This window comes from Pinus tabuliformis, chromosome 5_1 (genome assembly GCF_031772625.1).
Source record: "Pinus tabuliformis cultivar Carrire ecotype Pingquan chromosome 5_1, CPIR1, whole genome shotgun sequence".
Taxonomy (NCBI): domain Eukaryota; kingdom Viridiplantae; phylum Streptophyta; class Pinopsida; order Pinales; family Pinaceae; genus Pinus; species Pinus tabuliformis.
In genome coordinates this window covers 716,999,527-717,143,705 of record NC_142305.1, presented here as the reverse complement: position 1 = coordinate 717,143,705, position 144,179 = coordinate 716,999,527, and the positions used below count along the sequence as shown (strand labels likewise).

At 38.6% G+C, this 144,179-nt stretch overlaps 1 pseudogene; it reads right to left on the bottom strand.

Moving 5' to 3' along the window:
- Positions 1–51,327: 51,327 nt before the first annotated feature.
- On the bottom strand, positions 51,328–133,281 carry LOC149166916 (uncharacterized; annotated as a pseudogene).
- Positions 133,282–144,179: the final 10,898 nt, after the last annotated feature.

Sequence of the window (144,179 nt, the reverse complement as noted above, 5' to 3'; positions counted from 1 at the left end):
TTGGATGAGATTATCAATGTGCAGCGGTCTCCTCTAAACAAGACAGGTTTGGGCTATAATGGAGAAACCTCTCAAGCATCCACCTCAAAAAGTTATCTTGATGCAGCAAGAAGAAATGAGCAGAAGAACAATGAAGATAATCAGGTAAAGCAGGGACGAATTACAAACAGAAACTATCAGGGACAATCCTTCTTAAGGGTGAACAAAAGCTACAACCAACCACAGGTAAAATCTTCTCAGTTTGGCACAAGAATAGATGAAAATAGAAATTACAATCAGTTGGCTGGTAGATTCAATAACCGCAGAAGCTTCTTCAATGGACAATGCTTTTCTTGCCATAACTTTGGTCACAAAGCAGCTCAATGTGTTGCATATAAAACAATCATGACTAGGGAAGCTCAAAAACAAAGAAGTATGACAGGGATTACAAAGAGGACCTATAACAACTTTTCGGTTCTTGAAAATGAAGTTGAATGTTCTATTTGCAATAATTTTGGTCATAAAGAGTCTGAATGCAGGAGCAGGTTTCAGGAGAAAAAGGAACAAGCCACGAGCACCAAAAAATGGAGAATAAAAGAACCTCAGACAGAAAGATGTGGGATAGCGTTTTATGCAGAAGGACAGGAAAATCTATGGTACATTGACAGTGGATGTTCGAAACATATGACAGGTGATAAAGAAAAACTTGAATCTTATTCTACTTTAGAAAAGGGAAAGAAAGTTTCTTTTGGAAATGATACTCCTGCAACTATAAAAGGAAAAGGTATTGCTCCTTTGAAAGAAAAGGTCAAGGCTGGAAATGTTTTGTATGTTGATGGATTGAAGCATAATCTTCTAAGTGTCAGCCAGATGTGTGATCAAAAAACCGAGGTTATTTTCAGATCGAATGGATGTCTTGTTCGTGATCTTGATACAGGTAAAACAGTTCTCAAAGGCAAAAGAACTCCAAATAATCTGTACATATTTGAAGAAGGACAACAACAATGCTATCTTAGCAAGGATGAAGAGCACTGGTTATGGCATCGAAGGTTGGGACATCTAAGCTTCTCACAAATAAGGAAAGCATGCAAATATCAGGCAGTTCGCGATCTTCCAGATATCAAAATTCCAGACAACACCATATGCAAATCTTGTCAGTTTGGAAAGCAAACCAGAACTAACTTTCCAGAGAAGGAAGGATCAGCTAGCTTGCCTCTTGAGCTAGTCCATACAGATGTATGTGGTCCATTTAGGAAAAGGACACCTCGAGGAGAAGAATATCTGATATTATTCATTGATGATTTCTCAAGGTTTGTTTGGTTAGGGCTTATGAAGCACAAAGATGAAGCATTCGAAAAATTCAAATCCTTCAAAGCATTGGCTGAAAATGAATCAGGACACAAAATTAAGTGCCTCAGATCTGACAGAGGTGGGGAGTTCACATCAAATGAATTTTTCGATTTCTGCGATGAACATGGGATAAGAAGAGAATTCTCTACAGCTAGAACTCCTCAGCAAAATGGGGTTGTGGAAAGAATGAACAGAACTATCCAACAAATGGCTCGTGCTATGCTCGATGAATCAGGTACTCCTGCAACCTTCTGGGGTGAAGCTGCACATGCTGCTGTTATCATTCTTAACAAAACAAATGTCCGAGTAAACAGCACTCAAACACCTCATGAGCTTTGGAGTGGTAAAACTCCTTCCGTGAAGCATTTCAAAATCTTTGGGAGCAAATGTTATATTAAGAATACTGATGAGCAACTTGGCAAACTTGAACCTAGAGCAGATGAGGGCATTCTTCTTGGTTATTCTCCACATAGCAAAGCATACAAGTGCTACAATAAAAGACTTGGCAGAATTGTTGACAGTATTGATATAGTGGTTGATGAGAAGGGATATATTCCTAGGCAAGTTCATCATGAAGACATTGAAGAAGATGAAGGTTACTCTCAAAGGCGAAATGATGAAGAAGAAGAACCTCAAGAAGAAGAAGAATCTCAAGAAGAACCAGAGGAGCAGACAAGAATAGAAGAGAAGACTCCATCCAGATATGTCCAAAAGAATCATCCAGAAACTCAGATTGTGGGGCAGAAAGAAGCAGGAGTACAAACAAGAAGGACACTTGCAGAAGCTTCAAGCTACTTGGCTCTACTCTCCTCCATTGAACCACAAAATGTGAAAGAAGCATGCAAAGATGAATGTTGGGTCAAAGCAATGGATGAAGAACTTGAGCAAATCGAAAGGAACAACACTTGGGAATTAGTTCCTAGACCAAAAGATAAGAATGTAATAGGAACAAAATGGGTCTTCAAGAATAAGTTAAATGAAAATGGAGAAGTAATTAGAAACAAGGCCAGACTTGTTTGTAAAGGGTATGCACAGCAAGAAGGAATAGATTTTGAAGAGACCTTTGCTCCTGTGGCAAGACTAGAGGCCATCCGAATGTTCCTTGCTCTCTCAAGCTTTCAAAACTTCAAGGTATTTCAAATGGACGTGAAATCAGCCTTCCTGAATGGAGACTTAGAAGAAGAAGTATATATTGAGCAGCCAGATGGGTTCATTCTTGGAAATGATCCAAACCTTGTATGCAGATTGAAAAAGGCACTCTATGGGCTCAAACAAGCTCCAAGGGCTTGGTACTATCGGTTGGACAAATATCTTCACCAACAAGGCTTTTCAAAAGGATCAGCAGATAGCAATCTCTATATAAAAGTTGAAAATAACAAATTGCTAATTCTTGTTGTTTATGTAGATGATATTATTTTTGGCAGCAATGAAGAGACCATGAGTCAAAACTTTGCCTTGGTTATGCAGAAAGAATTCGAAATGTCACTTCTTGGAGAATTGACATATTTTCTTGGATTGCAAATCCAACAAAATGAAGGAGGTATCTTCTTGTCTCAAACCAAATACCTCAAGCAGATCTTGAAGAAGTATGGCATGGAAGAGTCAAAGCCAGTATGTACACCCATGGTTACAGGATGCAGCCTCAGTGCAAATGATGAATCAGCAGCAGTCCACCAACCCACTTATAGATCCATGATTGGGAGTTTGCTTTATTTGACAGGTACTCGACCAGATATTACACATGCAGTAGGAATGGTTGGAAGATTTCAAGCCAACCCAAAGGAAACTCATCTTCAGGCAGTCAAAAGAATCTTCAAATATCTTCAAGGGACCCAAAACTATGGCTTATGGTATCCTAGAAATACTGATCTCACTCTTCATGCTTACACAGATGCAGATTGGGCTGGAAGTGTGGATGATAGGAAAAGCACAAGTGGAGGTGCTTTCTTCATGGGTTCCAGATTAGTATCTTGGTTCAGCAAGAAACAAAGTTCGATTGCCTTATCTACAGCTGAAGCAGAATATGTGGCTGCAGCATCTTGTTGCACACAACTTCTTTGGATGATGCAGACCTTGCAGGACTTTCAAATCACTTGCACTCCACCTGTCTCTATCTTATGTGATAATACAAGTGCAATCAGCATTTCAAAGAATCCTGTCATGCACTCAAAGACCAAGCACATACCAATCAAGTACCATTTTCTTCGGGAACAAGTGCTTGAGCAGAAGGTCAAGTTGGAGTATGTTCCTTCTAAGAGCAAGTTGCTGATATTCTCACAAAACCACTGCCCAGGGAAACTTTTGAATATCTCAGACAAAAGCTGGGAGTAGTTGATGCTTCATCCTGTTGTTGAAGTTTGTTTGTTCTACAGAAAAGTTGGTATACGCAGGTTACGGAAGGGATATGAGCGTATACACGCGGATTCATGCTGGGTAAGTCGCGTGTATGCTGGACGCTTGTTGCAGAAAGAATATCCGCGTACATACGTTGTTTTGTACAGGATAAAACGCGTATATGAAGTTCTGAACAGCAAGGGAAAACTCTGAAGTTCTGAACAGCAATAGGAATGTCAGAATTCTTCAGGCACAGTTTCAGGGAGTGCAACAGGCACAGGTTCAGGGGGAGCAGCTCAAAAGTCTCATAAAGCATTGTTGGCATTCAGATGTTTTGGTTGTTGGTTTCAGGAGAAGGAGCTCAGAAAGAAATTCTGGTTGCTGATCTAACAAGATGTTTATCAGATGCTGCTGGTGTCTTTCCTAAGTCTTGGTCTAGATCTGTTGTCTCTATGTCATGTATCTCTCTTGTCATATCTCTTTTATGGTGTCAAGGTCATGTAACGGCCTTTGTTGGTTTCCCCACTATGCCTGGGATGAATGCTGTAATATAATTGGTTGTTTCTGTTATGTCCCCTCTTGGTAGGGAGTATGGATGTATGTATTGAGTCTTTTGGTGATAGGAAGGTCCCTTATGGTGTATAAGTCTTGGTTCTTGTTGAAGAACATCTTTTGCAGATCTGGCCTTCGGTCAGGGGGAGCACAAGTCAGCACAGCCAAACAGAGATATCAGCATGTCCTCAGGGGGAGCACAGCCCTTTGCCCTTGATGTCAAAGGGGGAGAGTGACTTGGTGTGATGGTTGCCATCAAGTCCAAAGGGGGAGATTGTTGGCATTATGATTCAAGTGTTGTCCTTGATGGCAACTCACTCAGAGGATGGTACAGGTGCTCAGAGGTTGGTACAGGTGATGGCAACTTAATCAGAAGACAGATCTCAGTACAGCATACCAAGGAAGCTCATACATGCCGTTTCGTTAAGCCCAAGTCGCGTGTACACGCAAGTTCGATTCATAAAAAGCGCGTGTATGTGGAAAGGTTCCTTTGGTCCATGGTGGTTAGTCCTTGGAAGTTGTGCCTATGATTTCGGACCATTGTGTCTCGACGGGCGTGTCGATCCCTAGTTTTGAAGTTGATGGTATTGTGTTACTATGGTTTTGGCTCTTGGTATTGAGTTAGGCCTAAGACTATATAAGGAGAAGAAGATCATTAGGCAAGATTATCTTTCGACAAGGCTTGAATATCTAAGAGAGAAAGAGATCTGATATGCAGGTTCTGGGTTGCTTGATCTAAGCCAAGGAGAGATCACATCGGTTGATGGAAGACTAGATCTAAGGATAGATCGGGATCTAATGGTTTGAATGCACTATCATGATATGGTTGATTATGCGTATTTCTAGATCTGCATATTGTCGCAATGTTACGTTTTGGATCTAACTAATGTCTGGTACAGCTGCAAATTGAGAAAGTTTATTTTTAGATCTGTACGCAGGTTGGCTTCGGTAAAAGAGCGTGTATACGCGGGTTTTGCTCATTGAAGTAGCGTATATCTTTTGAAGCTTGATTTTGGGTTTACAGTGGGGTCTGACTGTTATTGCAGAGTTCTGTAGTCTGCTCTGTGTTCTGGTAACTGGTGATTGACAGGGTTCAGTGGTTCAGTGATTCAAAGTTTGGTTGTTTTATGCTTCAATGATCTGTTGTGGAAATTGAATGATTTGTGGTCTTCAGATTGTAATGTTGTGCTTCAGGAATATCCAAGTCTGAAAATGTATGAAAAGTGATATCTGAAAGAAGGAAGATTGTAGGTCAGCACCTACGTACTAGTATCTTGGCTAGTACAAGAGCAAAGGGGGCTGGAGCTCCCTTCCAAGGAAGTTTGGAGAACGAGAGAAGGTTGAAGCCTTCTGCAGGTTGTAGCCTGCGTACTGGTATAAGGCTGCACCAGTACAAAAGATTGTAAACTGAAGTTTCATATTAAAGAAAGATAGAGACAACTTGCAGCAGGTGGTTTTCACCCACATTGGGTTTCCACCTTATATCTTGGTGTTCATGTGTGTGGCTTTTTATCTGTTCTGTTTTACTGCACATGTTTACTGTTAATGTGATGAATAATGTCCTGATGCACTTAATTGAAGAAAAAGCTAACTAAATTGTGAGTTTTCTTCCTATACGCTGTTTTACTTCGTCACAGTAGCGTGTACACGCTGGTTCACTTAACTGAAGTAGCGTATATGTTTCTGAGCATTTAAAAAGTTTGATTAATCAGATAATACTGATTCACCCCCCCCTCTCAGTATTATTTCCAACACCTTTAGCATGGAAACATTAGTGAAAAAGCCTTGTAATTACACAAATAATGTACAAGGCTTTGTTAGAAAAGTTAAGGAACTATTATTAGGCCACAAACTATTCCAAATCATCGAAAAAATCATGAAATGATGAGGAAACATTACCTTGTGTTTATCACTGTAAGTAAACACTATTTCAATTTAGATGTTTTTCTTAAAATATATTTTGAAAATGTTTTGGGTAGGTTCATCTCTTGAGGAAACTACAAAAGAGTGATCAATAATTTTATTCTAGCTCAAGGAAAAATTTGTGATATGTAGGTGTGTGTGTCTATTGACGGAATATTATTTAAAAGGAAGATTTGGCCTATATATTCAAAGATAAATATCACAAAAGTTTTGATAAAAACAAGTTTTTCTTCTCTATTTCTTCTTGAAATTTCTACTATTAGTACTCCTTCGTAGATTTAATCCTTTGAACCCATATGCCTAGCATTTCCTTGATAGTCTAGGGAATTTATCCTTTATTCTCCATCACTTTATACCTTTTTGTAAATCATGCAAACCATTTTTCTATCATTCCACTCTCTCAGGAAATCTTATAGTTATGATGTTTGGATACATTCCATTTTAATCCTACCCCCTCTTTACTCTAAGAAACCAAGCAATTGTGTATTCCACCTAAAGCTTAGTTCATTAGACCATTTGATTGATGTAGTGTGAAGTAGAAAATTTGGAGATATTCCAAGTTGGTGTGGTTGGGCCATTATATTTGTAGGATTTATGGGGAGAACCCCACTTGAGTTAGAGGAGTTGTCTAGAAATGAGAATAGCGTTCATGAGGTGCTAGTAACCCATTGTAAGGTGCAGTGGGTATTGCACTTGAGATTTTGGGATTTATCTATAGAAGTGTGATAATTTTCTATAACATGGCTATAAGTGGAAATTTTTAGAAGGAATTTTCAAACCATCATGTTAATCAAAGGTAGCTAGGGATACAAACACAAAATTTTTATGTCTTAGAAAATGATGGGTCTCCTCTCATTTAATATAAGTCAAATCCATTAACACTTGATGTTGTTATTTCCATATCTAAGGAACATCATCTTAGTTCATAAATATCAGGTTCTAGTAATGGATTACAAGAACATATTATAATTCAAATCCCTTGTTATCATATAAAAAGTTATCACCTTGCCAAATTATTAGGTGAATAAAAATATGCCATGTTAGTATGGGATTTACACATTAAAACTCACTTTCACATAAGGACGTAGTCTACAAAACCAATTTTCCTAAGTTATTTCTATTAATTTATCCATGTATATGAGAATAACCGATAATTCGTTAATTTTATGTTATTCTCGTAATTTTACCCATTTAGGTGATGACAATATAATTATTTTCACTCATTTCATTTATTCCCATAATTATATTTAGGTGATGACAATATAATTATTTTCACTCATTTCATTTATTAATTATTTCTAAATGTTCTAAAAATTCCCATGAAATAATTTATTAAATAATTATTTATAAATTGTTTTCAACCAATTTACCATTACTTAGAAATATTTTATTAATTATTTCTAACAATTTTACCCAGTCAAATGGAAGTAATATAATAATAATTTATTCATTGGTCATTTTAATTAAGACTCAATAGATAATTATTTTTGAGTTAGTTACTCAAATAAAGGTCATTAACCATTATTTTTTATCATTTCCTCTCACAAAAAATAATAAAATACCAAATTAGTTTCATCTTGATTTGGTCCAACAAATATTTTCTAATATTTGACATTATCAATTTAGCTAGCATTTTATTATAAATTGGAGACGTTTCCCTCCTCTTCAGCATGAACATGATCATTATCAAACTTATGATATTATGAGAATTGAGCTCTCTCCACTAGTGAGTTCATGCCTTTACTTTTTATATTTTTTATGTTTGTCTCATCTAACCATTTTGGAGAGAGGAACCATTGTCTTACATCTATAAGATTCATGAAGAACCCTCCCAAGGAGGAGGCCCACAAAACTTTGTTACATGGTCTTTTCATAGGTGTCAACAAGTTAATATAAAAATCTATCCTTGGGTAGATTGGTAATTATTCATATAATGTGTGTTACAATTCTATTTCCTTTATATTAATATATGTATAGTTTCATATGAAAATGTATCCATATTTAGGGTTTGTAATCTATTACTCTAAGAATTTAATTGTTGGTCTATTTACAACCCATAGTTTAGCTCTTTTTGTTAACCATTGCTATAGAATGACACCAAAAAACTAGTGAATCTTAGGCCGTGATTGGTAATGATCTTTTACACCTTTATTCAATTTATTGTTTCCACTTTTTATCATTTTCCTTCCATTTTCGTACTTTTCTCCTTTACTTATGTTTCACATGCCATAGATCTCAAAGAAATAGTAGATGGAATATTTAGAGCAGATATTAAAAAGTTGAAGCCTCAAAAACCCAACACATTTTTTGGACCATTTTTTACACTCCCAATGCACTAAAGGTTAGAAAATTGCATTAGCAAACTTTTCTAAAAATTAAAATTTTTCTTGTTTTGTTTGGATGTTTGTTTATTGTAGGATTTAGGGTTTCTTATTCATAGTAATATAATTGTAAGCCTAGATATTTTAATCTCTAAATATTAGGAAGAATATATAGACTCCTATATGGATTCTAATACTTCTTCTTTAAGCCATTTTTTGGGAGCTTCTTAGGGATTATACTATTGTAGGCTAGTAGAAACCTTGTCAATATATTTTTTAGATCTATTATCCTTCTTCTTCCTTATAGTTTATGAGCTAAGAACATGTCCCTTTGATTAGTATTTTTATCCTCTTTATTTTCTCTTTATAATTCCCCTTAATGATAGTTCGTTTAGAGCTCCTTTAATAGCCCAAAACAATTGTTTTCTTATGGTTGCCTCTGTAGAAAGTTGTTTGTATATTAATAACTTATATCTCATCATTATTATTGGTCATTTACATAACCATTTTAGTATCCTTTTCCTCCTATTTTTCATCTTTTTGTATTAGTAACATGAAACCATCATAGGATATATAACTTCTTAAATAATGGTGAATGCTTATTAGTTCTCATTTACAACACTACAAATAATTTGTTTTAGTAGTTTATGTTGGCTTAGTGGGTCTTGACCCAAGTTCAGTGTTAGTTTCCCAAACAAATCCCTACACTACTAGCCCTTTCGTCATCAATCTGTAGACCGTAGACTGAAGTCTCACCTGAAGCATTATGGGAGGATGCTGGAACCAAGTTTCTGCAACCAGAGATTAGTGTGATGTTGATTTGTGCCCTAGATCTACCTTCACATAGATCGATAAGTCCTTATTGATTATCGATGTAACTTCCTTTATTCAGCCTCTAGACCTTCGCAAAGGTCTACAACTGGCTTTCGTGGACCCTAAACATGTGAATTAGCTACTTACGCGCATCATAGATTACTCTTAACCCAGTAAATTCTCTAATCTACTTAAGTGTTCGATATTTTTAACATACAATGATATAATATTCATGTAAGCACTTAAAATCAATTGCATTTAAATAACAATATAGATCCAGTAAAGTCATGGATCAATACATCATTATTTCACAAAACCATTATTTATCACAGTATAAAGCGCATTTATTTGTAACAGAAGTAAAGAGATAAAACATAGGAACTTCGAGAATACTCTTCTTTTATTTATATTCAGTTCAGCTTATATACTCAAGACTTCCTTGCACACTCAGTTGCAAGGGTCCAGACACTCAGCTACGGACTCTACTCTAGGCCTCTCTGCACTTAGTTGCAGATCCTTACTTCTACCTTCTTCCTTAACTTAGACTCATTCTATCGTACCCATAGACAACTTCATTACCTTTTGTTATCTTATGCCTTAGACTCTTAAGACACACCTTTTTATACAATCCCATGGTCCACGGACCATGCATAGATCTTCAAAAAGTTGACTTAACTTACATAAAAGAGGGTGAAAACCCTTTTAAACTCTTTACTTAACTAAGTGCTCCACGACCACAATTCGCGGAGAATTTCCATGTTTTTACATAAAACTTAGGCTTTTGCCCCAAAATTGACCTAGGGGACCCCATCCCAACAGGCCCTGAACACAAAGATCGTGACTCACCCTCAAGTCACTTGGCTGGCACGAATATCCCCCAGATCCACTTGTGCAACTACTACTTCATTTGTGCACTATGTGGCTTCCTGCTTGACTTGTTCTACAAGTTGCTCTGTCGTTGGTCCTGTGCTATCCTGCTTAATCTTCTGATGTGTACTCTGAAAGTTTGCCAACTTTTCTTGTATGTTCACCAAGACTATGTGGGCTTCATCCAACCAAGGCCCAAACCTAGCCTTAAGGTCTACCTCTTTCTTTTGCGCTGCTTCCACCTGTGTAAGGAGTTGCTTAGCTTCATGTAGCTTGTGAGGCACTGTGCTATAGCAAAGGTGTGCGTCATTGCCCTCACTTCATTGTATTACTGCTGGAGCTCACGGACTTCTATATTTAATACCTGCACGGTGGGATCTTCCTGCAGGGTCATCAATACTTCCATAGCCTACTCAAATAACATGGTGCAGTCCACAACTGTGACATCCACCATAGTGACTCCATCCTTATCAGTGGCTTCACATTGTTCCCTAACCTATGGCGGAGTTGAAGGCTGTGACTTCAGCTCTATTTTAGTGATTTTCATTTTCATCTTGAACTGAACTCTTCTCACCTCTGCCTTGGCATCATGCACACCTGCAGTAAGTTTCCTAATCTTGGCCTCCAATGGTGCTTCCTAAGGTATGTGCAATGACAACACTGTCCTTCATGCTTTTGCCACCGCGACCGCTAACTGAGCGCTCTTTGCCTGGATGGTTTCTTTTGATTTCAAGGCCTCTATCTTCTCAATGAACATCTACTCATTGTTCACTTGATATTTTCTTATGATGTTGAGGGTGCGTTTCTCCCATGCTCTTAACTCTGCTGTCACACCTGTCTCCAGCATGTGAAGATACTCATTGGAGAGTGCGGTGAGGTTGAGGCCAATGTTCTTTAGAGAACTCACAATGGGTTTGTCATTGTCTGCCTCCGCACTCAATGATCCTTTCGGTAGCACAACTGCCTGGAGATCCAGTGATCTAACAATTTTTGCTGCCTGACTAGTCCTGGGTGCCAAGGTCATTGGTGTAGTGCTTACCTACTCGACGCAAACCTAGATCCTTCTATTCTAGATCTATAGCTCGTAAAGATCCTTTTGGATAGTACTTAGTGCCTGTTGTTGCTACTATTCGAACTGCTGCAATAGTTCCACTGTGGTATCGCGCACCTTATCTCTGATCTTGTCGAGATCGCGTTCTGTTAGTATGATCGGATCCAAATATGGCTTTTTCATTTTCAACTTCTTCTATGGCCCCTCCTTCTACTAATCCCTATACCTTTTTATTGGAATGGATTGCTCTATTCCTCCTAACCGCCATTGCCCTGCTCTGACTACTCCTCTTCCTCTATTTGGGGTGAAGGGACCTTACCGCTCCGCTTAGAGTTATGCTCTTCATGTTTGACCTGCTACTTTGCAACATGCTCTTTTTCCAACCATGCGTTCTCCTCGGCATCCTTCATGCGCTTTGCGGCCAACCATTGGATCACTTGTTTTTTTTCCTCCTTCTTTTTCATCTCTATGAAAATCCCCGTGCCTTTTCTACTGCCTACGGCCATATTAGTTGGAGAATGCCAATTTACCGGCCATCGCTTGATAATCTCTTGAATAACATCATCTATAGTAGGGTAAGGTAGGTCAAACCATTTCTGTTGCAGATCCTTCTACGCCCTGATATATATGCAATGGAATTTTGCCTTAATATCCGCGTACTTTGATAGCTGCTCAAACACCATTGGGGACAATCGTGGCTTCTGGTTGATGGCCATGCAAATACTTACCTCCATGAACACCCAAAAAACTTTGGTCTTCGTGACCCGAATGACATCCTTTGTAGCGCAAAGGGAGGCATCCTCCGGTAATCCTTTCTCCAGGGGAGGAAACTGACTATCCTCCGACAGGTCCCAAGCCACTAGCATGATGTAGAGAAACAACCATGTGTAGTGGAATGTTTTTCTCTCATCCTGCGCCTCGTGAAAATTCACAAGGAACTCGCTACAGAGGTAGCACAACCAATTGAACTATATTCCCTCCATGCACTGTGCAGCTAACGAAATGACTCACGTCAAAATTTTGTCCACGTGACATTTTCTCATGACCTTTCCAGCTAAGATCTATGTAGAAATTTTCACTACGGGGTCAGTGATAGATGCGATGGAGTACCCGCACATCCTTTTAACCGACTTGAACTTTTCCTTCATCTTCTCTGCTAGGTCGCGCTCACTCGTCTTTCTGCCAAACACCTTGGATGGATTCAAGCCTGAGTGTGGTAATAGCGTGATCTGATGGATTAGCATATCTTTAATTGGGATTGGCGTGCTCAGGCTCAAACATTCGTCATGCACCAGGGTTAGCAACTGCTTGATACAATTGAGGTTGATGTTGGAGTGGTGGTAGTGAGGTATCCACAGTAGGTTCAGCAACCTTAACTGATTCACTCTGCAGATCCACTCCACTGGCTCCAACGTGGTGACACTGGATTCTTTGTAATATACCATCTTCATATAATTCTCCATCACAAGGTGGGGGAAGCTCTCATGGTCTACCAAATTGCAGTCTTCTAGCTTTAAATGGGGAATCTGCACCAAGCACGGACATTCAAAGGTGATGCCTTCTGGTAGCAGAAATGTATTTAGGAGAAATTTCCCTATATCTGAGTCCTTAGTGACCTTCACGTTTCCCTTTCGTAGAGTGATGTAATCTGATAGTTTTCATATGGGCTCCACGCTCTCAGCCTCTATATCCTTCGCACCCTCTTCGGCTTCCAAATCCACAACTTTCCCCTTATCCTTCATCGTCTTTTTATCTTTCTTCTAAGCCTGGGTAGCAACGTGCTTCCTTGTTGACTCGTACACTGGCATTGGCCTCTTCTTCTTGTATTTCTTGGGCTTCGGGGCCTGTCTCACTAGTGTAGGCTTCGGCCGAGGTAACCTTGGCACCATAGGCACAACTGCTAGAGCCTCCATGCTCACAAACTATAGAGCAGATCCCTCAGAGGCAACAGTTCCTCCAGTGCTTGTAGTTTCGCTTGGTCTAGACATCATGCTGAGAATAAACCATTGGGTATCCTCAGGTAGTTTATGAAATATAGATTTAGCAACCAAATTTGTGAAAACCTAAGGATTCATAAACAATGGATAACACAACACAAAAATTTTAAGGATGCAAAGTGTTCTTTGTTGGATGGCCATGCATAATTTATAGGCAAATTTGAATTCAAATTGAAATGTTCCCCCCAAAATATGTCCATAAATGATGATTTGGTGGTAGATCTCCAAATATTTCAGCCTTAAATGCCTTAAATGCCACTACCCCTCACTCCTCTTAACCATCTCCTCACTATTAAATCATGAATAGTGACTTTAATGGTCATTTTATAGTTGTAATGCGTGGTACCTCCCTCTATAGCATAGCTCCCTTTGCGCCTCTTCTGGTACTGTGACATCTCCCTTTTACGTGTAGCCCCCCTGTCATGTAGCTCCACCAACTAGGCAGTGTAGTTTATAGTCCCGCACTTCCTCACAGCTGCTTGGAGCACTAAGACTATCCTGTCATCATGCAGTCATTCGGTTGGATCCTCGGTGTATGGCTTCAACTGTCTGCCATTTACTTTTCTCGGAAATGTTTCTCCATTCAACTTTGACAGTTGAACTGCACCAACATCTGTAATTTCTTTGACGACATATGGCCCTGGCTAGTGCATCTGAAACTTTCCTGGAAACTTTATGAAATTGATATCATATAATAAAACCAAGTGATTTACCTTGAAGGTGTACAATTTGATGTGTTGATCATGCCAAGATTTTTCATGTTCCTTTTGAACTTGCTGATGGAATCTAGCCAAAAACCTATCTTCTTCGAGCTCCATTATTTGTGTAAGTCGTTCTTCTAAGGCTCCGTAGTCTGCCATTCCTATGAAGGCTGTTATGCATAGACTCGGTATGATATATTCCATTGAAATTACAGCCTCAACACCATAAACCAATCAGAAATGTGTCTGATCCATTAGCTTTTTGTAAGTAGTTTTGTATGCCCATAACAATGCTGGTATGCACACTTCGCAATCATTCCACTACGCATTGAAAATCTTCGTCAGTGCATTCTTGAATAACTTATTGAAAGCCTCAACTATTCCATTGGCCTGAGGGTGATATGGTGTACTTTTCTGATGGTAAACTTGGAACTCTTCTGTTAGTGCGTTGATCGTCTCACTGAGAAAATGTGTACCCTGATCACTCATCAATACCTTTGGGCAACCAAACATAGTCAACACATATTCAAAAAAAAAAATTGTTGTTTTTTCCCCTATACAGTCTTTCACAGGTTGTGGCTCCGCCCATACGGTCAAATATTTTGTTGCGATGATGATGTAGCACACACCTGTTTTCTTACCTCGGGGCTGAATCGGTCCTACAAATTCAATTTCCTTTTTCTCAAATGGTTGTAATGACACCTGCACATTCAGTGGTAGCTCATCCCTCCACGATGGCATGCCTGTCCTTTGACATGTATCGCATGCCCTACAAGAAGCTTTGGAGTCTTTTTGCAGTGTCGACCACCACAACCCAACACGGAAAACTTTCTATGTTGTTGCTTTCCCTGCATAATGTCCTCTCATAGCTCGTCCATGAGCTTTAGAAAGTATACCATTTCATTCAAAATCAGGCACATATCGTTGAAGTATCTCATGTGATCCCATCTTATACAAATGGCCTGTAATTACAGAGAAATCTGTCACGCGCACTACCAACTCTTTCTTCTACTGACAGGTGTACCCTTTTGGAGTCGTCCCTATAGTCAAGAAATGGAAAATATATATGAAGTGGTTATTTGCTACTCACACTATAAAGAGCTACACATCGAGCATCCCTTCCTCCAAATTAGTAGGCTCTTGCCCTGTCTCAATGTGCCACAGATGGTCAAGTCCTGCATTAAACCTTCCTAGTTTCATAATTACCTCAAAATCATATTCTTGGAATAACAACAGTCATTTGCATATTTCACCCCCCAACACAAGCTTATTGACTAGGTACTTCAATGCAGAATGGTCTGTGTACATCTTGAAATGACTGCCCAACAGGTAATGTTTGAACTTTTGGAGCGTGTATACCACAGCCAACCCTTCGCGCTCTATCGTTGAATAATTATTTTTAGCCTTTTACAGATTCCTGGTTGCAAACATTATAGGATGATCCATCTACCCTTTGCCAGTCTATGTCAACACTACACCTAGTGCAATACATGACACATCAAAATGCACATGGAATTCCTTCTTCCAATCCAGGAATACTAGGATCGGCGTGGTGACCATTTTTTCCTTCAATACATCTAGACTGCACTGACATTCTTCATCCCAACCGAACGTAACATCTGTTACACTAAAATTTGTCACCATGACTATTTGCAGTTAGTATGGCTCCATCAACTATCATACTATCCTCCTTGGAAAGCCTCATACCTTTTCTCTCCATGTCAAACTTCAAGAAAGAGAGAAAGTCATTAAAAATCTATATATCTCTGGGTACGCAGTTTCTCTTAGCCTTACCTGCGTGTACGCACTCCAAATTCCCAATACCTGTGTACTTGTACACTCTGTATGTAAATCAATGGGTGCGTACTCCTGTAAAGGTCAAAAGGCGCAAGTTTCACTCCAAAAAAGTTACTTGTGGTCATTTCTAGAGCATTCTAGAAGCTTGTTTGACGTGTATGAAGCGCCTCCAGATGGTTCATGTATCCCTACCAAAGAGGAACTTATCCCATCAAGAGGGGAGCTATCCCATCCAAAGAGGGGCTTATCCCATTGATGGTGGACCTGAATAACTTCCTCTAGAGCACTATAAATACAGGCATTGGGCCAAAGGGAAAAAAGGGGTTGAAAGTTGAACATTCCTAAGGGTAGATGCTGCTGGAATTAGGACTCCCTTGTAAAGCTTGAGAGGAGAGATTCCCATCCTTTCCTAGCCTTATTTGAGAGTGGGTGAGCTGATCAAAGTAAAGGAAAACTCTTGCTGGACCCTAGGAGGGACTTGCACAACACCAAGGCTCAGGTTGTAATGGTTCCTTTTGTTTCCACTTAATGCAAATGAACTCATTTTTCTCAACAGTTTGTTATTCATGATTTGTTTCATATACTCCTTGGTCTGTATGATGGATATGTATTGTTTTATGAGTTTATCAGGTGCTATTTAATCTTTTGGCTTGTTAGTGAATGCAGGTTTCGAAAAGAAGGAGGAGCTCATCCGGATCGGTGAGGCTGGACTACTACAAAGCGTTGGACTAGAGGTATGTTAAAATCACCTGATTACTTGTATTTTCAATGCATGTTTAGAGAAAGGTAGTGTTTATTTGTCTTGTTTGTCACTAGAAAGATTTTGCTTCTAGGGAGGTCGGTTGTGTCCGCACTATCGACTCTTTCCGCATGACAAAATGGCGACTCCACTGGGGAACTCCATTGATGTGAATGATTTTTCCTTTGTATGAAACTTTGATTTGAGAAAAGTAGTTTGTTTTCTGGTTCTTGGCTGCTTGACTGTGCATTTGGGTGGGATAGCTTAGGGTTAAATTAGATTTTAGTTTTTCTTGCTTTTGCTAGAAGTACGCAGCCTCTGCGTTGAGCACAGTGCGTACCTGTACGCACTGCAGCTTTGTACACAGAGCGTACTTGCACCTGTGAAAACAAGCTGCCTGCGTACCCCTGTCAAAAGCCTAGAAAATTTCTTTTTCATCCTTTTTCTCCTATTAGATTTTGTTTATAGCTTGTTTTTGCTGCCCAGATCCACTGGTTACCTGTCAGAAGCTTTCATCTTGTTTAATTTCATTGGCATTCCTACTATAAGCTTTCATCAATTGGGTGTTTTGAGTCTCTTTTTTGAGAAATTCTTGATTTGTTTTCCTTTGGTCATTACTTGGAGGTTTCGCGCAGTCCTTTCACAATTTTGCATCTTTTTGCTTTTTATGAGTGTTAATTGCTTTTGAGTGTTTTTTATGTTTTGACCTTTGGAACTCTCACCCAATTTTCTCGACTTGCACTTGATTGGTTCTTAGATTACATTAGAATCATCTTGTGTTTGAGAATTCTCTTGCATAGATCACAGTTGCATAATTAGAATTCTCATTTTCAGAATATGAATGGAAAATGTGCATAGATTACATTTGCATACTTTTCAAGTGAATTGTTCTTATATTACAATTGCACAGTTTACATTCTGAAAAATCAATCGTAGATTTAGATCAGGTTTCTTTGATTTGAATTTACACAAAAAATAAAAATAAAAAATGGTTTGGAATTGATTTGCATTAGTTTTTCTTGATGAAATTAGTGCATTAGAAAATTTGTTATATTTTCTCTTAGTGATCAATTTTTGCATTGTTGGAAGTGAATGGAAACTCTCTCCTTACTTTAGTTAGGATTCATCGAATTGAAAAGATTACATTATCATATTCGATTGCATTCAGTTGAGTCGGGTCATAACACCATTGGTTTCATATCCATTTACCCCTTTGAGTAATAACAGCCTTAATAACACAGCGCTTAATTAAAATTCATCTAGTAATTTTTACATTTCTAGGGCTCTGATACACCAACATAGCTTAGGCTAGTGTCTTGGAGTAGGAGAGTAATTAACTCTCCAAGACAACAAAACCAAACAAGTAGCTCATCTTGTGGTAGGATAAATCCAACTGTTACATTTATGCTCTGGGAAAGCTCCTCTTAAAGGAGAAGCACGAGACCGTGTCCGAACCAGTGAGGGGATCAATCCTCCTTCATTGGGAAAGACGCCAGATACACACGTACTACAAACGGTAAACCTCGGATTATTGTCGAGGAGCCTGGGGTCACTTGTCGGTAAACCTTGGATTATTGTCAAGGAGCCGGCAAGGGGATTGAGCTTGTTACTCTGCCCTTGTGTGCTATCGGGTCGTAGACTGTTCCCCCAGGTGTATTTGTTGCTGTTGGTGACCTTAGTGACCATTATCTTTAGGGTTCTACCCAAGGTGACGGTGGAGGGAAGATCCCACTGTACCTGGAGCAGATGTCGGCTAGACTCACTTGGATTTTCTGGGGGGTTCACTTCACTCGAGACGGTTAAAGTGGAGGAACTTGGTCCAGTCTATTCATTAAGCAGGTTGCCGGGGTAACTGTTCCACCTGCCACTTCTGTACTGAATTCGACGATGTTGGGTTTCATCACCAACTAGTGTTTTCGGTCCGGAAGGCTACTGTTTGTGTGTGGTTTGACTCCTAGATTTGATAGTGCGTGTTAATTTGTTTGTTTTTACTTTTAGAGACCATAGGTGTGAATTGTGAATTTTAATTGTTAGGTGTGAATTGTGAGTTGTTAATTTTAGTTTCAAATTGTTAACAAAATTCACTGAAGTTGAATATAATGGCAAATGTTCCGGAATTTACCAACCTAGGAACCCCTCCTAACGAGAATCCTAGTACTTTTCCTTACTTTGGAAATGTTGGTCCTCCTTATATGGCTACTTTGTCATTACCTGGATTTACAATAGGATTACTGATATGGTTATTTTCAACTTCGTTGGCCCAAAGTACTCCAATTGTTCCATCTCAACCGGATGCTTCACCTCAACAGAGTTTACCATCTCAACATCACCAACCTTCTGTTGACCCTTTACCTTCTTCGCCTAATTTTTCTTCCTCCATTTCTTCCTCTTCGCCTGGTAAAAGCCTTGATGCTAGTAACCAGGAGGCTAAGAAGAAGAAGAAAGGGAAGAAGAAGAAGAAGAAGAAGAAGAGGCAAGATAAGAAAGAAGTCAACCAACCAACCACGACTGTAAGTGTTAGTTGTGTTGAGGAGAACTTCGACATGCATCGTAAACCCAAATACCCTTGCAGGCTTTGTAAGGGTGACCACTTCCTTATCAATTGTCCTGGTATTCCAAAGGTCCTGGAAGTATGGTTAGAAAAATCTCATCAACTTTCCATTGATCCATCAACCAGTGATAGTCAGGTTCCTGGGAAAAAGGGTAAAGTTAGGTTTCCTTGTAAGTTATGCAAAGGGAGTCATCAAACTGAAATTTGCCCTCACATGGATGAAGCCTCAACATTGTTGGAAAACCTTACCGTTCCACAGCAAGAATTTCCAACTGGTTACCGTAAACTTTCTCCCAACCTACCGTCAACTGACGGAGTGATTGATCTAATTTCAAGTACAGTCGATCACACTCTTCCATTGGAGAGTGAAACTCATGTCACTCAGGTTGATGATCCATTAGTTGATCAAGTGGTCGATTCAATTTCACATTCGGTCGATCCCACTTTCCCTTTAGAGAGTGAACTTCATACCGCTGAGGTTCTTTTTGTTACATCAGATTCTTCTACGCCGGGGGGCATTTCACCTATTTCTACAGAACCCCCTCCAAGTACTGAGGTCTTTTCCTTTGATTGGAATAGACTGACAGAACCTCGTCTTCCTTCCTCCATCCATTTCCAAATCATTGTCAAGGTTGGTGGTAGGGACATACATCATACTCAGGTAGATGAAGGTGCTTCTGTTAGTATTTTATCCTCAACTGTTTGGAAAGCTTTGGGTTCCCCTCAGCTTGCGCCTATTACGCAGAATCTGAAAGCTTTTAACAGAACCATTAGTGAACCTTTAGGGATCCTTCCTAAGTTTTCTATTACCTTGGAAGGTAAAACTGTCTGTATTGATCTTATGGTAGTTTGAGGTCCCTTGGATTTCAATTTACTCCTTGGGCGAGACTATGCTTATGCAATGAAAGCTGTCGTATCGACACTCTTTCGCGTGATGTCTTTCCCTCACAATGGCAGTATTGTGACTGTAGACCAGCTTTCGTTCCCTAGTCTTGTCTCAACTACCAATAATATGACACCCCTAAATGTTCCTGATTCTAAAGTGGTATCTACCCTGCCACGGGTTAATTATGTGGCAACTGGTCCCATGTTTTCAGTTACCAATGTAAGTGAGCCTCTCACTGTTTGCTCATCTTCCTTTGATTTAGATCCGGTAATTGACATGGAAAACACTATGGGATTACTTGAACACGATGTTCTTATCCCTTTTGAGTCCCTTGACATGTGTTCCTTCCAGAGAAGTATTCTTCCTTCTGATGAAGACCTCTTGGAAGCCATGATCAAGGTGTGTCCATTGACATGTCTTTCTTCCAGTTGGAAGCCATGATCAATGTTGTGAGGATAGTTTTTTCCTGTGTCAACCTCGTTAAAAAATGAAACCGGCTGTGAGGAAAGTTCCTTTTACTGTGTAAACCTCGTTAAAAAATGAATCAGTGTGTGTGAGGAAAGTTCCTTTTACTGTGTCAACTTCGTTAAAAAATGAAACAGGCTAGCATGAGGATAGTTCTTTTACTGAGTCGACCTCATTAAAAAATGAATCAGGTAGATTTTAGGATATGTAGGTAGATTGTAGAAAGTAGGATTTTGAGGATAGTTCCTGTTACTGAGTCAACCTCATTAAAAAATGAATCAGGTTTGAGGATAGTTCTTTTCTTGTGTCAACCTCCTTAAAAATGAAACAACTCCCTTTTGAAGTTAAATTTTGAAAGTAAACCTTCATTCCATCCATCTGGTTGAATGCAATGAAGCCTGGGGGGCATGTACCTCGCTTTGCATCATTATACTGGGGGCATGCGAACTTCTGGAGCATAGTTCCTTGTCTTGTGTCAAGCTCGTTAAAAAATGAAACAAGGAGTCTTGAGCATAGTTCCTTGTCTTGTGTCAAGCTCTTTAAAAAATGAAACAAAGGTAGGTTAATTAGGTAGATTGTAGAGAGTAGTCATGAGCATAGTTCCTTGTCTTGTGTCAAGCTCATTAAAAAATGAATCAAGGGTTTTAGAGCATAGTTCCTTGTCTTGTGTCAAGCTCGTTAAAAAATGAATCAAGGTTTTTAGAGTAGAGGTTTTGTTAGGTAGATTGTAGAGAGTAGTTATGAGCATAGTTCCTTATCTTGTGTCAAGCTCGTTTAAAAAATGAAACAAGGGTTTTGAGGATAGTTCTTTTCCTGTGTCAACCTCACTAAAAAATGAAACAACTCCCACAAGTCTTTCCAAGATCTTGAAATTAAAGCTTCATTCCATCCACCTCATTGAATGCAATGAAGCTTGGGGGGCATGTACCTCATTTTGCGTCATTATGTTGGGGGCATGTGAACTTATAACAAGCATAGTTTTTCGTTTCAAGCTTGCGTAAACATGAAACCGGATCCGAGCATAGTTCTTTTCCTGTGTCAAGCTCATTAAAAAATGAAACAAATCCTCCTCTACTTGAATCGAGAGTTTGACTAGATCTCGTAAATGTTAAGTTGTATATTTAGGTTAGTTATTTCAGTGTTTTGCATAATTTTCTTACAGTTTTCGGTCGAGTCTTTCAACTGATCTCGTAACTCAACCTTCATTTCATCCAACTGGTTGAATGAAATGAAGCTGGGGGGCATGCGCTCTAGCAGTTTTGCTTAGGGGGCATCAAGCACAGTTTTCTCTCTGTTTCAAGCTTGTGTAAAAATGAAACTACTTTGAAGCATATTTTTTCTCTGTTTCAAGCTTTTGTAAAAATGAAACCTATCTCGAGTCAATTTTAGTTATTTTCAAGACTCGTTAAACTCATGAAAATCCCGAGATTATTTTTCTATTTTTCATTCTCGTAAAACAAATGAAAATGCCGAGTTCTTTCCGTCTTTTCCTGCTCGTAAATTAAATTGAAAGTCGGCCATATGAGTACATTTTTATCATCTTTTCGAACTCGTTAAAACTTACGAAAAAGTGACACCTCAGAGTCATCTTTTAAGCCCTTTTCTGACTCCTAAAACATGAAAAGATTGCTGAGCGTTTCTTTTACACTCGTTAAAATGGAATTAAAAGACGGTCCCCTTATAGCCCTTTTCTGACCGTCAAAACAAGAAAAGATTGCCGGGTTTTTGTCGTTTCAAACTCGATACTGGAAATAAAACGACGTGTCCTTGATCGCTTTTTACTTTTCAGGTCAGAGGCACTAATCATGAAAGTACTCCTTGGTCGCAAGACTAAGCGGTTCTCTCAAGTATTATTTTATACTTTTTCGAGCTTGGGAGACACAACTTTACAAAAAAGTTCAACCTGGAGTCTTCTTAAGTTTTTTTAGACTCTCTAAAAATGAAAAACGCCGAGTTTCTCCTATACTGGACTCGTTAAAATTTCACAGTAAAGGACCTGTTCGATTACAAACAGGAACGGACCACTCCTTCTTAGGTTTCGAATCAAAACTAAGTTGGACTCATCCGAAGGATGAGCTTATAATCAAGCATATGTTATCCTCCTCAAGCTTGTAAAAAATAAAGAGGTACTTGCTAGAAATGGTGGGGGAAAAGAGAGAAAAATGAGCCCACTTATTATCCTTTGTCTCAGAAGAAGCCTTATTACCACTCTTGAACACGACATTTTGCATTCACCTGGGTTGGGAAATCCTTTGCCTCACAGTTGATTAAACCACATTGAAAGTCTTCAGCTGGGTATTAACTTTGGGTCAAATGTCACCAAGCCATCCGTCGTGTCGTTATGTGTTCAAGAGGTCTCTGCAATAAACATTCATCTGCAAAATACTCGTCATCCATTTTGACCATCCGTGAGTCAGTCCTTACAGCTACATTTCTTCAACTTGATCTATGATTCCGTGTTGTGGGCTTGCCTGCAACGGGTCGCTTTCTATCGACATCAACACATTATCTAGAAAGATGACCTAGGAATCGTCAGTACCTTGAAGTCTGCATGCATCAATGGCAGGTTTCTCGCCTTTGACGACAGTTTACATCATTGACTATTGATCAAAGGATTCCGTGAAATGTTCGACATCAACTCATTCATTCACATCTCATGGATTGTACTGGGTACTTTGAGAACCATTGACATCACTGGTGGTCTCTCTCACACTTGTTAATAGTTTACATCATTGACTAGTAATCAAGTGGTTTCTACCATGTTCGACATCAACTCATTTATTCGCATGGATAGAATCGTACCTGTTCAGGAAGTAGAAATGAAGACCCTGGATCTAGTTTCCACCATCCAGGCTGCGAGGAGTTTTGTATTCATTATACGGTAGACTAACTATAAACAGATGGCTGCGTCCATACTGTGTCTACAAAAGTCTATGATTATGATGTACTGCAGAATCATTCCTGTATCAGAGCAGTAGATAGTCAATTAGTTAAAGTTTTCAATCTGAGTATGGGAATGCCTACCTCAGCGATGATATGATCATATATATGTATTTTGTGTTGAATACTTGCAGGTTCCGACTGGGCTCTCCACAAGATAATCCTTGAAATGATAAAGTACTTCACCCTTCCTAGATGATATGAAACCCTTATCTACTACAGGCTTCGCATTTTAGGGGGCAATCTATTACACTAAAATTTGTCACCATGACTATTTGCAGTTAGTATGGCTCCATCAACTGTCATACTATCCTCCTTGGCAAGCCTCATACATTTTCTCTCCATGTCAAACTTCAAGAAAGAGAGAAAGTCATTAAAAATTTATATATCTCTGGGTACGCAGTTTCTCTTAGCCTTACCTGCGTGTACGCACTCCAAATTCCCAATACTTGTGTACTTGTACACTCTGTATGTAAAGCAATGGGTGCGTACTCCTGTAAAGGTCAAAAGGCGCAAGTTTCACTCCAAAAAAGTTACTTGTGGTCATTTCTAGAGCATTCTAGAAGCTTGTTTGATGTGTATGAAGCGCCTCCAGATGGTTCATGTATCCCTACCAAAGAGGAACTTATCCCATCAAGAGGGGAGCTATCCCATCCAAAGAGGGGCTTATCCCATTGATGGTGGACCTGAATAACTTCCTCTAGAGCACTATAAATACAGGCATTGGGCCAAAGGGAAAAAAGGGGTTGAAAGCTGAACATTCCTAAGGGTAGATGCTGCTGGAATTAGGACTCCCTTGTAAAGCTTGAGAGGAGAGATTCCCATCCTTTCCTAGCCTTATTTGAGAGTGGGTGAGCTGATCAAAGTAAAGGAAAACTCTTGCTGGACCCTAGGAGGGACTTGCACAACACCAAGGCTCAGGTTGTAATGGTTCCTTTTGTTTCCACTTAATGCAAATGAATTCATTTTTCTCAACAGATTGTTATTCATGATTTGTTTCATATACTCCTTGGTCTGTATGATGGATATGTATTGTTTTATGAGTTTATCAGGTGCTATTTAATCTTTTGGCTTGTTAGTGAATGCAGGTTTCAAAGAGAAGGAGGAGCTCATCCGGATCGGCGAGGCTAGACTACTACAAAGCGTTGGACTAGAGGTATGTTAAAATCACCTGATTACTTGTATTTTCAATGCATGTTTAGAGAAAGGTAGTGTTTATTTGTCTTGTTTGTCACTAGAAAGCTTTTGCTTCTAGGGAGGTCGGTTGTGTCCGCACTATCGACTCTTTCCGCATGACAGCATCCTTCTTCAACAGCTTTTCAATAGGCATGGTAATCTGAGAATAACTCTTGATGAACTTCCGATAGTATCCAGTATGACCCAACATTGCACATAGTTTTTTGACACTTCTTGGCACCTCCAAATTAACTATGAACATGATCTTAGCAGGGTCCACCATAAATCCTTGATTGAACACCACATGACCCAGCAAAATTTTGAAAGGGACGCAGAACAAGCATTTCTTTAGGTTTGACATGATATGATACCTTCGGCATGTATCCAACATCAAGTGCAAACTGGCTACATGGTACTTTGCTAGCCCCAACACTGTCCAATCATCAAAAATATACCTCCAAGAATTTGTGAATAAATTGTTTGAATGCCACAATGACTATGCGTGAGAAGATTATCGACGCATTCTTAAGTCCAAATGGCATCATTGTATACTGAAAGCACCCCCATTCTATTGTGAAGGTGGTCTTACTCCTGTCTTCTAGTGCCATATTAATATGATGGTACCTAGAGAACCCATCAGTGAATGAGCAGGCCTCCTGCCCTCCAACATTATCCAATACTTCATCTATGAACATTGTCGGAAAAGTATCATGAGCACAGGCATCATTAAGCTTCCTAAGATCGATGAAAATTCATATTTCTCCCTTCTATTTCTTTTACTGGACTACCATTGGGCTCACCCAATCAGATTCCTCCACTGGTTCAACAATACCTACTTCAAGCATCTTGTCCAACTCCAAGTGGACCTTTTCCTTGTATTTGGGATTAAGGCGATAGGGCCTCTACTTAAGACGCTTCATGTCTAGTTTCAGAGTTATTTTCATCACTCCCAAATTTCCTATGATGCCTTTCAAGTCTGAAAATTTTGTAGGGAACAAATCTTGATATTCACAGAGAAACTTAGCGACTTTATCTATTATAGCATCATCCCAGTAATCCCCAATCTTTGCAAACATCAGCTCCACCTTTGTGCCAATGTTTACTTTCCTAGTTTTCAATGACACGGTGATGTCTGGATTCTATATCTATTGTTCCTCAACCTCGCAGTGGACTTCAGTTTCTGGGATGTTAATATTCCTTGGATCCTCATCCTTAGCTTCAATAGTCATGTTATAGCACTCCAGTGCATGGCGCAGCTAGGTGCTCCAATCTAGTTGAATTAATTCCAAAGGATCTTGTAGGATTCAAAAGATCGTTGCCTTAACCTTTTGCAATACCTTCGATGACACACAACACAACGATTTCGTCATCATGTTGCAGTGCAATGTGGATAATTCATGAAACCTATTTTTCCAGTGTTCCAACTCTTTGTCTAAATCCTAGGTACAAGAACTTTCACGGTCCCATGAAATTCGTCCATCAGCTCTTGGATTAATCCATTCTTGGTCTCGCACTATTATTTTATAGATCTTATCCAAATCATCATCGCTCTCCTCATAGTCACTGACTAGTTCAATAAAGCATGACCCTTCTGTAGGGTCCAATGGTACTACAACATGGAGCGATTTCCTCTCAAACGACATTGTCTGTTTCTTCAAATTGATGACCCCATTCATATCGATAGCCAAATCAATTACCAGGAGCATGGGGTATGGATTTCTATCATCGAAAATCTCTATTACTTCTATATCTATGGTAACTCCCTACAATCATCCCATAGGGATAATCTTCTATTGGTTTTCCATCCTCAGTTAAATCAGAGACTATTGCAGCACAGGTCTCCCCATTCTCTCCCAGGTTTTCTCAGGCAATAAGTTCACGTTAGACCCCAAATTCAGAATAACTTGTCCATCTCATAGTCTCCTATTTGTGTGGTAAGCCGCATTTCACGCCCTATTCTTGCCTTATGCTTACCGATCTTTCTGACTACGTGGGGTCCATGAGAAGTATTATCCCTATCGGCACATTTTTTTATCAATTCTTGCAGCCCTTTCACAACCTTGTTGTCCCGCAGTAATTTCATAAAAGTTTCCAAGAATGTGGTAAGTACAGAGGGTTCAACCTCTATAGGTTCATTGGTGTCTGACGTTTGTTTTGACTTCCTAAGGTGGAGGCCTCAATAAATATTTTCTTCACTTCCATGAACGTTTCTTGTGCATGCTCTAGATCAAACCCAACCTCCTTTTCTGGAGCCTTGCAGACCCATCCACCTTCTTCAGGTTGCCTTCCCTTATCATCACCAGTCATGATCCCACTTCACAGTACAATATTCACATTCGGGTCCTCTTCGCGAGGCTTGGCCCTCATCATCTATAAGTTTTGGGTAGGATGCTGAGGCTGTGCCTTCTTCTTTGGCATCTTATCCATCAGCATACGACATTCTTCAAATGTGTGGTCAAACTAAGTGCAATATTGACATGACGAGCATGTCTAATTCATACATTCCCGCGCATAGTGTCTTGGCATTCTGAAATTGTAACAAATGACCTACCCCCGACCCCTACCAGGTCCTCCTCTTCCTCAGCCTCGTTCGCGCCCCTGATATCCTCCGCGCATTCCCCCAACACTGTGATCTAAAGGCTGAGTTTCTACTTGCATTCGGTATGTAGGCATCATCTCCATAATTAATTCATAACTTCAACAATGACGCTCATCATGGCTTACCGATTTACAAAAATCACAGAACAATTTTTGTGGTGTCTGTACAAACTTTTGTGGCAAATGACAATTGTCTGTTACATGTTTTCATGTTTTCTAGCTACTTGACAAATAGTGCACCATAGTGCAAGTCTCGTACTTGGTCCTACTGGAGCTTCCCTCCTTAGGTGCATAGGCCCCCTTCCTATTATGTAATTCACGAAGACAGGGTAGTGATCTTTATCACTTTAGACACCAAACTTCTTCGTGTACCTCCAACCGAGCCTATTTTTCCTTTTTCAAGCTCTGCAACTCTAAGAAAAGGATTTGAAACTCTGCTTGAATCTATTGAACTCCCAAAGAAGCGTCCTAAATAGGCATTTCATGCAATATCATCATAATTTCTAGGGCTTTGGCCTGAGTTCCTATCTTTTGTTGTGATAAAGAAACCCTTAGGTGGGGCAGAAGAAAATCTATAAGCCATTTGCGGTGCTAATTATTAGTGAGATTCATATTAGCTTCACAGATCTGGGACTTCAATCTTTGTTCTAATTCCTAGGGCACTTCGCTGGGCCTCATCATGAGTTCCTTAAATCTAATTACTGAGCATGATTTAGACTTAGGCTTACCTAATTCTTTGTTCAGAGAGGTTTGAGTGTCTGCTAATGATGCTAGCATTATTGATGCAGTACTTAATGTACCATGTCAGTGCGTGATCCTGCAAAGGAGTAACCAACTGTGCCTTCTTATATTGTCATACGTAATTTGTTGTGTTGTCAACATAGCCTTCGCAACAAACAAAAACTGATCAGATCCTCACTACCTAAGCCCTTGAAATCCAGCAACTTCATCATATTTGACATGTTGACGAATGGAGGGGGTGGTGGCAGTGTGGGTGGAGGTGTATGTTGTGGAGGTGGAGGTGGAAGTGGTGTGGGCGGATGAGGTATCTGTGGAAAACCCTGCATTATCAATGGGAAATTGCTTTATGGTGAAGCCTGTGCTGCTCCCTCGTCGTCACTGGTCGGGGGTCTAGTCAACGGACTATATTCAGGAACTGTTCTTCCTTGATTTCTAAATCTTCATCTGCTTCGTGTAGATCCAAATATTAAGGTAGTGGGATAACACTATTTTCACACAAGATATCTTAATCCAAGTATTCAAAGATTTTAAATACTTACCTCGTGGTCCCTTGAAGAATCGTCGCTCTGCTTCACTCTAATTGACTGAGGTATTGACCACTAATTCTGTCACAAATCCTCATATGACTTGATCAAGCCAGTGATCAATAACGTGTGCGATCTTATCTTTAAAAGATTCCAACCTTTGCATGAGCTCTAGGGTCCACACTATCGGATTGTCAAGCCTCCACCTTCCTTGGCAATCTGCCAATTTAGCAATCCTCTCGTATAGTTCAATCAAGAAGGTGAAAAATAAGATCTCGTGTATTTCTATGTACAAATATCTATCCAACCACTGTTCTTTTGTCAGGGGCAACTTCCTATTTTCTTGCACCTCAAATTCGTGGCTCTTTCTATCGAACCACTTCTCAATTTCCTTTCTGGTCGGATTCCAGTGATGCGATATCACACATCCCTTTATACAGATCCCAGTCTCGGCAATGGAACCATTTGTTGGCTTAGTGTGTCCTGACCCAGATTTAGAGTTAGTTGTGCCAAACAAATCCCCACACTACTGTCCCTTTCAGCATCAATTCGCAGAGTGCGGGCTGAAGTCTCACCCGAAGCAGTATGGGGGTATGCTGGAACCAAGTTTCTGCACCCAGAGATCAGCATGATATATTTTTGTGCCCCATATCTACCTTTGTGTAGATCGATAAGCCCTTATGTCAAACCAATGTAATTTCCTTTAACCAGCCTCTAGACCTTCACGAAGGTTTACAACTGGATTTCGTGGACCTTGAACAAGTGAATTAGCTACTTACGCGCATCATAAATTACTCTTAACCCAGTAATTTCTTAGATCTACTTAAGTGTTCGATATTTGTAACATACAATGATATAATCTTTGCATAAGCACATAACATCAACTGCGTTCAGAAAAAAAATATAGATCCAGTAAAGTCGCGCATCAATACATCATTATTTCAAAAAACCATCATTTATCACAGCATAAAGCACATTCATTCGGAATAGAAGTAAAGAGATAAAACACAGGAATTTCCAAAATAATATTCTTTTATTGATATTCAGTTAAGCTTACAGACTCAAGACTTCCGTGTGCACTCAGCTGTGGACTCTACTCTATGCCTATGCGCACTCAACTGCAGATCCTTACTTCTACCTTTTACCCTAACTTAGACTCCTTCAATCATACCCATAGTCAACGTCATTACAACCTATTATCTTATGCCTTAGACTCTTTAAGACACACCTATTTATACAATCCCATGGTTCGTAGACCATGGGTAGATCTCCAAAAAAATGACTTAACTTACATAAAAGAGGGTAAAAATCCTTTTTGACTTTTTACTTAACTATGCACTCCACGACCACAATTTGTAGAGACTTTCCATCTTTTTACATAAAACTTGGGCTTTTGCCCCAACATTGACCTAGGGGACCCCATCCCAGCAATTTATTTCCTTTAATTTCATTGAAAATAGCTTTTATGTTTAGTTGCAAAACATTAAACCTGCACACAATTACACACCACTAAAGTAAATTCTTGGTTCATAACCCCAATTTGAGCCCCAAAAATCAAGCTTAATTTAACAAAAAATGATTAGGTTCACATGGGCACCAAAACATTATATCATTCAGAATAGGGTCAATGGGATATGCATCCAAATAAAACCCATTTTGCCACTATAAATTATAGAATAATGGTTGAAATTGTGGAGATTAAAATCCTTCACCATCTAGTGGTACAAAAATATTTCATGGAAGAAACTTGTGAAGGAGTAAGGATTAAATTGCGAACATTGGTAGTTTCCCTTGAGACTCCCAACTCTTGGCCGAGAATCTAGTTTTGAAGTTGACACCCAAAAGTTGAGATTCTATTTCCCACAGTAGACAAATATAACCTTAGTAGAAAATATTCCAGGAAAACTTCCCTATAGGTGGTGGTTGTGGGAATCAATTGTATCTAGGAAATATGTTTATGGTTCTATGATATTTCATCACTAGACAAATGAAAGGGTAAATGTTTCAAATACCTTGTCTTAGTCTTACTAGTTGTGATTACTAGACACATTGGTTGTTTGGAATGGCATTTTAAAACATGGTATAAGGAATGTTTGAGGAGTAGCTAATTTGTTTGGATAGAGGCTTTTTATTTAATAGGGTAAGGCTTCTTGATTTATATTAGCACGAATATCACATGAAAAACCACATTACACCACCTATGTACATAGTTTATGATTATTTTTTGTTAATCTTATTCAATCCGTTATCCCTTTATCCTCCTATATTTAACCCAATTTCATCGTCTACAGATTATCCTGACATCATAGCTCTTATGAAGTACCAATCATGGATATTGAGAGGCCTTCTTCCTTAGTTTCCTCTCAGATGAGTAGTTACACCCGCTCGACAAGTTAGGCTCTCTCCCCCTATCCCACCTTCCAACTCTAAGTATTTTGATTAATTTATTAGTTCCTCTTCCTATCGTTCCATTGAACCCCAAACCATTACCAATGAGGAAGTATCAACCCTAGAAGAAATGTTCACCCCAATTTGGGTGCTAACAAAGGAAGTAATGTTGGCAATAATGCTAAAACCAATGGGGGTCCCAATGTAGGAAACAATGTAGGAACCACTATTGGAATGAACTTGTCCAATCCTTTCTTCTTGTTTATGGATAGATTAAATTTATCTAATTTTCTCTAGATAATAAATGATTCTCTCCTCCACGAAGTGACATGGTCCCATATGCCAACCAAGATTCCCTAAAATATCCTTAATTTTTAAAGTAATTGAGGAGATGACCTCGCCAACCACATCCTATCCTTCCACATGTGGCATTCTTCAAACTCCATAATGGAGGATTTGGTTTGTCTTTGCCTCTTTAAATGCATGCTAACAAGTGTCATGGTGAAATTGTACATTGACCAGCCCCATGGTACTCATTGAGTATTTTCCACTATTGCAAACGATTTTTTTATGCTTTTTTTAGTGACCTATTCAGCATGATATAGGAATTAAGATCATGATCTCGTGTCACAATACTAGTGTCTCTCACATAACTAATCACATTTAGGAGTGGTGTAGACAATGAAGTGTGTGTGAAGCTCCAAAACTCAACAACCACTTCTTCATGGACTAGTTATTGAAATATTATTTTCCTCCCATTACCAAACATTCCATTTTGACATTCCCCCAAACCGAGGAAGAGACCATGTTGCAATGAAATTTACATGAAAGGAGCTATTTATCTGTGATCATATGCCCAAATAAGATCACCAGACAGAAAGAGAAAAAATGACCAATACATAGAAAATAAAATCCCAACCCAACACCCAAACATGCAGCAAGCAAATGGTTCTAAATTCTATAAAGGAAAGAGTATGCACCTGGACTCCTTATAGGTCAGTGAAGGGTTTTGAATTTGTTCCAGAATCCTTATGGTCCACTTAAGAGATATATTCCATTTTCACTCGATCTCAACACCTACAAACAACCACAAACACTCAAGGATGACAATTGATATTCCTGGAAGATCGTCAAGTCAAAACATCTTAGAATCAATATATGTAACTGCTGCAAACATGTAAATACAGGGAAGGAACATAGATTTATATTAATTAAATATATAAATGCAAATATACCTCCACCTAGGTCACCTATCCAAAATATGGTAGAGTCTCCCTAGTACAATAGGAAAAACATTGACTTCAATAGCATAAGCCTCACAAACTCTATCTCTCTAAGCATAAATATGATGCTAAAGCATAAAATCTAGATCCAAAAGACCCCAACTAGTCTCAGTCTCTCAAGTGGTCGAGTGTAAATAAGGAAAAGAGAGGTCCTAGGAGGATGAATGTAAATGATTTGGATGACAAGAAGTTATGGAACATTCTCAATGATAAGTTTGAACCAGCTCGAATAGGTGATGAGTCGAACGGATCTCCTAGGAACCACGAGACTCTAGAAAGATAACCCAATCACAGGCATAGAACAACGAGAAAAATATTGCAGTCGCTCTCATAAGAAAATTTGTCAGTTATTGTAAGGTTCCAATCTCTCTAATAAGCCATCATCCATGCGACTGGATATCATGACTAGAAAAAATAAGGTTTGAGGCCCAGAAAAAGGTCAAACAACATAATATCTCAAGAACAATAACCCTAGGGATAAAAATAGGTTGATAATAGATGCCCCCTAATGTATGAAGTCATAAGAGAAGTTGATGGCCAAAATACATTACAATAGAGCTCAAAGGTTAAAACAATAGTGAGGATACAAAGCCAACAAACTAGATCATAAGACACTGGAGTTGAAGTCTTATATGTTCTGATAACACCCCCAAGGTGGGCATACCCATGCTCGATCACAAGAAGATACTAAACATGGCCACCATAAAATACACTACAGATCCATGACATGAAATGCTAGAACATGGCCACGAAGACATACATAGTGGATCAGTGTGACTCAACAAATAGGCCATACCCATCAAAAAATACAATGTGGATCTATTTCATAGTATACATCAGTAGGAATATGGAAACATGAAAAATAGGTGAGTGTCTCAAGATAGTCCTCAAAGTACTTGAATGATACATAAGTCCAACGTAACATGGAAAGGATTCATATAAGAGTGAGATTTTCCTAACCCAAGGTCTTTAGAATAACCCCTATGGTATGAATCTACATCATGCGAATGGATGGGTTGGTGTTGAGCATGGTAGGAATCACCTGATTACCAACCAATGATGTAAACCAATAACATATGTGAGGGAATCCACCAATGAGGAAAATGGACCCCAAGATACCTAGTACAATCCACCAAGTGTGAATAAATGAGATGACATCCAAAACTAGTGAAATTGATTGACCAATTCATTGATGTAAACCCTCTATTGATCATGAGGAATCTTACCACTACGGTCTGAAAGCTCCAAGGTACTATTGGTTCCTCGATCAAGCTTCTGGATAATGAGCTGAAGTCGATAGGATAAGATGTATCAAAGGAGGTCCTTGATGTACCCCCCATAAATCGACATGGAACAGACCAGGATGATGTGATGAATGAAGTCATGAAGTGATGAAATATGACTAACATAGGGATGTCTCACTCAAAAAAATCAACAGCCTACTGCTAATGGCCGACACGGGTTGAGACTTCCCTTGAACACAAGTGGCATGACACAAGAGTGACTTCAAAGAAAGCCTAATGAGCACCATGCGATATCATGAAATGTTGTAGGAGGCATTGAAGCATTCTCCCCATGAATGGAAGAGTAACCAACCAAAGGATTTAATAGATTCATAAGTATAGTACTGCTCCTAGGTAAGCTAAAACCTAACTATGAGATAATGATGCAAATAGGTGCCACGTTCAAGGGCAACATGAGTGACGCTCCCATTTTGATGACCAATGGAAATGAATGTTCCCTTCCCTTTCTCTTTTTAAGGTTATTTTTTCATAAATTTAGTCCCCCAATCTTGAAAAAGAGATAAAAGTATACAAGGGATAACCTTCTAGCCATAGTAGACTAGAGAATTCCTTTTTTGTAACTAGTCCATCCTATTTTAGAAAAGGGTTAAACTTATACTGGTTATATTGCCCTTCAAGTACTTTAAGTAGCATGAAGGAGACAAGTTCACTTGATAATATTTTCTAAATTAAGGAGTCTAAAAATATATTAAAGAAAACTCCTCTTAGAGAAATGAGTGGTATAAGGGGTAGAAATTGGTTTTGGCGATGATGGAACTACTCCTGATAGAAAGAGGACAAGAGGCTAGATAATAAGACCACTCATCATAGTGGTTCCTCCAAAAAAAGGTAAAACACCAAGTGAAATAGAATGGTAGGCCAAGAAGATGATGACGACGAGGTGATGAAACCAAGGTTCAATCTGCAAAAATAAGCTCATAAAAAGTGGTAATCATAAAGGATAAGTTGGTGGAATCCTCCTGGGTTATAGCTAGAAGTATGATGAAGAAGAGGACATGAGGCTCATATTCTAAGTCATGTCAGGTCAGAAGGAGGGATTCCGAAAAGAGGATAAAATAACTCCATGGAAACAAACACAACAAAGAGTTGTTAATCTAGGGTATTCATGTTCAAGTAGGCTCTACTGCCAATCTGTGATGTACATAAATAAGAGTGGCTAAAGTCGCAACTTGACGGGCTCAGACCTAAGGAATAAATATGGCATCGATGGTTAAAACACAACGAGGACAGTGAAAATGACCTACCCCTATATGCTAGTAAGATGAATGCACCTAAGGTCCAATGATCGCTGAAATAGAAATTCCACCTTGTGTTGTAAAAACCATCCAGAAAGACTATACCCATGGCTAAATCACATAATGGAATAAATAAACATAGATAAGGTAAAAACAAGACGATATATATATATATATATATATATATATATATATATATATATATATATATATATAGATAGATAGATATAGATATAGATATAGATATAGATATTACATTTACAATAATTTTAGATTTTTGGCTTAAATAAGACATGATAAATACTTTCCTCGCACACAAAACCAAAACAATTATAATGCATCACACAGTTATGTACAATATGTATGAACGTAACTTAGTCTAATAGGTCACATCAAAGGGTGCCTACAGTCAGGCACAGACCAAGGGTTTCTATATGCACACTTATGGAGGGTGAGGGGACCATATGACTCATCAGTTTGGAGCAATGCCAAAGAAAATGAAACTTCCTAATCAAGAAAGGTTGACCATGCCAGGAACATTCTAACATAGTCATGCTTTCAAAATTATCTTGAGTACATAATGGAGGATCAAGACATAAATGAGGTACAAGACATTCATCAATAGGTGGAGATGAGTTGGACAATTCATTAGCAAGTTCTTTAGTAGAATCCCAAGACTTGACTCAGTCCATGGGTGGCATTTCCAATGAGGGCCGGGGAGGTGCCCCTTGGGTCGATTGAAGATTTATGTTTCCAATCTCTTATTATTTCAAATTGGGGAGACTAGAGGAATAAAGAGGTATAATATACCTAGGATTATCAGTGGGTAGATCCATGTCCTTGAAGTTGACTAGCCATGGTGGTTTTTCATCAAGGCAGTCATGTGGAACAAGTGGAGTGACGACCTATGTGGGAAAAGGAACCTAGTCATATTCCATATTGTGATGGAGGTTTTGACCAACATTTGGAGGTATTGATGGGATTTATGGAGGGGTAATATCTTCCACAATAGGTGGCAAAGGATGATCACTAGCTTGATCAACTACCATAAGAGCAGTAGAAACCACCCAAGGATCAGGAGGTCTATGGGGTCCACAGGTGTTAGAAGAGATCATATGAATTGGATCTTTACAAGAAGACGAAGGAATTTCGGGCGACGGTAATTGAGGAAATACCCCAATAAGAGATGAACTTTTAAACAAGCTTGTGTCAACACTCCGATATTGACCATGGTTATCTACCACAAGTAGGACTGAGTTCCCCATTGTGGAACGTTAGGCAGATGTCATGTAATAATCAAGTTGGTCAATTGTAACAATATTTCCTTCACAAGGAAACTAAAGAACATGAAATACAAATGATACAACTACCATCATGGCATAGAACCAACTACGACCAAGGAGAAGGTTATAATTTGAAGGGGTGTTGATGACTTCATCATCAACATAAATGGTTTTACCTCCTAGCTCAATGGAAAACTTAGGAAGAACCCCCTTAGTTACAAAATTATGTCCATCAAATGCCTGTAGAGTGGTGTTGTACTTAGCAAGAGATGGAAAGCCAAGAACCTTCCAACATGATGTTGACATGATATAAGTGGAAGAGCCTTCATCCAACAAGATGAAAAAAAATATTTTTATGGAATATACAAAAAATAATATGAAAGGTGATCTTATGGGAAATTCGAATGCAATCCTTGCCAATATTAAATTAAATGAGGTTCAAGTCATATGGGTCTACTCCACAGATCATAGGAAACAAGGCCTTGGCTACTGAACATAGCTTTGAAAAGCCTCAAAGGCAAACATGGCACAAGCAGCCTAGCAAAGATCTTCAATATTACTGTAGTGTTTAGCAGCCCGAGCATAAGTGTTGTGTGATGTCTTGTGAACAAGAACCTTGGGGGTTGATAAATAGGTTCCACATGCTTATCTAATGTGAGAGGTCCAGTCGAAGTAGGTGGAGCTAGTGAGTCCTTATGAGAAGAAATCGAATAAAGAACATCATATGATTTGGCTTGCGTGGTCACATTAATGTTCTCTTTGCACATAAATAAGAACAAATTATTGGCAGGATTGAAAATGGCCCCCTCGTTGCCCCCTTGTGGAGGTAGATGAGGTTGGGAAACCATTTGTTGTTGTGGTTGTGCAAGAAATGGATGAGTTAAAACAACAGCTTGTTGAATAGATAGCGGTGGTGCAAGGAGCCTATGAACTTCATCCATCCAAGGGAATTCATGCATAGGATGGTTTCCTTAACAAATTTTACAAGGGAACTTAATATTTCGATGGTGCTTGCTGGTGCCTCCTCCCTGATTCTAAGGATTTGGTTGAGGTTCCTGAGAAGTTTGATTTTTCTATTTATTCTTTTTATTGTTATTTTTACCACTAGTTTATTGGTTGTTCTTAGTTATTGTGGAATTCACCATAAGAATGTCGGTGTACTACTCATAAGAAGGTGATTTTGTAGAGCCAAACGCACTTGTTGGGGCTTGCGATATACAATTAATCAGGGAAAATTTTAGGGGATAATATTCGTAGTTGGGTTAATATTACATGACTTTTCCAAAAAAAAGATTTACGAATTTCCATTTTTTTTAAATTGAATTCGCCCAAATTTTATAGTATAAAATTATTTTACCTTAAAAATCGCCAATATTCTATATTGTCTAATATAAAATGATTGGAAATCTAAACATTTTTAAAAAATTATAATCAAACATTTAAGATATTAGGGACCAGTAATATTTGCCAAGGTTACTAAACTTTAAGATAAACTTTCGTCGTTAAAGTTTCCCTGCAATTAATTTCCCAAGTTGAGCAACAAGTTGGCTCACTGAATCATAAGCAAACCCAACCACACCATCATTTTGTGGGCTAGAAGCAAGTTTGGTTGGTTCATTAGAAGGCTTAGGAGAATTAGGAAGTACTTAATAAAGTGTACATGACTATGAATAAATCAAATCCAATCGTTGGTCAGCTAAGATAGCTGGCTCCTTAGTGAAAACTCTAAACATGGACACATCTTTGGCAATTTTAGGTCTTAAGGATCAATTGAACCATTTATACAATATCTCATCAGGAAGCTTGGTACTCATCAACCTCTTGTGATGGTGCCACTCATGAATGTGATCAGAAATCAAGGTGGCATCATCTTATTTAAAGTTGGACAAGAGATTAGAATTAATATTATACCTCTTAGGCAACTGAAAATGTGTTAAGAAGGTTTGAGCTAAGGATGAAAAGTCATTGTAGGATGTTGTGTCCAATTAAATGTACCATTTGGTAGCATCTCTATTTAAAGTTCATTGGAACAAGCGTACCTTAATTGAATCGTCCACTAAATATTTGGATGAATACCATATATGATATGTAGTGATATGAGTGGATGGATTCTCTCTAGCATTTCCTTCAAATTTGGGTATATTGGAAAGTAATTTTGTGGGCATAGGTGGCGACTAGGGGTCATGGCGAATGGGGTCATTCGTCAACTTAGCCAAATCCTGCAAAACATGAGAAGATATAAATGGATTATAAAGTTGACTGAATGGGTCATAGGTAAGAGAGCCACTGAACCAACCATGAGGTCCCCCCATATAAGTATTATTATGTAATGGTTGTTGTGTTATGTAACCAACTCACAAAATAGAAGAAAAGATAGATCAATGACTTCAATATTAGCCTCTTCAAGGGGGGTACCTCCTTTACATTACACAAATGAACAATTCTTGGATGATACAAATGAAAAAACCTCCTTTCTATATATAGGAGTATAAGGGGTCACAATATAATCAAAGACGACATAACAGGGCACAACAATAACAATAGTGTGCTTCTATGGGGCACAATAATAACAATATGGGGACAATAGGGGCAAAACAATAACAATAAGGGATACAATGACAATATTAATGGGGGAATCACTAGTATTATAGGGACCTAACATGCCCCTCTCCTTCAAAAAAGTGTTGTCATCAATGCTTGAGTAGTTCTAGATGCTTCTGTATAAAATTCTCACCCTCCCATGTGGAATCTTCAGTGGGTAAGTTCTTCCACTTAATTAGATACTCCGAAATTGATCGATTTCGTAGTTGTTGAGTTCTTGTTTCTATGACTTCTTTAGGTTCCAATATGATTTTTCCTTCCTCGTCAAGTTCTAGAAATATTGTTTGAACTAGAAGTTTGTCACCTATAACCTTGTTTAAGCATGAAACATGGAAAACTGGATGCACTCGGGAAGCTGCATGAAGCTCCAATTTGGATTCCACGGTACCAATATTTTGCAACACCTTGTACGGACCATAATAATTTGGTGATAATTTATTATCCTTCTTAGATTTCTTGAGGGAAATTTGTTTATATGGTTGTAGCCATAGGAATACCCAGTCACCTATATCAAAACTTCTTTCACTCTAATGTTGATATTCCTGTTGTTTCATTCTATTCTGTGCCAAAGTGAGGCTATCCTTTAAAATTTGGAGAAATTGTTGTTGATGCTCGATGTGACCTTCCACTGCTTGAATCTTAGAATTTTCTCTTAAATATGATGTTATGGATGGTGGATGATATCCATAAAGTGCCATAAATGGGGTCATTTTTGTTGCAGTATGGAAGGAAGTGTTATACCACCATTCAGTCGAAGGAAACCATTTGACCCATTATGTCTATTTATCATATACAATGAAACAAAGATATCCTTCTAGGAATATGTTTACTATCTCAGTTTGCCCATCAGATTGAGGATGATAAGATGAGCTATGAGCTAACTGAGTACCAAGACAAGAAATTTTTTTCCAAAAATTTCCAGTGAAAATGTGATCTCTATCGCTTACAACAATCTTTGGGTTTCGATGTAGCTTTCGAATTGTTTTTATAAATGCAGTAGAAACTGTATTGGCTTTAAATGGATGCAATAATGCACAAAAGTGTGCATACTTGGTAATTATTTCAACTACCACCATCATGACACTCTTTCCTTCGGACTTGGGTAAACCTGTGATAAAATCCATTGAAACCTCCTTGAAACATTGGCTTGGAATTGATAAAGGTTCTAATAGACCTAGGGTGTTAATTGCTTCAACTTTATTTGTTTTGCAAACCAAACATTCTGCCACAAACGCTTTAATATCCGATTTAAGGCCATCCCAAAAAAATTCCTTCTTAACCTTGTGGTAAGTTTTTAAAAATCCTAAGTGTCATCCTAAGGGAGAGGTGTGCAATTCCATAAGAATATCTTTTTTGAGTTGGGAATTCTTACATATGTATAAGCAATATTTGTACCTAAACGAATCATTTTTTGAGCTAAATGTATCAAATGTACTGGGATCTTGTTGTTACTTTTGAATGAGTGCCCACACTTCTTCATCATTCTTCCATTCATCTCTTGCCTCATTTATCCAATCTAGTTGGACAATATAAATGGTGCAAAGCAATTCTTCCACATCGTCATCCTTTCTTAAGAGTGCATCTACCACAACATTTTTCTTCCCTTTTTTGTAGATGATTTCAAAGTCATTATGCAACATCTTTGTGACCCATTTTTGTTGCTCTTCTGAAGATAATATTTGTTCTAAAATGTATTTAAGACTATCATGTTCTATTTTTACCTTGAAGTGTCTTCCCATTAGGTGGGGTCTCCATTTCTTAGTGCATGTAGTATTGCCAACATTTCCTTCTCATAAATAGCTTCGTGTAAATACTTTTCTTTGGTTGGATGACTTTTGAAAGAATTGGGTCTTTCTTCTTGTATTAAAACAACACCAATTCCATTTCCTAAGGCATCACATTTCACAATAAAGGTTTTTGTGAAGTCCGATGTAGCTAAGACCGGTGCTTGGCACATTTCCTCTTTAAGAAGTTCAAAGGCCTTCATCGCTTCTGGAGTCCATGAAAATGCATCTTTCTTCAATAATGTTGTTAGAGTTGTTGTTATTCTACCATAATTCTTAACAAACTTGCGATAATATCCTGTCAACACGAGAAATCCTTGAAAATACTTTATGGATGTGGGGATTTTCCATTCCTTAATGGATTTAATTTTGCTCCACCTCTTGTACTCCAAAGAAACATTTGGAGATTTTTTCATATAATTATTTCTCCTCCAATAGTTTGAGCACCCTGTCAACATGTTGAACATGATCCTTCCAAGACTTGTTGTAGATTAGTATATCATCAAAAAATACTAACACAAATTTTCTAAGGGTTTGAAAATGGAATTCATCAAACCTTGAAGTATAGAAGGTGAATTGTTAAGGCCAAAAGGCATGATATTTCTGGGAAAACTAGTGTCTTTTCGATCGACTAGCCCTCTAGGATTGGCAGCTATCCTAGAAACAAATAGTTTAAAGAAATTTGGGATTTCCTCTATGTATGATAGATAAGAGAGAGGCAAAGGAACCAACCTGGATCTTCCGCTTAACTCCTTGCTTGATCTCTCTCCCCCTTGACAGAGCTTGCACTTCCCCTCCTACTTATCCCACTTAGAGAATACCTGTAGAAACAAAGTAACAAAACACCATCAAAGCATCTTGATCTATTATATCATAATCATTGCAGAATCAGAAATACAATGAACATACAATGACATTCACAAAAAACAACATTCACAACTACACAATTGTATGGAGCAAAACTCAAAGAAATTTATGAATATAGAAGGGAGAATTACAACCCAACTGTCTGATCTAGCATCATCCTCCCAGCATCAAAGCCCTATTCACCTCATGAAAAGCAAGATCACCCAACAATATAATGCTCTTTCTCAGACACAAACTATCAACACTTCCTTACAAATTACAAAATTCCAGCCTCTAGATTTCTCAGATGAGGGATCCATTTATAGATATATGCAAGGGCGTAATTCATCTCTAGGTTTTTGATTTGTGTCATTCCACTTGTTGTTTTTGGTTCCACTTGGATATTTCTTGGATCTCTTACTCATCCCTGGGCGAATTCAGAGAGGCAAGTGTCATAAGAGAAGTTTCTAGAAGATTCCATGAGCATCCACTTAGCAAACTGTCTCAGACATTTGTCCATCCTCGCTCATCGCACCCCACAGAAGGCCTTTTCAGTATGCATCACACCTGGCTAGTGTAGAAGTCAGTATGCATCACACCCTGACAGTGGAGCAGTCAGTACGGTCCTGTTTTGGCCAGTTCTGGATGGTTTTTCAGGTGGATGTTTTTGGGAATGATGTAATCAGTTGACCATGATCTTTTAGGGTATGACACAACACTTTTAGGGGTTAAATAGCCCTAGTTTATCGACATATAACATTGGGTTTGAAGTGCCCAAATATGTCTATAATAGTTTCCCATTAAAGCATGAAGTCGTAAATCTTTGATGTCGGGTGAAACGCTTTAACATGAGGATTCGAGGTTTCGACACTGGAAGGTGACCTGTATAATATACAATACAATACATCATCCTCATATAATTTTCATGATCTAGATGAGGTGGGCATTCCCATGCTCAGCTTTATAAAATCATTTCATGTAAATAGAATAGATAATCATCTGCAGTTGCAGACTGGTGATTCTTCATATGTAGGGTCATCATTCCTGGCTTGGATGACCATCTGTGTAGCTTTTGTGTACATTTGATGTCTTTATATTCCTGAATATATCGTAGCCTGGATGGATTAAACTAGATCCAGGGTCTTCAAACTCGTTCAATCTTCGCCCCATGTACAAGTCAATCCATGTGAAAAGATGTTCTAAAGTCGAACATGGAAAGACATCACCTGATTACCAGTCAATAATGTACGTTGTTAACAGACACGAGAGGAATCACCGATAATGATAATGACCCTCAAGGTACTATAGTACAATTCACGTGGTGCGAATATATGATTCGATGTCGAACACCACGCAAAATCTTTCGGTCGAAGGCCATTGATGTCAACCTGTCACCGGAAGAGAGAAACTTGCCATTGAGGCATGCAAACTTCAAAGTACTGAAAGGGTTGTTTCTAAGTTAACTTCTTGGATAATGAGTTGATGTCGACAAGAAGTGACCATCATAGGAGGGCCTTAATGTATCCCACATCTACGACACGAAACGAAGCAAATGATTTTCTGGAGGTCAAAATGATCAACGACACAAGGTTTAGGAATGGAAATCATGAAAAATGGAGGTTGAAGGTATTTCAGTGGATGAGACATTAACGGGATGGTAAATTCTTGACTGAATGACTTCTCTTGAACATATCGGGGACACTGATATGGATTGGTAGCGTTAACCCCAAAAATGGATGGTGTGAAAGACCAATGGTGAAATGATCGGTGAACAAAATAACCCAACCTGACTCAATCATGGTGATGCAGTGAAAGTGTCATGTTCAAGAGTGACCTGCTACCATAAAATTCTTCAATTTTTCTTCCCTTTTCCCCAGTCATTGCTGACCAATACCTCTTTATTTTTGTCAAGCTTGAGGAGGATAACATATGCTTGTTCTATAATTTTCCCTTCAGGAAAACCTGTCGCTATGTTTTAGCGAGTCTAACAACAGTGAAACTCGTTCTTGTCTAGGTGGACAAGTTTATCGCTATTGTTTTAATGAGTTTAATGACAAAGATAACTCGGTCCTTTTCATGTTTAGAGAGTTTGAAAAGGGACGAAAAGGAAACTCCTGAAGTTCTTTTTCGTAGCATAATCTCTTAGGTCCAAAAAAGATTAAAATAATACAAAAGGGATGACTTTTTGATCACTTTAGTGAGTCGAAAAATACAAACGCTCAAACTTTTTCATGAGATAATCCCTCAAGTCTGAAAAATATTGAAATCTACAGGAGGGATGGAATTTCCAACCAATTTAACGAGCTGAAAGGCCAATTTCTCAACAATCGTTTCATATTTAATGAGTCTGAAAAGGGTTTAAAGAGGACTCATTTTTGAGGAACGAGTGGTGTTTAGGGTAGCAACTAGTTCTGGGTAGGTTTGGAACTTCTCAAAACATGGTGATGTGAAGAGGTTGACTAATGAAACCACTCATCATAGATGTTCCTCAAAAGGGTAACAATCAAGTGGAAGAATATGATCAACAAAAAGAATGGAGGTGATGGCAGGAACACAACCAAGTCTCAAAAGACTGATGTAATGGCAATCACAAAGGTTATTTACCAAAGGTAGGTTCATTTTTTACCGAGCTTGAACTCTGGGGGATCATATGCTCTGTGTGGGTGTGGGTTCATTTTCTAACGAGCTTGAACCTTGCAGAAACTATGCTTAGTGGTAGGTTTATTTTTTAATGGGCTTGAACCATGCGATAACATATGCTTAGTGGTAGGTTTATTTTTTAACAAGCTTGAACCATCCAATAACATATGCTCAGATTTTAGTTTTCTTTTTATGCAAGCTAGAAATGACAAAACTAAAAAGCCAGAAAAACTTAGAAAGCTAAGGAACTACTGAGGTTAGGTAGGATAGTTTCATCCACAGTTAGACAAAACACTTCCTTTGCTTCATCTAACTATCAAGTGGACGAAGGTGAATGGTGATCAGACCAATCACCTAACTTAAGAAGCTAAACAGCTAAAAAACTAAAAAGCTAAAAAGCTAAAAAAGACTAAAAGGCTAGAAAATGAAAATGGTCATTTATAGCTTGCATAAAAAGGTTTGCATGCCCCCATCATGATGAAAAGGAGAGTTTCTAGTAACCATATGGAAACTTAATGTGGTTATGCAGGATGATTTTGTTTGCGAAACAGACCAAACACTTCCTGCACTTCGTCCACAGAATAGACGAAGGTGAAAGGTGTCTCAGACTAATCACATAACCTACAGGGAAACTTATCTCTACAAGAAAACTTATCTTTTTAGCTGGGTTCGTCTACCAAATGGACAAGGGTACATGCCCCCTAAGCTTCATTACATTCACCAGACTACTCATGATAATTAGGTGGATGAAATGAATGTTGAAGAGACATCGTGGATATAAAAGGACCATTTAGGGATGACGATTGACTTGGAGCTATGCTTGAATCAGGAAATGAAAGCTGGTCAATGGTGACAATTTTGCCTTCAAATGGGGAAAATATCTTTTGGAAGAGTTTTGAAATAATAGCTTCGATGTTATAAACATAGTCATGTCCAAGGAGTAGATTGTAATCTAGCAGTCCTGGGACTACCATCATGTTCAGGTGAACGATTTTCCTTCCTAATGTTATTAGTAGCTTAGGAAGGATCCCTAATGGTTGATTGGTTCCTTTGTTAAAGCCTGACAAATTTTGTGTAACAGGCATAAGCAATGGCGAACCAAGCGCTTTCCAAGCAGTTGAGGAAAGGATACTCACTGACACACCCTCATCTATGATAGTGCCTGACATGATCATTTGTAAACTTCTACTATGATCTAGAAAGGTACATAAGAAGGAAGGTGAGATCTTGCTAGTCGATTCCAATCAAAGGAAGTGATTACACTACTTGGAGGGGGTACTGAATAAATAGGTGAAATAATGCCTTGAGTAACGTGAACTGGGGGATTCTCTTCCTGTTGTAAAGGAACGGGCAGAATGCCCCCAAGTTCATCGGACCCTGAAGTAACAAAAAGAATTTGAACAGTATCGTTTTCACTCTCTTCGGGAAGGATATAATCTTCTGAAGGCAAAACTGGGTGGACTGCCATCTTAACCTGTTGAATTTGGTCTGGTATGGACTCAGAAGATTCACCTTCAACAATAGGTTTTTCGACCGACGTTTGAGTTAAGTCAGTCAGATTTTCAACTAGTAAAGGGCTTGGGGAGAGTTTCTTGTATCTAGATGGAAGTCGCTGCGGTGAATCAGGATGGTTATGCAAGACTCTTTTGGCTTCACCCTAAAAAGGACAATGAGGAAGGGTATGGTTCCCTTCACATAACTCACATGGAACTTTGACTTTTCCTTTCTGTCCATGAACTTCATTATCACTAGTTGATGGTGTATTATCAACATGATCAGCAGAGGTTGATGACACCTGGTTGTGTGAACGGGGGGACCATTCTCTCAAGATCCGAGGGAGGCATGGAAAATCTTGATGAAAATGGTCTCCTCTATAGATTATGCATGGAAATCTAGGTTTAGGAGCTTTAATGTGCGGATTTTTACCAGCTAATGCATCCAAATCTATGGTTGCTTGGTTGCCCCCTTGTTGAATTGGCTTCTTCTTCTTCTCCTTACCTTTCTTCTTCTTCTTAGCCATCTGGTTATTAGCATCACTACTTTCACCAAGCGAAGAGGAAGAGGGGGAGGGAGAAACAAATGAAGAAGAAGGTGAAGGGTCAACTTTAGTATCAACTGGATGTTGATTCGATTACTGAGAAATCATATTATTTTGAACCACATAGGTTGAGAACAGCCATACTGGTAGGCCAATAGTAAGTCCCGGAAGGGACAATGTGGCCATATGAGGAGCACCAATATTTCCCCAAGAAGTAAAAGGACTAGGATTACCCTCAAAAGGGATTCCATGATTGGTGGACTCTATTATCTCATCGTAAGATCAACGAAGGAAACACGGATTTTATTCTGAATTTAATAAATTTTAATGACGCTTTGACACAACTTTGCTTTTTCAATTTTTAAGAGTCGAGAAAAGGCTAAAGATGACTCTAGTCCCCTTCGATTTTTAATGAGGCTGAAGTGACAAGTGCTCAGATGGACCTTTTCTTCTAAAGAGTCGAAAAGGAATGAAAGTGACTACTCTGGAAATCTATACAGAGGGATTACCAAACCAATCACAAAACTACAAAATACACCTTGGTGATAAATTAAAGAGAAATTACCAAGGACTTATGTACGGTAGTCAATCTTCCTGAATGCTATGTTCAGTGCATTGCGATCGATAGGGCAGCAAACACGGCTTCCTATGGATAAAGGATATAAGCCTATTGTGGTCTCCCAATATATACGCGATGGTACGGGAAGCATAATTCCGTGCTAGCACTTGTCATATCAAGGAGGAGGAATCACCCAACCTTCAATGAAAATGATAGTTACTAGATTTTACAATGCTGGAACACGTCTCTAGCCTAGACCTCTAGATGTGTTGCATTAGGTTCCAAAGCGTTGTTAAGTTCATTGAAATTTATTTTAGAGTTGATCTTTTTTAATGTTTTCCTTTTAATGGTTAACCGCGTGATGTTGATTTGAAATTCCTAAATATGCATTCTACAATGATAAACAATCATTGTTTATTTTGAGCAATGAAAATCCTAGCTACTAAGGAAGGAAGATTACGATTCTTTCAAACAAAGAGCAAACAACACACACTAAATGCACTTTTCCTAAATCATTTTTTTCACACAGTCTAAATGCAAATGCAAATGCATGTATTTGTTTTTCGTTCCCCTTAATGTGAAAAATGCCAAACAAGGAAAACTAAGTAGAGCAAAGATCTGAAATATTTTTACTCAAAGCGACATTTCGACAATTTCTTTTTCAAAATAGAAAGGAAGACTAAATGACACTTTTCAATTTCGAATAGAAATTCTTTTGACACTTCAAATATCAACAAATCAAATCAAATACATGACAAAAATTTCAATCGACTATCTAGGGAAGGAAGACTCAATGACACTTCTCTTTTTGACACAAAATGACATTACGACACTTTTTGTACCAAAAAGACAAATTGATCTAAGAAACTTTTCGACAAGGGATCGTAAATGATGGACAAATACATAAAGACATCTACTAATCCTAATCAATGGAGGCTGATCTATCTGATGCAAAGAGGCTTCAGTAATGAGGTATTGTTCATAAGCAGCAAAACAACTAAACGGAGCTAAAAACAAGGACAAAACCCCCAAATTTCAAGAAGGGAAATAGGCTCAGTTAGTCATCGCACCTGGGCTTCATAGAAACAAGGATGCATCACACTTCTCAAGCTCAGGAGGTGCGATGCATATTGGTAGACAGTGACAAACAGTGTGATGGGCAAGGGAGTGCAACTGAGATGGGTTTTGGCTCAAATTTGCAGCCGATTTCAATGAGTTAAGCTGAGCTATGATGTACAGTAAAGAGAAAAGTATAGAGGTATGATCTTGAGAGGTTACTGAGCTACCAAAAGGGCATTTAGAATGCTTGTAAGTCAACTATTCAGTTCATAAACTAAACCGGATATTGACTGAAGCAGCATTCATCTACTATGCAATTGTAGAGCAAGAGAATTTCAAAGGCTATCTAGCTAAATTCAGGCTCCATCTATAGTTTATAAAACAAACAACAATAACAAAAAAAAATCTATTTGATCCCCAACAGATTCGCCATTTTGTTTCTGGGAAAACTAGTGTCTTTTCGATCGACTAGCCCTCTAGGATTGGAAGCTATCCTAGAACCAAACAATTTAAAGCAATTTGGGATTTCCTCTATGTATGATAGATAAGAGAGAGGTAAAGGAACCAACATGTATCTTCTGCTTAACTCCTTGCTTGATCTCTCTCCCCCTTGACAGAGCTTTCACTTCCCCTCCTACTTATCCTGCGTAGAGAATACCTGTAGAAACAAAGTAACAAAACACCATCAAAGCATGTTGATATATTATATCATAAGCATTGCAGAATTAGAAATAAAATGGACATACAATGGCATTCACAAATAACAACTTTCACAAATACGCAATTGTATGGAGGAAAACTCAAAGAACTTTATTAAAATAGAAGGGAGAATTAAAACCTAGTTGTCTGATCCAGCATCGCATCCCACAGAAGGCCTCTTTAGTATGCATCACACCTGGCTAGTGTAGAAGTTAGTATGGATCGCACCCTGACAGTGGAGTAGTTAGTAAGGTCCTGTTTTGGCCAGTTCTGGATGGGTTTTGAGGTGGAACTTTTGGGGAATGATGTAATTAGTTGACCATGATTTTTTAGGGTATGACACAACAATTTTAGGGGTTTAAGAGCCCTAGTTTATTGACATGTAAGATTGGGGTTGAAGTGCCCAAATATGTCTGTTATCACAAAATCAAGCACTGAAGGGCTGCTGATCAGGTAGACTCTGTGTAACTGTTTCAGACCAAGCTTTTGACTAAGGATTAGCCTCCCTAGCCTGAGAGGGCTCTCTCAAGAAAAAGTTATTGATTTTGAATGTTGATAAGAGGGCTAACTCTTCTACAATAGATTTAATGAACTTGCTGGCTGGACAAATATACAAATACATCCATTGGGCTTATGGAGTCAAACATGCTACAGCAAACAATGATATTTCCTCTACATAGAAGTCAGGGCATGTGACATTTAAATGTTCAAAATATAACTCTTATAAAACCACAGTTCATAGAAGAGTACAGGAAGTCAGAGCAACATATTTGAATTCTGAGTGATTACTCCTCTAAGCAACTGAAAAAAGACATGAAGGACAAAGTAAAACAATACATCTTGAACATGGAAATGCTGTATGAATCCTGAGAAGAAAGGCATATATCTTATATTACTGCAAACTGTTCTTTACACAAGCCAAAATAGCACTCTGTTTTCATAAAATATCCAACCCCTATTACATACAAGTTTGATCCATATATAGGAATACATGCTTAACCACCTCGAGCTTCCTCCTCCAGCATGAGGGGAGCATCGAAGGTTGTTATTAACTATCCTTATCTACTGTATAACTAATTCATTAATTACATGATTGCTGAACTATAATTACAAATGGTCTTAATTTACTCAAAACTCAAAATCTATCCTCCTCGTAGCATGATGCTTTTCTGACTCTTGACACATGTCCTCTATCTGTTTTGGTTGAGGTATCTTGGAGGAGAATACACTGAACGAGCTGGCTTTGGATTCTAGTTGCGCAGATGGCTCATTAATTAACCAAGAGAAGCACTCTGTTTTTACGGTCCCTGTCTCCCATCATTCTTCATCACTTAAAGAACATGTCCCCTGTTCTCTAATTCTTCATAAACAACGCATATCACCATACTCTCCAATGAACTGGAAGCCTTGTGAGCTGAACAAGTGTACAAACAAAAATCTCCGATAACCTTAACAGGAACCCTAACAATTCGGTCATAAAGTACCTTTAACGAGACTTGAGCTAGAAACAAAATATTTCACCTTTTCCAAAATGCACATCTTTCATTCTCTGAATATCTAGGAGAGTATTTTAAGGTTTCCCTTATGTCTTTGAGGCTTTTCCTTCAAAAATTTGCTGACCTCATCATTAAACTCCTTGTTTTTCTTATAAAACAGCACCTACAGCAGTTTCGCAGTTTTGTAGCGCGCTGCGAAACTGCTGTGTAACTGCCCTTCATCTTTTTTTGGACACATCCAGACACATTTCCTTATTTGGTGTCAGATTATGTCTTTTAGCTTTTATCAACTTAGGCTTATGCTCTAATTGATTAGAATCAACCTTTGTGCGATCTAAAATGCCATGAGTCTTAGTTGGAGATAAACTGCAACTGCCTTGCCTTAGATCAGGCTTCAAATTGTCATACATCCTCACTGCCCAGTTTATTCTGATTATTGTGCACATGAGACTTCAAATCTGTATGCATAATACACCTAACCCATTGTTTTTCCTGATTAGAAGGGTCTGAAACAGACTTCAAACCATCATGTTTCCTAGGAAGGACTGAAACAGATTTAACATGTTGCTTTGATTCATCAGTTTTCTGACAGGTAACACCAAATTCGTTACCACTCTTGTCATGCATTATCATACCATCCCCATTGCTTGGTTGATTTCGATTATCATGCACATCTGGCATGAGATTAACATCCATAAGAAACCCAGAATTCTCTTTTGAAATATTAGATGGTTCTGAAGATACTTCAGAAACTAACTTACAGGTATCTATGCACATTTCTGAAATCTTTGTCTCTCCTGTTGAATCTTTTGGAACCAATAAAACTTCACCTTTTGCATGCTCTTCTGTCCTTGAAACATCCTCATTGCCATTATTCACACAAACAGACACAGTTTTACCATCGTCTTGTGTTTCCATGCTTGTGGCATCAACTTCATCAGAAACGGAAGCAGCTTCAACAGCATATGCGGACATTGCCTCAAAAGCACGATGAATTCTTTTTGAGGGTGGTAGTGCAGCTTCATCATCTACCAAACTTCTCCTCAGATGATACTTACCAGCTTTTTGTGGCAAACAAGTATCTTTTTCACCCAATACAGCAGAATCCATACAATGTGAAGATGCCCTTTCTATATGAATAATCTCTGAAGCTGTTAAAATACTAGATTTGCAGCTAGCATCATCTGACGGTAATGCATCCTGTGGGGTATGCTTACCTGAAGTGCCCTCCACTGTCTTTGGCATGTTATCTTCTGGTTTAAACCTGAATATATGCGATCAAGGACACGTGGGACACCACAGAATACCGTGGTTTTAGTTCTGCAATATCCTCCACCAAAAGCTACTCGCTTCTTTTAAAGATGGTAATGAAAATCGAGGAAAGGGATACCAAATCTTCCACTTGCATATTGCCAACGCCTGCCCTCCATACCTTCAGGAAATGGGCGCAGTACCATTGGAAAAGTCCCTTGATGCTTGCCATCATTCCACACCCACTTATACACATAAACTCGGTTTCCAATTCTTGATGCTTTGTCGGTGATTGCAATATCTAAACCAGACAGGGCCAGGTATGCTTTACCATAAAGAAAAATGTAGACTGTCAACATGTTCTCGAGGATAAAACGCAAACCATGCGCTCCAAAACCAATAGAAAGAACAGATCCTGTAAGTCCTGCGCCCACCAAAACAAGAACCTTTGCATCGCCATTGCGTCCCACAAACCTGGGATTGCTTACCCTGCAACTCAATTTCCTGAATGCTTCCTTCCAACAAAATGGCTGCAGAATCGAATGGGAGGGATCGATCATGGTTGCCAATAATAAGATAAACCAAATAATATGGTTCTACTTGAAGAGAAGCGAGCTGTAAATAATCTGTGTATTTTAGTAAGTCCCTTCGGGGCATTGGTTTTGGAAGCAATAACATCTACATCATCCTGTAAAAGTTCTTTTATTTTAGGTTTTGCAATGCTTCCAGACTGGATTGTATCTGTAATGTATTGAAGGCCCTTTAAGCTTTTACCCTCGGTAAATGTTGAAGCTGTGCGTTCTGATCGAGCCTTTGCAAATCCTGTAACTGTTCCGCCATGGGTCCATGTCAGGAGTATATTGGTCGAGCACTAGTGGAAGGCTGTGCAGGTTTCCTTGCTTATCTGACTTCTATACCCTTGTTTTGAAACTCAGTCAATCATCTTCCTGGATTCCCATTTGAAGTAGTGAAACTTCTCATTTAGCGTAATTGTATACATTTAGTTCAACATCTGCATATCGTGCTCTGACCACCAACGTGTGAGCATGTACTCACAGCTACATGAACTTTGAGGCTTCGAGATTCAGAATTGATGACAAGCATACACGCAGGAGCTTGAGAGTATGCCACCTGTAAAACACATCCACCGCATAGCTATTTTGCATGACAGTTGCTATGGATTCGAACAAATCCCCAATTTTGTAGCGCAGCCTAAAACATGTTGCGCTGCGAAACTGCTAAAGGGATCATGCGCTGCGAAAACACCTTGTCCTTAAGCTAGGCTAAAAATTTTTGGCAACAGAATTTTCAGTGATAACAATGTCTATAACACATGACCAAACATTCATAATGGCCCTCATGAGTTCTAAATGTTGTTTTCAGAATGTCTTCAGTCTTCATTCTGATTTGATGATATTTAGAACGAAGGTTCAACTTGGTCAAGTAAATTGATCAATGCAATTGATCCAATAATTCATCAATGAAAAGAATGGGAAATTTATCTTTAGTAGTGAGCTTGTTGAGCTCCCTATAATCTGAACACATGCGCCATGACCCATCCTTCTTTTGCACCAATACTACTGGAGCAAACAAAGAACTTTGACTAGGTTGAATTATACTAGCCTCTAGAATTTCTGCAACCATACATTCAATTTCACTCTTTTGCACATAGGGATATCTGTAAGGCCTGATGTTTGGAGGAACAATTCTTGGAATCAAGTGAATATCATGATCATGATCATGAATAGTGGGGAGGTCTTTGGGAGTCTCAAATACCTTGGAATGATTGTCCAATACTTTTTGGAGATCTTGAGAAATAGATGATTTCGATGTGGGAACCTCTGGAGAACATAATTGTGCAATTATGCCTCGTTTTTATTTCTTTAGAAGCTTTATCATTCCATTATAACTGATTATATTTCCTAGTTTCCCTACTATACCATTTAATTCAACTTCCTTTCCATCCAAAAAAAACTGATGAAAAGTTTTTGAAAATTAAAAGATATTGTACCCAAGGATTGTAGCCATTGGAATCCTAATACAACATCAACACCACCCATTGGAATGGAAAGGATTGGGCTTTTAAATGCATATTCTCCGATGGATAACTTGATATTATGACACATTCCAGAGAAATTTATGGTTCCTCCACTTGCAACCATCACTTGAAACTCTGGTGCTGGATATAGGAAGAAATTCAATTCCTTGGATATCTTACAATGAATAAAATTATGGGGACTGCCTAAATCTATTACCATTTTGTTCTTTATATGTCCTTCTATCTTGATAGATTGAGGAGTGGTAATTCTGGCCAATGCATTACAAGATACGGTCAGATTGATTTCTTCTTTCTCTAGGCTTTGTTCCTAGTGTATATCCTCTTCTTTTGACATTTCTTGTTCCTTTTCTTCCTCCTCTTCACAATCTATGTAAAATAATTTATTCTCAACACACTTATGACCTTTAGTGTATTTGCTATCAAAACTATAATAAATCCCTTTTTCTCTTTTTTCTTCCAATTGTTGTGATGTCAGCCTTGTAGGTTGTGGAAGGATAGGGGCAACAACACTTCCATCTTTATAGTTGTGAGTGGTAGGCTTCCTTGTTTCCATAATTTTTCTTTCCATTTTTCTTGCCAACCAAAATGCCTTCTCCAATGATTTAGGTTCCCAAAGGAGAACCTCATGTTGGATGTTATCCTTTAAACTCCCTATGAACACATCAATCCTATGCTCCTCTGGAATATCTTTTACCCTTATATTCAATTTTTGGAAGTCCTCAATATGCTCCATCATTGAACCCTTTTGTTTGAAATTTATGAATTGGCTAACAAAGGTGTTTCTTTTTGTATCCTCATAATGTGCTATCATTTCTTCTATAAATATTTCCCATGTGACAATTTATTTATGAGATAAAAGCCATCGATACCATACAAACTGATTTGGTTCCAAATATAGAGTTGCAATGCGTACCTTTTGTGTGTTTTGTACATTATTGAGATCTAAATATTGCTCCATCTGTAGTATCCATGTTATGGCATGCTTGTCATCAAAGTTCCTCATATTGATCTTTGGAACATGGTGGGTCTTCAATCCATTGTTAGATTCTATGAAATCATGATTAAAATTTATTTTGTTCTCATCATGATTTTCCTTTATTACCCTTTCGCCATTAGTAAGCATTTCTTGTAGAAAATTTGTCAAATCTGTCTTCAAATATTCCATGTTTCCTTTAAGTTTTTCTTCTATACTGTCCATCTTAGCTTCCACATCTTTCTTTAAACCATCCATCTTAGTTTCCATGCTTTTGTTTAAACCATCCATCTTAGCTTTCATGCCTTTCTTTAAACTGTCCATCTTAGCTTCTGTCAATTTTTGTAAGAGTGAATTTTATTGCACTTGGTCTCGTAATTTTGATATATCATGTTGCATTTCTTCCTCTTCTTCATGAGTCATGTTATATATTTTAGGTTGCTTAATAGGTGTTTCCATTTTATTTCTTCAGGGCATATATTAATGATAATAATGCTTCACTATGCCCTTTAAATTCCTTCAAAGTAATTTTCAAACGAAACTTATGCAAAATTTAAAAAAAAACTACATAACGTTTTCACTTTGTAGGAGCTCGATATTGAATCTATTGTATCTCTGTAATTTTGGATCTCCAAGATTTTAACTTGCATCCTACGGTACCTCTATGAGTCCCCTTTCTAACTCTGCAATTCTGACCAATATTGGATTCTCCAAGGAAGAGTTATGGGAAATCTCCCACAATGACCTAATTATAGACTAGTTCAGTAGAGCGAGCTTGTATGAAGTGCCACATGTCACTATTTTAACCTTAGGACCTAAAACGAATACAAATAAAACAATAGGCCATCCTCTTTCTACAATGTTTTATGAAATTTGAATCTGATTCTTATAGAGAAAGTTATGATGCATTTGCCCAAGTAACGATTTGAGATATAATTCAGAACCCTCAAAAAATCCTAAATTCCTTGGATCCTATCTCCGAAAATATAGAGAGAAAAGATCTACAATTCGTACCCAAGGTTCATCATGATTTTAGATCAAATATGTTTTAATTTCATCTTTTGAAACTTCGTAAAAAAAGTTATAGCTAAAATTCCACGATGACCTGTTTGGAGCAGTGGAACCCTAGAATCCAAAGCTCTGCTACCAAATGTTATGTAACCAGCTCACGAAATAGAAGAAAAGATAGATCAACGACTTCAAAATCACCCTCTTTGATGGGGAATCCTCCTTTACATTACATAAATGAACAATTCTTGGATGATACAAATTACAATACCTCCTTTCTATATATAGGAGTCTAAGGGGTCACAATATAATCAAAGCTGACATAACAATAATAATATAACAGCGCAAAAATAACAATAGTGGGCTTCTATGGGGCACAATAATAACAATATGGGGACAACAGGGTCATAACAATAAAAATAAGGGCTACAATGACAATAATAATGGGGGAATCACTAGTATTATAGGGACCTAACATGTTGTCTCTCATAAGGGTTCACCTTGACATGTAAAGCATGTGGGCCAGAGTCACTGTTGATAGGAGTTTCCCCCCTAGGATAAATACCACTAGATAGTGTAGGACTCCTGAGAGCATTACTTATAATGGTTTTGTACCCTATGGGGATAGATGGACCAACTTGAGTAGTAGCACCGACATAAGGAGGGTATCTCATAGAAGTTATAGTACTAGAAATAGGGTTTCCCCTAGGTAAACTAACCACTCCAGGAAAGGTGTTGGAAGCTGGCATCCCTCCTAATAACAAATTGTTCTAGGCTTGTGAAATTCTTGAACCAACATTTCCCCCAGGATGGCTAGGAGAAAATAATGACCCCCCCACATATTTCCAAAATTTATAACACGACAAAAATCGTAGGTTGAGAGAAACTAGGAGAAAATACTCTTGACCCTAATCTTTGACTAGGATTAATGACCGTGGTCGGTGTTATCACTCTGATAATTCCTTTGAAGTAATAATAAGGAAAAACCAAAGGTAACCACTATCCACTTTTGGAGATTAGGACCTAGCCTTCCTGATGCTTAGAGAGGGCTTTCTCTTTAAAGTTTAACCTTGTTTTAGTTAAGATGTTTTAGGCTAGCTATGATTGTTCAAGGGGGTGTTTATTTGTATTTGAGATTGATGGTGGGATCTACTTAGACAGATGGATAAATTGATGTCTTTTAGACCATTGGGCTATGAAGTCAATTAATAAGGAAGAAAAACTGGATTAACTCAGTAAAGGGGATGTTCCAAGGGCAAGATAGCAGAGTGTATTTCAGATGTTTGAGATAGAGGGGTGAAAGGGTTTCACTTGGGGTGAGAGAGCAATTAAGGGTTCTCAGACCCGGATAATGAATGAGGAAGGAAGGGCTAATCTAAATAAAAGGGAAGTTAAGGATCCTTTAACTTGGATTATTCATGAAATCAATCTAAACCAAAGAGTAATTAAGAATTCTTTAATTTAAATATCAGAAGAAAACATTCAAATGCTTAACTATTAAAACAGAGTGTGGTTTAAACAAGTTTTGAACTATTATTCCAGTTATAGCATTTAGATTGAAACACATATAAGATTATGAATAAATTTGAGAAAATAACAATAACATATGAAAATACTTGTCTGAAATTCACTCAACACATGAATCCTTGGAAAAGTCTTATCTTTATTAATCAATCTAGCTTGCTGGCTCATCAACTGATACAATAACCTTCTCGTTCTTTTTGATCAAAAAGTCTATAGAAATGTCTAATAGGATCCACACTACATACTTAGAATTGTGAAGTATTTATACAAAATTTTATTACAAAATATCTCAAACTGATTTGAGATTTAATCTAGGAAAGAAAAATATCTTCTTGCAAGAAGATAGAGACAACTATTGAACTACTTCATGCTGTCCCTTTCATTTTGGTACTACTGGCTTTTATGGTTTGATTTTTAGCACTTTATGCTACTTTTCTGTTTGATCTTTCATGCTGGAAGCTTCATTTACTTTAGCCTTTCATCTGATACACTTTGACCCCGTTGATCTGTCTTTTTCCTTTTACTGTGTTTTTTTGACTTTCACTGTAGGCTTTTAACTTTTACTATACGTCTTCAAATGAGAGGGTCATTCTGGTTTTTTCTCAAATACCTGAAATTTGGGTGAAATAACTTCAAATTGGTGTTCTCGGAAATTGCAGAAGTTTGAATGGGTTTTGGTATGGACTGAGACCTTGATTGGGGTCTCTGTAACTTCTTTACGAGTGAAATTGAGGTCAATTGGCGATTTCAACATTTGAAGGTGTTGCAATGGCTTGCAGATGTTTTACAAATAAATTGATCGAAAAATGCCAAATAAGGCTTCTTGACCTTTTTATTGAGCAACAATCACATTTTGGCGCGTAAATTACAAATGAACAGTGGGTGGTTTTTTGGGTTGGGCAGGGAGGTGGTTTCCCACGCCATCGCACCACTTTTATGGAGGAGGCAGTATTTTGGTGGGGTCACCCGATCTAAGCTAGCACTTGACACGTAGCAGATGAAAGGCTAGGAAAAACCACTTTATCGGGTGGGTAAAGGTTGGACATCTGGTGAACCCGGTATGGATGTGGACCGTCGGTTGTGGGCGCTAATGATCAGATGACAGTCAGGTGAAAGATGTGTTCGGATGAAATGAGCATAGGTTTTGGGGCGGTCAGGGTTTTAATCCTTGGCATTTGGAATTAACTACGAGTTAATCATGGATTTAAATGATCGGGTAGGGCTTAATGATGGGATTATTTTATCTTTACCGCTCAATGGTGTATTAAGTGGGTTTTGTTGGGAATATGGGATAAAGTATAGTTTATAGCTAGACTACGAGTTGGGGTATTATATATGGGAAAAGGTATATTGGGAACTATAGTATTATGTTAAAAAATTAATATGAAATGAGTGGAGTGAACATACCCTTAAGCATAAATGTAATATTTGCACATTTTATTCACATACACTTCATACTTAGGATAAAATCTTTTTGTGGGTATTTTGAATGAAATGGAATTCAACATGGGGTTGTTTACTTTTCATAGGCAAATGAAGTTTAACCTTAGGAAAAGGGGTTTTATTAGGGAAATAAGGGAAATGAATTTTATGATGGGAATTCTAACACTTGATTTCCATAAGTCATTAAGTCGAGGGTCCAGTCCCACCAAAAGTCAGAGAAATGCTCTGAGCCTTTATGACTTGAAGGATTTTTAGTACTAGAACTTACTTGTGGATGGGGAAATTAGTAAATAAAGGGATGAAATGAATGAGGGGGAGTTAATTAAATCAAGTTGTAAACCATTGTTTTTTCTTTGTTAACTTCTCATGCACATTGAAAGATATGGTTAAGCATGATAAATGTGCTTTTATCCAATCAACTTTATACTTCAACAACCTTTCTTCTTTTTAGAAAGAATTCTTCGGCGAAAATCACAAGGAATATCATTTGTCGACGCGTTTTGAACCAACCAGTGTGGTTCATCATCAGGACAAGTTGAAGAACAGATCCAGCTTAGCATGTTTAAATAGCTAGAGCAGAGACACCAACGGTTACCTGGGCAAGAGGTTGACTCAAGGAGCAAGGTCAAATTTAGTTGAATAAGGTAAAAAATAAATAAATAAATAATCAAATATATAAATGATAAATTATAATATAATAATGAAAATATATAAAATATAAATTTAGTTACATTAGGTGTAAGAAAAATAATAATAAATTATTTATTTAATATATAAATGAGGAATAATAATAAACTACTTATCTCTTAATTAAATAATAAATAAAAATAAAATAAAAATATATAAAAAATTTTTATATAAAAATATAAAATTTAGTTATATTAGGTGTAAGAAAAATAATTAATTTATTTAATATACCCATTGCTTACCCATTGCTTACCCATTGCTTACCCTAACATTTTTTCTTCATTTATTTGGGTGCATTTAGGCTAGCAGACCCTTATCATTCATTTTTATTTTGAGAATTAAACTATCTAATTATAACCTTACATCATATAAGGGCTCGGATTAAACTGATGAGCTCCTTTTATTTTCTCTACCTATCTAATGAACTAGCAAGATTAAAGTGTTTGTTCAGATTTTATTCTCTAACTATAAACATAAAATTCAAAGCATGAAATAGTCAAGATTAAGCAGTTTGACTACCATGGGTTGTGGCATGTATGACAAGATGCACACAACCATTATTTAAGACAGTAAGTAGTAAAATAGTAGTGGCATTTCGACTTGCACACTTTCATGATCTTTTTTTGTTTTTGGGGTTCATATATTCTCATTTTTTTATATTTTCTTATTCTTTTTGTCCTTTGATATTTCTTTTAGGACATATTCTCTTTACATTTTTTTAAATTTTTAATATGGAAAACATTTGCAGAAAACAAAGGTATGTATAATATTACAAAGCCTAACCTTAACCAATTCCAAATTATGAATCCTATCACTATAGCACTGTAACAGTCGGTGCAGATGATGAAGCAAGCATGGAAACATATGAGAAATTTATGGGATCTGTAGATGATACTTATGTAATGCCCCAAGAAGATGTGAGAGGTGTATATGGAGGAGTAGGTGTAGCCACACTGAGTGGTAGGAATGATGATGTGGCAGCTAACACAACTGATGTAGAAGGTAAAGATGTCTCAGACTCCACCATAATATAGATAATTGACAATGGTAAAAAGGTATAAGCAGGTGTGGAATCGTTAGGTTTCAGTTGCAACAACTCAGGTCCCAGTGGATCGGTAAAAGGTGGATTGGTAGAAGCAAAAAAATAATCTGCCAAAGCTTTGATAGAGATCAAATCACTACCAGAAGGACCAGGTATATACTCCATAACTATGGGTTGGTCAGGATATTGAGCATCAACTGGCACTCTCCATGCAAGAGTAGAAATTCCACCTCATTCAAGAGGAAAACAATGAATATGGTGTGACTAAAAATGACTATATTAATCTAGGGTGAAAAATTATAAATTAAAACAATGATGTTAGTGAAAACACCCTAAGGCCAAGACAACTAACTCAGACCAAAGAACACACACTAGAAAATTCTTAAAAGGTAAGCACACAAGCAAACTGAATAGAAAGAAGCTGGCAGTAGGATAGTTATACTAGCAACCTGCTTCCCAACCCTTTTACCTACACATTCAATCTAAGTTCCCTTATTAGTCATGGGGAACCCCTGATAGGACTAAGAGAGTATGACTAATATTCGTCCCAGGTACAGAGAAGACAAACCCACACCTACACCTTTGTATGAGTGTTATAGGCATTAATGCACGGGTGTTTGGTGATCTAGAAACTCTCAAGGATCTTCCCAAGATCCTTGGTAGGTAGTCAGATTAGCTGCAACTGTCACAAAGATACAAGCATATATATGTTTAACAAATGAATATTAAAGCGAGAAGGAATTATTACCTCGAGTATTAGTATGGTGTTGCTGGACAGTGTAATGTAGTTAGGCAGAAGACCCTTGAGCCAACTCTAGATCAAAACATGCACATAGAAAAGTCAAGCGTAATATCATAGCATAAAACCTTGATAAACAATGCATGAACATATAATGATATCTAGTTTCATATATCTAAGCCACTCATGCTAATGATATTGAATAAAAATACAAACAAGTAATATTATCAACATCTCGGAGTGGACAACACAATTTTAGTTCTATATTGATGTAGAAAGAGTGATTACAACCATCAGTTGCATCAGCTTTCCCTTACCCCTCCAGCTCCTCTCTCTCTCTCCCTTCTTAACCTCTTGTGATGCCTTACTATGAGACTCTGCTCGATAGTCAAATAGGCAATCCTTTCAAATGGTTCAACCCTTTTCACAATGGCCATAGCCTTGCATATATAGCATGTGAGGTTAGGTGTGCCAAGTCCTTCATGAGTTCCATTAGGCAAAAGCAATGATGTTTCCATGCCTTTGTGCTCTTCCCCGTCTGCATGCTCCATTAGGAATTAGTAATTCCCCCAAATAGGTCAAGTTCTGATGTTTCCCTTCTTTTATGAGTTGACATAGGAGAAAATATAGGGATATTTCCTCAGTCAACACATTCCCTTGACCCATAGAAACTCATTAGGGTCCACTAACACTGTTCCCGAGGTAACAAAGAGAGTTTCTTTAGGTACTAATGCATCCTTAGCCTTTCTAGGAAGATTCATAAATTATGTTGCTAGTGTTTAGGCAGCGTTAGCATGACAACTAGGCTTGTGAACTTGGTCAATCCTTTAGTCATCATGTCCTTCTCCTCTGATTTGATGAGGAGGTCATTTTCCTATATAATAGATGCCCCCTAAAGTGTGAGATCAAAGGCTATGATGATGGACGAAATAATTTATATTTAAGTATCCTTTTCTTTAGAAGAAAGAGAGAGAGGATCGAAGCTTCGGGTGGTATGAGAAACTTGATACAACACATATATATAAAAAAACTAAAATCATGTCTTGAGTTGGGCATTCCCACGCTCAGCAGCTATGTCAGAGTTATTTTCTTAGAAAAGAGATATGACAATGCTGGCCATCGATAAGTACAATGCGGAACCTGTGTCATAATAGGATCATTCCAATGAGATGTCTCCAAAAAACAATAAACGCAACTTGGGAGAGGAAACAGGGCTGAGTGATGCAAGCCTCTACCCAAGGTCTTGATTTCCACTTCACCACAACAATATAGATCGATACATGTGAATATAGGCATTGATGTCGAACATGCATGAAATTGTCTGCTTACCAGTCAATAATGGAGACCGTTAATAGACGGGAGTATGGCGACTGATAATGGTGATGGTCTCCAAGATGCATAGTACAATCTATCGAGTGCGAATAATGTTTTTGTCTTCTAACACTCGTAGAAGCCTCTACCCAAGGTCTTGATTTCCACTTCATCGCAACAATATGGATCGATACATGTGAATACATGCATTGATGTTGAACATGCACGAAATCGTCTGATTACCAGTCAATCATGGAGACGATTAACAGACGGGAGGATGGCCACTGATAATGGTGATGGTCTCCAAGATTCACAGTACAATCTAGCGAGTGCGAATAATGTTTTTGTCTTCTAACACTCGTAGAATCGTTTAATCTAGGAGCCAATAATGAAAACCCCTGACCAAACACAAGGTGACCTACCACTGATGTCTGCAAGTACCAAGGCATTGAAGTGTTTCTAGGTCTTCTTCCTAGATAGAGTGTTGAAGTCTATAGGAAGAGACCTATCAAAAGGTAGGAAACAAGGTGTCCTACATCAGTCAACACGAAACGGGACAAGAATGATTGTTTTTTGAGGAATATTTTGAGCATTCGGTCAAAGCAACAGAGGGCATGATGGTAGGATATGCTTAATGGTTTGATGGAGGAAACAAAAGATAAAGGTTTTCCCTTGAATAATAGAAGGCACGACAATGATTTTAACCATGCAACACTAGACTCATGAACACCAAAGAGTGTTAGGATATAGAGATGCAAGAAAATCGAAGTATATAGGCTAAACTCATAGGATGATAAGATTCATATTGAGAGGACATTACAGGGAAGGTTTATCTAAGGGAGTGCCATGTTCAAGGGAGAGGCTGCTACCAAAAAACTCTTTCATTATATGGAACATAACGCAATTTTATTGTCCACTTTCCCCATATGATTAGTTTAGTGAGTCCAGATGGGTAAAATCATTGATCTTTTCATGTTTTAAGAGTTTGAAAAGGAACCTAAAAAGAGTGACTCTATGCCCTATCTGATTAGTTTAATGAGTCAAGATAGACAAACTCGTCAACCTTTTCATGTTTTAAGAGTCTAAAAAGGATCGTAAAAAGAGCAACTCTATTCCTCATCTGTGTAATTTAATGAGTCCAGACGAGACAACTCAGTGGTCTTTTCTTATTTTGATAGTCTGAAAAGATAATAAAGAACAACTCCAAGGTGGTCCCTTTGTCATAGTTTTTAACGGGTGTATCAAAGGTTTAATAGTATACCTAGAACGGTTCCTTTTCTGTAAGTTAATATACTGAGTCTAGATAAAGAGAAACCTATGCTCAATAGATGTTTGCCTCCCCAATAGACCTTCATCGAATTTCAACGAGTCAAATGAAGAAAACTCGAGGCATCTTTTTCAGTTTAGTGAGCAAGGGAAAAGAGATAAAAGAACTGCTCGTTCCTTCTTCGTAGATTTAATGAGCCTAAAAAAGGGAAAAAATCAAGGATTTTTCGACTTAAGAGCAAGAAATAGTCCCAAAAAAAAAGTGTTCATATCGTCGTTGTAGGTGTTTAACGAGACCAATGACGAAAAATCGTGGTTTTTTCGATTTAATGAGCAAGAAAAGTTCCTAAAAAGAATGCTCAGAGCTTCTTCATAAGTTTTTAACGAGCTTGAAGAAGGAACTTGGGGTTGTTTTGATTTTATGAGCTAGAAAAAATTCCTAAAAAAGAATGCTCAATCAATCTTTTTCAATTTAGTGAGCTAGAAAAAGAGGGAAAAAGAGTTGCTCAGACTGCCATCGTAAGTATTTAATGAGCCCGACGAGTAAAAACTCGGGGATTTTTCAGTTTTAGAGCAAGAAAACATCCTATAAAAGAAAGCGCTCATTGAGAATCGAACATGGTAATTTATGTCATTCAATCTTGAAAATTATTTCATCAAAACATGAGAAATTTGTGTCAATATGGGGTCATGGCGCATGATAAATATCATTGGAAATGGACTACTTCTACTTTAATGACTTTAATTAATATAAGCCATGTCTCCAAAGTGACTATAAGGGAGTTCTTGAGCCTCCACTTTCACCATTTGCATCATTTGAGAGCCGTGAGAGTGTTTTGGAGCTAAAGAGGAGCATATTTTCCATGGATGATTACGAGATATCCGGAAACCACTCGACGTGTCGTGAGTCCTAGGTAGATGCCAAAAACCTAATCTTGCATTATTCAACCTTTTTTATCAGCCTTTGGGATGAGCTTTGGATATCTGGGGAGCCCTACTTCATTAATTGTGCCTAACGCCCCCTACTAGGCCTGTAGGGAGCGTTAAACACCCTTTACGACCTGGTGAAGCACATTAATCCTCCCTGTGTGTCACTATGGGTGTGTTAGTGCATGCGGGCACACCCCAAAACCCTAGGAAGTGATTTAATGAGATTTTTTGCCCCATTTGCACTGATTTTTGGGTTGATTTATGCAAATTTTAAGCCATTATGACTAGTCTATGGAGAGAAGGGGCCCATGGCTGACAAGAATTGATAATTCAAAATGATTCTACTTGCATACTTGCATTGTGCTGTTGCTGGTTGATGAAGTATGCATAGTTGGACTTGATGAAAGGTCAAGAGGACCTTTTGAGCTAGATTATTTAGCACTAGGATGATCATGAGTAGGTGTTCATGATTTCAGATCATGAGTTGGCCATTGACCAAGATGATATATATTTATTGATCGGTTTTTTGTGTAGAGGAGCACGGGAAAACCTGACCGGGGGAAATCCTGATCCTCAATCCACCCTAGAGCTAGTTCGAGCTTACTGCATCCATGAGAGCGGACTCGTCAGCAACAGAGTCCTTATAGAGAGGATTAGATCCAGATCTACAAGGGCCATTTTATTGATGATTGTGTGCTTGGCAAGGTCAAAGAGTCCCCACATTATGACAAAGGCCCAACTGTTGCTTGTAGTTGACTTGTCCAGCCACATATATTCAACTGGTGCAAGGCAGTGCTTCGTCAGTTGAAGGCAGAGTTGACCGCATGCAAGACATAGACCCAACAGAGTTTTGGGTATGGCACTCTCATTGTGTCATTCATACTTGAGAGGGTGTCTGTTATGCGCCCCCGGATGATATTAGGTCCTCTCAATCTAAGGGAGCCTAGAAAAAGGTGATGGGAATCACTTGATCCTCTCACAGGAGGAGGAGCTATCCAAAATTTTTCCGAAGAAGATTTCTTCGAATGGCTTAATGGCTAGATTGTGAAGATTGACGACTATGCCTACAAGGGCATGGACTTCATTGGCGACCCTGACTTGATTTTGCTGACTGGAGCAAACTGGGGGCCTCAAGGTAAGAATGATTTTTGAGAGTACTTAAAGTATTTATAAGCTTTTGAATGTTTATGTTATGTTTTTGTTGATTTTATGGGTGAACAAGTACTGACATAAAGCTTTTTGCTTGACACAAATGTGGCACCGGTACGACTTGCATGTGAACCTTAGCAAGTGAGGCGAGGAGGCTAGCTACCTGACTGGGAGGTGATGCTGAAAGTCTTCGCAAGGTTCTAAGGAACCTAGAGGGTTTGTGCATGGGTTTACACCCCCCTTCCTATAAGGGAGATCCCCACTCATATGCAGCGACACACAGTCAGTGTGCCTGAGTGGTTTTTAGTTGCTCTTCAAAGGATAGCTAGAGAAGTTTTATCTTTTCATGAGAAGTAGGCTCTATTAGTAGACATGTGGTATAGCCAACAGGTGTTTATAGCTAGGATTAGTAGCCATTTTGTACTTAAAACACCCAAGCTTTGGGAATATTTTGGTGTAGAAGATTGAACTCAATATATATATATATATATATATATATATATAAACACTTAAAAAATTTACATCATAAAATACCAAAATATTTGTAGATATATATATATATATATATATATATATAGATATATATATATATATATATATATATATATATATATATATATATATATATATATATCTATATCTATATATATATATATATATATATATATATATATATATATATATATATATATATATATATATATATATATCTACAAATATTTTGGTATTTTATGATGTAAATTTTTTTTAAGTGTTTTTTTAAATTTTTAACTGTGTAAATATTTAATTTCATACATGTATCTATAGTGAATGAGACAAATGCCAATCTAACACATAGTTTTCCAATGAATCACCAACTATATTAAATTCTCTAGGAATGTGTTCATATGTGATAACCTCAAATTGACGTTCCAAGAGTCGTACCCGTAAATAATGATGTAACAAGATTGAATTACGAACGTGATAATGATTTGTCAATTGCATAAGAAAAAGCTGAGAGTCTAACCTGACCACCAGATTGGAGATGTCCCTTGATGACGCTTCACTGGGAAGTGAGATTATGGACATGTACTCAGCAATATTGTTGGTGGCAGTACCAAGAAAGACCCCCCTGGAACAAAACAGTTCTAATTCAGGTGTGTAAATGACCCAAGCAACTGATGTAATGTTTCGTGTGTGACGACTACCACCATTCGCATATCCTACATATGCTAAGGGTAATGAAGACATATGCATAATGCAAAATATGTATGAGACAAATACTTCAAGAAATAACAAAAAATCCATTCACATAAAAAAGAAGAAAAACTTATAAATACATAAAATTACAAAGCACATGCCTAGTGTAGTACTAGGCATAATATTTTTTCAGATAGAGCCCATTTCGGGGCTTAGGGAGCGGGACTCCTTCCTAGTCCTAAAGTTCATATGCCCCTTTTGAGAGGGCTTTCTTGACAACATATGGACCGATCCATAAGGGTTGAAGTGTTCCTACCCCCAAGATGTCATGTTTTTTATTGTAAAGTAAAACAAGATCACCCTCTTGGTAAGAACGAGGATTGACCTTTCTGTCATACTGGCTTTGACTCGGCGCTTGTGGGCTTGGAATGCCAATTCGACATCTTGACGGGTTTCATCCAGTTGATTTAGGTATATCAGGTGCTCTTCTTCGGCAGTGGTGTCGGGCAAGAGTTCAATAGTGATTTGTAAGGAAGGAATTTGAGACTCGATTGGTAAAACTGCTTCCAGGCGATAAGCTAGTTGAAAGGTGAAGCCTGTAGCAGTTTTAACTAAAGTTCAGTATGACCATAGTGTAGGATATAACATTTGATGCCAATGGGTTTTATGATTTCTTATTAACCTACAGATCGTGTTTTAAGATGTCATTGACGGCTTCTACTAGACCATTAGCTTGGGGGTAGTAGGAGGATGATTAATCTTAGCGAAAACCAAGAAATGATGTTAAGTTAGACATCATGTGATTTTGAAAATGAGACCCATGGCCTATAAAAATCATGTGAGGCACACCTAAGCAACAGATGACCTGATTAAAGAGGAATAGCATCGTGATTTCTCCATCAGCTCGGAAAGTGGGAAGGGCTTCGACCCATTTCATGAAATAGTCCACAACTACGATAATATAGTTGTGTCTAGTAGAGGAAATGGGGTTTCAAGTTACGAAGTCTATCCCCCATTTGGAAAAGGGGCCAACAAAGATTACCCGGTGCAGTACATCCAAAGGAGTGCACATGTTCTTTGTAAACAATTGACAAGGGTGGCACTGCCGGATAGCCTTGATACAATCCTTGAATAAGGTTGGCCAGTAGGCATGCACACAAAATTTTCTGAGCAGTAGATATGCCAGAAATATGATGACCACATGCCCCAGCATGGTATTCATTTAAAATATGTTCTGCTTCCTCATGAGTGAGGCAACATCGAAGAACTGTATCAACACCATGGTGATATAACGTATCGTTAAGCACTAAATAGTGTCGCGCTTGGTGGAAGATGCAATGATAGTCATCTAACGATAGTTCAAGGCGGAAACATTGTGCTTGGAGGTAGAAAAGAATGTCACCATACAAAGGGTTAGTAGTGTCAATAAGATAGACAACTTCATCTAGAAGAGGACTGTGGGCTATCTCATTAGGATTTACAATGGGAAGATCTGACAAAATTTCAGCCAACACTAAGGAATTTTTTGCCTTGGCAGTAGTGAACACCAAAACAAATTGTTGGAGGATCACTATCCATTTGGAATATTTCCCTCTAATGACTTGATGAGAAAAAATGTGTCTCATGGTATTCTCCAAGGCGATGAAAGTAGTCTATCACAGCAATATGTAATGTCGGAAACAGTTGACAGCAAAGACAACTACCAAGGATAGCTTTTCCACATGTGAATATCTGAGTTCAGGCTCAACCATGCCTTCGATAGATAGTATATCACATGCTCACTCTGATCATCGTGAGTTTGAACCAAGGCCATTCCTAGAGAGGATGGCGATGCTGCCAGGTATAGAAGAAAGTCACGCCCATAGTTGGGAGCACTAAGGAGTGGGGCCGATATAACCACCTTTTTCAAGGCATCAAATGATCACTGAGCTTGATTATCCCACAGATACGACACTCCCTTCTTAAGTAGGCGCATAAAGCCTTTTGCCAACAACATAGTTTACGATGAACCGCTGTAAGAAGTTTGATTTCCCTTGCAAACATTGGAGCTACAGAATGGATTGTGGTTTGGGAAATTGAGTAATTTCCTTTAACTTATTGGGATAAAACCTAATCCCATACTTGGAGACAATGAATCCAAGTAAGAATCCAGACTCAACAAAAAAAACAGATTTATGTGGATTCAGATGTATGTTATAAAACTGACACCTAAGAAAGATAGCCCTTAAATGATCTAGGTGTTGTGCTCGCTTCTTTGAATGGGATGGAAGGTCATCCAAGTAAGATTGAACGATATGTTTGATATTGTGAAATGCGTAGTCCATGGCCCTTTGAAATGTTTCCCCAGCATTCTTTAAATTGAATGCAAGTTTTCGATAGGCAAAGATTCCCCATGGGAAAATGAAGGTGCTATTGTGTTGGTCTTTTGGTTTTATGGAAATCTAGTTGTAACATGAGAAACCATCCATGAATGAGAATGTTTCACAACTAGTGCAGTCGTTGATGATTTGGTCGATGAACAGTGTCAGATAATTATCCTTTGGACACGCGGCGTTCAAGTCCCGATAGTCAACACAAATACGGATGGTTCCTTGTTTCTTATTGACAGGAACCAGATTAGAAACCCATTCCATTAAGGGAATTGGGTAGATGAAACTAGCATGTAACAACTTTTCCACCTCAATCTTGATGGCTGCCATTTTGCGGGGGTGGATTGGTTGAATTCTTTGGTGGACAGGTTTAGCATTGTCGTATATCTTGATCTCATGCTCGACAATAGATGGTTCTATGACAGGCAATTCCTCATAAGACCAAGCGAATACATCATGAAATTCCTTAAAAAGGTAGGTGAAGCTTGAAATTTCCTCAGGAGTGAAATATGCTCCAACCTGGATGTTTTCTATGATGCATGTCATGACAAAAATATCGATGAGAAATGTCTTCGAAATATTGCCCATGTTTCCTTCCAAGTCCAAAGTTTGGATAGTCGTATCAGGTGAGGAAACAATTTCAAGTGTGTCAAATGACATGATTTGAAGAGTTATCATGTTTGAATCAGATATCGAAACATGATGGTGAGAGTCCTCCCAAGGTCTCTCTTCTAAACACATGATCTCTCTTCTAAACACATGACCTCTCTAATATCTTTGTCCGTAGGTAGGATTTGACTAAGGACATTGAAAGAAGGAGGAGTTATTGGAGGGGAGGTGGTACCATTTTCATGACCGAAGTGACCAGAGATTCGTATGTAGATTGAATGTCCTTGTAGGAAAATTTAGCTAGTGACAGTGGCATTTGTTCTTTGTAAGTGTCAATGTCTAAAGGGGCCAGTACGATCCAAGGATCAGTCAGTTCATGAGGAATGGATGAAACCATATTGATCGTCTGTGGAACCGTGGGTAGCAGAAGAGGGAAACAACCCATCAGGGAAGAGCCCTTTTATAGACAGATACTGATATTGACGTAAGAGTCAGGTACACCACCCACTAAGGTTACAGAGCCATTGGGTAACGGGGAATAATCAAGGGTGCGAAAGGACAGTTGGTCCACTGTGACTATCTTTCCATCCAATGGAAATTGGATGATATGAAAGAAATTAGACACAATGGCATTCATAGTGTAAGTCTAATTGCGACCCAACAATAGATTATAATTGAGCTTTCTTTCTATGACTTCAATGTCCACCATTACCATTTTCCCATTCAAGGTGGTGGGGTAGCTAGCTAGGTAACCTTTTGGGATGAAAGTGTGGTCGTCAAAAGCTTTAAGTGAATTCGATAGTGGGGATAAGGTTAGAGAACCCAAAGCGAGCCAACATGAAGCTGACATGACACAGGTTGAAGCACCTTCGTAAATGATAGTGCTATGTATTACTTTCCCTTTCAAAAATATTTTCTCCTGAAATGCAAGCTGGTGTGAAAGGGGAGGTTTACATTTTTCCATGTCGAAAATTGCAAGCATGGAATCCTGAGGATCAATACCACCAATTTCCAAAAGTAGAGCTTTCCTTTGTGGTGGACAAGTGTGTAATACTTCGAGCACTGACATAGCTGATGGCACTTGTGCCAAATATTCTACAATACTGTAGTTTTGGGTGGAATGTGTAGATGTATTACGCATTGTGCAACGAAGTGCCCCTTTTGGGGGGCGAATCACAAGATTAGCAACCAACCTTTTGACATGAAGATCGTTAAGTGGTGGTGGGGTTTTGACTTGAGGAGGGTTCCTCTACATGACTGACTAGAGCTCCATAAGGTTTAGCTCTAGTTTGTAGAACCATTTTAAAGGTGTAAACGGTAGATGGTCCTTCACCAGCTGAAGGATGTTGAGAACTACCATTGCCCCCTTGCGATGGTTGGGGTTGGTTTTCAATAAGGTGTTTTTGCTGGTGAGCAAGGAAAGGATTATTCAGGACAGCAAGGGTCCTACTAGTGTCCTTTTTAGCAAAGAAATATGTGCATTCCTGAAGACCCGGACAACGATAGGTCATGCAGTCTTCAACACAGATTTTGCAAGGGAATTTGGCGGGTTTATCCTTTCCATTATCTGATTGTGCAACAACTTTATACTTTAGGTTGTACTGCTTTGTTGACTTCTCTTCAGAAGGAGCGGTCTTTTTCTTATTCTTCTTGTTCTTAACACCATTTTTTTATGTATACTGCAAAAATTTTATCACAGTGGCAGGAAGAGCAATTGATTTGGTAGAGGGGTCAACTAACATCTGGGCAATGTGACTGCTGAGTTGGTTTGCAGTAGCCTCGGAGGTTGCACTGACAATCCCATCGGCGTGTGCTCCAGGTTGTTGAGTAGTGGGAGCATTGGAGTTGCGAGGGCCATTAGGAATGACGTCGTGTAAAGTGCTAAACTACGAATATATCAAATCTAAGTGATGGGAATGATGAATGGATTGGCCTCCTTGACCACACCACCTAAGAAGACATCTTTAGCAATTTGGGGAAGTAGATACTTGCAGAACCAATCTTCCTATAGATAGTTTAGAAGGGGAGCTTTGACTAACCTCTGCCTACGTCTCCATTCATGTATATGATTAGAGATGTGGGTGGTGGTGTCCTGACATAATGAAGTGAGGAGTTCCGTCCCAGTTTCATAGCGGATGGGTAGCTGGAAGTGCTTTAAGAATTCCATCGCTAAAGCACCAAAGGTATTGATTGACGCACGTGGTAACTCAATGTACCACTTGGCTGCATTTCCAATAAGGGTGCGGGGAAAGAGCCATAGCCAGATACTATCATCCACCATGGAGTTAGAAACACACCATAGATGATAGGTGGTGATGTGTGTACCCGGATCCTCCCCTTGTTTCCCTTCGAACTTCAGGATGTCTGTTGATATTTTATGCAGGATTGGCGGCCAAAGTAAGTTGTGATAGATGGGGTCATTTGTGAGTTTGTACAAGTCGGGGATATCAAGTGTTTCCAAGAAAGGAAAGGTGTTTGATGCCCCCAAATCAGACCAAGGTGATGACATATGACTTGAGGATCCTTGCGGTCCTCCCATCGTGTTGTTTCCAATATTATACACAAGTTGCGTGGTATAGTAAGTGCCTTGGGGTATAGTATTGTATTGTGGGTTTCCATAGGGGTTGTTAGGTTGGGGGATGGAAGTGTCCCCAGGATAAGGAGTGCCCCCTTGACTCATTTGAGATTGTGAGTAGGGTGCCCCTATGGATTGATTGGGACCTTGTTGAGGGTTCCTACTCGCCACATAACTAACCATAGGTCCTTGACTAACATAAGGAGGGTTCTTGTTAATCAATGAATGAGCATGTAGACCTAAAAATGGAGGGGGAACTGTTACACTCCCGAGCGATATATGCATATTGAGAACCATGCCCCCACGTACTTGAATATGTGGGTTAGAACTATACAATGGATGCCAACCATAGAGTTGGTTGAAGGGACTCGTGCTAACCATGCTATATTGAGCATTGTAAGGAGCGTTATATGTAGCACTTGTTGAATATCCAGGGGCTAACACGAAAGGGGCGGAATCTGGAATGTAATGGGTTCCACTCGTGTTGGGTGTCATGATAGGGTTTGAACCTGGGAAATATGGGATAGCGGGGTTTGCCATCAAAGGTGTAGAACTGACTGTCGACTGGGGAGGTGACGGTGTACTAAAAGTGTCCACAAAAGCCCACAACCCATTAGCCATTGATGGGATGAGTGAAAATGTTCCAATGGAAGACAAAGGAGGTACAAATACAATTGGAACCAAGAGTGGTCCCAATGGATTCGTGATCAGAGGATTGTTGGAAATACTGAGAGGGGGGGTGAATTAGTATTTCTTACTATTTTTTTTTAATTGTTCTAGTGATTGCCAACAACCTATATAGATATGTATATGTATACACAGAACATAGAAATCAACAACTGAATTTAATGCTTTTATTAAAACTCAAGACAGTGCAAAGAAATAACTAAAATATAAGTATAAATCTGATTGTGAATAGTTCCCAAGCTCCAACCTGGACTTTAGTGAGGCTCCAACCTCCAGAGCACCAACTCTGTTTTGCAGTGGTTCTACACTTAGAAGCACCTACCCCAATGACTTCAGTCCTGTTTAGTTCTGAGGCTCCAACCTCTTGGGCTCCAACCCAACCTTGGTATAAACAGGTATGCTGCTACACTCTATTTAGCTGAGGTTGTCTCACTCCTGCTCTCCTGCCTCTGCTGCTTCTGCTGCCTCTACAGCCTCTGCTGCTTCTACTATCTCACCCTCAAGTTCTTCACCACCATAACCGCATCAACAGTTGTCTATTTCTAATATTTTATACATTCCCATGCCTTTGTCCATTTGTTTCCGCTTACACCGTCTCTTAGGCTTCCTCCTCAGTTGCTTTTGCTTCCTCTGAATCGCTTGATCTTTCAGCTTCCCTCCTTGATCGTTGTGACTGTTAGCTCTGCTATAAGATTAAGATTTTGATGGGTAACAAGCAGGTTTGATAGTGTTGGTTGTGCTTTTTAGCTCTGCTACAAGCTTCAGCATGAGAAGGTTATATTCAGGTGTGACAGTGTTGTTCTGTGCCTTAAGAATGCTCACAGTAGTTGGTTTCCTTTTCTCCCTCGTTCTCCTTAAAACTCCATAGCCCCTGCTTTCCCTGTTCTTCTTTGAAACTCTACCTAATCTCGCGTTTTCCCTGAGCCCCACTTTCTCTGTTTTGTCTCCTAAAACTTCTTCTTTCCCCGCTAGCCCTGTTTCTTTCAAAACTCAGTGCAAATTCATTTTTTTCCCATAAACCTACATTTCTTAAAGACCGAGTGCTTAACCCACGTAATTGTGCCCCTATTAGCCTCTTCCGCACTCGCAATCGCAACCATTGATCACCCTCATCCAATGGTTCCTGTGTCGCTACGACCTTTTGCTTGCACATTAAACCTCATGCCGATCAAACCCCACCACGATTGGACGACAGTCGAACCTTTCCTCACCGAAACCTCCATACGCATTAACCTGCGGGGGTAGCGGTTTTCATCTGCCACACATCATATTTTGATTGGATCACTGGCCCTTGTACGTATACCACCAAGCCTTGGTGGGCGGTGCCGGGAATACTGATTACCGCCTACCTATACGTCTCCTGCGCATTATCGTCCGCGCATCTTTCGCGTGCGAAAACCGTTGGATCTGTTGCTCTTTGATCCGATGGCTCACATTCACCTCTCCCACCCATCCTCCCACTCGTTAACCTGTGTGCATCTTTATGGCCTGCGGCCATTGGATCTGCCCGTCATGCTATATCTGCCATCCATCTTCGCAACTGTGATAGTGTATTTGTCGGGGATTCATAGTATTCTGCCTCCATTTACATTAATGCATATTTATATGGTTTCTGCTCTGATGGCTCTGTGTGCTCCTCTTCTTCGGCTTTGTCTACTCCTCTCATCTCTATCTACTCCTCGAATATTGCCATATTGACATCAATGACAATCTATGTCCAACAATCTCCCCCTTTGTTATTGATGGAAATATTCTTCTGCTTTCTCCCCCTTTGACATTAATGTCAAAGGGATGCATATGGACTCCCCCTGTCAAACTGCTCCCCCTGTCCTACTACATCTTTATGAATGAACTTGAGTGATGATAAAGAAATAACCCCCATCTTTTGACGCAGATGTTCAAATGCTCTCGAGGAAGAGGTTTTGTGAAAATATCAGCTATAAGCTCCTTAGCACTGATGTATTCTAGGACGATGTTTTTTTCAGCTACTTGTTCATGGAGGAAATGATACTTGATTGGTATGTGTTTGGTTCTTGAGTGCATCACAAGATTTTTTCTGAGACTGATAGCACTTGTGTTGTCACAATAGATGAAAATTGGTTGATCTGTACATATGTTGAGATCTTTTAGAGCTTCCTTCATCCATAGTATCTGAGAACAACAGTTTGTTGTAGCAATATACTCAGCTTTGGCTGTGGATAATGATATGGATGACTGTTTTTTGCTGAGCCAGGATACCAAACAGTCTCCTAGGAAGAATGCATTTCCACTAGTGCTTTTCCGATCATCTATACTTCCAGCCCAATCGGCATTGGTGTATGCAGTTACAGTCAGTGTTGAGTCCTTTGGGTACCAAAGATAGAAATCAAAAGTTCCCTTCAGATATCTGAGAATTCTTTTTACAGTTAATAAATGGGATTGTTTTGGAGCATATTGAAATCTTCCCACCATTCCTACTGCTTGCATTATGTCTGGTTGTGTAGCTGTTAAGTATAGAAGGGCTCCAATCATTAACCTGTAATGAGTTGCATCTACTAGACGGGAGTCATCATCTTTGCTCAGTTTGCAGTTTGTGGTCATACGTGTGCTCGTGGGTGCACAATCCTCCATTCCATATTTTTTGAGCATGTCTTTTAGATATTTGGTTTGAGATATACACAATCCTGCTCTAGTTTGAGATATTTGAAGTCCAAGGAAGTGGGACATCTTTCCTATCATTGAAATCTCAATCTCTTTTGACATGTTTTGAGAAAATTCATGGCTCATTTCATCATTATTACTAGCAAAAATCAGATCATCGACATAAACAAGAGCAACTAGTAACTTACCTTGATCTATCTTTATGTATAGATTGCTTACAACCACTCCCTTTTTGAAGCCTTGTTGTTGTAGATAGTGATCTAGTCTTGCATACCAAGCTCTAGGAGCTTGTTTCAACCCATATAAAGCCTTTTTCAACTTACTAACTAAGTCCTTTCCTGCTGTTAGATCAAAACCTTCCGGCTGCTCCATGTAGACTTCCTCCTTGAGTTCCCCACTTAGAAATGCTGATTTCATGTCCATTTGATTGATTTTGAATCCTTTTGAGCAAGAAAATGCCAAGAACATATTGATAGCTTCCATACAGGCCACTGGTGCAAATGTCTCTTCAAAGTCAATTCCTTTAATTTGTGAATAGCATTTGCAGACAAGTCTTGCCTTGTTTCTGATAACCTGTCCTTCCTCATTAATTTTATTTTTGAACACCAATTTGGTTCCTGTTATGTTTTTGTCCTTTGGATGAGGTACCAGCTCCCATGTCTTGTTCTTCTCAATTTGGGTCATTTCTTCTTCCATGGCTTTTACCCAATGAGGATCCTTACTTGCTTCTGCAAATGTTTTCGGTTCTATCATAGATAGGAGGGCAATGACTTTTCTCTTTGGTGTAATTGTTATCCTTCTTCTGGTCTACACACCTTCATTTTTATCTCCAATGATCTACTCTTCTGGATGGTGTCTTTGGACATACTTTGTCTTTGAAGGGGTATTAGGTGGTTCTCTTTCTTCTTCTTCTTCTTCTTCTTCCTCATCTATTTCTTCTTCTTTAGGTTCTACTTCTTCAATGAGAGAATCATCTTCATGTTCTTCAATTTCCTTTACTGGAAGATCTTCATCAACCTTTACATCAATGCTTTCCACTATTTTCTTTAGTCGATAATTATAGCACTTGTAAGCCTTGCTCTGTGTAGAGTATCCAAGAAATATCCCTTCATCAACCCGAGAATCAAACTTTCCTAGTGAACCATCATTTATTTTTATGAAGCACTTGCTTCCAAAGATCTTGAAGTACTTCACCGAAGTAGCTCTTCCTTTCCATAGCTCATAAGGATTTTTATCACAATTTGGTCTTAATTGAGTTTGATTCAGTGTGTAGATGGCTGTCCCTACTGCTTCTCTCCAGAATTTAGGCTGTAAGTCTGCTGCTAATAGCATAGTTCTTGCCATTTCTTGGATTGTTCAATTTCTTCTTTCAACTACCCCATTTTGCTGAGGTGTTCTGGCAGCTGAGAATTCCCCTTTAATTCCATGAATATTATAGAACTCACTAAACTCGTTTGATGTAAATTCTCCTCCTTTATTTGTTCCGAGGCACTTAATTTTTGAATCTTTTTCATATTTCTACAAGGGATTTTAGATTCTTGAAACACTCAAAAGTTTCAGATTTATACTTTATGAAATATATCCACATCATTCTAGAATAATCATCAACAAATACCACAAAGTACCTTTCTTCTTGGAGTGCTTGATTTCTAGTTGGCCCACATACATCAGCATGGATGATCTCTAAGGGCTTTGATGTAGAGTGTTCCTTTGTCTTGTGGCTGATTCTGGTCTGCTTTCCATGTTGACATGGACCAAATACTGCTTTATTTGGTTTGAACAGCCTTGGGATGTCTCGTACAGCTTTGATCTTGCTGATATTGATCAGGTTTTCGAAGCTTGTATGTCCAATTCACTTGTGCCACAACCAACTCTCATCTGTCTGACTCAGGTAGCATTTATTTTCTTGAATCTTATTTAGAATGTCAATGTTGTCTGGTGTCCTCACCCCTTTTGCCACAAGTTTCCCTGAGGTAGAGTTCCTTATTTCACAATCTTTGGTGGTGAAAACAACCTTATGTCCTTGATCACAGATTTGGCTGACACTCAAGAGGTTGTGTTTGAGTCCATCAACCAGCAGAGCATCTTGAGTTGTTCCTTTTCCATTGATCAGAGTAACTATTCCTTTTCATGCAATTTTGCCAGATCCACTTCCAAAGGACACATTCCCTTCCTTTTTGCTCAGTGAGACAAACTTCCTTCTGTCTCCTGTCATGTGTCTGGAGCACCCACTATCTATAAACCACTGGTTTCCATTATTTTGAGCATATAGAGCCAGGCCACATTTGTCCATGCTGGAGTTCTTGCTACTCATCTTTCTTCCTTTGAGTGGGCAGTCTTGTTCATAGTGTCCATTATTGTAGCAGAAAGAGCAAATCAGATCAAATTTGGTCAAGGGATCAAATGAATTAAAGGTTTTGATTTGTCCTTGCCTTTTGGGGGCATATGAGTTGATTATTCTATCCTTTAGCTTTGTCTTTTCACTTCTGCGAGCCATACAATGTCTGGCTTGATGACCAAAGTTTTTACAGTGAAAGCAGTGTCCAAGAAAGATGGTTTTGTACTTATTGAAGCAACCACAGTTTGAGTCGATTTCCTTCCTGGGAATTACTCCTCCCTCGTTCTTTGGATTTGCGATGGGCCCTTGGCGGAGTATAGGTTTGTATTTGTTGTAGTGTCCATGATTTGACTCCACATTCTTATTTGGAGTAATTCTCTCTTCATTCTTGGGATCTAGGGTGTACTTTTCATCTTTTGGATTGCAGGAAAGTGCATCGGCATAACTTTTCACATTATTCTTAGTACTTCAGGATTCTCCTTTGAAACCTATTCCAGACTTATCATGTTGAGGTTTTTGATTTTTAGAATAGTCTCAAGTATTTGAGAGCTTTTACAGCCCTTTTTAATTTGCTCCAACTCCTTTCTCAGTGACACTATTTCGGTCTTGCGTTCTTCACAAGTCTCTTCCTTTTCTTTAAGCTTTTCTTCCAAGAAGTCTTATCTCCTTCTTATTTCCTCATTTTCCACTTTGAGAGAAATGATTTTATTTCATGGTTTCTCATTTTCTTCAATGGCACTTATTAACAGTTCATCTACATTTCCTTCCAACCCTAAGTCATCATCATCTGCGAGTGCCATGAATAATTCTTCTTAGCTTTCATCATGATTGCTTTCCTCATCTGATTTCCTTTTGATGACCATAAACTCATCCTCATCAGACTCACCTTGCTTGGAGAAGAAGTTTTTCTTATTGAACCCTTTCTTTTTATGTGCCATTCTTTTAGAATTTCCTTCATCATCACTGTCAGTTTATGAGGACATTTTGCTACATAATGGCCTATTTTACCACATTTAAAACAGATAAGAGGATACTTGCCTTTAAGCTTAGATCCTTTCTTTAGCTTTCATACAAATTGAGCCAATTCAGATTCCACATCTGACTCATCACTACAGTCATTCCTTTCTTTCCCCTTCTTTTACCTTGAGGCCTTTAATGCTGCATCTTTGGAGCTTGGGCCACCTTTCCTCATTTCATAGGCAGTGAGAATTCCATGGAGTTCATCCATTTTGAGGGTATCTAGATCCTTTGCTTCTTCAATAGCGCTTATTTTGGAGTGAAACCTATCTAGAAGAGACCTTAATACCTTTTTAACAATGGTACTTTCTTCAACTTTTTCGTCCAATCCTTTCAGGGAATTTACCACTTCAGCTACTCGGAGGAGGTATGCTGCAATATCTTCTTCATCTTCCATCCTCAAACTTTCAAATTGTCTTCTGTGAGTTTGAAGCTTTTCCTTTTTGACTTTTGGGTCTCCATTGTACAAGCCAACTAGCTTCTCCCACATTTCTTTGGCCGAGGTACAGTGCATGATTTTTGTAAACTCGGAATTAGTGATTCCACTAGTGATGGATTCCATGGCCTTTGCATTTGTGATGTAGGCTTTCCTCTCATCTTGGTCTATTAGAAGAGTGGAAGTAGTTTTGTATTCATTTTGAACAAAATGCCAGACTTTAGGTCCAAGGGACATTAAGTAGTAAGTCATTCTTTTCTTCCATGTTGGACACCTAATCCTTAATGGGTTAGTGTGGAAGCCGAATAGACCAAAGCAGTCCAAGAGACCTTGGGAAGTGAAACCCAGTGGTCACAAAAGTGTACTATAAATGTATATCAGTTGTTAATAAAAATTGTAGTCTCCTGATTATCTTTCATATTTTCTTTTGCTCCCATGTGTGTTTAACATGGTATCAGAGCAGGCGTATTCCTGCCCTGCAAAATTAATTTGAGCCATTTGTTTTATGGCCTCTCTATGTAGTTTATTTTCTGCTTGAAATCCGCTGCTGACTGACATCTCTGACCTCTGTCTGCCATATTGGCGCTCTCTGTACATGCACTCTCATTCTCTGCCACTACCTGCGCTCTGTCCATAAACGCCCCATTTAAAAGCGTTGATCCATCTGCAATTTACCATTATTGGCTGTCATGATTGCCAAGCGTTTCATGATAATTATGCTGTCCTGTTGCAACATAAACCTAATATGTGTTACACCCCTGCCTGTCTTTCCAATGCATCTGCATGAAAGTGAAAGGCTGTCCCTGAACACCTAGTGTAACTTCATCGGAAATATCCGCAGCTGATATAGAGCTTCTTGATACACGCAACTTGTCTATTTCCTTTTCCAACTGCTTCCTTATGAAATCCATGGAGTGAGCTGTGACTTTGTCCACCTTGTTGCAGACTATTAGTAGTGGAATTTTCTTCTTCACTACAACTGCCCTTGTCAATATATCATAGAGATACTCAGCTGTTGCTCGACTGTTTGGCAAAAAAAATCCAAAGCATCAACAACGAACACAATCCCAGCAGCCTGAGATAAAAACTCATCCAGCTTAGTTCTCAATCTTGAATGACCCGACACGTCCACTACATGAACTGGCTTTATATTTCCCTTCTTTGAAGATTCTGAATGCAGTACAAAGCAGTCTTCATTTGGATCCATTGAGGTCACAGTCCCTTGGTGTGTCGAACCATCACACAGCTGATAGAAAAGTACAGTCTTGCCTACACCACTTAAGCCTGCCAACAAAATAGTATTTGATTTCCGCTGCGCCTTAAGAGTCTTGTGACCTGTGGGTTATGGGGAAACGAGGTGTATCAGTTGTAAGCAGCTCGACCGGTATAAGTATTAATTTTTTTTTTTGAAGTTTTGGGTTCTTTTTCATGCATTTAGCGCACCGATTTGATTGAAATCTGTGAATTTCTGGCTTGTATGGAAACTCGCCTGTGATTTTATTGTGTTTTTGTCGACTTTTTGAGCGGTCTGGCCCTGGATTGCTCACTCTGTAATCTTTGGCGGTTTTCTGGAGTCTCGTCGTGGAGAGATTGTAGTGGATCTATGTTTGAATGGTGATGTACTGAGCGTGGCACAACCGAAGCGTGGAGATGTGCTGTTCATGCGTGGTATTGAATGGTATCTCTGCGTGGTCATGAATGCGTATTAACGCTGTGGTATATATGTTTTTATATGGTGTGTTAATCCTGCACATATCTATTTTCATTTCAATGGTATAAGAAACTTGAATCCACCACCTGCCTCCCAGCAAATGTTATGCATATAAAATCGTTTAGTGATGTACTGATGTAGTGTCAAGAGGGGATTGGAAAGAGAATGGGGGTTGGATCGAAATGAGAATTTTCTGGTAACATAGATAAAAGATCCTTTCACTCACAAGCCGCAACTATAATTTGAGTTGGGATGTATGTATTTTACAGTGATGCTTTTGATAAAGCTCTTCTCAGGAGAGGTTGACAGAGCCATTTAAGACCGGTAGAGGTCTAACATATGTGATCAAGTTAAACCATAATTGTGCATCACGTTTTTCCATATGACAGTTGGTTGTAGAGTTCTAACGTAGATGATGAAATTGAACCCTGAATTATGTATCATTTTTACCCATATGTCAGCTGCTTGTAGCGGTCCAACGTAGATGGTGAAGTTAACACATGAATTGTGCATTATGTAAGTGAGCTGAACTCATTCTTCACTAGCGTGCTGGTTCTACCTTCAGGAGTGCTCGAACTGTTTGTACTTCAACTGCAGATTGTGGAAGACATTCATTTTTTCTTGCAAAGGAGTGTTGTTTATGCATGGAAGAAATCAACCAGAGATGTGGCTTCATCCGTAATTTGCTCAACAACGAATAATACCATTTTGATGGGTATTCTCGGCTATATATTTATATAGAGGTCAGTTCATTCTGTGCATCCAAATTTTTCTCTGTTTGAGAAATCCACCCATTCATGCAAAGAACTATAGAATCTGTTTTGTGTTAAAGTTCTGCTGAGAGATTCTTCCAGAAATTGTGTGGTTGTGGGGTCGACGTATGCCAGTGTCATCTACAACAACCAAGGGAAAAGTTTTGTGTGAACTTGTCTATGAATTGATGTAATCTATTAATTTGATGCAAGGAGTGTTGTTGACTGTTTGCATTAAACAGAGATTAGATTTAGAGATTTGATATGACAGTATTGACACATTATTCTTTGTAAATGCCTATGATAAAGCAACTATTGAGTTGGTACTGTTGACATTGTTGATCTATAGACATGTATTGATGAAGTGGAGTATGATTTCACATTCTAGGGTTTCAGAGATAAGTCTTGCATTACCAAGTATTATTGACTGAATATGCTGATGGATAGACTCTGATGATGATGTTGAATTGACGGGCTAAGTGTTATGTCAGAGAGCTTGACAAGCCTTGATACACTGCTATATTTTTACCACTGTTGGTTTGATCATTGCTATGGCAATGTTGCAATGGACAGAACATGGTTGAGATTGCTCTACTAAGACTGTCGACAAATTTCATTTGCAAAGAAAGTCAAAGATTGACTCTTTTTTTCACAGTGTGAGTAGTTTGAATAATTTGAGAAGTACATTAAAGCAGCGAGTCATTTGCTACATTGAAATTGGTACTGTGTTGTCTGCTACAGTGACTTTGTGATATTGGCATCCTGCTATTCATCTAATAGTTGCAATTATTTATAGACCAATTTGTAGCTGAAGATAACATCAGTTCTCTGATTATATTGGTCTGAAATGGATAGAATAGATGATGTATTGAAACTACTGAATAATTTAATACTTTCCACTGTTGATGAGATGGTTAAGATCAACAAAACCTCTCTTTCCAATATTAAAATTTGTCTCCAAAATGCACATGAGAATATTGAGTTTTTGCAGCTTGAGACAAAGTTGCAGCAAGAAGAACTACAGCAATGGAGTCATCATTCTGAACCTGTTTCTATTCAGAAGATTGAAACAGACACCCATCAACAGCAAGTCAATAATGTTACTGTTCATTCAAATAAAGCAGCAATTGTACATGCAGATGCAGAAACTCATTCTGCACTTCCTAAGCCCATCATCAGACCTTGGGAACAGCTTGTCCACAACAAGCACAGAACTGGTCTTGGATATGACAAGGACTTGTCCTTTCATATTCCAGACTACTCAAAGCCCATTCTGTTTCAGAGTTCTGGATTCATTCATGATAGTTCACCTGCTCCTCATAACAGTTCACCTCCAGCTATTCCAGATTCTACTCCTCTTCCACAGCAACAACAACAACCATAGATTGTAAAATGCCAACACTGTGACCGAGTTGGCCATCTGAAAGATCACTATTTTGATCTTCATCCATGTAAGCACTGCCATAAAACCAGTCATTCTTCACACAGATGCTTCAGAAACAAACGTCCTGCAAGAACAAAGATTCATCTTGGATGGATCTCTTCTTGGAAATGGGCATCAACAGCCAAGAAGATATTCCAAACACATGTCAGAACTTGTTCCAGAGTATTGAATAGTCTTGCAGTTGAGTTTGCTCCATCTGCTCACCTCGTATCTGACAGGGGGGGAAATGATGGTCATCTACAAGCTTCAAAGTCACATCAAGCGAGCCTAAGCCACAACCTGCCACACCAGTTTCAGAGTTGTAGCTAGAGACAAAGATGCCCGTGAACATGCCTTCAGTTGGAAATCTGGGACACTTCTTCTAGCAAAAGACTTCAGCTTCTTGCTAGTTTTAGAAGAATTCTAGGAACAAAATTGAGAACACTTCCTCTAGCAGAAGACTCCAGCTTCTTGCCAGTTTTGGAAGAGTTCCAGGATTTGCATTAAGCATTCCAGAGTTGTTGGTTATCCTTAAACCATCACAGGTTGAGACTTCCCTTTTCAGGTTGAAGTTTTACCTTTTATGCGGGGTGAGACCTCCCTTTTATGGTTGAAGGTTTCCCTCTTTAAAACAATAGGATCACTTCCTCTAGCAGAAAACTTCAGTTTCTTACTAGTTTTGGAAGAGTTTCGGGAACTGCACTAAGCGTTCCAGTGTTGGTGGTCATCCTTAAACCACCGCCCTTTTTACCAACATTTCATAGAGCACATTCAGCCTAGTGCTGCCATGCATTTTTTGCACATTTTGTATTACAACTCTCTTCTTGGACTCATACATAACCCTTCGGATTAAGGGGGGAATGTTGGACACCTAATCCTTAATGGGTTAGTGTGGAATCCGAATAGACCAAAGCAGTCCAAGAGACCTTGGGAAGTGAAACCCAACAGTCACAACAATGTACTATAAATGTATATCAGTTGTTAATAAAAATTGTACTCTCCTGATTATCTTTCATATTTTCTTTTGCTCCCATGTGTGTTTAACATTCCAGAAACCAAAATTAGTGCCATCGAACAAAGGAAGTATTCCTAATGCTTCATGGTTTCTCATCATGGCTGCGAATCCTTCTTCAAGTTGTTAGGCTAGTATGAAGAAGCCTGCTCTGATACCAATTGTTGGAAATACTGATGGGGGGGGGGGCGTGAATCAGTATTTCTTACTATTTTTTTTTTTAATTGTTCTAGTGATTTATAAAAACCTATATAGACATGTATATGTATACACAGAACACATAAATCAACAGCTGAATTTAATGCTTTTATTAAAACTCAAGACAGTGCAAATAAATAAATACAATATAAGTATAAATCTGATTGTGAATAGTTCCCAAGCTCCAACTTGGACTTCAGTGAGGCTCCAACCTCCAGAGCACCAAATCTGTTTTGCAGTGGTTCTCCACTTAGGAGCACCTACCCCAATGACTTCAGTCCTATTCAGTTCTGAGGCTCCAACCTCTTGGGCTCCAACCCAACCTTGGTATAAATAGGTATGCTGTTGCACTCTATTCAGTTGAGGTTGTCTCACTCCTGCTCTCCTACCTCTGCTGCTTCTGCTGCCTCTATAGCCTCCGCTGCGTTTTTTGCCTCTTTTGCCTCTACTGCTTCTACTATCTCACCCTCGGGTTCTTCACCACCATAACCGCACCAACAGTTCTCTATTTCTACTATTTTATACATTCCCATGCCTTTGTCCATTCGTTTCCACTTACACCGTCTCTTAGGCTTCCTCCTCAGTTCCTGGCATTTCCTCTGAATCGCTTGATCTTTCAACTTCCCTCCTTGATCGATGTGACTGTTAGCTCTGCTATAATATTAAGCTTTTGATGGGTAAGAAGCAGGTTTGGCAGTGCTGGTTGTGCTTGTTAGCTCTGCTATAAGCTTCAGCATGAAAAGGTTATATTCAGGTGTGACAGTGTTGTCCCTTGCCTTAAGAATGCTCACAGCAGTTGGCTTCCTTTTCTCCCTCATTCTCCTTATAACTCCATAGCCCCTGCTTTCCCTATTCTTCTTTGAAACTCTGCCTAATCGCTTGTTTTCCCTGAGCCCCGCTTTCTCTATTTTGTCTCCTAAAACTTCTTCTTTCCCCACTAGCCTTGTTTCTCTCAAAATTCAGTGCAAATTCATTTTTATCCCATAAACCTACATCTTCTAAAGACCGGGCACTTAACCCACGTAATCGTGCCCCTATTAGCCTCTTCTGCATTCGCAATCGCAGCCGTTGATCACCCTCATCCAACAGTTCCCGTGTCACAACGACCTTTTTCTTGCACATTCAACCTCGTGCATCTCCTCACCGTCCATTCAAACCCCTTTGCGATTGGACGACAGTCACATCTTTCCTCGTTGAAACCTGCATACGTGTTAACCTACGGGGGCAGTGGTTTTCATTTGCCACATGTCGTATTTTGATTGGATCACTAGCCCTTGTACATATACCACCGAACACCAGTGTGCGGTGCGGGGAACACCACTTACTGCCTACCTGTACATCTCCTGCGCATCATCGTCCATGCATCTTTCACGTGCGATGACCATTGGATCCACTGCTCTTTGATCTGACGGCTCACATTCACCTTTCCCACCCATCCTCCTGCTCGTTAATCTGCGTGCATCTTTATCGCCCACGACCATTGGATCTGCCCATCATGCTGTATCTGTCATCGATCTATGAAACTCTGATAGTGTATTTTCCGGGGATTCATAGTATTCCGCCTCTGTTTACGTTAATGCATATTTATATGGTTTTTGCTCTGATAATGGTTTTTGCTCCGATGGCTCTGTGTGCTCCTCTTCTTCGGCTCGGTCTACTCCTCTCATATCTATCTTCTCCTCGAATATTTCCATATTGACATCAATGACAATCTGTGTCCAACAAGGATCGTATGGAGGAATAAATCCTTCAATAAAGAAATCTTCCAGTAATGTTGAATCATGGGATGTCCAAACTGATTTTGTGTTAGATCTCAAAGATTGATTTCCCGAAGACGCCGAATCTGATTCACTGAGCTCAGTGGATCCTCCACAGTGAGTGGGGGGAGTCCTAACAACCGTCTAGATTGATGATGAGGGATGGATGTAGCCATGGTGGCTGATAAATTTTATCAGTAAATTTTACAGTGATTTTTATTAAAGTCTCAGTGATAACACTATGGCACTTAAAAAAAAAAAAATAAGCTAAGGAAATCAATCAACAAGTAGAGGGAAATGGCCCTATCTGATAAGCACTGATCACTAGAGATGAAACCCAATATCACAATGAATAACAGAGAGAGTTGGCCAAATGTACAATTACGATTACTCTTGAGCTTCTCCTGAACCTTAGATTAAGGGGCCAAGTACTCTCATGAAGATGAGCACCCTGTTAAAAATTGAAGATAGAGTAGGTTCGTCTGCATTATGTACCAGGGCAGCCTACCCCAGTCACCTTGTGTTCATCCCTAAAATTATGGCCACTAAGGATACCTCAAATCACAGACACTACCGGAGGGGACATAGTCGCAGACGGTACGTTGTGTGGACAGGATACCTGAGGTCCTGACTCAACTCCGATATCCCCGAAAGGATCCCCGATACATAGAATACCCAAAGGAGATGTAAGGAAATGTATGCTATCTTCACTTACAATCTGATGTTGTCTTGTATTTAGCTACGCTTTTACTGGAGTGGTCCCAGATAGTATGAGTGCAGAAGGATTTCTCCCTTTAATGATACTAGTTTCGGTGTATGATCTTGGGCAGTTAACTCACACTACCTATCCCAAGATCCTAGCCTAAAATAATGTGTGTTTACTCTAAAAAGAGTTGTAGATTGATTTTATTAGGTAGATTTTAAATGTACTTTGTTAGAGTCTTCGAAAGTGGTTTTGACGTATGAAGTTATATGGGACTCTGACTCAAATCATGCAAAACAATGCTTCTAAACTTTCACTTTCGATGAATAAGTTACTTCTACAAAGGGAGAGTCATTCATACATCAATATATATACCATGCATCCTATTCAATAAAACACTATCGTAACCAATGTAACTTCAATGCTCACTAACAACTATGGAAACCAAATAATGTAGATCTAACTAGCTAAGCAGAAAACACTGAAAATTTTGTATTTTTTCTTTAATGAAAATAAAAAATTTAAGAAGTAGAGCTATTTTCTTAAAAAAAAAAAATGTTCAGGACATAGATCAGTCAAACAAGCACAATTGTAGATCCCTGATCAGTCTAAAAGAAAATTTTCCAACCCATGAGGTCATAGAGCAGGTTGTTTATCAAGAAATGGTTGACAAACGCTCTGTACTAGAGGCTACAGAGAGTTAGTTTCAGCACTAACGCTCTGTTTGTGAGGACATGGTGCTTTATAAAGAACTATTTACACTAGTAACCAGTGTTAGCCAGGAAAAATACTCAAAAAATGGGTTGTGGGGATCAGATCTAGCGCTGAGCACTGAGAGAAGGGTGTTGTATGGTCCTGAGTGGTCGAAAAGTGAATGAAGAAGTACAAGAAGGTCTGGAAGAAAGAGAGATATAGGAACTTTCTGGGAAAAGCCAAGAACTAAGTGTAGTCCCCAATGGAGTCACCAATTCTGCTATAGGGATTAATGCATAGGTGTTTAGTTATGTAGAAACCCTCAAGTATCTTCCTGAGATCCTTGGTAGACAACCAGATTAGCTGCAGTTGTCACAAAGATACATGCATATCTATGTTTAACAAATGAATATCAAAGCGAAAAGGAATTATTACCTCGAGCCTTAGTGTGGTGTTGCTGGAGAGCACAATGCAGCTAGGTGAAAGACCTCTGAGCCAGCTCCAGATCAAAACCCACACATAGTAAAGACAAGCGTAATATCACAACATAAAACCTTGATAAAAAATGGATGAACATATAAAGATATCTAGTTGCATATATCTAAGCCACTCATGCTAATGATATTGAATAAACATACAAATAAGTCATACTATCAACATCTCGGAGTGGACAACACAATTGCAGTTCTATATTGATGTAGAAAGAGTGATTACAACCATTAGTTGTGTCAGACTTCCCTTACCCCTCCAACTCCTCCCTCTCTCTCCCTTCTTAACCTCTTCTAGTGCCTTAGTCTGAGACCCTGCTCAACAGCCAGATAGGAAATCCTTTCAAATGGTTCGACCCTTTTCAAAATGGCCCTAGCCTTGCATATATAGCATGTGAGGTTAGGGTTTTCAAGTCCTTCATGAGTTCCATTAGGCAAAAGCAGTGATGTTTCCATGCCTTCGTGCTCTTTCCCATTTGCATACTCCATTAGGAATTAGTAATTCCCCCAAACAGGTTGAGTTCTGATGTTTCCCTGCTTTTATGAGCTTACATTAGAGAGAATCTAGGGATATTTTCTCAGTCAACTCATTCCCTTCACCCATAGAAACTCATTAGGGCTAACTAACACTCTTCCTGAGGTAACAAAAATAGTTACTTTGGGTACTAACGCACCCTTAGCCTTGCTAGGAAGCTTTATAAAGCAAGTTGCTAGTGTTTAGGCAATGTTAGCATGACAACTAGGCCTGTGAACTTGGTTAGTCCTTCAGTCATCATTTCTCCTTTGAGCTTATGAAGAGGTCATTTTCTCGTATAACAATGAGCCCTAAAAATATTGGCCACTAAATTTACCACTAACAATAACATGTCCTCGGGGGATAGTTTTCAGCCAAATTCACACACAAGGTCAGGATAGCTAAGTCTGAAACCCCTTGAGATTTTTCCTTCCAAGTGGCCCCCAAGTGCTATAAAAAAATTCTAATAACAATATTTGTAATATGTGAAAAATTCACAATTTGTGCCACACAAAACTAAGCTAAATGGGATATGTCACCTCGCCTAGCCCAAGTGTGACCTTGTGATTTATCTTTTTGTTATAAGCACTTCCCATACCACAATATTACAAGTGTATTTATCTCCCTACTGCAAGCTACTAAGTTTTTTTGTGGCCTTGGAGTAGTTGAGTCACACACCTATCTCCAAGACCCTAGCCAAAGATAGTGTTGGTGTACTACTAGTAAAATGAAAAGGACGAGTCTAGTTGATTTTACCGTCGCACTGGTTTTAAGTGTTTGTTGTTTACATAGTTGGGATGTGGTGTGAAACTTAGATGGTGTGAATGACTCTTGTTAGTAACCTTGATGCAACTATATGAAAATTCTTCATTTTGCTTCAATGAATGCTAAATACGGGAGGGTAAGAGTTTATCACCACACACCAATTCCTATTATAATGCACCTCTCACTAAATTCTCAAATTAAACAAATCCCAAATTTATAAATATTTTGAACCAAAAACAAACCAAAAAGAAAAACAACTGAAAATAGGCCAAAGAAAAGTGCCCAATCTAGAATGCCAAGCACTTCAAAAGCCTCAAAGCTAAGAAAATAGAACCAAAGAAGAAAAAAAACTCAAGGAATAAAAAAGAAAGAGAAAAGTCGAAAAGGAAGACAATGTCAACAAGCTAGGGCTATAGCACAAGGGCTCAACAAAGGCCAATGTTCTACAAAGGTCAAAACTAGACCCTAGAGGCAGGAAGGCCTAAACACGATCAAATAAGGGTGATAAGAAGCAATGGATACACACTCAAATAAACTTCTCTAGATGAAAATTGCAAAACTAATCAAAATACCACCAATTGTGACAAAAATAAACAAGAGAAGAAAGAGATCACTTAGAAACAAGAGACAAAACCACAAAACGGCCAAAAGGATCCAAAAGTGGGATATGAAATAGACCTAGACAATCATTAAAAGAAACTAATGAGATCTAAAAATGAGATCTAGAGACAATAACACAAAACTTAACCCAAGGCCAAAATATTTTCAAGAGAACCTTGAAAGGCACTAATCAACAACAAAAATCATAGATCCAACAGATCTCAAATAGATTGGAAAGAAACAATAGGATCAATGTCCAAAATAGGTCAAAATTCCTCTCTCATGAAAGTGAATCGAATCTAAAGAAATCAAGCTCCAAAAGGCAGGTTTGGACCAGAAATAATTAGTAGACGGAAAGGAAACACATATCCAAAGTAGAGAAAAAAATTTCGTAGAATAAATGTACTTTTTTAAGGCTAGAAGGTCGGTTGCATGTATCAACTTTGAAAATTTTGACTGGTCATTGGCTTGTAACAATAAGATAGCGACAAAAAAGAAACAGTCAAAATCAAGCAGTTGTGTGCCCATGATCAGAGAAAAACCCAAAAAATGTGAAAAAATCACGCAAAAACAAAGAAAAATACGGAATATTCAGGTAATTAAGCCCTAAAAATAACCGCAAAGAGTTGGAAAAATTCAAGGAAGATCAAAAAATTGGAATAGGAGAGAAATCAACAAAGCCCCAAGGCAAAGAAGACACGAAAAAATAATTCTCTCATTGAAAGCACCACTTTTGTTGCAATCAAATTTACATGCAAGGATTTATTTCTCCAGGATCTTATGCCCAAATAATATCACAAGATAGAAAGAGAAAAAATGGCAAATAAATAGACTATCAAATCGAAACCTTATGCCCGAACATGTGCAAGAAAACATTTCTAGATGTTATAAAGGAAAGAGTGTGCAACTGGCATGCTCGCAAGTCAGTGAAGGGTTTTGAATTCCTATCATAATAATCATGCTCCACTCAAGAGATCTACTTCATTTGCACTCAATCTCAACATTTACACAACCAAAAAACTCAAGGATGATAAGTGTTCTTCCTCGAAATATCGTCACCTCAAAACATCATAGAATCAATATATGTAGCTACTACAAACATGTAAATATAGGGAAGGAACATAGATTTCCATTAATTCAAGTTAACAATACAAATAAACTTCACCCGGCATGCCTCTCCAAAATCCAGCAAAATCTCCCCACCACAATAGGAAAACCATAGACTATAGCAATATAAGCCTCACAAACTCTATATCTGTTAGCAAAAATCTTATGTTAAAGCATAAAATCTGGATCCTAAAGAATCTAACTAGCCTCACCCTCTCAAGTGGTCTAGTATAAATAAGGTGAAGAGAGCTCTTAGGAGGGTGAATGTAGACTCTCAAGATGATGAGAAGTTATGGAAGATTCTCAATGATAAGTCTTGGCTACCTCAAATAGGTGATGAGTCGAACTGATGTCCTAGGAACCATGAGACTCTAGATAGATTCCCCAGTCACAGGCACAAAATAAGGAGAAAATGATTGTAGTCACTCCCATAAGGCAGGATAGCTATGTATAAAACCCCTTGAGAGCTTCCTCCCAAGTGGCCCCCATGTGCTATAACAAAATGCTAATAACACTATTTGTAATATGTGCAAATTCCACAATTTGTACCACCCGAAACTAAGCGAAATGGGGTGTGTCACCTTGCCTAGCCCAAGTGTGACCTTGTGATTGATCCTCTTGTTATAAGCACTTCCCATACCACACTATTGCAAGTGTATTTGTCTCCCTACTACAAGCTACTAATTTTTTTTGTGGCCTTGGAGCAGTTGAATCACACACCTATGTCCAAGACCCTAGCCTAAGATAGTGTTGGTGTACTACTACTAAAACGAAAAGGATGAGTCTAGTTGATTTTATTGTCGCGTTGATTTTAAGTGGTTGTTGTTTACATAGTTGGGTTGTGGTGTGAAACTTAGATGGTGTTGTCATGTGGAAAGAGTCAATTTTGCGGACAAAACTGACCTCCCTAGAAGCTAAGGCTTTCTAGTGACAAACAAAACAATCAAGCACTATCTTTCCCTAAATATGCATTTAAAATAAAAGCAACCAGGTGTTTAAGTCTTACCTTTAGTCCAACGCTGTTTGTAGCAGCCAAGCTTCTCCGATCCAGATGAGCTCCTTCTCCTTGAAACCTGCATTCACTAACAAGCAAACGATTACATAGCACCTGAATAACTCATATAATAAAACATATTCATCATAAATACCAAGGAGTTTATGAAACAAATTATATATAACAACTTGTTGAGAAAAATGAACTTAATTGTATTAATTGGAAACAAAAGAAACCTTACAACCAGTGCCTTGGTGTTGTGCAGGTTCCTCCCAGGGTCCAGCAAGAGTTCTCCTCTACTTTGATCAGCTCACCCACTTCCAAATGAAGCTAAGAAAGGATTGGAATCTCTCCTCTCAAGCTCTATAAGGGAGTCCTAATTTCAGCAGCATCTACCCTTAGGAATGTTCAACTTTCAACCTCTCCTCCCTCTGGCCCAATGCCTGTATTTATAATGCTCTGGAGGAAGTTAATCAGGTCCACCATCAATGGGATAAGCTCCTCTTTCAAAGGGATAGCTCCCCTCTTCATGGGATAAGTTCCTCTTTCATTGGGATGCATGAACCATCTGGAGGCGCTCAATCCACGTCAAACCATCTTCTAGAATACTCTAGAATCGACCACAAGTAATTTTTTTGAAGTAAAACTTGCGCCTTTTGACCTTTACAGGAGTACGCACCCACCCCTTTACAGACAGAGCGTACAAGTACGCAGGTATTATGTACTTGAGGTGCGTACACGCAGGTAAGAGTAAGAGAAACTGCGTAACTAGAGTTATATTGACTTTTAAAGGCTTTCTCTCTTTTTTGGAGTTTGACATGAGGAGCAGAGGTATAAGACTTGCCAAGGAGAACAGTATGGTTATTGTTTGAGCCATACTGACTGCAAATAGTCATGGTGACAAATTTTAGTGTAACAGATTGCCCCCTAAAGTGCGAAGTCTGTAGTAGATTAGGGTTTCATATCATCTAGGAAGGGTGAAGCACTTTATCATTTCGAGGATTATCTTGTGGAGAGCCCAGTTGGAACCTGCAAATATTCAACAAAAAATACATATATGAGATCATATCATCGCTGAGGTAGACATTCCCATACTCAGATCAAAAACTTAACTAACAAACTAACTACTGCTCTGATATAGGAATATTTTGGTAGTACATCATAATCATAGACACTTGTAGACACAGTATGGACGCAGCCATCTATTTATAATTAGTCTACTATATAATGAATACAAAACTCCTAACAGCCTGGATGGCAGAAACTAGATCCAGGGTCTTCATATTTGCTTCCCGAAATAGTACGATTCTATCCATGCGAATAAATGAGTTGATGTCGAACATGCTAGAAACCACTTGATTACCAGTCAATGATGTAAACTGTTAACAAGTGTGAGAGAGACCACCAGTGATGTCAATGGTTCTCAAAGTACCCAGTACAATCCATGAGATTTGAATGAATGTGTTGATGTCGAACATATCACGGAATCCCTCAATCGAAAGTCAATGATGTATACTGTTGTCAAGGGCGAGAAACCTGCCATTAAGGCATGCAGATTTCAAGGTACTGATGATTCCTAGATCATCTTTCTAGATAATGTGCTGATGTCGATAGAAAGCGATCCGTTGCATGCAAGCCCACAACACGAAATCATAGATCAAGTTGAAGAAATGTAGCTGTAAGGACTGACTCAGGGATGGTCAAGATGGATGACAGGTATTTTGCAGATGAATGGTCTATTTGCAGCGACCTCTTGAACACATAACGACACAACAGATGGCTTGGTGACAATTGACCCAAAGTTAATACCCAGAAACTGGCTAAAGCATTTCAATGTGGTTTGATCAAGTGTTAGGCAAAGGATTTCCCAACCCAGGTGAATGAAAAGTGTCGTGTTCAAGAGTGGTGAGAAGGTTTTTCAGAGACAAAGGATAACAAATAGGCTCATTTTTCTCTCTTTTCCCCCACCATTTCTGGCAAGTACCTCTTTATTTTTTACAAGCTTGAGGAGGATAACATTTGCTTGATTATAAGCTCATCCTTCGGATGAGTCCAACTTAGTTTAGATTCGAACCCTAAGAAGGAGTGGTCCGTTCCTGTTTGTAATTGAACAGGTCCTTTACTGTGAAATTTTAACGAGTCCAGTATAGAAGAAACTCGGTGTTTTTCAATTTTAGAGAGTCTGAAAAAACTTAAGAAGACTCCAGGGTTGACCTTTTCCATAAATTTGTGTCTCCCAAGCCCGAAAAATTTTAAAATAATACTTGAGAGAACTCCTTGATCTTTTACGACCAAGGAGTACTTTTCGTTATTAGTGTCACTGATCCGAAAAAGTAAAAAAGCGATCAACGACACATCGTTTTATAACCAATATCGAATTTGAAACGATAAAAATCCGGCAATCTTTTCATGTTTTTACGGTCAGAAAAGAGCTGTAAGTGGACCGTCTTTTTAGTTCCATTTTAACGAGTTTAAAAAGAAAAAATCGGCAATCTTTTCATATTTTGAGAGTCTGAAATGGGCTTAAAAGAGAACTCTAAGGTGTCACTTTTTCGTAAGTTTTAACAAGTTCGAAAAAATGATAAAAATGTACTCATATGGCCGACTTTCAATTTAATTTACGAGCAGGAAAAGACGAAAAGAACTCGGCATTTTCATTTGTTTTATGAGAATGAAAGATAGCAAAATAATCTCGGGATTTTCATGAGTTTAACGAGTCTTGAAAATAACTAAAATCGACTCGAGATAGGTTTCATTTTTATAAAAGCTTGAAACAGAGAAAAACTATGCTTCAAAGTAGTTTCATTTTTACACAAGCTTGAAACAAAGAGAAAACTATGCTTGATGCCCCCTAAGCGTAACTGCTAGAGCACATTCCCCCCAGCTTCATTTCATTCAAATAAGTACAAGCTGGATGGAATGAAGGTTCATGTACAAGATCATTTGAAAGACTCGACCTAAAACTGTAAGAAAATTATGCAAAAAACTGAAATAACTAACCTAAATATACAACTTAACATTTATGAGATCTAGTCAAACTCTCGACTCAAGAAGAGGAGGATTTGTTTCATTTTTTAACGAGCTTGACACAGGAAAAGAACTATGCTCGGATTTAGTTTCATGTTTACGCAAGCTTGAAACAAAAACTATGCTTGTTATAAGTTCGCATGCCCCCAACATAATGACGCAAATCAAGGTACATGCCCCCCAAGCTTCATTGCATTCAACCAGGTGGATGAAATGAAGATTTACTTTCGAAATCTTGGAAAGACTCGTGGGAGTTGTTTCATTTTTTAGTGAGGTTAACAAAGGAAAAGAACTATCCTCAAGACCATTGTTTCATTTTTTAAACGAGCTTGACACAAGATAAGGAACTATGCTCATAACTACTCTCTACAATCTACCTAACAAGGAACTATACTCTAAAAACCTTGATTCATTTTTTAACGAGCTTGACACAAGACAAGGAACTATGCTCTATAATCCTTGATTCATTTTTTTACAAGCTTGACACAAGACAAGGAACTATGCTCTAAAATCCTTGATTAATTTTTTAATGAGCTTAACACAAGACAAGGAACTATGATCATAAAATCCTTGATTCATTTTTTAACGAGCTTGACACAAGACAAGGAACTATGCTCATAACTACTCTCTACAATCTACCTAAATAACCTATCCTTGTTTCATTTTTTAACGAGGTTGACACAAGACAAGGCGCTATCCTCGAACCTGATTCATTTTTTAACGAGGTTGACTCAGTATCAGGAACTATCCTCTAACCTGATTCATTTTTTAACGAGGTTGACTCAGTAATAGGAACTATCCTCTAACCTGATTCATTTTTTAACGAGGTTGACTCAGTAACAGGAACTATCCTCAAATAACTAATTCATTTTTAAATGAGGTTGACACAGGAAAAGAACTGTCCTCTGACCAACTGATTCATTTTTTAACGAGGTTGACACAGGAAAAGAACTGTCCTCATACTCACTGATTCCTTTTTTAACGAGGTCGACACAGTAAAAGGAACTTTCCTCGAACTCACTGATTCATTTTTTAACGAGGTCGACACAGTAAAAGGAACTTTCCTCGAAAGCCTATTTCATTTTTTAACGAGGTTGATACAGGAAAAAACAATCCTCGTATTCACTGATCATGGCTTCTAACTGAAAGAAAGACATGTTAATGGACACACCTTGATCATGGCTTCCAAGAGGTCTTCATCAGAAGGAAGAATAGTTCTTTGGAAGAAACACATGTCAAGGGACTCAAAAGGGATAAGAACATCGTGTTCAAGTAATCCCATAGAGTTTTCCATGTCAATTACTGGATCTAAATCAAAGGAAGATGAGCAAACAGTGAGAGGCTCACTTACATCGGTAACTGAAAACATGGGACCAGTTGCCACATAATTAACCCGTGGCGGGGTAGATACCACTTGAGAATCAGGAACATTTAGGGCTGTCATATTATTGGTAGTTGAAACAAGACTAGGGAACGAAAGCTGGTCTACAGTCACAATATTTCCATTGTGAGGGAAAGACATCACGCGAAAGAGTGTCGATACGACAACTTTCATTGCATAAACATAGTCTCGCCCAAGGAGTAAATTGAAATCCAAGGGACCTCGAACTACCATAAGATCAATACAGACAGTTTTACCTTCCAAGGTAATAGAAAACTTAGGAAGGATCCCTAAAGGTTCACTAATGGTTCTGTTAAAAGCTTTCAGATTCTGCGTAATAGGCGCAAGCTGAGGGGAACCCAAAGCTTTCCAAACAGTTGAGGATAAAATACTAACAGAAGCACCTTCATCTACCTGAGTACGATGTATGTCCCTACCACTAGCCTTGACAATGATTTGGAAAGGGATGGAGGAAGGAAGACGATGTTCTGTCAGTCTATTCCAATCAAAGGAAAAGACCTCAGTACTTGGAGGGGGTTCTGTAGAAACAGGTGAAATGCCCCCCGGCATAGAAGAATCTGATGTAACAAGAAGAACCTGAGCGGTATGAAGTTCACTCTCTAAAGGGAAAGTGGGATCGACCGAATGTGAAATTGAATCGACCACTTGATCAACTAACGGATCTTCAACCTGAGTGACATGAGTTTCACTCTCCAATGGAAGAGTGTGATCGACTGTACTTGAAATTAGATCAATCACTCCGTCAGTTGACGGTAGGTTGGGAGAAAGTTTACGGTAACCAATTGGAAATTCTTGCTATGGAACAATAAGGTTTTCCAACAATTTTGAGGCTTCATCCATGTGAGGGAAAATGTGAGTTTGATGACTCCCTTTGCATAACTTACAAGGAAACCTAACTTTACCCTTTTTCCGAGGAACCTAACTATCACTGGTTGATGGATCAATGGAAAGTTGATGTGATTTTTCTGACCATACTTCCAAGGCCTTTGGAATACCAGGACAATTGATAAGGAAGTCGTCACCCTTACAAAGCCTGCAAGGGTACTTGGGTTTACGATGCATGTTGGAGTTTTCCTCAACACAACTAACACTTACAGCCACGGTTGGTTGGTTGACTTCTTTCTTATCTTGCTTCTTCTTCTTCTTCTTCTTCTTCCCTTTCTTCTTCTTCTTAGATACCTGGTTACTAGCATCAAGGCTTTTACCAAGCGAAGAGGAAGAAATGGAGGAAGAAAAATTAGGCAAAGAAGGTAAAGGGTCAACAGAAGGTTGGTGATGTTGAGATGGTGAACTCTGTTGAGGTGAAGCATTCGGTTGAGGTGGAACAATTGGAGTATTTGGGGCCAACGAAGTTCAAAATAACCATATCGGTAAACCTATTGTAAATCCAGGTAATGACAAAGTAGCCATATAAGGAGGACCAACATTTCCAAAGTAAGGAAAAGTACTAGGATTCTCGTTAGGAGGGGTTCCTAGGTTGGTAAATTCCGAAACATTTGCCATTATATTCAACTTCAGTGAATTTTATTAACAATTTAAAACTAAAATTAACAACTCACAATTCCCACCTAAAAATTAAAATTCACAATTCACACCTATGGTCTCTAAAGGTAAAAACAAACAAATTAACATGCACTATGAAATCTAGGAGTCAAACCACACACAAACAGTAACTTTCCAGACCGAAAACACTAATTGGTGATGAAATCCAACATCGCAGAATTCAGTACAGAAATGGCGGGTGGAACAGTTACCCCGGAAACCTGCTTAATGAATAGACTGGACCAAGTTCCTCCACTTTAACCGTCTCGAGTGAAGTGAAACCCCAGAAAATCCAAGTGAGTCTAGCCGACGTCTGTTCCAAGTACAGTGGGATCTTCCCTCCACCGTCACCTTAGGAAGAATCCTAAAGATAATAGTCACTAAGGTCACCAACAGCAACAAATATACCTCGGGGAACAGTCTACAATCCGATACACACGCAAGGGCAGAGTAACAAGCTCAATCCCCTTGCCGACTCCTTGACAATAATCCAAGGTTTACCGACAAGTGACCCCAGGCTCCTCGACAATGGTTAATCCGAGGCTTACTGTTTGTAGTACATGCATATCTGGCGTCGTTCCCAATAAAGGAGGATTGATTCCCTCACTGGTTCGGACACGATCTCGTGCTTCTCCTTTAAGAGGAGCTTTCCCAGACTATAAATGTAACAGTTGGATTTATCCTACCGCAAGATAAGCTAGTTGTTTGGTTTTACTGTCTTGGAGAGTTAATTACTCTCCTACTCCAAGACACTAGCCTAAGCTATGTTGGTGTATCAGAGCCCTAGAAATGTAAAAATTACTAGATAAATTTTAATTAAGCGCTGTGTTATTTAGGCTGTTATTACTCAAAGGGGTAAATGGATAGGAAACCAATAATGTTATGACCCGACTCAAAACTGAATGCAATCGAATATGATAATGTAATCCTTTCAATTCGATGAATCCTAACTAAAGTAAGGAGAGAGTTTCCATTCACTTCCAACAATGCAAAAAATTGATCACTAAGAGAAAATATAACAAATTCTCTAATGCACTAATTTCATCAAGAAAAACTAGTGCAAATCAATTCCAAAATAGTTTTTTTTTTTTTTTTTTTTAACAAAGAATGTACAATTACTTAACAAAAATCAATTTTAAGATCTATGAAAATCTAAGAGAAATTTACCTAAAAGCAAATATAAGAAAAATTTACCTAAAAGCGAATCTAATGAGGTAAAAGGCTACAAAATATAATTCCAGGATGTTTTACTCGGTTACAATTCAACCAAGGACTAATTCATGCAGAATCATAAATCAGTCAAAAACAAAAACATAAAGCTCTTGTTCTTTTTCTTAAGAATGAAATTCACAGCTTTAACAAACAAGCCTTCTCGAAATTCCGCAAAGGGACAACACAACGGTAGGTTTCTCACAAAGGTGGATTTTACGAAAGGTCCGACTCCTAAGAAGACTGAAAAGACCAGGGATATCCAAGGTTTCTACAACTTCTAAAGCCAGAGTCACTACAAGACCAATACAAAAATCAAACATAGGGCTATAATTTCTATGAACTTCACTAAAACCCTCAATGCTAATGAAACAAGCTTAGATGAAAGCTTCTGACAGGTAACCAGTGGGTTTGGGCAGCAATAAACAAACTATAAACAAAATCTAATAGGTAAAAAGGAAAAAAGGGAAATTTTCTAAACTTTTGACCGGGTACGCAGGCAGCCTATTTGCACAGGTGCGGCCACGCTCTGTGTACAAAGCAAAAGTGCATACAGGTACGCACTGTGCTTAACGCAGAGCGTGCGTACTGCTCTCAAAAACAAGAAAAATAAAAACTAACTCAATCCTAAGCAATTCCACCCAAATTCACAGTCAATCAGTCAAAAACTAGAAAGAAAACAACTTTTCTCAAATCAAAGTATCAATCAAAAGAGAAATCAATCAAATCCATGGATTCCCCAGCAGAAGCGCCATTTTGTCATGTGGAAAGAGTCAATTTTGCGGACAAAACCGACCTCCCTAGAAGCTAAGGCTTTCTAGTGACAAACAAAACAATCAAGCACTATCTTTCCCTAAATATGCATTTAAAATAAAAGCAACCAGGTGTTTAAGTCTTACCTTTAGTCCAACGCTGTTTGTAGTAGCCAAGCTTCTCCGATCCAGATGAGCTCCTTCTCCTTGAAACCTGCATTCACTAACAAGAAAACGATTACATAGCACCTGAATAACTCATATAATAAATCATATTCATCATAAAGACCAAGGAGTTTATGAAACAAATTATATATAACAACTTGTTGAGAAAAATGAACTTAATTGTATTAATTGGAAACAAAAGAAACCTTACAAGCAGTGCGTTGGTCTTGTGCAGGTCCCTCCCAGGGTCCAGCAAGAGTTCTCCTCTACTTTGATCAGCTCACCCACTTCCAAATGAAGCTAAGAAAGGATTGGAATCTCTCCTCTCAAGCTCTATAAGGGAGTCCTAATTTCAGCAGCATCTACCCTTAGGAATGTTCAGCTTTCAACCTCTCCTCCCTCCGGCCCAATGCCTGTATTTATAATGCTTTGGAGGAAGTTAATCAGGTCCACCATCAATGGGATAAGCTCCTCTTTCAAAGGGATAGCTCCCCTCTTCATGGGATACGTTCCTCTTTCATTGGGATGCATGAACCATCTGGAGGCGCTCAATCCACGTCAAACCATCTTCTAGAATGCTCTAGAATCAACCACAAGTAAGTTTTTTGAAGTAAAACTTTTGCCTTTTGACCTTTACAGCAGTACGCACCCACCCCCTTACAGACATAGCATACAAGTATGTAGGTATTATGTACTTGAGGTGCGTACACGCAGGTAAGAGTAAGAGAAACTGCGTAACTAGAGTTATATTGACTTTTAAAGGCTTTCTCTCTTTTTTGGAGTTTGATATGAGGAGCAGAGGTATAAGACTTGCCAAGGAGGACAGTATGGTTATTGATGGAGCCATACTGACTGCAAATAGTCATGGTGACAAATTTTAGTGTAACAGATTGCCCCCTAAAGTGCGAAATCTGTAGTAGATTAGGGTTTCATATCATCTAGGAAGGGTGAAGCACTTTATCATTTCAAGGATTATCTTGTGGAGGGCCCAGTTGGAACCTGCAAATATTCAACACAAAATACATATATGAGATCATATCATCGCTGAGGTAGGCATTCCCATACTCAGATCAAAAACTTAAGTAACAAACTAACTACTGCTCTGGTATAGGAATGATTTCGCAGTACATCATAATCATAGACACATGTAGACACAGTATGGACGCAGCCATCTGTTTATAATTAGTCTACTATATAATGAATACAAAACTCCTCGCAGCCTGGATGGAAGAAACTAGATCCAGGGTCTTCATTTCTGCTTCCCGAAATAGTACGATTCTATCCATGCGAATAAATGAGTTGATGTCAAACATGGTAGAAATCACTTGATTACCAGTCAATGATGTAAACTGTTAACAAGTGTGAGAGAGACCACCAGTGATGTCAATGGTTCTCAAAGTACCCAGTACAATCCATGAGATGTGAATGAATGTGTTGATGTCGAACATATCACGGAATCCCTCAATCGAAAGTCAATGATGTATACTTTCGTCAAGGACGAGAAACCTGCCATTAAGGCATGCAGATTTCAAGGTATTGATGATTCCTAGATCATCTTTCTAGATAATGTGCTGATGTCGATAGAAAGCGATCCGTTGCAGGCAAGCCCACAACACGAAATCATAGATCAAGTTGAAGAAATGTAGCTGTAAGGACTGACTTAGGGATGGTCAAGATGGATGACAGGTATTTTGCAGATGAATGGTCTATTTGCAGCGACCTCTTGAACACATAACGACACAATAGATGGCTTGGTGACAATTGACCCAAAGTTAATACCCAGAAACCGGCTGAAGCATTTCAATGTGGTTTGATCAACTGTTAGGCAAAGGATTTCCCAACCCAGGTGAATGAAAAGTGTCGTGTTCAAGAGTGGTGATAAGGTTTTTCTGAGACAAAGGATAACAAATAGGCTCATTTTTCTCTCTTTTCCCCCACCATTTCTGGCAAGTACCTCTTTATTTTTTACAAGCTTGAGGAGGATAACATTTGCTTGATTATAAGCTCATCCTTCGGATGAGCCCAACTTAGTTTAGATTTGAACCCTAAGAAGGAGTGGTCCATTCCTGTTTGTAATCGAACAGGTCCTTTACTGTGAAATTTTAACGAGTCCAGTATAGGATAAACTTGGCGTTTTTCAATTTTGGAGACTCTGAAAAAGCTTAAGAAGACTCCAGGGTTGACCTTTTTCGTAAATTTGTGTCTCCCAAGCTCGAAAAAGTATAAAATAATACTTGAGAGAACCGCTTGATCTTTTACGACCAAGGAGTATTTTTCGTTATTAGTGTCACTGATCCGAAAAAGTAAAAAAGCGCTCAACGACACGTCGTTTTATAACCAATATCGAATTTGAAACGACAAAAATCCGGCAATCTTTTCATGTTTTTACGGTCAGAAAAGATCTGTAAGTGGACCATCTTTTTAGTTCCATTTTCACGAGTTTAAAAAGAAAAACTCGGCAATCATTTCATATTTTGGGAGTCTAAAAAGGGCTTAAAAGAGAACTCCAAGGTGTCACTTTTTCATAAGTTTTAACGAGTTCGAAAAAATGATAAAAATGTACTCATATGGCCAACTTTCAATTTAATTTACGAGCAAGAAAAGACGGAAAGAACTCCGCATTTTCATTTGTTTTACGAGAATGAAAGATAGCAAAATAATCTCAGGATTTTTATGAGTTTAACGAGTCTTGGAAATAACTAAAATTGACTCGAGATAGGTTTCATTTTTACAAAATCTTGAAACAGAGAAAAACTATGCTTCAAAGTAGTTTCATTTTTACACAAGCTTGAAACAGAGAAAAAACTGTGCTTGATGCCCCCTAAGCGTAACTGCTAGAGCGCAAGTCGCCATTTTGTCATGTGGAAAGAGTCAATTTTGCGGACAAAACTGACCTCCCTAGAAGCTAAGGCTTTCTAGTGACAAACAAAACAATCAAGCACTATCTTTCCCTAAATATGCATTTAAAATAAAAGCAACCAGGTGTTTAAGCCTTACCTTTAGTCCAACACTGTTTGTAGCAGCCAAGCTTCTCCGATTCAAATGAGCTCCTTCTCCTTGAAACCTGCATTCACTAACAAACAAACGATTACATAGCACCTGAATAACTCATATAATAAAACATATTCATCATAAAGACCAAGGAGTTTATGAAACAAATTATATATAACAACTTGTTGAGAAAAATGAACTTAATTATATTAATTGGAAACAAAAGAAACCTTACAAGCAGTGCCTTGGTGTTGTGCAGGTCCCTCCCAGGGTCCAGCAAGAGTTCTCCTCTACTTTGATCAGCTCACCCACTTCCAAATGAAGCTAAGAAAGAATTGGAATCTATCCTCTCAAGCTTTATAAGGGAGTCCTAATTTCAGCAGCATCTACCCTTAGGAATGTTCAGCTTTCAACCTCTCCTCCCTCTGGCCCAATGCCTGTATTTATAATGCTTTGGAGGAAGTTAATCAGGTCCACCATCAATGGGATAAGCTCCTCTTTCAAAGGGATAGCTCCCCTCTTCATGGGATAAGTTAATCTTTCATTGGGATGCATGAACCATCTGGAGGCGCTCAATCCACATCAAACCATCTTCTAGAATGCTCTAGAATCGACCACAAGTAAGTTTCTTGAAGTAAAACTTGTGCCTTTTGTCCTTTACAGGAGTACGCACCCACCCCTTTACAGACAGAGCGTACAAGTACGCAGGTATTATGTACTTGAGGTGCGTACACGCAGGTAAGAGTAAGAGAAACTGCGTAACTAGAGTTATATTGACTTTTAAAGGCTTTCTCTCTTTTTTGGAGTTTGACATGAGGAGCAGAGGTATAAGACTTGCCAAGGATTACAGTATGGTTATTGATGGAGCCATACTGACTACAAATAGTCATGGTGACAAACTTTAGTGTAACAGATTGCCCCCTAAAGTGCGAAGTTTGTAGTAGATTAGGGTTTCATATCATCTAGGAAGGGTGAAGCACTTTATCATTTCGAGGATTATCTTGTGGAGAGCCCAGTTGGAACCTGCAAATATTCAACACAAAATACATATATGAGATCATATCATCGGTGAGGTAGGCATTCCCATACTCAGATCAAAAACTTAACTAACAAACTAACTACTGCTCTGATATAGGAATGATTTCGCAGTACATCATAATCATAGACACATGTAGACACAATATGGACGCAACCATCTGTTTATAATTAGTCGACTATATAATGAATACAAAACTCCTCGCAGCCTGGATGGCAGAAACTAGATCCAGGGTCTTCATTTCTGCTTCCCGAAATAATACGATTCTATCCATGCGAATAAATGAGTTGATGTCGAACATGGTAGAAACCACTTGATTACCAGTCAATGATGTAAACTGTTAACAAGTGTGAGAGAGACCACCAGTGATGTCAATGGTTCTCAAAGTACCCAGTACAATCCATGAGATGTGAATGAATGTGTTGATGTCGAACATATCACGGAATCCCTCAATCGAAAGTCAATGATGTATACTGTCGTCAAGGGCGAGAAACCTGCCATTAAGGCATGCAGATTTCAAGGTACTGATGATTCCTAGATCATCTTTCTAGATAATGTGCTGATGTGGATAGAAAGCGATCTGTTGCAGGCAAGCCCACAACACGAAATCATAGATCAAGTTGAAGAAATGTAGCTGTAAGGACTGACTCAGGGATGGTCAAGATGGATGATAGGCATTTTGCAGATGAATGGTCTATTTGCAGCGACCTCTTGAACACATAACGGCGCAACAGATGGCTTGGTGGCAATTGACCCAAAGTTAATACCCAGAAACTGGCTGAAGCATTTCAATGTGGTTTGGTCAACTGTTAGGCAAAGGATTTCCCAACCCAGGTGAATGAAAAGTGTCGTGTTCAAGAGTGGTGATAAGGTTTTTCTGAGACAAAGGATAACAAATAGGCTCATTTTTCTCTCTTTTCCCCCACCATTTCTGGCAAGTACCTCTTTATTTTTTACAAGCTTGATGAGGATAACATTTGCTTGATTATAAGCTCATCCTTCGGATGAGTCCAACTTTGTTTAGATTCATTCCCTAAGAAGGAGTGGTCCGTTCTTGTTTGTAATCAAACAGGTCCTTTACTGTGAAATTTTAACGAGTCTAGTATAGGAGAAACTCGGCGTTTTTCAATTTTAGAGAGTCTGAAAAAAATTAAGAAGACTCCAGGGTTGACCTTTTTCGTAAATTTGTGTCTCCCAAGCCCGAAAAAGTATAAAATAATACTTGAGAGAACCGCTTGATCTTTTACGACCAAGGAGTACTTTTCATTATTAGTGTCACTGATCCGAAAAAGTAAAAAAGCGATCAACGACACGTCGTTTTATAACCAATATCGAATTTGAAACGACAAAAAATCCGACAATCTTTTCATGTTTTTACGGTCAGAAAAGCGTTGTAAGTGGACCATCTTTTTAGTTCCATTTTAACGAGTTTAAAAAGAAAAACTCGGCAATCTTTTCATATTTTGAGAGTCTGAAAACAGCTTAAAAGAGAACTCCAAGGTGTCACTTTTTTGTGAGTTGTAACGAGTTCGAAAAAATGATAAAAATGTACTCATATGGCTGACTTTCAATTTAATTTACGAGCAGGAAAAGACGGAAAGAACTCGGCATTTTCATTTGTTTTACGAGAATGAAAGATAGCAAAATAATCTCGGGATTTTCATGAGTTTAACGAGTCTTGAAAATAACTAAAATCGACTCGAAATAGGTTTCATTTTTACAAAAGCTTGAAACAGAGAAAAACTATGCTTCAAAGTAGTTTCATTTTTACACAAGCTTGAAACAGAGAGAAAATTGTGCTTGATGCCCCCTAAGCGTAACTGCTAGAGCGCAAGTCGCCATTTTTTCATGTGGAAAGAGTCAATTTTGCAGACAAAACCGACCTCCCTAGAAGCTAAGGCTTTCTAGTGACAAACAAAATAATCAAGCACCATCTTTCCCTAAATATGCATTTAAAATAAAAGCAACCAGGTGTTTAAGTCTTACCTTTAGTCCAACGCTATTTGTAGCAGCCAAGCTTCTCCAATCCATATGAGCTCCTTCTCCTTGAAACCTGCTTTCGCTAACAAGAAAACGATTACATAGCACCTGAATAACTCATATAATAAAACATATTCATCATAAAGACCAAGGAGTTTATGAAACAAATTATATATAACAACTTGTTGAGAAAAATGAACTTAATTGTATTAATTGGAAACAAAAGAAACCTTACAAGTAGTGCCTTGGTGTTGTGCAGGTCCCTCCCAGGGTCCAGCAAGAGTTCTCCTCTACTTTGATCAGCTCACCCACTTCCAAATGAAGATAAGAAAGGATTGGAATCTCTCCTCTCAAGCTCTATAAGGGAGTCATAATTTTAGCAGCATCTACCCTTAGGAATGTTCAGCTTTCAACCTCTCCTCCCTCTGGCCCAATGCCTATATTTATAATGCTTTGGAGGAATTTAATTAGGTCCACCATCAATGGGATAAGCTCCTCTTTCAAAGGGATAGCTCCCCTAGTCATGGGATAAGTTCCTCTTTCATTGGGATGCATGAACCATCTGGAGGCGCTCAATCAAGGAAAATTTTAAGGATGGAAAATTTTCTTGAAGTTTAAAACATTGGCGAATCTCACTAATCCCTAATATGCAAATTATAAATGTTTATTGATATATTTGTAAAATTAATCAAATTTATAATTATTTTATATATAGTCTCTATATAATGTTGGCGATTTTTAAGGTAAAATAATTTCATATTCTAAAATTTGGGCGAATCGTCTTTTATAAAATTGGAAATTGGCGAATCTTTTTTGTGGAAAAATCATGGAAAATTAGCCCACTGGGCGAACATTAGCCCCTAAAATTTTCCATGCGCTCAATCCACGTCAAACCATCTTCTAGAATGCTCTAGAATCGACCACAAGTAAGTTTTTTGAAGTAAAAATTACGCCTTTTGACATTTACAGGAGTACTCACCCACCCCTTTACAGACAGAGCATACAAGTACGCAGGTATTATGTACTTGAGGTGCGTACACGCAGGTAAGAGTAAGAGAAACTGCGTAACTAGAGTTATATTGACTTTTAAAGGCTTTCTCTCTTTTTTGGAGTTTGACATGAGGAGCAGAGGTATAAGACTTGCCAAGGAGGATAGTATGGTTATTGATGGAGCCATACTAACTGCAAATAGTCATGGTGACAAATTTTAGTGTAACAGATTGCCCCCTAAAGTGTGAAATCTGTAGTAGATTAGGGTTTCATATCATCTAGGAAGGGTGAAGCACTTTATCATTTCGAGGATTATCATGTGGAGAACCCAGTTGGAACCTGCAAATATTCAACACAAAATACATATATGAGATCATATCATCGCTGAGGTAGGCATTCCCATACTCAGATCAAAAACTTAACTAACAAACTAACTACTGCTCTGATATATGAATGATTTCGCAGTACATCATAATCATAGACACATGTAGACACAGTGTGGACGCAACCATCTATTTATAATTAGTCTACTATGTAATGAATACAAAACTCCTCGTAGCCTGGATGGCAGAAACTAGATCCAGGGTCTTCATTTCTGCTTCCCGAAATAGTACGATTCTATCCATGCGAATAAATGAGTTGATGTCGAACATGGTAGAAACCACTTGATTACCAGTCAATGATGTAAACTGTTAACAAGTGTGAGAGAGACCACCAGTGATGTCAATGGTTCTCAAAGTACCCAGTACAATCCATGAGATGTGAATGAATGTGTTGATGTCGAACATGTCATGGAATCCCTCAATCGAAAGTCAATGATGTATACTGTCGTCAAGGGCGAGAAACCTGCCATTAAGGCATGCAGATTTCAAGGTACTGATGATTCCTAGATCATCTTTCTAGATAATGTGCTGATGTCGATAGAAAGCGATCCGTTACAGGCAAGCCCACAACACGAAATCATAGATCAAGTTGAAGAAATGTAGCTGTAAGGACTGACTCGGGGATGGTCAAGATGGATGACAGGTATTTTGCAGATGAATGGCCTATTTGCAGCGACCTCTTGAACACTTAAGGACACAACAGATGGCTTGGTGACAATTGACCCAAAGTTAATACCCAGAAACTGGCTGAAGCATTTCAATGTGGTTTGATCAACTGTTAGGGAAAGTATTTCCCAACCCAGGTGAATGAAAAGTGTCGTGTTCGAGAGTGGTGATAAGGTTTTTCTGAGACAAAGGATAACAAATAGGCTCATTTTTCTCTCTTTTCCCCCACCATTTCTGGCAAGTACCTCTTTATTTTTTACAAGCTTGAGGAGGATAACATTTGCTTGATTATAAGCTCATCCTTCAGATGAGTCCAACTTAGTTTAGTTTTGAACCCTAAGAAGGAGTGGTCCGTTCCTGTTTGTAATCAAACAGGTCCTTTACTATGAAATTTTAACGAGTCCAGTATAGGAGAAACTCAGCGTTTTTCAATTTTAGAGAGTCTGAAAAAACTTAAGAAGACTCCAGGGTTGACCTTTTTCATAAATTTGTGTCTCCCAAGCCCGAAAAAGTATAAAATAATACTTGAGAGAACCGCTTGATCTTTTACGACCAAGGAGTACTTTTCGTTATTAGTGTCACTGATCCGAAAAAGTAAAAAAGCGATCAACGACACGTCGTTTTATAACCAATATCGAATTTGAAACGACAAAAATCCGGCAATCTTTTCATGTTTTTACGGTCAGAAAAGAGCTGTAAGTGGACCGTCTTTTTAGTTCCATTTTAACGAGTTTAAAAAGAAAAACTCGGCAATCTTTTCATATTTTGAGAGTCTGAAAAGGGCTTAAAAGAGAACTCCAAGGTGTCACTTTTTCATAAGTTTTAACGAGTTCGAAACAATGATAAAAATGTACTCATATGGACGACTTTCAATTTAATTTACGAGCAGGAAAAGACAGAAAGAACTCGGCATTTTCATTTGTTTTACGAGAATGAAAGATAGCAAAATAATCTCGGGATTTTCATGAGTTTAACGAGTCTTGAAAATAACTAAAATCGACTCGAGATAGGTTTCATTTTTACAAAAGCTTGAAACAGAGAAAAACTATGCTTCAAAGTAGTTTCATTTTTACACAAGCTTGAAACGGAGAGAAAACTATGTTTGATGCCCCCTAAGCATAACTGCTAGAGCGCATGCCTCCCATCTTCATTTCATTCGACTAATTACAAGATGGATGGAATGAAGGTTCATGTACGAGATCATTTGAAAGACTCGACCTAAAACTGTAAGAAAATTATGCAAAAAACTGAAATAACTAACCTAAATATACAACTTAACATTTATGAGAACTAGTCAAACTCTCGACTCAAGTAGAGGAGGATTTGTTTCATTTTTTAAAGAGCTTGACACAGGAAAAGAACTATGCTCGGATTCAGTTTCATGTTTACGCAAGCTTGAAACAAAAACTATGCTTGTTATAAGTTCGCATGCCCCGAGCATAATGAGCAAATCAAGGTACATGCCCCCCAAGCTTCATTGCATTCAACCAGGTGGATGAAATGAAGATTTACTTTCGAAATCTTGGAAAGACTCGTGGGAGTTGTTTCATTTTTTAGTGAGGTTAACACAGGAAAAGAACTATCCTCAAGACCCTTGCTTCATTTTTTAAACAAGCTTGACAAACGATAAGGAACTATGCTCGTAACTACTCTCTACAATCTACCTAACAAGGAACTATACTCTAAAAACCTTGATTCATTTTTTAACGAGATTGACACAAGACAAGGAACTATGCTCTATAATCCTTGATTCATTTTTTTACAAGCTTGACACAAGACAAGGAACTATTCTCTAAAATCCTTGATTCATTTTTTAACGAGCTTAACACAAGACAAGGAACTATGATCATAAAATCCTTGATTCATTTTTTAACGAGATTGACACAAGACAAGGAACTATTCTCATAACTACTCTCTACAATCTACCTAAATAACCTATCCTTGTTTCATTTTTTAACGAGGTTGACACAAGACAAGGCACTATCCTCGAACCTGATTCATTTTTTAATGAGGTTGACTCAGTATCAGGAACTATCCTCTAACCTGATTCATTTTTTAACAAGGTTGGCTCAGTAATAGGAACTATCCTCTAACCTGATTCATTTTTTAACGAGGTTGACTCAGTAACAGGAACTATCCTCAAATAACTGATTCATTTTTAAACGAGGTTGACACAGGAAAAGAACTATCCTCTGACCAACTGATTCATTTTTTAACGAGGTTGACACAGGAAAAGAACTATCCTCATACTCACTGATTCATTTTTTAACGAGGTCGACACAGTAAAAGGAACTTTCCTCGAACTCACTGATTCATTTTTTAACGAGGTCGACACAGTAAAAGGAACTTTCCTCGAAAGCCTATTTCATTTTTTAACGAGGTTGATACAGGAAATAACTATCCTCGTATTCACTGATCATGGCTTCTAACTGAAAGAAAGACATGTCAATGGACACACCTTGATCATGGCTTCCAAGAGGTATTCATCAGAAGGAAGAATAGTTCTTTGGAAGAAACACATGTCAAGGGACTCAAAAGGGATAAGAACATCGTGTTCAAGAAATCCCATAGAGTTTTCCATGTCAATTACCGGATCTAAATCAAAGGAAGATGAGCAAACAGTGAGAGGCTCACTTACATCGGTAACTGAAAACATGGGACCAGTTGCCACATAATTAACCCCTGGCGGGGCAGATACCACTTGAGAATCAAGAACATTTAGGGATGTCATATTATTGGTAGTTGAAACAAGACTAGGGAACGAAAGCTGGTCTACAGTCACAATATTTCCATTGTGAGGGAAAGACATCACGCGAAAGAGTGTCGATACGACAACTTTCATTGCATAAACATAGTCTCGCCCAAGGAGTAAATTGAAATCCAAGGGACCTCGAACTACCATAAGATCAATACAGACAGTTTTACCTTCCAAGGTAATAGAAAACTTAGGAAGGATCCCTAAAGGTTCACTAATGGTTCTGTTAAAAGCTTTGAGATTCTGCGTAATAGGTGCAAGCTGAGGGGAACCCAAAGCTTTCCAAACAGTTGAGGATAAAATACTAACAGAAGCACCTTCATCTAACTGAGTACGATGTATGTCCCTACCACCAGCCTTGACAATGATTTGGAAAGGGATGGAGGAAGGAAGACGAGGTTCTGTCAGTCTATTCCAATCAAAGGAAAAGACCTCAGTACTTGGAGGGGGTTCTGTAGAAACAGGTGAAATGCCCCCCGGCATAGAAGAATCTGATGTAACAAGAAGAACCTGAGCGGTATGAAGTTCACTCTCTAAAGGGAAAGTGGGATCGACCGAATGTGAAATTGAATCGACCACTTGATCAACTAACGGATCTTCAACCTGAGTGACATGAGTTTCACTCTCCAATGGAAGAGTGTGATCGACTGTACTTGAAATTAGATCAATCACTCTGTCAGTTGACGGTAGGTTGGGAGAATGTTTACGGTAACCAGTTGGAAATTCTTGCTGTGGAACAATAAGGTTTTCCAACAATTTTGAGGCTTCATCCATGTGAGGGCAAATGTAAGTTTGATGACTCCCTTTGCATAACTTACAAGGAAACCTAACTTTACCCTTTTTCCCAGGAACCTGACTATCACTGGTTGATGGATCAATGGAAAGTTGATGTGATTTTCTGACCATACTTCCAAGACCTTTGGAATACCAGGACAATTGATAAGGAAGTGGTCACCCTTACAAAGCCTGCAAGGGTACTTGGGTTTACGATGCATGTCGAAGTTTTCCTCAACACAACTAACACTTACAGCCACGGTTGGTTGGTTGACTTCTTTCTTATCTTGCTTCTTCTTCTTCTTCTTCTTCTTCCCTTTCTTCTTCTTCTTAGATACCTGGTTACTAGCATCAAGGCTTTTACCAAGTGAAGAGGAAGAAATGGAGGAAGAAAAATTAGGCGAAGAAGGTAAAGGGTCAACAGAAGGTTGGTGATGTTGAGATGGTGAACTCTGTTGAGGTGAAGCATTTGGTTGAGGTGGAACAATTAGAGTATTTGGGGCCAACGAAGTTGAAAATAACCATATCGGTAAACCTATTGTAAATCCAGGTAATGACAAAGTAGCCATATAAGGAGGACCAACATTTCCAAAGTAAGGAAAAGTACTAGGATTCTCGTTAGGAGGGGTTCCTAGGTTGGTAAATTCCGGAACATTTGCCATTATATTCAACTTCAGTGAATTTTATTAACAATTTAAAACTAAAATTAACAATTCACAATTCCCACCTAACAATTAAAATTCACAATTCACACCTATGGTCTCTAAAAGTAAAAACAAACAAATTAACACGCACTATCAAATCTAGCAGTCAAACCACACACAAACAGTAACTTTCCGGACCGAAAACACTAGTTGGTGATGAAATCCAACATCGCAGAATTCAGTACAGAAATGGCGGGTGGAACAGTTACCCCGACAACCTGCTTAATGAATAGACTGGACCAAGTTCCTCCACTTTAACCGTCTCGAGTGAAGTGAACCCCCAAGAAAATCCAAGTGAGTCTAGCCGATGTTTGTTCCAGGTATAGTGGGATCTTCCCTCCACCGTCACCTTAGGAAGAATCCTAAAGATAATAGTCACTAAGGTCACCAACAGTAACAAATATACCTGGGGGAACAGTCTACAATCCGATACACATGCAAGGGCAGAGTAACAAGCTCAATCCCCTTGCCGGCTCCTTGACAATAATCCAAGGTTTACGACAAGTGACCCCAGGCTCCTCGACAATGGTTAATCTGAGGTTTACCGTTTGTAGTACGTGCATATCTGGTGTCGTTCCCAATGAAGGAGGATTGATTCCCTCACTGGTTCGGACACGATCTCGTGCTTCTCCTTTAAGAGGAGCTTTCCCAGAGTATAAATGTAACAGTTGGATTTATCTTACTGCAAGATAAGCTACTTGTTTGGTTTTACTATCTTGGAGAGTTAATTACTCTCCTACTCCAAGACACTAGCCTAAGCTATGTTGGTGTATCAGAGCCCTAGAAATGTAAAAATTACTAGATAAATTTTAATTAAGCGTTGTGTTATTTAGGCTATTATTACTCAAAGGGGTAAATGGATACGAAACCAATGGTGTTATGACCCGACTCAAAACTAAATGCAATCGAATATGATAATGTAATCCTTTCAATTCGATGAATCCTAACTAAAGTAAGGAGAGAGTTTCCATTCACTTCCAACAATGCAAAAAATTGATCACTAAGAGAAAATATAACAAATTCTCTAATGCACTAATTTCATCAAGAAAAACTAGTGCAAATCAATTCCAAAATAGTTTTTTTTTTTAACAAAGAATGTACAATTACTTAACAAAAATCAATTTTAAGATCTATGAAAATCTAAGAGAAATTTACCTAAAAGCAAATCTAAGAAAATTTTACCTAAAAGCAAATCTAATGAGGTAAAAGCCTACAAAATATAATTCCAGGATGTTTTACTCGGTTACAATTCAACCAAGGACTTATTCATGTAGAATCATAAATCAGTCAAAAACAAAAACATAAAGCTCTTGTTCTTTTTCTTAAGAATGAAATTCACAGCTTTAACAAACAAGCCTTCTCGAAATTCCGCAAAGAGACAACACAACGGTAGGTTTCTCACAAAGGTGTATTTTACGAAAGGTCCGACTCCTAAGAAGACTGAAAAGACCAGGGATATCCAAGGTTTCTACAACTTCTAAAGCCAGAGTCACTACAAGACCAATACAAAAATCAAACCTAGGGCTAGAATTTCTATGAACTTCACTAAAACCCTTGATGCTAATGAAACAAGCTTAGATGAAAGCTTCTGACAGGTAACCAGTGGATCTGGGCAGCAATAAACAAACTATAAACAAAATCTAATAGGTAAAAAGGAAAAAAGGGAAATTTTCTAAACTTTTGACAGGGTACGCAGGCAGCCTGTTTGCACAGGTGCGACCATGCTCTGTGTACAAAGCAAATGTGCGTACAGGTACGCACTGTGCTTAACGCAGAGGGTGCGTACTGCTCTCAAAAACAAGAAAAATAAAAACTAACTCAATCCTAAGCTATTCCACCCAAATTCACAGTCAATCAGTCAAAAACCAGAAAGAAAACAACTTTTCTCAAATCAAAATCAATCAAAAGAGAAATCAATCAAATCCACGGATTCCCCAGCGGAGTCGCCATTTTGTCATGTGGAAAGAGTCAATTTTGCGGACAAAACTGACCTCCCTAGAAGCTAAGGCTTTCTAGTGACAAACAAAACAATCAAGCACTATCTTTCCCTAAATATGCATTTAAAATAAAAGCAACCAGGTGTTTAAGTCTTACCTTTAGTCTAACGCTGTTTGTAGCAGCCAAGCTTCTCCGATCCAGATGAGCTCCTTCTCCTTGAAACCTGCATTCACTAACAAGCAAACGATTACATAGCACCTAGATAACTCATATAATAAAACATATTCATCATAAAGACCAAGGAGTTTATGAAACAAATTATATATAACAATTTGTTGAGAAAAATGAACTTAATTGTATTAATTGGAAACAAAAGAAACCTTACAAGCAGTGCCTTGGTGTTGTGCAGGTCCCTCCCAGGGTCCAGCAAGAGTTCTCCTCTACTTTGATCAGCTCACCCACTTCCAAATGAAGCTAAGAAAGTATTGGAATCTCTCCTCTCAAGCTCTATAAGGGAGTCCTAATTTCAGCAGCATCTACCCTTAGGAATGTTCAGCTTTCAACCTCTCCTCCCTCTGGCCCAATGCCTGTATCTATAATGCTTTGGAGGAAGTTAATTAGGTCCACCATCAATGGGATAAGCTCATCTTTCAAAGGGATATCTCCCCTCTTCATGGGATAAGTTCCTCTTTCATTGGGATGCATGAACCATCTGGAGGCGCTCAATCCACGTCAAACCATCTTCTAGAATGCTCTAGAATCGACCACAGGTAAGTTTTTTGAAGTAAAATTTGTGCCTTTTGACCTTTACAGGAGTACGCACCCACCCCTTTACAGTCAGAGCGTACAAGTACGCAGGTATTATGTACTTGAGGTGCGTACACGCAGGTAAGAGTAAGAGAAACTGCGTAACTAGAGTTATATTGACTTTTAAAGGCTTTCTCTCTTTTTTGGAGTTTGACATGAGGAGCAGAGGTATAAGACTTGCCAAGGAGGATAGTATGGTTATTGATGGAGCCATACTGACTGTAAATAGTCATGGTGACAAATTTTAGTGTAGCAGGTGTGAATGAATCTTATTAGTAACATTGATTCAACTATATGAAAATTCTTCTTTTCACTTCAATGAATGCTAACTATAGGAGGGTAAGATTTTATCACAACACACCAATGCCTATTATAATACACCTCTCACTAAATTCTCAAATGAAGCAAATCCAAAATTTACGAATATTTTGAACCAAAAACAAACCAAAAAAAAAAACAACTGAAAATAGGCCAAAGAAAAGTCTCCAATCTAGAATGCCAAGCACTTCAAAAGCATTAAAGCTAGGAAAATAAAACCAAAGAAGCAAACAAACTCAAGAAATAAAAAAGAAATCCAAAAGTTGAAAAGGAAGGCAATGTCAACAAGCTAGGGCTATAACACAAGGGCTCAACAAAGGCCAATGTTCTACAAATGTCAAAACTAGACCCTAGAGGCAGGAAGGCCTAAACACGATTAAATGAGGGTGAGAAGAAGAAATGGATACATACACAAATAAACTTCTCAAGATGAAAACTGCAAAACTAATCACAATACCATCAATTGTGACAAAAATAAACAAGAGAAGAAAGAGATCACTTACAAAAAAGAGATAAAACCACACAAAGGCCAAAAGGATCCAAAAGTGGTATATGAAATAGACCTAGACAGTCACTGAAAGAAACCATTGAGATCTTAAAATGAGATCTAGAGACAATAACCTACATATGTAATCTTTCATATTTATAATGAAATATTACAGATTTTTCCAGTGGAAAAAAGAGATCTAGAGACAATAACATTAACCTCAACCCAAGACCAAAATATTTTCAAGAGAACTTTGAAAGGCCCTAGTTATGAAAGATCTCAAACAAACCAATCAGAAATGGATTAGACCAATAGAGACCAACAACTAATCAACAACAGAAATCAAGGATCAAACAGATATCAAATATATTGGAAATAAACAAGAGGATCAATGCCCAAAATTGGTCAAAAGTCCTCTCTCATTAAAGGGAATTGAATCTAAAGAAATCAAGCTTCGAAAGGCACGTTTGGTCCAAACATAGTTAGTAGATAGAAAGGAAACACATATCCAAAGTAGAGACAAAATGTTTCATACAATAAATGTAATTTTTTAATGCTAGAAGGTCGGTTGCAGGTATTAACTTTGGAAATTTTGACTGGTCATTAACTTGCAAAAATAAGGTAGCGACTAGAAAGAAATAGTCGAAATTAGGCAGTGGTGTGCCCATGATTAGAGAAAAACCCAAAAAATGTGAAAAAATCACGCATAAACAAAGAAAAATATGGAATATTCAGGTAATTAAGCCATAAAAATAACCGCAAAGAGTCAGAAAAAATCAAGGAAGCTCAGAAAATTGGAATAGGAGAGAAATCAACAAAGGCCCAAGGCAATGAAGACATGAAAAAATAATTTTCTCATTGAAAGCAATACTTTTGTTGCAATCAAATTTAAATTCAAGGATTTATTTCTCCCTGATCGTGTGCCCAAATAAGATCATGAGATAGCAAGAGAAAAAATGGCCAATAGATAAACTATCAAATCCAAACCCTATGCCTAAACAGGTGGCAAGAAAAAATTTATAGATGTTATAAAGGAAAGAGTGTGCAACTGGCCTCCTCGCAAGTTAGTGAAGGGTATTAAATTCCTATCATAATACTCATGTTCCACTCAAGTGATCTACTTCATTTGTACTTGATCTCAACATTTACACAACCAAAAACACTCAAGGATGATAAGTGTTCTTCCTCAAAATATTGTCACCTCAAAACATCATAGAATAAATATATGTAACTGCTACAAACATGTAAATATATGGAAGGAACATAGATTTCCATTACTTCAAGTTCAAAATACAAATAAACTTCACCTGGGTTGCTTCTCCAAAATCTGGAAAAATCTCACCACCACAATAGGAAAAACATATACTCTAGCAACATAAGGCTCACAAACTCTATCTCTCTTAGCAAAAGTTTGATGTTAATGCATAAAATATGGATCCCAAAGAATCTAACTAGCCTCACCCTCTCAAGTGGTCTAGTATAAATAATTTGAAGAGAGATCTTAGGAAGATGAATGTAGAATCTCAACACAATGATAAGTTATGGAAGCTTCTCAATGATAAGTCTTGGCTAGATCGAATAGGTGATGAGTCGAACTGAACTAGTAGGAACCATGAGACTCTAGATAGATTCCCTAGTTGCAGGCACAAAATAAGGAGAAAAGGATTGCAGCCACTCTCGTAAGGTAGGTTGCTAATGGCTATAAGGTTCCAGTTTCTCTGATAAGCCACCATCCATGTGAATGGGTGTTATGACTAGACAAAATAAGGTATGAGGCCTAGAAAAATGTCAAACAACATAATATCTCAGGAACAATAACCCTAGCGAGCCATACCATACAATAAATCTCTTGCACTATAGTGTGGATGCTAGATCTAAACCCCTTTCCTCTCGGTGAGATTATATAGGCTCATTCTATCCTCCAAGAGAATGTATATAGACACCTAGGGGCTTTAGAAGTTAGGAAACTTCTACAATAATGGACCCCTAGCTAACTATTACATAAGTGGACCAAGTTGATCTCCTTGGGAATGAAAAAATCTAGAAACCTTTTTCAAAATTATGAGCTTTTTCTCAATTATCTCAATTATGAAATAATTATTCTCTCATAATTATAATATTTTGACAAATTAATTATGAGAAATAACTCAATCATGTAATTAGATCCTTTTATCATGGGATAAATCTCACATAAGTAAAAGAAAAGGGAAAAAGTGAAGCATTTTAACGAACAACTAAGGTGGATTGATCCTATGTTTCTCTTAATATAATGGAGTGGAAAACAAGGTTATAACAAATTTCCCCTAATGTATGAGGTCAGAATAAAAACTGATGGCTAAAATGCATTCCAATAATACTCAAATCTAAAAATGGGAGGAAGGAGCCAAGACTACAAAGCTTGATTGGAGGAAATCAAATGTTGAAGTCTCATTTGTGTTGATAACATCGTTGAGGTGGGCATACCAATGCTCGGTCATAAAGTGATACTAAACATGGATGCCAAAACACACACTATGGATCCATGACATGAAATTCTAGAACATGGTCATGAAGACATACATAGTGGATGCATGTGACTCAAAAAATAGAGCATAGCCACCAAAAAATACAATGTGGAGCTATGTCACAGTATACATCAGTAGGACTATGGACACATGATAGACATATAAGTGTGCTAGGATATTCATCAAAGTACATAAATTATACATAACTCCATCACTGCCTATGATGGGAACTATATAAGAGTGAGATGTCCCTAACCAAGGGTCTTTGACATAACCCCGATGGTACAAATCTATGACATGCGAATAGATGTGATGACGTTGAGCTTGGTAGAAATCGCTTGACTACCAGCCAATGAGGTAAACTAGTAACAACTGCGAGGGATTTCACCAATGAGAAAAATGGACTCCAAGGTACCTAATAGCATGCACTAAGTGTGAATAGATAAGTTTTCATTGAATACCTATGAAATCAACTGATCAAAATTTCATGATGTAAACCCATTGTTGATTGTAAGGAATATTGCCACTAGGCCTGTAAGATCCAAGGTACTACTCATTCCTAGATCAAGCTCCTTGAAAATGAGTTAAGGTCGATAGGAGAAGATATGTCAAAGGATGGAAGTAATGTATTCCCCATCAATCAACATAGAATATATCATGATGATGTGATGTATGGATTAATTCATGAGATGATGAAGTGCAACAGACACATGAATACACAACTCAAAAAGGTCAATCGGCTACTGCAGATCACTGACACAATTTGAGAAATCCCTTTAACACATAGTGGCATGACACAAGAATGACTTGGAAGTATGATTCTTGAGCACCATGTGATATCATGCAATAATGCAGGAGGCATTAAGCACACTCCATATGACTAGAAGAGTAACTAGTCAGAGGAGTAGACAAACTCATTGTATGGTATGGCTCCTAGGTAAGTGAAAACCCAAATGTGAGATAATGATGCAAATAGGTGTCATGTTCAAGGGTGATGCAATTGATGTTGCCTTTTTATGACTAATGAAAATGAATTTTCCCTTCCCTTTCTATTTTTAAGAGTTCCTTTTTCATAAATTTAGTCCCCCAATCCCGAAAAAGAGATAAAAGTATACAAGGGAGAACCTTCTAGCCATGATACACCAGAGTATTCATTTTTTGTAACTAGTATATCCTAATCTAGAAAAGAGTTAAACTTATACTGGGTAGATGACCCTTCAATTACTTTAACGAGTGTGAAGGAGACAATTTCAGTCATAAATATTCTCTAATTTGAGGAGTCTGAAAAGAGCTTAAAGAAAAAATCCTCCTAGTGGAACGAGTGATATAAGGTGTAGCAACCCATTTTGGTGATGATGGAATTGCTCATGACATATAGAAGACAAGAGGTTGGCTAATAGGACCACTCTTCGCAGTGGTTCCTACAAGAAAGGAGAAAACACTAAATGAAAGTGGATGATAGGATAAGCAGATGATGATGATGGAAGAGAGAAACCAAGGCTCAATCTACAAAAATAGGATGATAAAAATGGTGATCACAAAGGAAACAAGTGTTGGAATCCTCCTGGTGTATATCCTCAAATATGACAAAGAAGAGGACATGAGGTTCAGGTTCTAGGTCATGGCGGGTCATAAGGAGGGATTCCAAAAAGATGATAAAATGACTACATGGACACCAAAATGGAAAAAAGGTGCTATACTAGGGTATCCATGATCATGTAAGCTCTACCTCTAAGCGAATACAAGCCTAAAATAGAGTGGATAAAGTCACAAATTAGTGAGGTCATACCTAAGACATGCTATAGGGGTTAATGCATGGGTGTTCAATGATGTAGATACCCTCAAGGATCTTCCCAGGATCCTTGGTAGATAGTCAGATTAGCTACACCTAGCCCAAAGATACATGCACATATCCGTATTAGTGAAATGATAATAAAAGTAAGAAGAAGGATTGTTACCTCAGATATTGGTGTGGTGTTGTTGGAGAACACAAAGTAGTGGAGTGGAAAACCCCTCAGCTAGCTCCAAGATCAATACCTGCACATAAACAAGATGAGGAATAATATCACAACATATAAGTTCAACAACCAATACAATAATACATAGGGATATCTAACTGTATACATCTAAGCCACTCACAATCATTAGCGTTGCATAAACATGTCAAAAATCACAATACCAATGCCATGGAGTGGACAACATAGTTGCAGGTCTATATTAATGATAGAAAAGAGTCATTACAACCATCAGTTGCATTAGTCTTCCCTTACTCCTCCAACTACTCCCTCTCTCTCTCTCTCTCTCTCTCTCTCTCTTCTTAACCTCTTGAATAGCCAATTTTGAATACAAGCTTCGACAGTCAATAGGAAATCCTTTCAATAGTTTCGACCCCTTTCACAATGGCCCTAGCCTCAAATATATAGCATGAGAGGATAAGCCTTTCCAAATCCTTCATGAGCTCTTTCAGAAAAATCAGAGATGTTTCCATGCTTTATCACTCTTTCCCTGTTTGTAGACTCCATTAGGAATATAAATTCCCCCAAACAGGTTGAATCTGGATGTTTCCCTACTTTATGAGATTACATAGGAGAGAATATAGGGATATTTATCAGTCAATTTGATCCTTTGACGTCTAGAAACTCACTTTAGTTGACTAATTCTCTTCCCGAGGCAATAAAGAAAGTTACCCTAGGGACTAACGCACCTGATGCATGACTAGGAAGATTTTTAAAGCAGGTTGCTAGTTCCTGGAGAGAGTTAGCTTGAAAACTAGGCATGTCAACTTGGTAAGTCATTCAGTCATCTCGCCCTTCTCCTATGACTTGATGAGGAGGTCATTTTCCTATGTAACAAATGCCCCCTAAAGTGTGAGATTAGAGGTAGAGACGATGACCGAAATACTTTACATAATGGTCGTTTTCTTCAAAAAAAGAGAGAGAGGATTGGAGCTTTGGGAATACGATAAACCTGATACAACACATATATATATATAAAACATCTAAAATCATGTCCTGAGTTGGGTATTCCCACGCTTAATAGCTATGTTAGAGTGATTTCTCAACAAAGAGATATGACGATCGTGGTTTTCGATAAGCACAATGGATAACATGTGTCATAATAGGATGATTCTGATGAGTTGTCTCCAAAAAATAATATACGCAACTTGGGAGAGGAAACAAGGATGAGTGATCTAAGCCTCTATCCAAGGTCTTGATCTCTGCTTCACCTTAACAACATATTTCGATACATGTGAATAAAGGTGTTGAGGTCGAACATGTATGAAATCCTCTGATTACCAGTCAATAATGGAGATTTTTAACATACACGAGGATGGCCACCAAAAATGGTGATGGTCTCCAAGATGCATAGTACAATATAGTGAGTGTGAATAATGTTTTTGTCGTCGAACACTCGAAAAATCATTTAACCTAGAGCCAATAATGAAAACCCCTAACCAAACATATGTAACCTTCCACTGTTGTCTACAAGTTCCAAGGCACTGAAGTGTTTATGGGTCTGCTTCCTAGATAGAGTGTTGAAGTCGATAGGAAGGGACCTGTCGAAAGGTAGGCCATAATGTGTCCTACATCAGTCAACACGAAACAAGACAGGAATGATTATTTTCTGAAGAATAGTTTGAGCATTGGATTGAATCAACAGAGGGCATGATGGAAGAATATGCTTGATGTTTTGATGGAGGAAATAGAAGATAAAGGGTTTCCCTTGAACAATAGAAGGCACGACACAAAGGTTTTAACCATGCAACACTAGACTCATGAACACCAAACAGTGTTAGGATATAGATATGCAAGAACATCGGGGTATACAGGCTAAACTCATAGGATGGTAAAGTTAATTTTGAGGGGCTGTCACAAAGAAGGTTTTGCTGAGGGAGTGCCATGTGAAAGGGAGTGACTGCTGCCAAAAAATTCTTTCCGAAATATTGACATAAAGCAATTGTATGGTCCACTTTCCCCATCTGATTAATTTAATGATTCCAGATAGGTAAAATCGATGGGATTTTCATATTTCGAGAGTCTGAAAAGATCATAAAGAGTGACTCGATGGTGGTCCCTTTGTCATAGTTTCTAATCGAGTGTGGCAAAGGTTTAATAGTATACCTGAAAAGGTTCCTTTTCTATAAGTTAGTCTACTGAGTCTAGATAAAGAGATAAAACTACACTTAATAGAGGGACGAAGATATTTGTTGTGAAATTTTAATGAGTCATGTGATGGAAAACTCAATAGATCTTCATAAAATTTTAACAATTCAAATGAAGAGAACTTGAGGTATATTTTTAATTTTAATGGGTGAGGAAAAAGAGGTAAAATAACTACTCATTCCTTCTTCATAGATTTAACGAGCCAGAAGAAGGGAAAAACTTTCGGATTTTTCAATTTAAGAGTGAGAAAGTCTCCCAAAAAAGAAAGCATTCAAATCATCGTCGTAGGAGTTTAACAAACCCAATAAAGAAAACTAGGGGATTTTTTGATTCAAGAGCGACAAATTATCCCATAAAATAAAACACTCATAGTGAATCAAACATGGTCATTTCGGCAATTCAGCCGTGAAAGTCCTTTCATCAAATCATGAGTAATATTTGACAATATGTCGACATGGTGCATGATAAATAGCATAGGAAATGAACTAATTCTACTTCAATGACTTAATTAAGATGATTCATACCTCTAGCATGACTATAAGGAAGTTTTTTGAGCCTCCATTTTCACCATTTGCATCATTTGAGTGCTGGTGAAAGAGGACCAGATCTTCCCCGGACAACTACGAGCAATCCAGGCGACCATTCAACTTGCCGTTTGTTATAGGTAGATGGAAAAACTATTGTCCTACATTATTTAACCTTTTATAGCTACATTAGGGGTGGATTTTTGGATTTTTGGATTTTTGGGAAGACCTAGCACATTAAATGTGACTAACGCCCCCCTTTAGGTCTAGAGGGGCGTTAAACACCCTTCACGACCTAAAGGAGGGTGCTAGTGTCCCATGTTTTCCATAAAGGGGGGAATTAGTGCATGTGGGCACATTCAAAAACCTTAACAGGTGATTTAGCAAGCATTTATGCCCCATTTTACCTGATTTTTGGGTTTATTTGTGCAAGTTTTGATCCATAATAATGAGTTTATGGAGAGAACGAGCTCATGATCGCTAGGAACTACAGATGCGAAATGATCAAGCATGCATACTTGCATTGCATAGATGTGGATTAATGAAATATGCAAGGCTTGACCTGATGAAAGGTCAGGAAGAACTTCTAAGATGGATAATTCAATGCTGGGATGAACACCAAGGGGTGTTCCGAATTGGGGGTCATGAGCTCTTGATTGATAGAGATGATATCTATTTTTTGACTGGTTTGTCATGCAGAGGTGCATGAGCAAACTTGACCAGGGGCAGGATAGATCCATGGTCCACCCTAGAGTTGATCCAGAATTATTGCATACCTGAGAGTGGACTAGTGAGCAACAGGGTCCCTATCAAGTGGATCAGGTCTAGGTCCATGAGGGCCATATTGTGGATGATTATACACTTGGCGGGGTCCAAGAGTCCCCACATTGCAACAAAGGCCCAATTGTTTCTCGCTATTGATTGTGTCTAGCCTCAGATCTTTAACTGGTGTGAGGTAGTTCTTCGTCAATTAGAGGTGGATTTGATGACATGCAAGACTCGAACCCAATAGAGTTTTGGGTATGTTACTCTCATCATGTCTTTTATACTTGAGAGGGTTCCCATAATGAGACCGCGGATGAGTGTGGGTCCACTTGATCTGAGGGATCCTAGGCAAGGGCGATGGGCATCTCTCGATCCTCGCACTGGAGGGGGAATAATCCGGCATTTTTTCAAAGAATATTTCTTTGAGTGGCTCAATGGTTGGATCTTGATGATCAATGACTATGCTTATGAGGGCATGGACTTTACTGGAGATCCTAACTTGATACTTCCACATGGTACAAACTGGGGGCCTCAAGGTAAGAAGGTTTTTTTAGAGTACCTTAAAGTATTTTTTAGCTTTTGAATATTTATGTAATGTTTTTGTTGTTATGGGTGAAAAAGTACTGACATGAAGCTTTTGCTTGACACAGATGTGGCACCAGTATGACCTGCAGGCATGCCTCACCAAGCGAGGCGAGGGGACTGACTAGCTAGAGCTGGCATAGGAGAAACAACTACCGAAGGTAGGGATGATACACAAAGTCTTTGTGAGGTTCTGAGGAACCTCGAAGGTCTGAGCATCGGCATTTCCCCACTTCTCATGAGGGAGATTGCCGCTAATATGCAACGACACACCGTTAGTGTGCCTGAGTGGTTTCTGGTTCCTCTTTAGAGGATAGCTATAGTTGTATTGACTTTTCATGATAAGTAGTCTCCTTTTAGCAGGCGCATGGTATAGCCAGCTAATGTTTATAGCGAGGCTTAGTAGCCATTTTCTACTTAAAAACACCCATGTTTTGGGAAATTTTTTGACGTAAAATACTAGATTCAACATATATATATATATATATATATATATATATATATATATATATATATATATATATATATATATATATATATATATATATATATATATATACAAATATTTTGGTGTTTATGATGTAAATGTTTGTATATGTTTTTGTAAATTTTTAACTATATAAATCTTTACTTCCATTCATGTATCTATAATAAATGAGACAAATTCCAATCTAATACATAGTTTGCCAATGAATCAGCAACTACATTAAATTCTTGAGGAATGTCTTCATACGTAATAAATTGAAATTGATGTTCCAAGAGTCGTACCCTTAAATAATGACATAACAATATTGGATTGCGAATGTCATAACGATTTGTTAATTGCATAATGACAAGCTGAGAGTATAACCTAACCACCAGATTGGAGATGTCCCAAGATGACGCTTCAGTGAGAAGTGAAATTACAAACATATACTCAGCAATATTGTTGGTGGTAGTACCAAGAAAGACTCCCCTAGAACAATGCAGTTCCGAATCAGTTGTGTAAATGACCCAAGCAACTAATGTAATGTGTCGTGTGAGGACTAACACTATCCGTGTATCCTATGTATGCTAAGGGTAATGAAGACATCTGCACAACGAGAAACATGTATGAGACAAATACTCAAAAAATGCCAAAAAATCCAGTCACATCAAAAAGAAGAAAAACTTATAAATACATATAATTACAAAGCACATGCCTAGTGCAGTATTAGCCATAATACTTTTTTCAGATAGATCCCATTTCAGGGCTCCGCAAGCAGGATTCCTTCACAGTCCTGAAGTTCATATGCCCCTTTTGAGAGGGACTTGGTGATGACATATGGACCAATCCATAAGGGTTGAAGCGTTCCTACCCCCAAGAGGTTGTGTTTTTTATCATAGAGCAAAACAACATCCCCTTCTTGCTAACTACGAGGCTTGACCATTTTTTCGTACTGGGTTTTGACCCGACGCTTGTGGGCTTCAAGTGCCAACCAAACATCTCGATGGGTTTCATCGAGTTGATTGAGGTATAGAAAGTGCTCTTCTTCAGCAGTGGTGATGGGTAAGAGTTCAAAAATATTTTTTAAGGACAAAACTTAACACTCGATAGGTAGAACCGCTTCCAAGTGATAAGTGAGTTGAAATGGTGTAAAGCCTGTAGTGGTTTTGACTGAAGTTTGATACATCCACAATGCAGTGTATAACATGTGGTGCCAATGGGTTTTTTGATTACCTACTAACTTGCAGATCATGGTCTTTAAGATTCCATTAACAACTTCTACTTGGCCATTAGCTTGGGGGTAGTAGGACGATGATTAGTCCTGGCGAAAACTGAGAAACGATGTTATGTCAGACATCATGTGATTCTGAAAATGAGACCCATGGTCTGTAAAGATCGTGTGGGGAACACTGAAATGAAAGATAACTTGATTAAATAGGAATAGTGTCACGGTTTCTCCATCGGCCTAGAAAGTGGGAAGGTCTTCAACCCATTTCGTGAAATATTCCACAACTACAATAATGTAGTTGTGTCCAACAAAGGAAGTGGGGTTTCATGTGACGAAGTCGATTCCCCATTTGGCAAAGGGGCCGATGGAGATAACCGGGGGTAGTAGAGCCGGGGGAGCACACGTTTTATTTGTAAATACTTGATAAGGGTGGCACTGTTGGATTGCCTTGATACAATCTTTGAACAAGGTTGGCTAGTAGTAGCCGACGCGTAAAAGTTTCTAAGTAGTAGACATACCAAAAAGATAAACACCACATGCCCTAGCATGGCAATAATTTTGTTAGTGTTGGTATCTTCACCCCTCCATCAGAGATCAATTTCTATTATTGCATATTAGGTGTCCCGCCCAACCAGCTACACTCTATTAGGAGCATGGATCATCTGACGGTAGTGGCTTTCCTACAGTTTCCCTCATGTCATTTACTTGCTCGCTCATGTTTGTTCATTAAAAAGCATATACAGTCTTCTTTTTATCTTAAAGATTGCAAAGGTTGTCTTTAGGGTCATTGTCAATTAGGTCTAGGGTTTCATTAGGGTTTTGCCAAAAAATGTTTCAAAATGTCCAATAACAACCAGCAGGCCATGAGGAGGTTCCAGCATCAATAAATTTCATCATCAAGTGTTCGAAAATGTGTTTTTCCTCAAAACTCTGTTTTGAGGAAAAAAATAGGGTATTTTGCTTTTATTTTACAAAAATCATGAAATTTTGTTTTCTTCATTGTGTATCACTCCATCTGCAACCCTGGTTTCTTTCCTTATCCCCAGTAGTTCCAACACCTACAAAACAAGAAAAGCTCAGGTCATTTAGTTCATCAAAAAACTCAAATGAAGTGAAAAAGTTCAAAAAATAGAGTTTGAAAATAAAGTCATTTCAAAACATTGTAAAAATGGGTTTTATGAGCCAAAAATTTAAAAGCTCCTTGTTTATAAGCCATTTCTTCATTTCAAGAGTTCATTTGCAAAATAGAAGCAAGGCAAAGTGATTTTCGTGAGCAAGTGAGGATATTTGGTGAAAATCACTCCAATTCACCGGTGCAACGCATTGGGCAGGAGGCGCGGTGCACTTACCAGGCGCGGCACATTAGGCCGCATTTCTCAGTGAAAAAAGACACGGTCACAATGCATTGGGTTGGATGTGCGGCGTACACAGCCAGAGAGCCCGAAAACTGCCAAAACTTGCTCCAATCGCCCAAAATGCATGGATTGTCACTTGTCCAAGTAGGTTGACCCTTTGTCATTGCTCTTCATCCAAATTTGATGGTTGCTTGATGGTGTTTGTTGCATGGTGAATTTTTAAAGGAAAACAAACCCTATCTCTTCAAAATTTTGAAAGGATATTACTGCTAGGGTTTTGTATTGGCTGTTTTGCTACCAAGTATCCCCTCACCTCATCACTCCCTTATTTCATATTTTCCTTTCTTTCCCTATTCCCCAAATTCACATACCCCTAAATTCACTAATCCCATACCCCAATTCCCTATCCCAAAATCCCAAATGCACCAAACCCTAGTCTCATACTTAAAACTCCCAAACTACACTCTAATTCCCTATTCCCTTAACTAACCCTACCCCAACAGTCCCTAATTCCCTATTTCCATAAATTACCCTCCAAAGTTCCTCATTTCATTATTTTCCCTTGGTGGCAAAGGTCAAACACATCATCAAAGATAGTTCAAGACAGTTTAACACATCAGCACCTATAACTCCAAGACAGTTTATCCACCAGCAGACATGGCATCTGATCCTTCATATGATTATGAAGAGGAGACCCACAGTGACTCACCTATAGAGGGACATGCACCCAGGAGGCCTCATAGAGGTGGAAAACACATTAGAGAAGAACCAACCACTCTTGTTGAATTACAGGCCTACCCTCTTGCCATCTCTTATTTCCAGCATCAGTCATGTTACGAATTTTGTGAGAAGGTTGCTAGCATTCAGTTTCATCATGAGTTGGCTCATTTGTTTGTACTGCATTTACATGGTGATCAAGCCACTCTAGCTGGTGTCACTTTCATGTTAACACCAGAATCCATTTCACTAGCAACGGGTATTCCCAACATTGGAGAGCAATGGAACAAGAGGTAGAAAATTGACTGGCAGCATTATGAACCATACATTAAGCCTGGCTTTTTGAGACAGCTCAAGAGAGTGTTTCCTTTTCGGTACCTCAAGGACGAATATGCTCCTTTAATGAAACTGAACATGAAGTAATTCAACTGTGAGTTCCAGTTCTCCCATTTATATGCTTATCATATCAGGCTGCTGATGCATTTTACCCGTGTACAAATGATGAACATCCTTTACTTCATGTGCCAAAACATAGAGAAAATGACCACCCTAGTGTAGCACAAGACTCCTCAGCAGCAGTTCAACAGTATTTACCATTTTTCTCTCATCAAAATTGTGGTCATCCATCAGCTTGGCTTACAGGGCATCACTTGGGAGGACTTCATTTCTCATGAGTTTTTCAGAGCTCCTCAGGGACCTTCACAAGCTTTGCATGAGACAAGTGGACCTTATTATCAACATGAGGGTCATGAGACACAGACTGCTAGCATGTCGGTGTTTATCACCTATCAAAAGGGTACTAGACAGTTGTTTGCAACAGCTAAACGAGTATTATCTCCACCCGAGGTGGAAGGGGTCTCGCTTCTGTCATCAGCACAACAGGTTCAGGACAAAGGCAAGAGGCCACTACAGGATGAAGGACCATCAGGTGAATAGGAGACTGATTTCATTCTCATTGAGGGTGATGATACTGATATGGGCTTGCAAAGCACAAATCTTAGAGAAATCATTCAGGAGTAGCAAGCGGACATTGATGCCTTGTTTATCAACTTGGATAGATCCCAATGGACAATACAGTACCTGGAGTAGAGGAATAAGCAGCTTGAGCACCAACAAGTGATTATGGAGTTGCAAAACATTCGAGAGAATCGCCAAGTTGCCCAAAGGTGGAGGGTGGAGTTCACTTCACTTGAGCAAGAGATTAATTCCAATAGGGAGTCATGGCTTGAAAGAGTCAATATCCACTTGGAGAGGAAGCTATAAAAGGCCAACAAGGAGAAAAACTTGTTGAGACACATGGCTGTTCATTACATGGTGAGGAAGAAAGTTTGGAAAGTGAGAATCAAGAGTTTGAAAGAAAAATTGAAGAAGGCATCAAAGAGGCAAAAGGAGCATGATTGACTTCAGATATTGGCCAAGGCTTCCTTGGCCCAACATAGCTCTTGATAGAGACTGAGCCTGAACATATGCCAGGTAGCCTTCAAAACGATTTTTCTTTGCATCAGCAAAAGTAGATAAATGCTACTTCAGTATCAAGTTTAGATCTGATTGTTGATGGTGGAAAACAGTCAGACACAGGAACGCTAAAATCATTCACCTGGCGACTCCAATGTCAAAGAATCCCAAGGTTCCAAATTTTTATGGTGACTCTAATATTCAAGAATCAGTAGCCTGAAGAATTTCTTGGTCAAAAAATTTGGAGCAATTTTTGCATTTTGGAAATTTTTTAGCACAAAAACATAATTTTCTGCCCTATGCGCCATGCCACGTGGCGCTCGCTTTTTCTAGGAGCCTCCAAATAAAAAAAAACTCAGCTTTTTTGGATTTTTCATGAAAAATTATGCTTTCCTACCTATGGCCAAGAAATTTGGGCAGGTTTTGAGCCCTTAAGAAGGTCAAAAACACTCAAGAAATGACCTCACTGTCCCTATTTTGACACACAGGAAGCAGTGTTAGGAGAATGGACTTATGGAGGGGAAAATGGAGACCAAATTAAAAAATTCCACTTTGGTTGGAAAGTAGACAGGTATACCTTTCCAACAAGCACACCTAGAGCTCATTTGGACACCGGGAAGGCCTCCAAAAGTGGGTCCAAACAGGTGTGGCGCATAGAGGAAAATTGCGAGTTTGACCAAGTTTTGCTCTGTTTTTCGCCCAGCTTTGGCTAGTTTGACTTTTTCACTTTCCTAATGGCAAATTTATGATGTAATTTGATGAAAATTGATGGATCATGATGTAAATATGTTAAATTTTCACTTGTAGAGGTAGATTCATCAGTTTACAGGTTGTTTGAAACTGAATGAATCAGTTCCCTTGTTTCTAGAGGCATGATGTTATGTTGCCTAATTTCTAGTTCTTAGTTTAGAATCAGTTGGATCAGCTCCTAAACATGTTAGCTTGACCCCTAGAGGAAAGGATGAGCTATTCTTGTCTATATTATGTTGGTTTTTAGTCATTAGCATGGTTGGACTTTTGAGAAATCCTTGAGCTTCATTGTATACTCATATCAGCATTTTGGCTAAGGAATTGAGACCAGGGTTTGCAGCACTCTTTGGGATTCATGTGGTAATTTGTCTTGGTACAATGCTTTTCTTTGTAATTGTGAATTTTCTTATATGTCATGTATGCCATTCTCTATCTTGTTTCTTTTGAACTAAACAAACAAGAGTGTAAGTAGAATCCATTGAAATTGCAGTGCTCTACTTGAAGTTTGCTTTAGTTTCTTGATGTTTTCAGTTGTTTACGGAGGATCCATGATTTCTCTTTCCCTCTTCAACACCTCACCTGTCTATTCCTTCCATATCATTCAATTTTAAGTGCCAAAAACAATTTCCTACCTTGCCCCATTGATATCTCTGTAGGACTGATGCCTCAATCCCCGCACCCAAAATTTACCTTTCCATTTGAGCCAACAAAATCATCATTTTATTCAATCAAAAATTTTCAAATATATACCTAGCCTAAGATCAGTATTTCTATTAGTCACCTCAAGCCCTAATCGATCATAATTTTCTTAGATTGACCCGGAGAGAGCCCTCTCCTGACCTGGTAGGGCTAGCTACCAGGCTGAGCATGGTTTGATGTTGGCCATGGATCCTACCTGTTCAGCCTGAGGTAAATCTAGGCACTAACACATTTAAAACTTCTTCCACCTCTTCATTAGTGAGGTAATGTTGAGGAACTGTAACAGTGCCACAACGATATCAAGGATCATTCAAAACTAAATAGTGTCGAGCTTGGTGGCAAATGCAACGACAGTCACCTAACGATAGTTCAGGGAAGAAACGTTGCTCTTGGAGGTGGAAAAGAATGTCACCATACCAATGGTCAGTAGATTCAATTAGAGAGATAGATTCATCCGAGAGAGGATCTTGAGCTATCTCATTTGGATCGATCACAATGGGAAGATCCAACAATAGTTCAGTGAAGACTAAGGAGTTTTTTGCCTTGGCAGTGGCGAAAACCAAAACAAATTGCTGGAGGATATCTATCCATTTGGAATATTTTCTTCCAATGACTTGAAGAGACAAAATTTGTCTCATGGGATTCTCCAAAGCGATGACTGTAGTCTATTGCAATAGTATATAATGTTGGAATCAATTGACAACAAAGACAACTACAAAGGACAACTTTTCCACATGTGAATATCTGTATTCGAGCCCAACCATGCCTTTTGACAGATAATAGATCACATGCTCACCCAGATCATCATGAGTTTGGACCAACACCATTCCAATAGAGGATGGAAAGGCTGCCAAACAGAGGAGAAAGTCACGCCCATAGTTGGTAATTCTAAGTAGTGGGGCTGATATAAGTGCCTATTTCAAGGCATCAAATGATCATTGGGCTTGATCATCCCATAGGTATGGTACTCCCTTCTTTAGTAGGCACATAAATCCTTTTGTAAACTCGGCATAATTTATGATGAACTATCGTAAGAATTTTGCTTTCCCTTTCAAATGTTGGAGCTACAAAATGGATCGTGGTTTCGGAAATTGGGTAATTTCCTTTACCTTATCGCTATCGACCCTAATCCTATACTTGGAGACAATGAAACCAAGTAGGCATCTAGACTTGACAAATAAAACACATTTATGTGGATTCAAACGTATGTTATAGAACCAACACCTAAGAAACATTCCGCGTAAATGAACTAGGTGTTGAGTTCACTTCTTGGTATGGGTTGGAAGATCGCCCAAGTAAGCTTGAATAATATGTATGATATCATGGAATGCATAGTCCATGACCTGTTGAAATGTTGCTCCAGCATTATTTAAACCGAATGGGAGTTTTTGATATGAAAATATTCCCCAAGGGAAAATGAAGGCGGTTTTGTGCTGGTCTGTGGGTTTTATGGTGATCTGGTTATAGCCTAAGAAACCATCCATAAATGAGAAGGATTCATAAGCGGCAGAGTCGTCGATGATTTGGTCGATGAACGGTGTCGGATAATTATCTTTTGGACACATAGTGTTCAAGTCTCGATAGTCAACACAGACGCGAATGGTACCCTATTTCTTATCTACAGGAACCATATTGGAAACCCATTCCATTAAGGGAATGGGATAGATGAAACCAGCATGTAACAATGTTTCCACCTCAGTCTTGATGGCTGCAGTTTTTTCGGGGTGAACTGGTCGAAGCCTTTGGCGAACAGGCTTGGCATTGTCATAAACCTTGATCTCACGCTCGACAATAGATGGATATATGCCAGGAATTTCATCATAAGACCAAGCAAATACATCATAGAATTCCTTAAAAGGGCAGGTGAAGCTTGCAATTTCCTCAGGAATGAAATCGGCTCCAATCTGGATGTTTTCCACGATGCCTGTCTTAACTGAAATATCGATGAGAAATGTCTTTGAAGATTGCCCATTTTCCCTTCTAAATGCAAAGTTTGGATGGTCATATAAATTGAGGGAATGATATCAGGTGTGTCAAAAGATAGGATTTGAATGGGCATCTCATCCAAATCAGATATCGAAACATGATGGTGAGAATCCTCCAAAGGTCGTTCTTCTAAACACATGATCTCTCAAATAGCTTCATCCGATGGTAGGACTTGATTGAGGAGATCATTAGAAGGAGCATTTATGGGAGAGGAGGTGGTACCATTGGTCATGACCAGTGACCGAAGATTTGGATGCAGATTGAATGGCTTAGTAAGCCATTTCAGCTGGTGACAACAGAATTTGTTCTCTGTAAGAGTCAATGTCTGAATGATCTAGGAGGATCCAAGGATCAGTCTGTTCATGAGGAATAGATGTGACCATATAGACTTTCTGTCGAACCGCAGGCAACAGGAGAGGAAAAAAACACATCAGGGAAGAGCCCTTCAATAGACCAGTACTGATGTTAACGTAAGAGTCAGGAATACCACCCATTAAGGGTACAAATACTCTAGGTAACAAGGAGTAATCTGGGGTGAAAAAGGAAAACTGATCCATTGTGACTATCCTTACATCCAATGGAAATAGGATGATATGAAAGATAGTAGACACAATGGAAGTCATGGAGTAAGTCCAACTGTGACCCAACAATAGATTACAGTTGAGTTTTCGATCCACAACTTCAATATCCATCGTTACCATTTTCCCACTCAAAGTGATTGGGTAGTTGGTAAGGTAACCTTTTGGGATGAAAGTGTGGCCATCAAAAGCTTTAAGGGAATTCAACAAGAGTGAGAGTCTTGGAGAACCCAAGGCAATCCAACATGAAGCTGACATGACACAGGTTGAAGCACCTTCGTCAATGACAGTTCTATGTACCCCTCGCCCTTTCGAAAATATTTGCACCTGAAATGCAAGCTGGTATGAAAGGGGAGGTTTACATTTGTCCATGTTGAAAATTGCAAGCATGGAATCCTGAGGGTCGACTCCACCGATTTCTGAAAGTAGAGCTTTCCTTTGTGCTGGATAAGTTTGCAATACTTCGAGCAACGACATAGCTGATGGTGCTTGTGCTAAATCTTCCACAATATTGTAGTTCTAGGCAGCATTTACAGATGTATTATGCGTTGTGCGATGAAGTGACCCTTTTGCGAATCACAAGATCAAAAACTGGCCTTTCGATATGAAGATCGTTAGGTGGCAGTGGGTTTTGACTCGAGGAGGTTTCCTTAGCATTAATGACTGGAGCTCCATAATTTTTGGCTCTGGTTTGAAGATCGACCATTTCAAAGGTGTAAACGATAGATGGTCCTTCACCAGCTGAAGGATGATGTGAATCATCATTGCCCCCTTGCAGGGGTTGAGGTTGGTTTGCAATAAGATGATGCTGTTGTTGAGCAGGGAAAGGGTTGTTTAGGACCGTGGGGATCCAGCCAGTGTCCTTTTGAGCAAGGAAATTTGTGCATTCATGGAGACATAGAAAATGATGTATCATATGTTCTTCCTCACAAATTTTGCAAGGGAACTTGATAGCTTTTTCCTTTCCACTGTGAGGAGGCACAAAAAATTTCTACTTTGGGTTGGACTGCTTGGCTGACTACTCTTCAAAAGGAGTGGTTGTTTTCTTGTTCTTCTTGTTCTTACTACCAAGTTTTTGTGTGGACTACATAAATTTTATCACAACGGTAGGAAGAGAAGTCGACTGGGTAGTGGTTTCAACTGACAACTAGGGAATGTGATCGCCAAGTGGTTTTACAGTAGCCCCATAGGTGGCTTCGATGATACCATCAGCGTGCGCACCAGGTTTCTGAGTAGCGAGAGCATTGGAGTTTCTAGGGGCATTGGGAATGACGTCGTATAATGTGCCAGACTATGAATAAATCAAATCTAAGTCTTGGGCACGATGAATGGATTGGTCTTCTGTGACCACACCACCTAAGGCAACATCCTTAGCGATTTGAGGGAGAAGATATTTGCAGAACCAATCTACTAATAGATAATCTATGAGGGGAGCTTTGACTAGCCTCCACCTACATCTCCATTCATGGATGTGATCGGAGATGTGGGTAGCAGTGTCTTGACAAAAAGAAGTAAGGAGTTCATCCCAGTTTCATAGTGGATGGGTAGCTGAAAGTGCTTTAAAAATTCTATCGCTAAAGTGCCAAGGGTATTGACCGACACACATGGTAACTCAATGTACCACTTGGCTGCATTGCCAGTAAGGGTGCGGGGAAAGAGCCGAAGTCGGCTACTATCATCCACCATGGAGTTACAAACACACCATAAATGATAGGTGGTGATGGGCATAACGAGATCTTCCCCTTCTTTCCCTTCGAACTTCGGGATGTCTGTGGGAATTTTGTGCGGGATTGGAGGCCAAAGTAAGTTGTGATAGATGGGTTCATTGGTGAGTTTTCACAAATAGGGAATTTCAAGTGTTTCCAAGAAAGACAAGGTATTTTATGCCCTCGAATCGGACCAAGGCGATGACAAATGACTTGAGGATCCTTGCATTCCTCCCATTATAATGTTCCCAACATTATACATAGGATGCGTGTAATAATAATTTCCTTGGGGAACAATCGTATATTGTGGCTCTCCATAGGGGTTGTTGGGGTGGGGGATATAAGTGTCCCGGGGATAAGGAGTTCCCACTTGACTCATTTGAAGTTGAGACTAGGGTACCCAGATGGATTGAGTGATACCTTGTTGAGGGATCCTACTAGCCACATAATTAGTCGTATGACCTTAACTAACATATGGAGGATTCATGTCAATCAATGACTATCCTTGTTGTCTTGTAAATGGAGGGGGAACAGTAATGTTCCCCACCGGTAGATGCATATTGGGAACAGTTCCCCCAGGCATTTGAACCTGGGGATTGGAACTAGACAATGGATTCCAACCAAAAGGGTTGTTTAAGGGACCTGTGCTAATCATGCTATATGGAGTGCTATAAGGAGCACTATATTGAGTGCTTTTTGAAGGTTCAGGAGCTAACAAAAAAGGGGCAAAAACTGGTATGTACTGGGTTCCACTTATGTTGGGTGTAACTATAGTGCTTGAACCTAGCACACTTGGGATAATGGGATTTGCCATCAGAGGTGCAGTACTGATTGTCGACTAGGGAAGTGGAGGTGGACCAAAAGTGTCCACAAAATCCCACAACCCATTAGTCATCAATGGGATGGTGGGTATAGGTTCAGCGGAAGACATAGGAGGTACTGGTGAAACCAGAATCAATAGCGGTCCCAACAGATTCGTGATAGGAGGACTATAAGGAGGAATCAAACCTTTAGTAAAGAAATCTTCTGGTAAACTTGAGTTGTGGGATTTCCAAACTGATTACCAGAAGATGGGTAATCCAGCTCATTGGTGCTTAGCGGATCCTCCACAGTTAGTGGAGGAAGACCTTGTAGCCATCTAGATTGACGAAAAGGGTAGCCATGGTGACCGATAAATTTTATCAATATATTTTATAGTGATATTTATTAAAGTCTCGATGATAACAAACTAGAACCTAAAAATAGAAAATACTCTAAAGAAACCAATCAACAAGCAAAGAGTATGAACCTATCTGATAATCATCATTTTCTAGAGATAAAACCCAGTATCAAAATGGATAAAAGAGAGATTTGGCCAAATGTATAGTGACGATTACTCTTGAGCTTCGCCCGAACCTCAGATTAAGGGGCCAAGTACTCTCGTGAAGAGGAGTGCCCTCCAAAAAACCGAAGACAGAGTAGGTTTTTCTATTTAGGTACTAGGGCAGCCCACCCAAGTCACCTTGTCTTCGTCCCTAAAAACTATGGCCACTATGGTTAGCTTAAATCACAGACACTACCTGGGGGGACATAGTCATGGATAATATGTTGTGTGGGCAGGATACATGAGTCCCCAAGTCACCTCCGATATCCTCGAAGGGCTCCCTGATACACAAAATTCACAAAGGAGATGTAAGTGAATAAGGGCTACCTTCATTTACAGTATGATGTTGTCTCACATTTAGCTTCACTTTGACTGGAGTGGTCCTGAACAGTATGAATGTAGAAGGATTTCCCTCGTTAATGACACTAGTTTCAGTGTATGATATCAGGCAGTTAACTCACAACTGCCTAACCCAAGATCCTAGCATAAATTGATATGTGTTTACTTAGAAAGAGGTGTTGATTGATTTTATTATAATGTAAATTTTAAATGACTTTGTTAAAGTCTTCTATGTGGGTGTTGACATATGAATTTATGTGGGACTCTGACTCAAACCATGCAAAAAAAATTCTTTAAATTTCATTTCGATGAATGAGTTTCTTCTACAAGGAAGGAGTCATTTATACATCAATATATACCATGCATCCAATACAGTAAAACATAGGCACAACCGATAGAAACGCAATGCTCTCTAACAACTTTTAAAACCAAATAAATGCATATCTAACAAACTAAGCAGAAAACTGTAAACAAAATTGTATTTTTTTTAATGAAAAACTTAAGCAATAAAGATATTTCCATAAAAGAAAAATTTGTTCAGGAGATAGATATCAATAACATGCATAGCTGGAGATCCCTGATCAATCTGCAAGAAAATTTCCCAATCCATGAGGTTACATAACTGGTTTCTTATCAAGAAGTGGTTGCCTAATGCACTGTAACAGAGGACACCAAGAGTTAGTGACTGCACTAACGCTCTGTTTGCAAGGCCACAATGCTTTATAAATCATCTTTGGTATTGGTAGGGTGCGTTAGTGAGGAATAGGCTTGAAAATAAGGCTATGGGATCAGATATAAGGCTGATCACTGAGAAAAGGGTGTTGTATAGTCCCGAGTGGCTAGAAAGGGGACAAAGAAGTACAGGAAGGCTTGGAAGAAAGATAGATCTGGGAACTTTCTAGGAGAAAATTATGAACTCAGTCAATTCCCCAGTGGAGTCACTAATTCTACTATAAGGATTAATGCACAGGTGTTTGGTGATGGAGATACCCTCAAGGATCTTCTTAGGATCCTTGGCAGATAGTCAGATTAGCTATAGCTGGCCTAGAGACACATGGACATATATGTATTAGTGAAATGATAATCAAAGTAAGAAGAATGATGGAAACCTCAGATCTTGGTGTGGTGTTGGCAAAGAACACAAAGTAGCGGAGTGGAACACCCATGAACTAACTCCAAGATCAATACTCGCACATAAACAAGATGAGGCATAATATCACAACATATAAGTTCAACAATCAATACAAAAATACATAGGGACATCTAACTGCATACATCTAAGCCACTTATAATCATTAGTGTTGCATAAACATGTAAATAAATCACAATACCAACGCCATGGAGTGGAAAACACAATTGTAGGTCTATATTGATGATACAAAAGAGTGATTACAACCATCAGTTGCATCAGTCTTCCCTTACTCCTCCAGCTGCTCTCTCTCTCTCTCTTCTTAACCTCTTGAAGAGCCAATGTCTAATACAAGCTTCGACAGTCAATAGGCAATCCTTTCAATAGTTTCGACCCCTTTCACAATGGCCCTAGCCTCAAATATATAGCATGAGAGGATAAGCCTTGCCAAATCCTTCATGAGTTCTTTTGGGCAAAAGCAGAGATGTTTCCATGCTTTATCACTCTTTCCCTGTTTGTAGACTCCATTAGGAATAGAAATTCCCCCAAACAGGTCGAATCTAGATGTTTCCCTACTTTATGAGCTGACATAGGAGTGAATATAGGGATATTTCTTAGTCAACTTGCTCCTTTGACCTCCAAAAACTCACTTAAGTTGACTAACGCTCTTCCCGAGGCAACAAACAGAGTTACCCTAGGGACTAACACACCTGATGCATGGCTAGGAAGCTTTATAAAATAGGTTTCTAATTCCTAGAGAGAGTTAGCTTTACAAATAGGCCTGTGAACTTGGTCAGTATTTCAGTCATCTTTCCCTTCTCCTCTAAGTTGATGAGGAGTTGATTTTCCTATGTAACAAGGCATAAATATGGAATTGATGGTCAAAATGCAATGGAGACGACAAAAATGACCTACCCCTATATGCCAAGTTCAAGTGACGCACCTAAGTTCTAATGGATACTACAATATAAATGTCACCATGTCTTGTAAAAGCCATCTAGAAAGACTACACCCATGGTTAAATCACATAATGAAATAAATAAACATGGATGAGGTAAAAAAAAGATCATTTTTTTTTTTGAGTTTTATAATTTTTTTACATACGTAAGGCATGAAAAATACTTGCATTAGACACCAAGCCAAAGAAAAGATAAAGCATCACACTCCTATGTACAATATGTATAAGCACAACACAGTCCAGTAGGTCAAGCTAAAGGCTGTCCATAGATGGGCACATGCCAAGGATCTCTATATGTGAACACATGGAGGGTAAGGAGACCATATGGCTCACTAATGTTGGGCCATGCCAAAAGAAATCAAATTGGGCAATATAGAAATGTTGACAAGGCTAGTGACATTCTAACATAGTCATGCTATCAAAATTAACCTGAGGACATAAGGGAGGATCAAGCCATAAAGAAGGTACAAGAAGGTCATCAATAGGAGGCAAGGATTGTGAAAATTCCTTGGAAAGTTTGGTAGTGTAAGACCAAGACTTGACTCGATCCAGGGGTGGAATTTTGAAGGGGGGTTGAGGAGGTGCCCCTTGAATCATTCCAAGATTTATGTTTCCAAGCTCTACTTGTTCCAAATCGAAGAGACTTGAGGCAGGAAGAGGCATAAACTTCCTAGGATTATCGATAGGTGAATCCATGACCTCCAAGATGACTTTCCAAGAAGGATACTCGTCATCAAGGGAGTCACGTAGAAAAAGAAAAGTGACAGCCTGTATGGGCAAAGGATCCTAGTCATAGTCCATATTAGGAGTTTCTGACCAGTGTTAGGAGGTATTAACGAGATTGCTAAGGAGGTAATCTATTCCACTAAAGGTTGCAGAGGGTGCTCAATAGATTGGTCAACTTACATATGATCATGAGACACCACCTAAGGATCAAGAGGTCTATGGGGTCCACAGGTGTCGGAAGAGACCATATGCATAAGATATTTAGAAGAGGAAGAAGGAATGTCGACTGATGGTAATTGAGGGAATACCCCAATAAGAGATGAGCTTTTAAACAAGCCTATGCCAACACTCTGATATTGACCAGGGTTCTCCCATAAGTGGGATTGCATTCCCTATAGTGGAAAGTTGGGTTGATGGCACACAATAATTAAGGTTGTTAATGGTAACAATATTTCCTTCACGAGGAAAGAAAAGTACACGAAACATGGACGAGACAACTATGTTCATGGAATAGAAGCAACTATGACCAAGGAGTAGGTTATAGTCCAAAGAGGCGTCAATGACTTCAACATTGATATAAATGGGTTTCCCCCTAACTCAATGGTGAACTTCAGAAGAACCACCTTAGGAACAAAGTTATGTCCATCAAAAGCTTGAAGAGTAGTATTGGACTTAGTGAGAATCAAAGAGCCAAGAGCCTTCCAATATGATGCTAACATGATGTGAGTATAAGAACCTTCATCCATAAAAAGTGTGATGAATATTCTTATGGAAGACACACACAGTAATATCAAAGGTGATATGGTGATAAAGACTAATGGAAACCTTATCAACATTAAACATGATTAGGTTCAAGTCTGAGGGGTCCACTCCATTGACCATAGACAACAAGGCCTTGGGCTATTAAGGACAACTTTGCAAAACCTCCAGTGTAGACATGGAACAAGGAACATGGGAAGGCTCTTCAACAATACAATAGTGCTGAGTGGTCCGGGCAGAGGGATTGTGTGTTTTATTATGAATGACACCCTTAGGGGGGTGATAAAGAGGCTCCAAAGGCTTATCTAACGTTGGAGGTCCAGTGGATATAGGTGGAGTGTGAGTCCTTAGGAGAAGAACTTGATTCAGGAGCATCTTCATCCTAGTAAGTCAATCTTATCCCTCTGTTAAGCAATAAAAACGCTAGTTTTTTTTTTTTCGTAGTAAATTTGTAGGAAATCTTAATTTTTTCTAGAAAAATTCCATTGGTCTCACACATGCAAGGGAGAAATTTTGACCATAACAGGCCAGTCACAGCATGCCAAAGCATGCCCATGATTATGGTCGAAATTTCTCCATTGCAGGGTAGCAGTCGGGGTCAAAAATTTGATTTTTTACTTAACACACACACAAACACCTATATACAATATGTACAATGTATGTTTACTTTATCATGTGCATGGTTAAAACTATTGATGTGACAAATTCCAATCTAACACATAGTTATCTAATGAACCATATAACAGGTTTTGATCTCGAGGAATATGAATGTAATCAATGTAATCAAATAAGCATTCTAAGAGACGTACAATCAAAAAATAACATGAGATTGTAGAGTTCCTTATAGAATAGAGTTAGTTGAGCTGAAAGTTAGGCTGAAAAACTAAGTGTTGTATGCTAAGAAAACTAGCCTCGGTCAAAAGCTTAATGACAACACTATATTTGGCCACATTTATTGTAATCAGGCAAAGACAAATACCCCCGAAACTCACAAGCTCATCAGTAGGTAAAAATATGATCAAAGTGGTGGAAGTAGTGTTCCGAGTGTAATGACTTGCACCATATGAAAAGTCTCTATAGGGAAGCGAGGGTGTTGACAACTATTCATCAAATACTAGACACACAAATCATACACGAAAACCATGGAAAACACTAATACAAACAAAGAAACTTCCCAGACTCTCTCTACATGTGTTGGTGATAGAACAGGGAGAACAAGACTAAATTCTCTCTCATAAGGTAAGATTCCAGTGATTGTAAGGTTCCAGTCACTCTGATAAGCCATCATCCATGCAAATGGTTGTCATGATTGGAAAAAAGAATGTTTGAGGACCATAAAAAGGTCAAATAACATAATATCTCAGGAAAAGTAACCCTAGGGAGAAATATAGGTTAATAACAGCCTTGATAACAAAGACGGGGATATGTGACCCACCCCTATATTCTAGGGTCAAGGGAAACACATCTAAGATCCAATGGATGTTGAAATAAAAGCACCACCCTATCATGTAAAAACTATATAGAAAGACTAGACCCATGGTTAAATCACAATGAAAGAAATAAAACATGGAATATATATCTATATCTATATCTATATCTCTGTGTGTGTGTGTGTATGTATGTATGTATGTATGTATTTTTATCGCAAATAAGGCATGAAAAACAGTCGTATCACACACCAAACCAGAAAAGAGATAAAGCATCACACTCCTATGTACAATATGTATAAGAGTGACACAGTCCAATAGGTCACACTAAAGTATGCCCACAACCGAGCATAGACCAGGGGTTTCTATGCGTAAACTCATGGAGGGTGGGAAAACCATATGGCTCATTATTGTGGAGCGATGAAAAAGGAATTCAAACTTCCCAACTCGGAAAGGTTGACCATGTTGGGGACAGTCTAATATAGCCACACTTTAAAAATTAACTTGAGGACATAAGGGAGGATCAAGACATAAAGGAGGTACAAGACGCTTGTCAAGAGTTTGTGATGAGTTGGAAAATTCATTGGCAAGTTCGGTAGTAGAATCCCAAGACTTGACTTGGTACATGGGTGGAATTTCCAAGGAACACTGAGGAGTTTCTCCCTAAGTCAATTCAAGGGTTACGTTGCCAAGAATTGCTTGTTCTAAATTGGGGAGACTAGAGGCAGGAAGAGGAATAACCTTCATAAGATAATCAAGAGGTGAATCCATGACCTTACAGATGACTTTTCAAGAATAAGAATTTTCATCAAGGGAGTCACGTGGAACAAGAGGAGTGATGGCCTGTATGGACAAAGATACCTAGTCATATTCCATATTAGGATGGAGTTTCTAACCAACATCAGGAGGCACTAACGGGGTTGGCAAAGGGGAAATCTATTCCACAAAAGGTGGAAAATGATGATCGCTATCTTGATAAACCTCCATAGGAGAAGGCAACACCACCGAAGGATCAGGAGGTCTATGGGGTGCATAGGTGTCGGAAGATATCATATGCATAGGAACTTTAGAAGAGGATGGAGTGCTAGGTGGGGGTAATTGAGGAAAATATCCCAATAATATATGATATTCTAAACAAGCCTACACCAACAATGTGATATGAATGAGGGTTATCTCCAACAAGTGGTACTAAATTCCTCATAGTCAAAATTTGGGCTGATGACACGCAATAGTAAACCTAGTAGATAATAACAATCCTACCTTCATGAGGAAAGAAAATTACATGAAATACATATAAGACAGTTGTGGTCATGGCATAGAACTAGCTACAACCAAAGAGAAGGGTATAATATAAAGGAGCGTCGATGAATTTAACATCGATGTAGGAATTTTTTCTCCCTAGCTCAATGGAAAACTTAGGAAGAACCCCTTTAGGCACAAAGTTATGTCCATCAAAGGCTTGAATATTGGTATTTGACTTGGCGAGCATTGGAGAGCCAAGAGCCTTCTAGCATGATGCTAACATGATGCAAGTAGAATAACCTCCATCCATCAACCTGTGATGAATATTATTATGAAACATATGCACATTAATCTAAAAGGTGATATGGTGGGAAAGCCATATGGAAACCTTGTCAATGTTAAATGCAAGGAGGTTTGATTCAGAAGGGTCTACTCCACCAATCACAAACAACAAGGCCTTGCATTGTTGAGCACAAATTTCGCAAAACCTCCAAGGAAAAAATGGCACAAAGAGCTTGGGAAAGATATTCAATAATATTGTAGTGTTGAGTGGCTTGAGCAGAAGGGTTGTGTGATCTCTTGTGAAGAACATCCTTGGGGAGGAAATAAATAGGTCCCACGGGCTTATCTAACTTGAGAGGTCTAGTGGAAGTGGGTGGATCAGGTGAGTACTTAGGAGAAGAACTTGACTCAGGAGCATCACACGATTTGGCTCATGTGGTCACAATAATGTTCTCTATGCACATAAAGAAGGATGAGTTATTGGCAGGATTGAAAAAGGGCCCCTCATTTCCCCCTTGCAGAGGTGGAGGAGGCTAGGAAACCATTTTTTGTTGTGGTTATGCAAGAAATGGATGAGTTAAGATAACATACTATTATGTAGATTGAGGTGGTGCGAGTAGTTTATGAACTTCATCCATCTAAGGGAACTCATGAGTTAAATGTTCACCTTGAAAAATATGACAAGGGAACTTAATATTTTGAATGAACTAACTAGTGCCCCTTCCCTGATTTTGAGGGTTTGGTTAAGTTTCCTAAGAAGGTTGATTTTTTTGTTTATTCTTCTTGTTCTTTTTTCCACAAGTTTGTTGGTTCTTCTTAGGTTTTGTGAATTCACTGTATGAACATCAATGGATTACTCATAAGAAGGTGCTTATGTAGAGCCAAACACACTTGTTGGGGTTTGGGATGTAACAATCAAGTGCCCAAGTTGAGAAATAAGTTGGCTCACATAATTGGAAACAAATTGAATCATGTCATTAGTTTAGGAAGGTTGGTTCTCACCAACCTCTTACAATGACGCCACTCATGAATATGATTAGAAATCAATGTGGAATCACCTTGTTTAAATTTTAAAAAGATG